We start from the raw sequence: 132,881 nt of genomic DNA, 5'->3' as shown, positions 1-132,881 counted from the left end.
CTTTGGTCTAGGCCAGATGGCCTTGGAGGGGATGGCTCTCTTCTCCATTTCTGAATACCGCTGACTCTTGGAAAGCTTGGGTTTGCTGCTCTCGCTTTGGCTTCAGAGCTGCAGCCCTTACCCAGCTAAATTCAGCTGGGGGAATTCCACCTGTAAGACTTGCAAGTAAGGGCAAAGACATCCTCTGCTTTGTCCCTGTCAAGTTTCTGCTCCCCAAGGCCTTGCTTTCTCTGCTGGTAGCTCCTACATGCAGCAGCAAGTCTGCTCCCCATGTGTTTCATTGCAGCAGAAATGCCCACACATTTTTTCCATTGTGAACCTGGCTACATCCCTGCCAGCTCACGCAACAGGCTATTGTTAAGTAATTGTTTGAGTCATCAGCCGAGCCCACACCCAAGCAGGCTCTTTAGATTTGACACATGGAGGATTCACTACTGTTGGTGTGGTTCTGGGGTACTCTGCCTCCTGCCTTGGCCAGGACAGGGACAGCCAGTGCCCAGAGACATGGGCCTCCTCAGGTCCCAGCTCCCAACCATCAGCAAGCCTTTTCCGTAAGAAGAGAAGCTTAATGCACTGCATGAAAGGCTGCCAGACTGCTCCACATGGGAGTTTCCTCCCTCTCACCAATACCTTGCCTTTGCTTTCTGATGTTGTCATCTATCAAAGGTCTCTCATGCCCTCCCCGTCCTCACTGTCATCACCATGTAGCACAGAGCAAATGTCAGACCTCCTTCCACAGCCAGTGCCAATGCCTCTTGCTGAACCCTGTGTGATGTGTGGGACTGGTAGTCCAATTCGAGTTTGGCACAGTTGCTACTCCCCGACACCAGCAATTAGAGGAGTGGAGAAGTGCATGACGGGGCTCTGATTTCTCATATGGTCATTCAGGCTGACACCACCCTTTTTACCACCTCTTTACATACTCAGACAAAGTGCTCGGCCTGTTTTAAGAAGAGGGAAGATTAAAAACCCAACCAAGAAGAAAAAAACAACAACCAAAAAACACAACAAAACCAGAAAAAAAAATAATAATCACAAAGTGAATTACTAAAGTTTATAAGGCTAATACTTTATAGGGCTAGTATGCACAGGCCTGAGGCCTTCCAGATAATATAATCTAATACGTGGAGATCCCCTGATGAAAGGCACTATATATGCAAAGTGCTTTATAAACATTAATTAGTTAATGTTGAAAATTTTGCCCGGGGCAGAAAAAGAGTAAAAAAAAACACCAAAAATCCCCCTTCTCTCCCTCCCTCTAGTCCCTAACTATTCGAAGTTAATGATTCTCTATGTGCAAACTTAGAGCACATTTTAATTTCTGTTTACTTCTGGGGAGATGGAAGCACTTTTATACACTTTATGTTTCTGCAAGCGCTGCTAACATGGTTGCTTCTCCTGTCTTCTGATTTAAGGTTTGTGGATCAAGACACCTCAACACCTACGGCACGATCTTTACCATAGCGTTTGTAATAAAACTGCCCGAGCTCTGCCATCAGTTTCAGCTCATCCCTTTCATTTTGTAATCGCCACCCAACCAGACTGAGTCCCCAAACCTCGGGGACTCAAGCACAGGGCAGCTGCTATTAGTGTCATCCCACCACTCATGTATGCACATACGGCAAGAGACAAAGCAATAAACTTGTTAGTTACAGCAAAAGAAGGGAAATAAGGGGATCTGAAAGGAAGAATTGCCTGTAGCTTGCAGGGTGAGTTTTTTACAATAAGGATGGTGAGGCACTGGGACATGTTGCCCAAAGTAGATGTCCCCCATCCCTGGAGATGCTCAAGATTAGGCTGGACAGGGCTCTGAGCAAATGGACTGAGCTGTAGGTGCCCTTGTTCACTGCAGGGGAATCGGACCAGATGAACTCTAAGGGTTCCTTCCAACTCAAATGATTCTGTGATTCTACGAGGCTGTGTTTCAAAGTAGCTCATGCAAAAATGCACGTGTTAAAAGTTGTACTTGTAATGACGTTTCCAGTAAGAAGAATGTTTAACGATCCTTGCTGGAGAAGCATTTAGTTTCTACTTAACATCTTTCAAAGTGTTCAAAGTTGGTTGGATGGGGCTTTGAGCAATCTGATCTAGTGAAGTTCACCCTGCCCATGGCAAGGGATTTAGACTATGTGATGTTTAGTGTTCCTTGCAACCTCACTGGGTGTTTTGGGCCCACTTGAGTGAGTCGGCATCAAGGGATGAGACCCTTGGTGAAGTGCCACCGCTTCCCTAAGCCTGAGACATGGTAACCCAGATCAGCAAACTCCTGATGTGAGGCAGCACAAATAACCCCTGGCAATGCATCCATTCCTGAGGAGCGGTGAGAGCTGACTTCAAAACACACGTCCCCAGCACAGAAGCAGGCACTAAGCCAGGGCAGCACCTGCAGCAGAGCTTGGGGCCGGTGCAGCTACCAGCCCAGGCTCAGCCCTGCCAAACTCAGCTGGGAAATGAGAAAGAAATGCTGTAACAGTGGTGCTACCGTGGCCCTCACTGTGCCTGGGCTGACAGCCACCACAGCAGAGATGGCTGAAGTAGACAGGGTGAGGAGGCAGGCCAACTTCAGCCAGCTTGGCCAATGAGTCCATCACCCTGCTCCTCCCTGAGAGCTGACACTCTCCCTTGCTCACACATTGCTTCTGTTCTTACAAAGGGGTGCTGGCTTTGTAGCGCAAATGCGGTGAGGCCCTCATACACAGAGACTTGCGAGCAGGTGAGGTGATGGCTACTTGAGCAGGAGGAGGGGAGCGCTCACGAGTGAGGCAGGAGGATATCCAAAGATGGCCCCAGACCTTGGTGGCTGGCTCCTTTCCACTGGTACAAATATGGTCACACGCACTGCAGGGACCTGTGGAGCTGCTGGAGGGCTCTGACGGAGACAGGGGAAGCTGAGCTCCTGCAGATGCCTGCTACCCAGACTGACTCCTCAAGGGCTGGTGTTCCCAGTGCTTCCCACATCCATGGCCCAGCTCTATTCCTTTAGAGAAGAGATGAGATATCAAACTTTAAGGCTTTGAGAAGCATTTGGATAGCATGTTTAGATCTTGCTCTCAGGTTGCCCTGCATGGAGTCATGGGTTGAACTCTATGTTCCTTATGGGTCCCTTCCCATTTGGGGTGTAGAATCATAGATTCATAGAATGGTTTGGGTTGGAAGGGACTTTTAAGATCATCCAGTTCCAACCCCTCTGCTATAGGCAGGGACATCTCCCTCTAGGCCAGGTTGCTCAAATCCCCATCCAGTCCAGCCTTGAATGCTTGCATCATATTCTATGGATATGTTTGCATCATATTCTATGACACTATGACACTATGATCCTCATGGGTCCCTTCTAACAGGATATTCTGTAAGCCTGGTTTGATCAGCGTTATGCTCAACAGGTACAACGACTGAGCCACAGACCCCTTGGGTATCTTCAGCCTTAAAGTGAAGCCTTCTTTGTATCAGTGACAGCTATTGATTAAGCCTTCGAAGGATCAAAGGCTGCATAGCTTTACCTTTGTCCAGTCCAAACTTTACCACCTCTGGACATGTAGTCACACATCTAAGCCCATCCAAATATCCACTGCAGCAAGTCTTCTTGGGGTGGTTTGTCAATACAGGAACATGAGATCAAGCTCTCAAAGAGCAGTCACTTACACACGTATCTACTTCAGATGTATCTGAATGATCTACGCCGTGCTTTCATCTCCCACAGTAAAGGATGTTTAATTTTAATCCCATGTCAAAGGGGAGAAAAAAAACTGTACTGAAGTTCTGATAAATAAACCATGCCACCAAATGCTCAGATGAACACATACTTGCTGGAAGCAGTGCAGAAAAGCTGCCTTCTAGCACTGCTGGATGTTAAAACACCCCTTCAAATAGATGCTATTGTAAGCCGGTGGTACACCAGTGCTTTTGTATTGACTTCAGATTGTAAAGCTTTTGCCATTCTGAGTGCACGCAACACTGAGGAAGAAGAAAAACTTGAAGCATTTAGCAGTTTTTGATGTTCAGCTTGAGAACTGGTGAAGAGCTGTGGTTTTCAGGAGCCAATTCAGCATCTGCTCTCGCAGTCTGACTGCTCTGACTGGTCCGAGGTGCTTCGCACTGGGCATCCGCCAAGTCAGCCACCAACATCTGGAAAGCCGTGATCAGAGCTGGAGATGGGGCAAGCTGGCTGCACTGCCGCAGCTGAAGCTATCGATCTCTACCTCTTCTGCTTTTAAATGGCTTTGCAGCGTGATCAGCTCTCTGGAAGAAAACGGGAAGTTTCAAAAGCAAGAGGAGTCATTTGTAGTGCAGCAGTGACAACCTGATTTTCCTGATTGCAGGAGTGCTTGGACCCTCGACAGGCTCCCACGACAGCACCACGATGTTGCATCTCAGCCAATGTTACCAAAGCCGCCAGTCTGTGCTGCAGCAGCGTTTGCAATATGTATTAGGACCAAAGCTGTTTACCACCCACTGATGAGCTTTTATGTGTAAAAAGGCCCTTTCCCTCTGTGTGCTGAAGCAGACACAGGTTTGTTGCTTTGATAGTAATATGAAAAACCTTAACTTTGCTTCAGGATATTCGTAACCAAAACATGCGGAATTGTTACGCCATAAAGTCTGCTTCACTGGGTTTTGCTGATATGAAAAGGTAATAATAATAATAATAATAAAAATTAAAAAAGAAGAAGAAGAAAAAGAGGGTTAATACAATAAAGGAAAAAAAGACAGATGGGTACACTGAACACAGGTCAGATCTACAGCACTACATTGCTCCAGCAATGCCACCGATTCAATTTAAATCCTAAGGAAAAAGCGAATGCTATTGAAGCACTGCAAATTAACAGCAGAATGTACATCACCTCTCCAAGACAACGAGCGCATCAAACACCTCTGCTGCTATGTGCACAGACAGAGCAAGGGGAAAAGTAGCATAAAAGTGAAATGGTTTCTCTTCCCCTGCCATGCCGGAGGCAAGTGCCAACTCTTGCTGCTGTAAACTGTAGGGCAAGGCAATGTGAGCAGTTCTGGAAAGAAAACGAATACCACATAGCAGGGAGGCAGAATGAGACAGAGGTATTTTTAATTGTTGCTAGACGAACATAAATACTTGAAGCTGGCGTTAAGCAGCGCAGCCCTTTTTCTCCCCATGCCAGGTACCCATTTATTCAGGCTCATAACCAAAGGCCAACATGACATCAGAAGCCCTATGGTGTTTTGCCTTTGGGCAATAGCTGGTAAAACTGGTTTCATCTGGCAGATGAGAGTGTGAGCTGAGGTAATTGGTGTGTTCTTTTCTGCCTCAGATTCCTTATCTCATCCTGAATATTCCCATAACCTCCCTTTTTCCAGCCCTTTTGTTTCTCAACAACAACAAAAAAATATTTACATTGAAATAAACATTGAGAGCCTCCAGATCGCATCAGGGCAGACACAGGTGCTGGCAGCCCCAGGACCAATGAGCAGCACAGTGGCAGTCGTGGAAGAGAAGAGCTGGAAGCAGGGCTCTTTCTGATGGGATGTCATACAGAGAAGGTTTGGGTAGACACCATTTGACAAAAGAGCGTAGCTCAAAAAAAACACCTGCCACTCCATTTTTCTTTCACTCCACAGATCTCTTTGAATTGTTTTCCTATATTGTTTCACAACTGAAGGATAAAACCCATCTGAATGTGATGGCAGTGTCACGAGGGAGGCTTTCTGTCTACAACCCAAGGCTGGAAACAGCCATGGCTGCCTATTTCTGTTTGCAGTGTAGCCAATGCGAGTTGTGCAGGTGTAGAGTGGGCTTCCTGCAGGCATCTGCACACCAACCCTTGCTGAGGAGAGCACTCACAGAGCAAAGTCTGCTTGCATGAGAATGGCAATGAACACATATTACAGATTTTTGTTAAACAGACTCTGTGAGTGAGGGACATCACTGCCATTGCCTATGATTTGGGAAGGCCACAGCACGTCCACATGATGCACACCACCTCCAGACAGCATGGGAGTGTGCCATGTAGATCAATGGGATGTATACTACTAGCTTGCCAGGAACAAGTGGTCATCTAAGGGCTGCCCCTGGAAATGAGATGAAGGGGGAAAAAAAAAGATCTTTTCCTTCTTTCCCAAGGTACTGCTGATAGATAAAAATGTAGTGCAAGGACTGCACATGATGCCTAGAAAAGAAAGACTTGCCAGAGGTGAAGTCCCTGCTCTGACATGCTGGATCTGTAACCTAAGGAAAAGTGCCTTGCTTTCCAAAACGCCTGTCCTTTCTACCTACGCATCCAGCTGAAGCTGCAGGGTATTGGAAGCATGGAGAAGCCTGGGAAGTCTGGCCATGTACAAATCCAGAAAATTAGTTTTAGCCTCTCCTGCTGGGACATTTTTGATGTTTTTCACCAGCTCCTATGGAAATCACTGGTGAGGTTTCCCACTGAAGCTGAGCTGGATCCCAAGTCTGTCAACTCTGGCCTAGATTAAGAGAGAGGAGAAAAAGCTGAAGATGATAGAAAAGGGAGACTTTAACTTGTAGAGCAAGGCTAAAACACAAATCTAGTGGTTATGTTAAACAGTCCAAATGAAATTTATCCAAATGTACAGGATTATAGGAGAAGAAAGAAAACAGACAACTAGAAGGAGATGATGAAAAATGGGTTAAGGGAAGAGGAGGATATAAAAGGTGGGAAAGTGAATGGGAAAATCCACTGCGGGATCAGGGAGAATCTGAAGAAGATGTGAAAAGAGAAGAGTGGAGAAACATTGATGTGAAAATGTGACAGAAACACAGGAGCTGCTGGGGTTGGGGATGGAGGGGATGGACTTGGACTTTGACTCTGTGGCTTCCTACTGGACTTCACAAAGTAAGGCAGTCAGAGCAGGCCCCTTGCCCCAAAACACCTCCTTCCTCTTTTGATCCCTGCGAGTGGGAGTACCCTTGTTCTGGGGGCTTTGGAACTGTTACAGTGTGCCATTCCTGTGACCCTGCCATAGCTTGTGTTCATCTGGCAGCAAGCAGCTTGAGAGGTTCCTGAGCCAACCCAAGAAGTCCCAAGGACCCAGACCATCATGACTAGCTCAGAATGGGACTCTGTCACCATGTTCTGAACCAGGTCCATGAGTATAAAGTTGGGAATGTGGTGTTGGCCTCTCCTACTCTTGCTGCCCTCTCTCCTCCGCTTGGGGATGTTTGGCCTTCCTGCTTGGCCATGGCCTACATGGCAAGAAGCTCTCTTCCATTCCAGTGCCCTCTCCCCAGGCTGGAATGCCCACCAGCCACAGCAGCCTTGGAGACTGTAGGAGACAAGTGCCTCACATTCTGGAAGCATGTTTTGGCCTTCTAAGAATGATGACATGAGACAGCTGTCCATTGTGGGCAATTTGGCATAATGCAATACTGAATTTGTGTTTAATACACCCAGATGCTCCAGCAGTAAAGTGCATTACAAAATTCTTTAGTAAATAATGGAGATGGGAATAATTTCTTTCGTAGTTTTCTTTCTTTAATGAAAATGGCAAAAACAGTAATTTGCTACTGTACATCTGCATTGGTTATTTAACGTGACATCTTGCTGTAGTAATAATCCATCAGCACCCAGCATTACATATGGATTCATAAAAACGTTTATGCGAGTGTTGGTGCATTTGCTGCCTGCCAAACCAATTACATACGTTTTACCATAAATTATACATATTGAACTGAGAACCTGCTGTGTTAATTGCTCACGTTTTTATAGGGGAAAATGTGGTCATGGAGCGATTTTTCTTCTTAAACATATTGAGAACAAGGCAGAAGAAGATGCTATGTCTTCAGTTTTCAAAGCTGAGAAATCAACATTTAGCCTGACAGTTTACCATCATTAAAACAAACAAAAAGCTCAGCAAAAACAAACACTGTTGGAGAAGCTTCCCTTGGTGTCTCCTCTCCTCTGTTTCCTTTAGGCACCCATGTCTTTGATTGGAGAAGTATGGCAATACATGCACAGTTGTATTGTGACTGTTCCGCTGAAATGAAGACTGAACTTCTAAAGTACCAACACAGGGGACAGTTTCATTGCCTTCCCATGTTGGGTCCCCACAAAAGACCTATGAGGAGCACAGGGTTGATCTTTCTCAGTGCTCTGCTGATCACTTGCCCATTCTTCAGGAACAATGCCATGCAATTATGAGCCATAGCTTGGCTGTTCACAGACCTTCTGTGAGTAATGCTTTAAATATAGTTTATTACATCAAGCTCAGCACTGGAACCCAATGGCTTTCAACCCCTGGTAGGACCAAATCCCCATTCAGTTCCCTTCTGGGAAAAAATTAGAATAAAAACATTGTAGAAGAGCTCCGTTGGTTGGAAAAAGCAACGCAAAGGACAGAATTAAAACTCCAGATAATACAATCAGAGTAGGGCAGAATGTGTCACTTGTAAAAGATACAAGACCTTCTGATGAGCCAGAAACAAACATCGTAACTTAAGAGAGACTGGCGAGGGATTGGATAACCGCACAGAATGTATTCATATATTAAGAAAAATTGTTAGCTATAAATAATGTTTTTTCTGGGAAAAATAATGATAAAAAAAATCATAATACTGTTTCAAAGTTTTTTGTGTGTGTACTTGCTTACAATACGTAGGATGTGTACCAACTCGCACGATACTGTGATACTGTGATACTGTGATGTGTTGAGCAAGAAAGAAGAAAGGGAAGGCCAGGTAAGAAACTGATATTGTAGTTAAAAAATGGAAAGATATGGATTTCATGGGAGGGCTGTTTGACAGACAAAGAATTGGTTACAAGGTTGTACCCAGAGAGCGGTGATCAATGTCTCGATGTACAGATGGAGATCAGTGACAAGTGGTGTCTCTCAGGGGTCGGTACTGAGAGAAGAGCTCTTTAACATCATCATAGTATCATCATAGTATCGTGCGAGTTGGAAGGGACCTTAGAGATCATCGAGTCCAACTCCCGGGATTCGAGCCCTCTAATGTAGCAGAGTGACACTTGTACCACTTGCGCCACAGGGGGGATTCGAACCGGGGTCCTCTGGTGTTGCAAGCGGCGGTTCTAACACCGTGCGCCACTGGGGGCACACAAACATCTTCATCAATTACATTGACTGTGGAATAAAATGCACCCTCAGCAAGTTTGCAGATGACACCAACCTGTGTGGTGCAGTTGACACCCAAGGGACAGGATGCCATCCAGAGGGACCTAGAGCAGTAGGCCCAGGTGAACCTCACAAGGTTCAACAAATTGAAGTCTTGCACCTGGGTCATGGCAACCCCAGCTATCAGTACAATCTGGGGGGTGTAAAGATGGATCACAGCCCTGCCAAAAAAAGACCTGTGGGTACTGGTGAATAGTAATCTGGACATGAGCCAGCAATATGCCTTGGCAGCCCAGAAAGCCAACCGTATCCTGAGCTGCATCAAAAGAAGCGTGGCCAGCAGGTGAAGGGAGGTGCTCCTGCCCCTCTGCTCTGTGCTGGTGGGGCCTCACCTGGAGTACTGCATCCAGATGTGGAGTCCTCAGTACAGGAGACAGACAGACCTGTTGGAGTGCACCCAGAGGAGGACCACAAAAATGATGCAAGGGATGGAACAACTCTCCTATGAGGATAGGCTGAGAGAGCTGGGGCTGTTCAGCCTGGAGAGAAGGCTCCAAAGTGACCTAAGAGCAGCCTTTTGGAATCTAAAGGGGGGGGGGCTCTAAGAAAGAAGGAGTCAGGCTCTTCAGCACCGTCTTCTGTGATAGAACAAGGGGAGATGGTTTCAAATTAGAAGAGGGAGATTTAGGCTGGCTGTGAGGAAGAACATTTCCACAATAAGGGTGGTGAGGCGCTGGAACAGGTTGCCCAGAGAGGTGGTGGATGCCCCATTCCTGGAGACACTGAAGGTCAGGCTGGATGGGGCTCTGAGCAATCTAATCTAACCGTAGGTGTCCCTGTTCATTGCAGGGGAGTTGGACCAGATGGCCTTTAAGGATCCTCTCCAACTCAAATGATTCTATCGTTCTGTGATTAACACAGAGATGTTGGAAGATGGAGATAATGAGAACACTTACAAAACAGGCTTTTTCAGATTGTCTTTTCTTTCTTCACACTACACTGAGTGGCTGGCCAGGTTTTGTATTTGTGTGCTTTCTCAGTAACACATGTAGCTGTTTCATCTTTAAATGAGGCAGTCAGGAGCATTTTCTCCTCTATGCATTGTCACTCAGAGTACTGTTGTTCTCCCTCTGTGGCTTGCTATGTGAAAAGTTCATGCTAATCAACTCATCTGACAAACATTTTACTTGCCGTTATCCTTCGTCATTCCTGTGTTACACCATCTCTAAGCAGACAAAATACAAACCTAACACCAGAGCTGCCAGTGACTCTAAATGCTTCCTTTATGGTGTGCTTGTTAAACATCACTGAAGACCTATAGCCACATAAGGATCCTTCATTGTTTACACAGCGCTCTTCCTCCCATACTGTTTTTAGCCCTGTGCTCACAGAACTCACCCGTTATCTGGGGAAGGCACCCTTAAGTGGCGGCCATCGGTTCCCCATGAATGAGACTCATTCATACACAACAGGCAATGGGAAAGAAGCATTTTTCCTAAACATTTTGAGAAACACTTTTTCCTACCAAAACAAAGTATATCCTACTCCGATTGATTTATTACCTTTGCCTCTGAACTTAATGGACTTATTAACATTAAGCAGGTAGAGACTTTTATCTAAAATAGACCTGGGGGTGTAAATCAGACAGATTTGGGTGACCACCAGCACTGGTCACTGGGAACAGCTGTCCCATTCAGTGTGTAAATCTCACTGCTGGGCTGGTGAACGGGGTTGTGCCATGGGTTTGAGCTCACAGAGAATCTCACAGAGTCATACATAGAATGAAAAGGCTGAAAAGGACTGTAATGATCATCTAGTTTCAATCCCTTTGCTATGAAGGTTGGAAAGCCCAATAAGATCAGCTAGTCCAACCATCAGCCCATGCCTGTGTCTGCTTTAGGCCTCGTCACTCCATGCCACGTCCACCCTTTTGTTGAAAACCTCCAGGGAACAGAATTGTACGATCATTAAGGTTAGAAAGACCAACCTGCTTCCAGGTCATTCCCTTTCACTCTCCAAAGAGCAACCCGAGGATTTTTTCCTTCCCAGAAAGGGGAAGATTGATCAGAAATGAACTTGAATGCATGCAACATGTTAAATCACCGAGTTCCGTGCACTGTGTTTGATTTTCTTCACCACTGCTCCGCTGTGCTCCCTCACTGGATTTCAAAGCACTCAGAGCGCTCTGCTCTGCGATATCTGGTTTCAGGCAAGCAGCGTGGCAGTGTGCCTGAGCTGAGAAAATATGCTTGAAGTCTGCATTCACAGGCGGCTTCAGCATCCTAAGGAAAACGCTTTGTTTTCGTAGCCTGAAAGTATGTCACAAACATGAATAGAATTATACGCTCACTCTCCCTTGCCCCCAATCCTCTTCACCTTAGGAAAAAATTATACACTTCCAATTACAGGGCCAGTTAAAATCGATACAAAGGTGGGAGAAAACAGATCATTTTTCTTATGGAAGTAACTGTTTTCATTAATTTTTCATTAGTCCTGCTTTTGTTGTGCTATCCATCACTGAAGGAGCTGGTATGCAGTAGATTACATTTAGGTTATCTTACATGCTTCCAGGATTTAGTAGATATTGCCTGATAAAGCTGCAAGCTCTATGGCTTTAACTTACATCTATCAATAATGCATCAGAAGAGAATTTTTCTGCACGCAGCTGTCCCTGCGCCGAGCGGCTTTCTCCTCGAATAGCAGCGCTGGTTACAGCTGATACGCTGCTGCAGTTTACAAACCTCTCATCTAAAGGCTACAACTGCGGGATGAGCAAATGTGCCAGGAGAGAGATCATCTGGGAGGGTTTAGCTCTGCTTTCCTGGTGCTGCCATTGAGATTTTGGAGCAACTCAAGCCAAGAGTCTGCCGTGCCCTGCTGCATGGCAGCACCTAGAGCTGATGGCCTTCCTGCCATCGTGGCGTGTCTTGGGGTTTGGCTGTGATCACTCTATTGGCAACACAAAATACTTTCAAAAATACACCAGGCAGGGTATTTTGTTGCTGGTTTCTGTTTTCCCCTTCTAATACCCAAGTTCTGTGGCAAGGAACTTCAGCCTGCTAAGTCCCGAGAAGGACTTAGGGATTCTGGCTGATGAAAAGCTTAACATGAGCCAGCAGAGTGTGCTTGAAGCCCTGAAAACCCATGATATCCTGGGTTCCATCAGAAGGGGGCTGGTCAGTGGAGACAGGGAGGGGATTGTCTCCCTCTGTTCTTCCCTGGTGAGGCCCCATCTGGAGTACTGTGTCTGAGTGTGGAGCCCCCAACACAGGAAAGATGTGAAGCCATTGGAGAGGATCCAGAGGAGGGCCATGAGGATGATCCAAGGGCTGGAGCACCTCTCCTATGAAGGCAGGCTGAAGGAATTAGGCTTGTTCAGCCTGGAGAAGAGAAGGCAGCAGGGAGACCTCGTGGGGAGACCTCTTTGCAGCCTTTCAGTATTTAAAGGGCATTTATAAACATGAGAGAAATCAACTTTTTATGCAGGTAGATAATTGTAGGACAAGTGGGAATGGTTTTTAACTAAAGGTGGGGAGATTTAGATTAGATGTTGGGGGAGTTTTTTTACTGAGAGAGTGGTGAGGTGCTGGCACAGACTGCCCAGGGAGGCTGTGGATGCCCCATTTCTGGAGGTGTTCAAGGCCAGGTGGGATGGGGCCCTGTGCAATCTGATATAGTGCTCAATCTAACAGTTGGCGATCCTGCCAGCAGCAGGGCATTGGAACTTGAAGATCCTTGAGGTCCCTTCCAACCTAAGCCATTCTGTGATTCTATGATTCTGCGAACTGAAACATCACAAATAAATAGAAAATTGCAGTCACTCCTGAAGAGCTGAGCCAGAGGAAGGAGACGGAGACATAAGAAGAGCCCACTTAAAGCATGAAATGTGAGCGGGATTTTCATAGAATCACAGCAGAGTTTGCAAAGACCTCAGGAGGTCACCTTCAAGCTCTGCTCCAGCAGGGCCAGCAGAGCAGGCTGCCCAGGAATGCATCCAGGTGGCTGCTGAAGATTTTGTTTCATTTATTTTTCTTTCACCTGAGAAGGAGTCAGAAAACAATCCCAAAGGTGTATCAAGTCTAACGTGGTCACAGCGTTACAAGTTAAGCTTATTTGGGCATCCGAACAATGCTCAGCCTTAAAACAGTGTTCTGTAGCACCTCACTGACTCCAGCCTCTTTCCATCCTGTAGATGTGATGTGACAGGCAAGTTGGCAGCTGCATGGGAACCCTGGAGCACAGCTTCTATCCAGGTATTCGGAAACCAACCTTTTTGAGTTCCCCAGCCATAAGAGGAGTGTGTTGCTGATTTTTGCCTTTACAGATGGGCTGAAGGCTCAACTGAAAGCTCTCACGATGCTTTGAAGAAACCAAGTATGGCAGCTAGGCCAAAATTATTACTCTTGAGCTGCCTACTGCCAAGAAGGAGAAAATGAAGCTTCCTGAGCTGAGGAAAGAAATGAGGGGAAGAAAGACACGGGTAATTTTAGTTGTTATCTGGCAATACGTGTTTTTAATGTGAGCCTTCCAGATCTTGAGAGGCCAGGCTATTCTCAGTGGTGTGTAGTGAGAGGCCAAGGAGCAGTGGCTTAAAACTTGAACACAGGAAGTTCCATACAAACATGCAGAAGAACTTTCTGGTAAGGGTGATGGAGCACTGGAACAGGCTGCCCAGAGTTGCTGTGGAGTCTCCTTCTATAGAGATAGTCAAGACCTGCTTTAGCGGGGAGCTGGATTTGATGATCTCTTGAGGTCCCTTCCTGCCCCTGCAGTTCTGTGACTGCACGATATGTTCAGAAGCAGTAAGGATTAGTGATATCACTGCTGCTAAGCTGAAGAACCATTTTTGGGTTGGTTTGTCTTCTGCACTTCCACTGATTCTGATTTCTTTGGGGCCAAACAAGGGAAGCACTGAACATCCACCTGTATCCTTGCTGAGACCCCAGTGTGAGCTGAGCCAGAATGCATGCAGCATGGGACCTCAGGGGACTTCAGCAAGTCTCTCTTTTAAGGGCACAGGATTCAACAATGTGTTACACCTCCATCCAATAAATGGAAAGAAAAACATATAGATTCAGGGAAAAAGGTCTTTCCCCATCTGTCAGAAGGACACCGCTGTTAGGGAGCTCGCTCCCATGCACACGGAGGAAGCTTTTGGGGTCTGACATCAGAGTTGTCCCCAGCATAGACATTAGCATTCTGGTTACCAGCTAACAGCACTAACTGTAGCTTAAAGGGGATGCATGTTTGTGCTGTGTGCCTGCGTTCTTTCTTTTTCTTTCTTTTTTTATTTTTTATTTTTTTCTTGGGGCGGGGGGGAGGAGAGATGTGACTTTCATCGATGAGACTTTAACAATTTTAATCTCAAATACGGGATCCCAAGTGCCAAGTCTGTTTCGGGGTCTTCAGTAACCAGGTCAATGAGGTGGCAGCCAACACTGGGACCTGATGCAACGTATTGATTTTTGGTGGTGGTGATGCCTCTGGACCCTCAAGAAATAATAAACCACTCAAACTCAAGTCTGAGAAAAAGCAACCGGTCTACAGGCCCTGAGGCTGTCTTGGTTTCATTTCCACTGTAAATAAACTTCAGGCAGCAAGAATGCCTACATACAAATACCAGCTGTCTGTAGAAATAATTCATAATATAGAACTCTGCAGTCAAGAAATGACAGATGGAAATAAATGTTTTTATTTCTCTGGAAAAAAAAAACAAAAAACACCATCCCAGTGGTCAAGGAAAATGCTTTCCTCACCCCCCTAAAATGAGGTTGTCCTCCCTAAAGTCCCCAAAAAGGTGAACGTTACAGAAAAATGCATGTGCCGATTCATTTAGGTGAAGGCAAAGCCCCCGTAAATTAGCGTGTCAGTCAGTTCTTAAAGGCTGCTGTAAAAAATTATGCTGGTGGACGAAACGCTTCTCCTGGAGTAGAAATCAGGTCCTGTTGAGAGGAAAGTAACATTACTGAACGGGTGGGTCAGTTTTCAGAGGGATGAAAGCCGATGGAAGCAGCGCTCACACTACAGGAAGAGATGATGACGGCACAGCTCCTCCATGAGAAGGGGTGGACGTGGCATCTGCATTCCCTGTGTGCCCACAGTGGTTCTCCAACCACTGCTTGGCCAAGCTGCTCAGCTGCAACGCCGGCAGCAGCTGCTCACTGCACCGCTTCCTCTTGTTGAATGCAGCACTGCTGGCAGCGTAGCACTGTTAATAAAAAATCAGATAACTTTAAACTGCTGTACATGTCAAAACTACTGACCTCCAGGAAAGAGTTGACTGCAGTCCGGTTCTTCTTTTTTCACCTCCCTTTCTGTCTGCTGATCCCTTTTTTCTGAAGAACAATTAAAACATGCAGTGAGAAGCCTGGGCTGTACCCAGAACCGACCTCACTGCCTCTCTGAGACCAGCTCGCTGCTCTGTACTGTTTGCTCAAAGTCCGGCTGTGTTTACTTATGACCTCTGACTTTGTGGCCACACCGTTATCACAGTGAGAATCACGTCCAGGGTCACAGGGTGATTTATGGCTCCATTAGCAATGCACGTGGCCTTGGTGGGAGGCCAACCGGCCATCCAGGGGCCACACGGAGCACTGAAGTGGCCTTGGTGCTGTCAACTTGAACAGGTATGGATAAAGCAAGCACAACTGACTGCCAAGCACAGCCTTCTGCCTTGGGAGCAAGGCAACAAATACCACAGATGGTAAAAAGTGGGGTGAACATCAAGTGAGTGCCTCTTTTGCCTACATCTCCCTCGCAAGGCACCATGAGGCCAATTCTGGGGCTGATGTTGCTCCCAGCCCGTCTGCCCCTCCAGCTTGCACCAGAGTCCAAGCCCATACTTATGCATGGGGGGCTGGCAGGGCTGAATCTGGGAGCACCCCTGGGCTCAACAGATGGAAACCTGTCCTCAGCTGCACACAGGGCTGCAGCTGGGGAGCAAGAAGGATTTCTGCAGCAAACCATCCCTGGAACAGCACATCAGCTCATGCCAGTACTGGGCAGTGCGTTGTCAGCCCGCATGACTAGCTTCAGGTCAATATTGCTGACTTCCAGTAAGTCTGAAGAGATGTTAAAAGTATTTATTTCCCACAGGTTTTGTTTTGTTTTTAACTATTATTACTATTTTTTAACTTTTCTATGCAGACTAACAGCCAAATTTTGGGTAGGAAGAGCAAGCATTTATTTGGTAAGAGGACTACTTGCTGCTGATTGAAAACAAGCACTTGCAGCGAGGCAGCTGTTTCAGTACTGTGAGTAGACAGATCAGCATCACATTGAAGACCCAATAACTTGCTCATGAATCTTCATTTATGGAGTCCCCCCTTCCACCCATTTCCATATCTCAGTAGTTTCAAAGCCCCATTGATAGGTGCTGCCAAAGAGCTATTTAAGTACGCCCTCTGACAAATATGAATGGAAAACAGAAAAAGAATGGTAGCTTTGAGTTATCAGACTATATTAAAAACCTTATTACATGTATTTAACAATTTCTTTTTCCTTTTCTTAAATAAATAGCAAAGCGTCACCAAAATGAATGGAACGCCGGCACCATTTGCTTTGATAGAAACTTCCATACCGGGATGAGTACACAGTCATATTCTGGACTATTGCATAAAAAGGTACTTCAGAGGAAAAAAAAGTGGTTGCTGGTGCATCTCATGTGTCAGAAGCATCTCCCTGGGAGAGGGCCATGTGGTGGCCTCATGGAGTTGGACTGGCCTTGGTGTGGCTCTAGGATGGCCTTGCAGGACTCACCCATTGCCTGCTGCCAGCCACGGTGCTGCATGAGGAGCTGGTGGGCTCACTCGCTAGGAAGAGCACTGGTTCTGAACAAGGGAAATGAGTGGCATGAAAACAGGCAGGTTGGTTAACATGCAGCGGGGCAAGGTCATTGAAAATGGAAGCTGCCAGCTCTTCAGTTGGAGGGAACAATGCAAGCATTGCTGCATCAACACTTGCCAACTCAGGCATCCATTTCAGATGGGTTTCCCCGGGCTGGACTGGCGTTGTTTTTTTGAGCTTGGCTCTTCAAACCAGGACAAATGTTAAGGACAGCACTGAAGGAAAACCCCAAAACACAATGCCCACACAGCGCCTGCTGCCTTCATCTCTCTGCATTGTGCCAGAGCGCAGGGAGCTGAACCCCACCTCTCTGCTCCTGCAGGCTAAAATCAGACCCTTATTACTTTAAACAGAGTTTATTGTATTTAATACATTATAAAATTTGAAAAATTGTAGGAAAGCAGCAGATTCAAACCAGAGCGTCTCTACCAAATATTCATTATTCTGGCCCCCTTTGGAAAAAAAAAACAAAACAACACAAAACAAAACGGAAAAAAAAAAATAATAAGACAACAAAAAATTCATTCAAAAGAAAAGTTAAGCTTTCACATCTGTGAGGGCAGACAAAACGTGTGCGACTTCTGTACAAACTACATTTAAAATCTCATCGGAGTAGCTTTTCAATGCAATGGATGGCCATCTCCTGAACACCTGCCCATCCACCTCTACAAGACAGACATAAACCTCCATATGCAAGTAGAGTTGAATCAGGGTGCGTAGACATTAAAAAGTGGATGAGTGCTTGGCAATGGAAAATGTGTTAAGAGCTGTCTACGAATCCCCCCATGGTAATGGCTTGTACACCGTTAAGTGGGCCCAAGGAAGGCTTAGGACACTTAATGGCCATCACAGCACCAACCTCATCTACCACTTGTTTATCATTGCATTTCCTACCCTTTGATGTATACATACATATATATATATGTATGCACGTACATATATATATGTGTGTGTGTGTGTTTTCTTCTACACCTTGAGGTTTTTATTATTACTACTATTCCAAGTGTTCCCATATGAATTCAGGTGTGGTCTCTATATTTGATATAAATGTGTCTTTTATTCAGTTTTACTTCCAGGACTTGTTTGGAGTCCAAACTGCACATGAAATGTCCCCCTTTTTTTCCTTTCTCTCTTTTTTTTTTTTTTTCCTTTTTTTTAGTTTCTTTTTTTTTTCTTTTTGTTTGTTTTTGTTTGTTTTTGTTTTGCATAAAGAAACACGTCCATTTTAGTCCAGAGGCTCTTGCTTTATTCGAATGACGGAGGGTGCACGAGATGTCCTTCTGAGTTCTCGTCTCAGTACGTATTCACTGAATTGGGAAGAGTCCACCCCACCTCCACACGAGCCAACAATCTCAAATCCTCTTTGCTGTAACCTCTCAAGGACCTGAAAGAAGAGGAAACAAACAGCAAGGTGTAAGTAATGAGTAGACTGTTCTGTACCTTATAAAGACTAAAGAACTAACCACAGCTGCAAACATCTGTGCCTGTATTCAGACACAGTGGTAAAAAGTGGAAACTTTTAACTGTAATTATATAATTAACTAAATATCCCTCTAGTCACCTACTTTCCTTCATCTTCACAACAAGAGTGTTGCTTCCAGTGGGAGCAGAGGGCAGGGAAGGGGAGAAGAAAACAGGGGAAGGGAAGGGAATGGGAAAGTGAAGAGGGAAGGGAAGGAAGGGAAGGAAAGGAAAGGTGAGTTACAGAAAAGGAGGGAAGGGGAGAGAGGAGAGAGAAGGCCCATGAAACTGAAGGGCATGCACCTATGCAGTTCATGCAGCAGGCAGATGGTGCAAAGGGCTCAGGTCCTAGGACCAGACTGCCAAGAGCACGCAAGAGCCAAGTTTCCTTCCACACCAAGATTCCACTTTGTTATTCAGTTTTCCTGCAACTCCTGCGCTCTTAACCTTACTTAGACTCTGCTACTTTTCTTCTCCCATGTCTGTCTCCTCTTCTGCCAGGGCTCCATTGTCTCTCAGAAGTAGGAGACATGGGACCTCTGTCCAGAAGCACAAGACCCACTGAGGTTGAGCTGGGGTGGAGGCATTTGCAGGGTTCCCTTCCGCTACCAACTGCTCTCGCTGCTCTCTTCACACACCTGAAGGCAGGGGAATACAGTGTTTGTCCTAGACACAGTCACCAATTAGCACAATGGCTTGCAACGGGAGGGTTGGGGGAGAGGGAGGAGCAAGTAGGGCTTTAAAATGCTTAGAAACTACAAGACACGCCATGCTTTTACATGCACTGCTTCAGGTCAGCAAATGTCTTTCCAAAATACAGTTAATTAAAGAGCAGACAAATCTCAAGAAGTAAGAGGTGGGAAGAAGCCCTGAAAGAAGAACCAACAGCAAAACTTCAGAGCCATTTTTTGTTTAACATGATCTTTAACTTTTAACAACATCAAGTCTACATTCCCTAAACATGTCTCAGTGCAAGCCACTGGAAAATACAGCAGGAGAAATTAGGTCCTGGGAAAGAATGCGATGGGTCAGGAATCTAGCTCAGCCTTGGGCTAATCACTGAGTCTACGCCTCCCTCTCCAGGTCTACAAATAGTCCCTGTCCTACATCACACTCTTTTGGGGATGGGGAGATGGTTCTGGCCACCAAAAATGGAAGATGTGGTATTATCAGCATGGGATCATCATCTGTCTTGAAGCCTGTGCATGTTTTGCCCCTTTTACTTTTTATCATGAAATAGGTTTGGTAATTCTTATTTGTGTGATAAAAACATAAATATCAGGACAAATGCTGAACTCCTAAAGGATAAAACTGCTTTGACAGCTCTCATCTAACATGTGGGTAGATACCTCTCCTTGAAATTCATATCCTTTTTCAGTTATAATCTTGCATGTAGAGGTGTTCTAAATTTGCATTAGTCACTATGACAAAACAACTTTGATGTTTCAACATGACCACGGGGCCAGTAAGACACACAACCGTCTGAGCATAGCATGCATTAACCACATCTTGATAGTTCGGATAGATCTGTCCATATTCATGTGCTGCACTAGCACATATGCAGCATCCCCACAGGCCTTCAATGTGTGCTGCCATGCTTAGCCCTCCTCTCCATCAGAAAAGGGGAACATCATTTTGCTACCTGGAGGCAGGACTCAGTAGCAGGAAGACATCAAGCTCAGTCGGCAGTGCTCCCTCAGGTAAGAACAGTGCTGGTTGTGCACTATGTACTAACTAGTTGCACATGGGTGTGGACTTTTTTCCACACCTGCATTTGTCTCCCAGATTTTTTTTTTTTTTTTAAATCCATTTTGTAACTTTTAAGAAACAAATGCTACTGACTTCAGTTATTGCTACATCCTCTGCTATGCCGAATGGGATTGAGGAGAACCCTCCCTCAGACCACAGAAGTAGGTAGGTCCATATTTGCAATAAGCAGATATGCCCCATCTTTTCTTTTTTTCACCTCAGCAAGGAGGAAGAATGAAACAGTTGATTTCTCCCAAGGTAGCAAGCATACGGTAACAAGGAATATTCATTTAAGACACATTTAGGGAGGTCATTATCAAATGCAAAAGGCTTGGGTAACTAGTTTTTACCACGCTTGTGTTAATTTCCCCCTTAGTGCTCTATAAGAATTCTTCACATTGCACGTCACCTGACGGTCTCATTGAAAGGCCAAAGTCCCACCTGGATGCCCCATTTCAGGGTGTTAAAGCAAGTTTTTAACTACCGCAGTTTGTTTTGCAAAGAGATTCGGTGATGATGCGTGAGAAGTTGAGAAAGCAGCCATAACCCACAGAAGTAACTAGCTCAGAGCCTCCAGCTGGTTTTGTTCGTGGAAACTTCCCAGAGATGAGAGAGAAACACATCAGCCCACAAGCACCTGGTCAGTAAGCTCTTTCCTACCTGAACTGAGTTGAGGTGGCAGTATCCATTCAGTGGAAATCTGATGACATGCGTTGAGTCATGATTCCAGCCGGCATTGACAGAATTACACATCACATCACCAATTTCTGGAAACACTTCTTCTATCAACGACTTATCGCCACTCAGTGTAATCCTCTCACCGAGATCTGGGGCAACACGCACCACCAGGCATTCACAAGACTTTGAGAAGCGGACACTCTCCCGGTCTTGTTTCCACCTTTCCATCTCTCCTAGCATGGGCTGAAGCTGGAAATACTTTGCTTCTTCGTATAACAAACTGTAGTCCTGAAAGACATACATTGCTATGCACAGTTAGGAAAGAGGCAGTGCTAATGTACTGCTTAATGTATATGGCTATTCAGGCTAACATTGCTCTAGATCTGGAACCCTTCAGACGTAGCTTGTAATTACTGTGTAGGAAGGTGTAATAAAATAACAGTGCAAGCAAAGAATAAGAAAAAAAACATCAGCCACTTGAAACAGACCAGCATTTGTGAGGGAAGGGGGAAGTTAGATTTGCTCATGCTGAGGAGTAACCCGGGCAGTCACATCCCACTTTTCCCTCTATTTTTATCCCCACAGTGATGTCATAAGATAATGACCTCATTAAACAGATGGAACAGAATTCAATCAGGATTCAGAAAATTCATCATTAGGATCCATTGTTTCTTACAGCAATACTAGCAGGCACTGTAACAGGTATGAGAATGTAAATGAGGGAGCCCGCACTGGTTCAGTGCAAAATGGTTAAGATATTTGCATAATAAATTGCACATATAACTGCATTTTAAAATGGCAAGTATTTTTCAATACCTCTCCACTTTGCCAACAGTATTGTTTACTACATCATCTCAAACACCAGAGCAGAGAAAATGCATTTCTAAGCATAGCTATACCTGACGGTCTGAACTTCATCTGTTACTGCATTTTACATAAAAAAACCAAACATTCTTGATCTTTTAGGCTTAAGACCATAAGACAATTTGGAAAACATCTATATAGAGAAAAAGAAATACAAGAGAATGTGGCAAGGCGGAGGAACGGGAAGACCAAATAAGAAGGGTGGTAACAGTCAATACAGCCCTAAATTTCAGCTACAGGCTGAATACTGGATGAGCACAGGAAACCTAATTCATACTCAGAAAACTTCAGAATGTCCAATGAAAAAGTAATCTAACCTGTACATTTCTAAATAAACGAGTGCTGCAGTTCACTTTAGGCACTTATGTTTCAGGCGACTTGCAGCACAAGTGGAGAGGGTCAGAAGTTAACGTTTTTAATTTCATCAGAGCCACAGTGTATTAATGCTGTTAAAGGTCTCTGCATATGCAACACTGCATGGAAAGCGGCTTTTCCTTCTTCTGTATTTCTGATTACCTTCAGGACAAGAGCAGAGAGCGGCACAATGCCATTCTAAGGCTTCAAAAGAGGGGTATGCCGCTTATCAGCTACTTCTAAACTCCCACATTATTCGGGCAGGTCTGCCCTTGTCACGCATAGGAGCAGTGCACCTCTGCAGCAGAAATTCAAAGGCTGCTCTTGAACTCAACTTCACACCCGTTATGCCCCAAACACCTCAAAATGTCTCAGATACAGAAGATAAAAGACTGCACTGCTGTGTGAACTGCTCTAACCCTTCCACAGCACCTCTTCTGTTCAGTTTGACTTGCTGCATATCCTACAGTGACCCGATGGCACAGCCAGCTACACTGACGTGCATTCATAAATAACAATTAAAATCTCTTCTAATTGCAACCGTTGTCTCCAGCGCTCACTGTACTGACACCACAGCTACACCAATATACATGATATACCTGCAAGCACACACAGTCTGATGCTGCAGTCCATCTGCAGGCTGATGCCTGACAGGTGAACTATCACCAGTTTACTTTGTTATTAAAAAAGAGAAAAGCAGACTATTTAATAAAGATTCAACAAGAAACATAGAACTATTCATCCCTGACTCCTCTAAAGCTCTAAAATTAAATTGTTAGTATGCATACAACCAAGAATCTGGGGGAGAAAACAGTCTATGACTTAGTGCTCAAATATTACCATGTGTGCTGTTTGTTTTGTCAATACTGTGATTCCCACACAATGTTCTGAATTTCAGCATGGGTGTGGAAGCAGGAGTTGATGCAATCAGGAGAGAACCATAAGAGAAGACGAGAAGGCAAGTATCCAGCAAGGCTCATGAGTAGCTGGTTACAGATGCTAACATCCTGTCTGTACACTTTGGTATACTATAACTTCTAATTTCCCTAGGTCAAACACGGCAAGGTTGCTCCATTACACTACAGACAGGAGGGGATAATTTAACCCTGATGCCACTCTAGGAAAGACTGACAGATGCCATGGCAGCAACCCCACATTTAGTTTTGCAAAGTACCTGAAATGAAGCACCATATTCCAGCAGTGCCCCCTGTCTAGGACTCTGGTTCGATCACACATCAGACTCTTGTTTTACCAAAGTACCTGCAAAATATCTAAATCCTTTGAAATCTCACCTTGAAATCATCAGGAATGAGGAGTTTTGATGTTCTTAAAAAATTCAAGATATATCTGAACATTTGCCCATCTCTGTCGATGAAATAATGCTGCTTGAGGCTGTCGAGGACGATGGGCTCTGTGCCATCAAAGAGTCTGCCGATTCTGCAGAGGAAACAAGAGGCAAACATCAGGGTCAGGCCATGTGTGGCTTGGCAGTGATTGGGAAAACTTGCTGCCCAAAGCCCTGTCTCATAAGAGGACAACCCTTGAGTATTTTGGGCATCTCTCTCAACAGCAGATCCCATTCAGGACATATCTCCCAATGGCTACACCAGCAGAGCCCACCCCACTCTGCTGCACCAATCTCCTTCATCAGCTTCATTCTGCTTTTTGGGAGAGCACACAGTGAACTTGATATGGTTTGAAAACTGCACTCAGGAAAAGCTTTTTTAAATTTACGTTGTATTATTAATTTACTTTTAAACCCAGGTCACTTTTTGGATGCCATTTACTGCAGCCAACGCTTAGAGCAGCACAACTGTGGGGACAGCACGTTGTAGGAATAAGCAGCTAAAGATGTAAAAGTTATCATGTTCCAATGAAAGGTAATGATTTCACAGTATAACCCAACTGTTTGTGGCAAGTACCAATCAATCACCAGGCTCTAAAATAAGCAGAAGAAACACCTCGGCTTTTAGAGACCACTCGGTCACCTAGAAAGTCTCCGCTTCCTATAAGTGCTTGCAACACCAGCTGCTGGCTGAACACACACTTTCTACACGTGTTCCTCACAGAACACGATTTAGTCGGAGCAATGGGAAGGGCTGAAAACTGGGAACAAAACGTCAGCCTCAGTAACATGAAATGCACGCCGTGTTTTTGTGCTGAGGTGTTTGCAAACGGCTCCTGAGTCACTCGCTGTTTCCCAGTGAAATCAACAGCAGTGACTGGTATGTCTGACTGGGAGTGCATGTTTACGTGCCTATACGTGCATGTGGAGGTAGCTTTTGATTCTTCATGTCACCACCCACCCCTCCAAAGAACTGTAAACAGTATGGTCTCAAAATAGCTAACTTGTGATATGTCACGTGGACACTGCATGAAATACTACTGACACTCTTGGGCATGATTTTAGAGCCTTGTCATAAGCTGTTACATTCTACAGTATTGTGCAGATTCTGTGCTTTCATTGTTTTAATGAAAAGGCTCATTCGTATGTAGCTCTTGTCCTAATACACCCAATCTGATTTGTGAGCCAACACGAGAAATCCTATGCACTTTGCTAAGGAACAGCCAATAACATCAATGGACACCAGCATGGAGCCAGGTGAGGCACAGGCACTCTTTTTCCTCAGTCACACTCAGCTTGTGACACAGGCAATGTACATAGCTGTCTTTCCACAAACAGATCCAGCAAGCACAATGAACAACCACAGCACACTGTTTTCCTTTCAAAAGAATATGTGAGTAAACAACCATTCCTCATCACCACCCTGAGGCTGCTTTGAGCCCTCACAGAAAACCAAACCCAAACTCAGTGTAGCTCAGAGGCAGCCAACATTCTGGTTCATTTTCTCATAGAATGACTTAAGTTGGAAGGGACCTCAAAGCTCACCCAGTCCCACCCCGTGCCTTGTGCAGGGCTGCCCCCCAGCAGCTCAGCTGCCCAGGGCCCCATCCAACCTGGCCTTGAGCGCTTCCAGGGATGGGGCACCACAGCTTCTATGGGCAGCTGTGCCAGCGCCTCACTGCCTGCTCAGTGAAGAGCTTCTTCCTCAAATCTAATCTAAACCTCCCTCTTCTAGTTTAAAGGCATTACTCCTTCTCCCATCACTGTTCTTCCTGATAAAGAGTCCCTCCTCATCTCTCCTGCAGATCCTTTGAGTACTGGAAGGTCACAATCAGGTGTCCTCAGAGCCTTCTCCAGATGGAATAAACCCAGCTCCTTCAGCTTATCTTTGTAGGAGAGGTGCTCCAACTCTCTGATCATCCTCAAGGCCCTCCCCTGGACCCGCTCCAACAGCTCTACATCTCCTTGCTGTGGGCCCCAGACCTGAGCAGAATACTCCAGCTGGGCATTTACAAGGACAGAATAGAAGGAACAATTGCCTCCCCTGGCCCCGCTGGCCACCCCTCTTTTGATGCGGACCATCTGGACTGCAGACTTGCAGTCTGCTAGCATACCCTGCTGGCTCCAGTTTTTCACCCACCAGTACACCAAGTCTTTCTCTAGACGGCTGCTCTCAGACCACTTATTGCCCAGCCTCTACCCATGCACAGAATATAGGTCTCATCTCTTCCTTCTGCTAGCTGGGAGGGGTGAGGACCAGGAAAGAAATAAAAACCCATTAACCTCAGCTGGCCATTTAAATTTCAGAATCAATTCAAGATGCACAAAATCTGTAAGATATAAAAAACTAAACACATTTTGCAGACAGATCCAAGCAGCACAGAACACTTTTTTTTCCCCAAAGCTATCCCTTAGATTAGAACAATTCAAGCTTTCTTCCATTGCTACTTGTTACTGCCTGCCCCAACAGTCGAAATGTAAGCTGTGACAGGCCATATAATGCAGGCTCCTGTTCACTAGGTGGATGAGCAACGTTTATGTCTAGTATGGAAACGTAAGGCATTTAGATTTAATTTTCCCCCATACTCAAGCATGTTGTCTTGGAATCTATCACAGAATTCACACACAAAACATATACATTTGGCCAAGTCAGTCATTACTGAAAAGTGTAATTGGTTTCTGCAGCGTTACTCTAGTTCTAAATTACTGTTATAATTATGTATTTTAAAACCTCTAGGCTTTTTGCCTTCATTTTATTAATCGTTTAGGAGAAAAGTAAGATAGTATCAGAGGATGGAGTCTTCTGACAAAATCACAGGCAGTACCAACACATGAGAACCAGTCCAGCTGGCCTGGGAGGGAAAGCCAACAAAGTGCCACCTTTGGGAGCAGCTGCTTTCCAGGAGCAGAAAAACCCAAGGAACTGCAAAGTGCTGACTTCATCCCCTCCCCAGATTCAGTCTGCAGCACACAATGATGCTCTGGGAGACTTCTGTAAGTAAAACTGAAGGTCTTTTTTGCTGTTGTTTTTCTTTTTTTTCCAGATGGAGAACTTCAAATTCCATCTTCATGACCTCCAGGGCAAGGCCTGTGATAACTGAGTGCCCAAATCTGGTGGCGCAGCCTAAGCTGAATTTGCTGCACTAGCCAGGAGAGGAGATGGGACTGAAAGAGGCCCAGCAGCAAACTGTGTCCCACCACCTCGTTCTGCACACTAGGTAATATCTGAGACCCATTCCTCTCTGTCACTCTTCATTCTGCTTGGTCCCACCTGAAATTACAAATGCTTAAGTGACACCAGGCTGCAGGCATCAGAAGGGACTGTAGAGGCCTGTTTCACTTCCCAGGAAAAACTGGAAGATGTTTTTCTATCTCTCTTTCTAGACAACTTCAGCCGATGATTGACAAATATAAGTTTGTTTTTTTCACTGCCGAACACATGGGAGCTGAATGGATTTCCAAACAGCAAAGTGTTTTGAAGGAGGCTTGCAAAATGAGGTGATAATCACACGGAGAGCTAACCAAATACCAAGGGTAAACGATGAGAAACTGTAGTCCATTTACAAGGCAACATACTTCAAAAATGTTTAATTAGAGTTAACAGGCTGGAATTTTCTGTGTATAAGGAAAATTAATGTCCCATGGGTTGAAAGTGCAACCTCCAGTGGGTAATAATTAACATGGATAGCTTTAAGTATCATAATCCACTGTCAGAAATCGAATGCTTCAAGGGCTGAAAATATAACTGGTGTAAAACTCAGCTCTCATCAGAGAACTGGGTTTTACTTTAAGGACACAAAACAGGTGCAGCCACAAACCTGGTGTTGTGGGGGGAGAAAACAAAGGTTCGCTGAGGAGACCAATGCTTTACTTCTATAAAATACTGCATGGAACAAGGGTTCCAACAGCCCTATGCTTGCAAAGGAGCATTTCCACAATAAAAAGCAGAGGAAGGTGACACCAGTTACAGGACTACTCAAATTCTTCAGCGATGAGTCCTGTTTGTCTAATATAAAAATACACTCAGTCCGCAGCAAGGCTGTTATACACAGCTTAAGTGTTTATAACCTTGCTCTCCGAACATACAAATATTTACATATATTGTTATACACAAAAATGAGTCTTTCCTTTAGTATATTCTGCCTTGGTTGACGACTTGGGAAAGAAGCAGTAACTCCTTGTGCAATGCCCTTTCAGTGACCTGGCAGAGATACATGGACACACCATCAGTGGTGTCATGGCACCCACTCCTGGGAATCACTGAGCTCTGACACCAAGGGGCAAAGTACTCATGGAAACACATCTCTCTTCTTCAAATAAATAACTGCATGTCAGAGAATTTTAAAAAGAAAAAAAAAAAAGGAAAAAAAGAGAGAAAAAGGAAGTATTTTAGTTGATACTTTACCTGGTTGGGGCCACAGAGACAAAACGAACGCAGGTTTTCCTATCTCCTCATTACATTTATGTGGCTAATGTAAATGCTTATTTAAGACTCCAGGGTGTGCAGACAGTGAGTTTGAAGAGGCTTTTACTTTTTTTTTTTCTTCTCAGTCCACATTGTCCTTATTAATTTCTTTTCATTTTCTTTCGCTGAGCGCTCAAAGGCAATTTGCATAAGAGTCCATTATAAATTAGATCTGTTTAATGGTATGCTCATCTCATGGCTATTTAATTTTACTTCCTCGTATGTCTAAATTACATAATATTGCACTCTCCCCTAGAAGCTAGTATGTTCGAGGAGATGGCCACACCAGGGAGAAATGCTGTGCTAGCCAAGCGCAGACTGACTACATTTCTGTTCATGTCTCAGAGGACCACGCTAGCAGTTGCTACCTGCCCATCTTTTTCTGAACACCACATGTCACTTGGATCCCTGGTGACTGAATACTCAGCACCCTTCCTCGCTCTGCATAACAAAAGTTGCCTCATAAGCACGACAGAAGAAAGCAACTTTGCAGTTTTCACTAACACATGCATTATGAATACCACAATTTAACCAAATGTCCTGTTGTAATCTTTTGTTCTCAGTGCTGTTATAATTTGGTCTTATCTTGTACCTCTTGTATTTTATCTCAGGTTTCACGTCCATGAGTCTCAGGAATTCCTTGGCACAGGCAGTTCTTATGTTATTAGAAGTGTCATGAACACAATGATTGCAATGCAAAAGTAACTGGGGAAAATCTTATTAAACCTTCTTTAGAAAAGGCATTAATGCAGGAACCAAAGCAGACCAAGTAAAAAGGATGTACAGGAGATGTTAAAACACCAGGTCTTAGGAGATTTAAGAGAAGATGTTACTTGGCATTTTAAAGAACAGATAAATCCTAGATACTGAGTGGAAGTGAGGCTGGAAACCCTTGTGGAAACATTTGCTAAAGATTCAAGAACAGAATCATTTAAGTGAAGACCACCTCAAATTTCTTATTGTTATCTGAGCAAGGAGGCAAAAGAGAAGGTAAGGACAAGTGCAAGGGGCTCATACAACACCTGGATGAAATTGAGATAGGGAGGTGGCGAATAGCCTTAAATGAAGAGTAAAGCATGTGAGGAACAGAAGGACTGAGGTGATGAGTGAGGTGGTATAGTGAAGGAATGCATCATAGACAAAGCAGTGAATTGTGAGATTTGCTATAATCCACGTGATCAGCAGCAGCACCAGAAGCACGGATGACAGCAAATAGATATATAATAAAAAGTACCAACAGTCACTGGATCTAACCCACATGGACAAACCAGCCTTAACTGCAAGAGAATAAATTGTTCGACACCATGCAGTCATGTTGCAGGAATGTGACTTCCACAAGAGTCACATTTCTACACCACAAATGAGCGTGGAGATGCTGGGATGTGCACCTGAGCAACACCAAGCAAAAGGGACATGTAGGTTGCAGGAGGCATGAGGGTGAACTGAAGAATGGATGGCAAAGGCCCCAGAAAACAAAAGCCTTATATCTATTTGTCTGAAAAGGAAGTTCTCCCAAGAAAAATGAAAGTCTGTATTTTCCCCAGTAACCAAGCAGCTGAGGAAGGTCAGCCAGAAGTAACAATTATGCTCCAAAACTCAGCTCATACAGCAAGTCCCTCTGTATTTTATGTACTAGGTAGTAGGCTCAGAGTGCTCAAATACAGAAGTAGGCTAAATAATTTGGCTCTGACACAGACTCCTCCCAGGATGCTCAGGAGTATCACCCACCCAGACCCAATCATCTCTTGTAGAAATGTTGATGTTTAAGAAAGGAAGGGGATAAATGTTTGGGCTGGGATGTCAGGGGCTGTTGACTCACGGCCAGCAGATGATACATGCGTGCAGATGGAAGCCATACCCCACAGTGCACAGCTGCAGCCAAGGTGAGGCCAGCAGAGCATCATCCTGGAGTGTGGGTGATGGGCCAGGAGTTTCTGTTTACCAGATAATTTTTCTTTCTGCTTTGTACATCTCAGCTCCTCAGTATACCAAGGAGATGCAGACAGATAAGAGGAACAGGCTGCAACCCAAATACTCACCTTTTCACATGAGGTGAGGCAAGAAAGAGCTTTAAAAGTGCTTTCACTACCATGGCAGCCAAACTGACAAGCTTTAGATGTGGCTGAGTTTGGCCCCCCAGCTGAGACCCTTGCCCCACGATCCCCAGCACTCTTGGCAAGGTGTGGTTCCTCCTCACAGACACCAAAGTGGCTGATATTCCCCAAAACATCACATCTATCACCAACCCTTTTGGTTCTGCTTGCTTTCTCTCACCGAGCACTTCCCCAAGCCCTTTTTGCTACAAGACTGGCCTCCCTTCCCAACAAACCTCACCTGTGCAAGTCCCACCTGTCACGGGGTTCTCTCTAGAGCTCCCTCGTGACAAGGGAACAAACCCAGGGGAGCAGGAACAAAAGTACCTCTCTTCCCTAACAGCGCGGTGCGGCACGGCACGGCGCGGCGCGGCACGGCCACGTGCGCTCCGGGAGAGGGGACGGGAAGGGAGACCGCGAATGGGTCTGGGAGGAAAAAAAAAACGAAGAAAGGATGATCTGAGAACGAACGGGAGTTTAATAAACCCAGTAACACTAAACAACAACGAGAGAGTTTCAACAATGAGAAAACCAAATCCTAATCTCACCGACGGGCTGTGGGAGGCGGGAAACTCCGACCACGCTGTCTCCTCGCCGGGCGCCGGGGAGAGAGAGAGAGAGCCCGTCCCCTTCCCGACCTCCCCTCCGGTGCCGCTCCCCACATGCCCATTTAAGGCAGCCCACAGAAAAAAAAACTTGCCCCCTTAACTCCCATTATCCTACATGATGTTTTGATGTGGAATACCAACACCAACCAAATTATAAAACCATAACATTCCACCCCTTATTCCACATCACTACATCATGCTTAATCAACATATAAACAGAACAGTAGTTAACATGCATTACATATGTACATACATAGATATATATACACACATGGAATCACAGGCTGCACTCCCCCAGCATCAGATTTTCCTGTGGCACACACTGAACATCCCCATCCTTCTGCATCACCCACCAAGTGCACCCAGGTCCCTGTGCAAAAACAGTTCCGCGGAGGGGTCTCCCCTTTCCAGAGGCTGGGAGAACCCAAACCGCTTTTCCCAGTATACTCTTTACATGCACCACAGGGACCTTGTCTCCCTCCACGGTATGCAGGGAGTTGGACTGCGTAGGGCCGTCTCGGTTGGCTGATCCTCGGGTGTTCACCAGCCAGGTGGCTTCTGCTAGATGTTTCTCCCAGTTCTTAAATGTTCCACCACCCATCGCTTTCAGCATGGTTTTCAGCAAACCGTTGTGGCGCTCGATCTTACCAGCAGCCGGTGCATGGTAGGGGATGTGATAGATCCACTCTATGCCATGTTCTTTGGCCCAAGTGCTCACCAGTGAATTTTTGAAGTGAGACCCGTTGTCTGATTCGATCCTCTCTGGGGTGCCATGTCGCCACAGGATTTGTGTTTCCAGACCCAGTATGGTGTTTCTGGCAGTGGCATGGGGTACCGCATATGTCTCGAGCCACCCAGTGGTTACCTCCACCATGGTGAGTACATAATGCTTACCATTACGAGTCTTTGGCAGGGTGATGTAATCAATCTGCCATGCCTCCCCATATTTATACTTTTCCCATCGCCCTTCCCCCCAGAGAGGTCTCATCCTCTTGGCCTGTTTGATCATGGCACAGGTGTCACAGTCATGGATAATGTGCGCAATAGCGTCCATAGTTATGTCCACCCCTCGGTCTCTAGCCCACTTATGTGTTGCATCTCTGCCTTGATGGCCTGAGGTTTCATGGGCCCACCGAGCTAGGAATAACTCTCCCTTATTCTGCCAGTCCAGGTCTATCTGGGCCACCTCAATTCTGGCAGCTCGATCTACTTGGTGGTTATTTTGTTGCTCCTCTGTCGCTCGACTCTTGGGCACATGGGCGTCTACATGACGCACCTTTAGGGCCATATTCTTTGTTCGGGCAGAGATGTCCTTCCATAGTTCAGCGGCCCAAACAGGTTTACCCTTCCGCTGCCAGTTGTTTTGTTCCCATTGCTGCAGCCACCCCCATAATGCATTGGCCACCATCCATGAGTCAGTATAGAGGTAAAGCACTGGCCATCTCTCCCGCTCAGCAATGTCTAGGGCCAGCTGGACAGCCTTTACCTCTGCAAATTGGCTCGATTCTCCTCTTCCTTCCGTGGCCTCTGCAACTTGTCGTGTGGGGCTCCACACAGCAGCCTTCCATCTGCGATGTTTCCCAACAAGGCGGCACGATCCATCAGTGAAAAGGGCAAACTTCTTTTCATCTTCCGGAAGTTCGTTGTATGGTGGGGCTTCTTTGGCGCGTGACACCTGTTCTGCCGGTGGTGTTCCAAACTTTTTACCTTCAGGCCAGTCCATGATCACCTCTAGGATTCCTGGACGGCTGAGGTTTCCCATCCGGGCCCGCTGTGTGATTAATGCAACCCACTTACTCCATGTGGCATCTGTGGCATGGTGGGTGGAGGGAACCTGCCCTTTAAACATCCAATTCAGCACCGGCAGTCGAGGTGCCAGGAGAAGCTGTGTTTCGGTGCCAATTACCTCAGAGGCAGCCCGGACCCCTTCATATGCGGCTAAGATCTCCTTCTCAGTTGGAGTGTAGCTCTCTTCCGACCCCCTATATGCTCTACTCCAAAATCCCAGGGGTCGGCCTCGGGTCTCATCTGAGGTTCTCTGCCACAAACTCCAAGTGGGACCTTTCTCCCCAGCAGCAGTGTAAAGGATGTTCTTCACATCCTGTCCCATTCGTACTGGCCCTAGGGCCACAGCACGGGCTATCTCTTGCTTAATTTGCTCAAAGGCCTGCTGCTGTTCAGGACCCCACGCGAAGTTATTCTTCTTTCGGGTCACCTGATAGAGGGGGCTCACAATGAGGCTATAATTTGGGATGTGCATCCTCCAAAAGCCCACCACACCCAGAAAGGACTGTGTCTCTTTTTTGTCAGTGGGTGCAGACATAGCAGTAATTTTGTCAATCACATCTGTTGGGATGTGACGACGCCCATCTTGCCATTTCACCCCTAGAAACTGAATTTCTTGGGCAGGTCCTTTCACTTTGTCTCTCTTAATAGCGAAACCAGCAGACAGGAGGATTTGGATTATCCGCTCTCCTTTTTTAAAAACCTCCATTGCTGTATCACCCCACACAACGATATCATCAATATACTGCAGGTGCTCTGGAGCACCGCCCTGTTCCAACGTGGCTTGGATCAGCCCATGGCAAATGGTCGGGCTGTGTTTCCACCCCTGGGGCAAACGGTTCCAGGTGTACTGAACACCCCTCCAAGTAAAGGCAAACTGTGGCCTGCACTCTGTGGCCAAAGGGACAGAAAAGAACGCATTGGCAATATCAATGGTGGCATACCATTTTGCCTCTTTCGATTCCAGTTCATACTGGAGTTCCAACATGTCTGGCACAGCAGCGCTCAATGGGGGTGTGACCTCATTAAGGCCACGATAGTCCACTGTCAGCCTCCATTCTCCACTGGCTTTACGCACTGGCCATATGGGGCTGTTGAAGGGTGAATGGGTTTTACAAATTACTCCCTGACTTTCTAGTTGTTGAATTAGTCTATGGATGGGGAGCAAGGAATCCCTATTAGTACGGTACTGTCGTCTGTGTACCGTTCTCATGGCAATTGGTACCCTTTGTTCTTCCACCTGTAATAAGCCCACAGCAGACGGGTCCCCTGATAGGCCAGGCAAATCAGACAGCTGCTTAATGTTGTCTGTTTCTATAGCAGCTATTCCAAAAGCCCATCGGTATCCCTTGGGGTCCTTGAAATGTCCCCTTTTTAGGTAATCTATCCCAAGTATGCAGGGAGCCCCCTGGCCAGTCACTATACGATGCTTCTGCCAGTCTTTACCGGTGAGGCTGATCTCGGCCTCCAAAACAGATAGTTCCTGCGAACCCCCAGTCACTCCATGTATATGTATCAGTTCTGTCCCTTTGTAGCCTGAGGGTATCAGAGTGCACTGTGCACCGGTATCCACCAGTGCCTTATATCTCTGTGGTTCGGATGTGCCAGGCCACCGAATCCACACAGTCCAATACACTCTATTATCCCTCTCCCCCCCCTGGCTGAGGGCAGGGCCCCTCTATTGGTTACCTGCAGCAGCAGAGGCAATTTCAGTATTGGCTGACCTCTTTTGTAATTCTTTCACTCGTGCTCGTAGTGCATAAGTGGGTTCGTCGTGCCACTTCCTCATGTCCTCTCCATGCTCACGCAGGTAATTCCACAGGGCACCACGTGACATAGGCTCACTGCGGTCATTCACTCGAGCAGGTGGGCGTTTGCGTCTGATGGCTGAGACTGCCACAGGTTCACTATTATTCCTTGCCGCGGACCAGTTCTTCAGCAAGCCGTCTAGTATTCTCTCTACTTGGTCCAGTCTGTTCCCCACTTGGCAGATGGCTGCAATGGAGGCACGGGTTGGCGCTAGTGTGCTCTCCGTATTTTGGAGTGCAAGGATAAGCTCAAAGATTTGAGGTCTTCTATCCATTTCTTCATACCGGTTAGCAGCTGCTAAGAGTACACTGGCATATCTGTCCGGTGCTGACCGTATGAGCTTCTTCCATATTTCAGGAGTAGTGCTCACCTTCTCCGGGTCATGGCCATCATGTGGGTCCTCAGAAACAAACATGGGATCATACAGCATCTCTGCCACAGCCATTTCTCTCAAGCACTGAATGCCTTCCTCAGCTGTATTCCATTTTTTCAGTACAGGCTCCAAGTCACTTCTGAGAAGAAAAGTTGTCTTTACAGCTGATAGTATTCTGTCCCAGAGAGTGGCGACTCCATCCAGACATCTGCTGATCCCTCTATCAACAGATGGGTTTCGAGAGATGTTTCCTAATTGACGAGCCTCGTTGCAGCTTAGGGACACACTGCCGGCCCCACTGTCCCAACATCGAAGCAGCCAAGTGACGACGCTTTCACCTGGGACTCGGGTGAACTCCTTTCTCATGCCTTGGATTTCAGTAATTTTCATAGGTTTACGAGTAGAGGAAATGGTGACTTCCCCCTCATCATCACTATCCTCTCCATGTCTGTTAGTCTTCTGAGTTGCCTTCTTTGGTGGTTTTGGGGAGGGCCCCTCGCCGGGATCTTCCTCTACTTCCTCCTTCCGTTCCAGACGTGAAGATCCACGTTCCCATCTCTGGCCTTCCACTGGGGCGACTGACACTGATGCTGGTGCTTCCTGTGGTTTGCTGGGATTGACTTGGAGGTTTTCCTTTAGGGTTTGGATCTCATTTTTGAGACTCTCTATCTCCATCATAATCCGTTCGTTCTGAGATCCCCCTGGGCTACACCCTTTCTCAAGGTACCTCTGGTGTTCAGGGGTAAGATTACCTGACACCAGGGGTCCCGATGCTTCTAGCCTTTTTCCTAAGTCTCTCACTACTGTTTGCCAGTCTCTCTGTGTTTTATAGGAAGATACTATATTTGTTATAATCAGAGAGACTAACAACACCATATCCCATTTGACACCCCAGTCATACTTAAGGAACTCAGAGCATTCATAAGCCAGTCCGAGCACAGTGTCTGTGATGTTTGTTAGGCTGAAAGGGAGCCAGTCAGGTATCCCTATCACTGGCTTCCATAGGTAGAATGATTGTACAACTAACCCCCACATCACTATGCTCTGAAGCCGGGACCACAGGAACATAAGGACCTGCAGTCCTACATACAGGGCTGCTGAAATAAGCAACTTAACTACTGCCCAAAACATTACCCAGAACGCTGCCCGCATTCTCCACCAAAAATGTCACGGGGTTCTCTCTAGAGCTCCCTCGTGACAAGGGAACAAACCCAGGGGAGCAGGAACAAAAGTACCTCTCTTCCCTAACAGCGCGGTGCGGCACGGCACGGCGCGGCGCGGCACGGCCACGTGCGCTCCGGGAGAGGGGACGGGAAGGGAGACCGCGAATGGGTCTGGGAGGAAAAAAAAAACGAAGAAAGGATGATCTGAGAACGAACGGGAGTTTAATAAACCCAGTAACACTAAACAACAACGAGAGAGTTTCAACAATGAGAAAACCAAATCCTAATCTCACCGACGGGCTGTGGGAGGCGGGAAACTCCGACCACGCTGTCTCCTCGCCGGGCGCCGGGGAGAGAGAGAGAGAGCCCGTCCCCTTCCCGACCTCCCCTCCGGTGCCGCTCCCCACATGCCCATTTAAGGCAGCCCACAGAAAAAAAAACTTGCCCCCTTAACTCCCATTATCCTACATGATGTTTTGATGTGGAATACCAACACCAACCAAATTATAAAACCATAACACCACCATAGGTTGTCATTTATCCCTAGTCCTTTATCTCCAACATACCACCACAGCCCCCTAGATCTATTGCAGAGCAGGCTGCAAATCTTGAAGCCTCACATCTCCTACAGTGCTCAATATCTTGCAAATAAGTCCCGGAAAACTTTTCATTTTTCCAGTGCGTATCAAAACCACTTTTCCTAAAATCATTTAAGCCAATGAAATGTTAAATCAATTATTCATGCAAATACTTTCTCCATCTCTCTTTTTTGTAACCAAGTTTTCTTGGCAATGATAACATTTCACAGAAAAATTAACAAATATTCTCTTTGCTTGCCAAGATAATTTTACTAAGCTCGAATCGGATTTCATTGAGGTACATTATTTATGTTTTATCTTGAGGGAAGCTGCCTATTAAGTTACTAGCAACCGTGTCCTTTTGCTTATGATACGGTTATTACCAAGTTATCAGGAGTACCTTAAGTTATTAGGGTGCAGTGGCAAATTAAGTACTTTGCGCCATAATTAGCTAATAACTTTTGAATTATATTTTAATCATGTTTAAGATGGCCAGGTTTGCTGCGAGTAGAGATAATGGAGGATAGGAGCAGAACTGGAGTGTTTATCGTTCGATACCAAAAGCCAGAAAGCAGCTAAACTGGTGAAGGCACAACATCCCAAAGGCCATGACAATTTGCGTACTCAGAAGGCTGAACCCCTTCCCAGCCAGCAAAGTACTGAAGCAGAACTTGTATCTTAGGAGCACGATTAGGGAAAAAGCAACAAACTCATTAGCTCCAACCCACTCTCCTCCGAGCCCATCTATTTTTCTTAAAAACATCTTGGCAGCCTTCACAGCTCTATCAATAAACCCCATAAACCCAGATTACACAAAGAGATTGCTCTCAGTATTTCCTCTGTACACCGAAGGATGCTCAGCATTAAGTTTTCACATCCACAGCAATGGAAATTAAGAAACACAGATTCTTCACAAAATAACATTCGCTCTTTGAAAAGTATCAGCAAATTGATACTCTGGAGACCTTAGTTAGGCATGAGTACGCTATGTAGGAAGCACCACAATACTGCCAGCTCTGCTTTTTTTCAATGGGTTATTTTAAGAAGCGGGCATCACACTTTGCAAGCTGGGCATCCCAGCCCCTGCAAAGGACAATCACTGCCATGAAACTAACAAATTAAGCTTTCCAAGGGGTTCACAACTCTGCCTGCTTCGCCACAAACTCTAGCTCTGATGTTTTGCTAACTGCCGCTTCCTCCGATAGGATGGACAACACACTTCCATAAGCAAGACAAGAATGTACATGCCCTGCTATTTGCAGGAGTTGAACAAGCTCCTTCTGCTCTGATGCCCATTGAAGACAAGAGTGTACGTCCAGACTCTGCATGTCACACTGGGAGATGGTGAGGACTGCTTGAGAGAGAGACCACTCCTGCTCTGATGCCTAAGTAATAGCATCTCATTAATGAATAAGAGTCAAAGTGCTTCTGAAACCTTTAGCTGTTAATTACAGGCCTGGGTCAGAATAAAGTATTCCCACAAACACTCATTCCTCTTCTCTCAACGAACATCTGTGAGAGTCACTTTCATAGTTCATATCACCCTTCTTGGGTAGAGTTCACCCAAATGACAACAGCTTGTGCAGCAAAAGCCTGTAGGACAGATCAACAAGATTCAGCCCTTCTGCTGAGTGTGGGCTCCTGCTTTCACAAGGTGGAAAGGACATTTAGCCTGCTTTTTAAAACCCTACAAGAACACACACATGTGAAAGAACACACATGAAGAACATTATGAGAGTAGTCAAAACAAGCATCACAACGTAAGATGTCAGAGACTGGAAATGCTTCTGCAATTTTAATCTGCAAACTGCTCCCCATAAGAAACCTCTTCAGGGTTGTTCTATCATGACATACAGCCTTTCTCCAGCACCCTCCGTAACCTGTGGGCAGCAGATGAGCCAGGACTACACACTGTAGGGGACTGCAGTCCACAGGACCCCTGCTTGAGCTGCTGGAGGAGCAGAAGGAGGTCATATTTTGTGAACTCCTCTGCTGTAAGACACGGGGGCTGGTTTGAAGAAGCTCTGAGAGCTTATAGCATCAGTCATGCTGACCACAGCAAGTGTTGTGAGAGCTTGGGTAGCAATGGCCACAGTGTCACAGCACAAACCTGGTCACAACTTTCATGCCACACCACCTCGGCCCTTTTCACATCAAGTCTCTGCCTTCAAACAAACACAAACTGCCAGGAGAGAAGCAAGAAGGCAACATGCTAAGGAAAGCTGCAAGAAAGCGTGTAGGAATGACTCCTTAGAACAGGACTTGAATAATGTGCAGGAAATATGGCCCAAGGACAGTGCTTAACTGCGAGGATGAACAGGAGATGTTGATGAGCTGTTCATTAACTGAGAGCCGTATTGAGCACATACACCATGAAGATAAGAAACTAAGGTTGCCCTGGTAGCTCTAATGGACTTATTTCCCTAAAAAGCTGACTTTAATTGCACTGAGAAAAGCAGCAAGGCCAATTACATAGTAACATGTTTATGTCTCTTGAGCATTCCCCTTCTGCTTTACCACATAGACCACCTGCTTCTACATTCCTCCACTTGGACTGAGCAGGGATAACAGCTCAGATTACACATTCCTTGAGAAAGGCAATCCAGATAGCATGCACATTAGAGGTGAGGAAGGTGTGGACATACGACCACAGAATTTACTATAAGAACACAGGGCCATGCGCTGCTATTGTTCTGATTAACTCTAGCTTATATGCATTACAATTGCATCGCGCTGATTCCTGGCGTGGACACCCATGTTCCTACACACAAAGACATGTTTATACCTGCCTAATTTATTCTCATACATTTACATGTTTAACTGCTTCCACACTAGAGATTGAAATGATGTAAGCATTTCAGTAACTAAGAAAATCACTCTATTAACCAAATCAGTTGATAGAAAACTTGCATGCTAATCAGTTAAGAGGACAGGAAAGTCCACCTCAAACAGCTTAGACAATGGCTCTGAGCAATAAAAAATGCTTAATGCATAGGTTAGAAATGCCAAAGCCACACCTCAACACTCTACTGGTGGTGGGGGTGTTAAAAAGCACACAGATAACATTACCTCCATTGACAAACTTTACATGTACAAAACAGTGGCTTTATTGTTTATTAAATTAGATGCCGTCATGGTGTAGTAATCCCTGCAGCCATACCAAACCCAACAGTATGTAAGATGTATTTCTGTGGAGGAGGTAAAAAGAGAAGAAGAGAACGGAGATACAGTACAGAAGCAACACAGCCTTATGAATAGGGACATGAGGAATAATTAATCAACACATGAAAACAGCATAATATCAGCCAACAAAACCCTCAGAAATATCACGCATCAAAACTAAATGTCACATCACAGTGCTTTCAAAGCAGGAGAGAAAGGATGAGATTCAGCTGCTGAACTGCAGCTTCCTGGTGCCATTTGGAATGCTTGAAGGCACCTCTGGGACCCCTGGAGGACTGGGGAAAGCACAGGGAAGCTCTGTCAGGAACTGTACATGGGTGCTAGCTGCCCACCTGAAGGCAAGAGCTTCCTGCCCACAGGATGATCAGACCTTACTGGTAGAAACCAGCAGAGCCCAACAGCCAAGATTTCCTTGTGGCAATAGCAGGTTGATAATAAACAAGACATTGTTCACCTGGAAAGCTGAGCACTGCTTTTAAACAAGCAGCTGGATGTTGCCTGTGGAGTAGTCTACTGCATGCAGCTATACATTTTCATTGTTTTGTATGTTAATCTGAGACCTTTCTTCATAAAGGCAAAATGGTATTAACTATACTTGGATTTAGAAAAAGGGTGTGGGAAGAAGGCATCACCTAAGAGACATTTCCATACTGTATCTGCCCTAGTCTCTGGACACTGGTACAGCTGCATCACTCTCCTACCAATAAAACTGCAGCTTGAGCTCATGACTGCAACTGAAAAAACTGACTTACAACATGGGTTAAGTGTCCACAAGGCTGCAAGTCTCTAACAAACAACAAGAAAAAGAACTAACAGTGCAGTAAGAAAAAACCCGAATCTCAAAGTATCGTCTTGCAGAATAACACAAGTTCCAGTACAAGCATTTTCAAGGACAAACTGTTTCCAAATGTTCTCCTCCTCTCTGTGCTCCCTGGAAATAAAACATGTTACAACAACCTTGCATTAGCCCCTCCACTCGTACAGTTACTTAATGCTGATACTTTCTGCTCTATTCTTGAATGCAATAAAATCCTAATTTAGCAGAAATCCAGGTGTTTTGTTAAGACTTCTGATTTTTTGTATTTCTTGCATCACCACGGGGCACAGATATAATTGTTTTCTTCTATCTTTAGAGGAGATCTACTGAACCACGTTATCGAAAAGTGCAAAAGCCCGAAAATAGTTTGGGATAATCAAAAGCTGTGCTCTTTCATCAAAGCTCTCCACCGCCGTCGCTCCAGAAGCTGCTGGGGCTGCAATAAATGCTTTGAGGCTGTGAGAAGGTAAAGATCATTTCCCACACCTTTCCAAAAGCCTACTTTTCTTAGAGTTCAGAGGCAGGTATGAAGCCAATTAGCACAATCTGTTGAAGATAATGTCTTTCACAACAAGCAATGCCAACTATGAACCAAGACCATCAAACTGTACTCTCTTGCTAACCACCAAGTCCAAGAAAGTCTGTATTTGCATTAGTCACACAGACCTCGAGGAGGGAAACCTCCAGTGTCGTTCTTTACCACCCATCTTTGTAGCAGCAGTGCCAACACTCACAAAGGTGGTTTGTGACAGAGCCTGCTGCCTCTGAGTGCCATCAACCCACACCGAACCGCCTGGATGTTCAGAAACCCCTGGCAGGGACACGTCTCTGCTGTGAGGAGGAAACATGTCTACCATATCTGCAGTGGGGATGGCTTGTAGGAATCAGGGAGAAGTGCTGCCTGAGCCTGAAGCAGCTTGTCAGGAGGAAGGAGTATTTCTCCACCGTGCTTCAAGGTCTGGTTGATCCCTGTGGGAAATCCTCTGCTAAACAACTCCGAGTGGTGCAAGAACCGCCACTGTGTCACTGCAGATGGCAGCTCAAGCTTCTCTGCAGCATCAAAGTCGGCCAAGGCATGCCAGCTCTATACAGTCTGAGAGCACAGGCAAAGTTAAATCCTCCATCTAACTTCAGGAGCACACTGCCGACTTATAATTTATTATCACTGGACACACAGAGAAGACAAACAAGGGATTTTGCTTTGACCTGCGGAATAGGAATGTTGTGAGGTGCGGAGCCCATAATGGCCGCAGGGACTGGCTCTGCCCGTGCTGCCCCATAAATGTTTTGTTACTACGGCACAACAACATTAGCACAGCGATGAGGAAAATAAACCCTCCGTGCTGTGATGGATGTGCCCTCATTTTGTACGTACACTTAGTCAGCAATGTACTGCAAGAGACATGACCTTTTCTAGCACTGGGTTTCACTGGCTCTGTTTTTCCAGACTCCACCCCATTTATTTTGTTCTGTGCACAGCCTCCCCAGTGGAAGCAATCTGCAAAGAGGCTCAGGTATGCAACTCAGCAGGGTAGAACACAGGACCATGGGCTCCTGGCGCAAGCCCACAGGCCTTCCTATTGGGAGCAGCCTGAATCACACACATCTGCGGCCCTCCTGCAGCTTGGGATAGGACTGGAAACAACACGGCCAATTTGATTCTACAAATGAAAACATTCCCACCAGCTTTGTGATTTTGGCACGGTACAGATGCCTGCAATGTGTTCTCCATCATTTCCTTTTTTGCTTTCAGGACTCCATTAGTAAAAGGAAGGAAGGACTCACACCTCTTACATAGCTAGCTACTTCACATTTTCATAGGTAATAAGGTGACCTAGATGGAGGCTAACTGCAATGGAAAGTTGCAGCCCTAACAGCTGTTTCTGTTTTCAAATCAATGCTTGACACACATCCTTTTCACCTCTCCTTTTGTTAAGCCCACCAAAGAGACACGTGAAACGTACCTGATTAGGGCTGTTATTTCTGTGTCTGAAGTGAAGAATTAGAGGCTCACCTGGAACCAGACCTCTGCAGCTCAGAGAGCAGCATCCACTCAGTCACGGGGAGCTGCACCATTAATCCAAAGGGGAAAGGGGAAAGCACAATTGTAGCTCTGCTGATGAGTTTATCTGGGTTAGCTACCAAGCAGGGAAAGGCCAGTACGAAAGGCATGGCCCAGGGCCCGGCTTTATGAGACAACAATATTAGAAGCTGGAAAAATGAGAATGCCTGACAAAAAGCAGAGCCTCCAAAAAGGCATTAGCTACTGAAAAGCTGCAGCTTTTCTCCTCATCCTTTTCCATAAGTTCGGTCTTCCACAGAAAAAGCAAGCAGGGAGGCATCTCTCCCGACACCATTGCTCAGCCTACTTCCACCTATAGCAATATGTTTGCAAGAGGGAAGAAAATACTCGTTTTAAAATAAGACACTGGGAGCCAATTGTGATTGACAGCAAAATGATTAGAGAGAAAAACCAACACAAAATAGCTCTATGAGAAGTAACTATCTGCCTTTCAAATGCTTGACGGTGACTTCAGTCACGCAGCTGTATCAGCAGCACTTGGAGAACAAGTGAACAGTCTTATTGCTTCAAATGGAACTTGTGCTGCTCCATGTGACAGGATCCAAGTAGAAAATTAAAAAATAGATTATTATTTATTTTTAAATTCTGCAATTATACTGTTACTAAACCAGAATTTAATAGCAAAAGTGAATAAACAATAGGGTTTCAGGCTGGAGAAATTACCATCACGGCGTTATCTAATCTCTCCCCAGAAGTCAAGAATTATGACTAAGCCCTTCCAACACAGATACAGCCTGAAATTCTATGTCAGAAGTATGTCCAATTGCATTTGGCAACCCTTAGTCGAGAGAGAGGCTGAATATAATTGGATGAATATTTGAAGTTTTCATTATTCATGTAGGAAGGCTAGGTAAAAAGTGTTTTGCAGTCCCAAGACACTCGAGGGTGTGTGTTATTGGGTAATAACCAATTAGGAATGTTGACAGCACTCTGCCTTTAGGATCACCGTGGCCAGCAATGCACCTGGGTGGATGTTGTGCAAAAGCACACACCCGTTGCCTACCGCTCAGTTTATTTAAGCAAACATTTCACCAAAGGAAATGGAAGACACCCTGAAGGATGTAAGATTGACGGGTCAGCCGCATTCTGGAAAACTTTTTCTTTCCATCCCTGTTGGATCGGCCCTCCAGAACTATCTTTTTTTGATTATTGCTACAACTGATTACTGGAAATGAATCCGATGGCATCTGTCTTTTATTTCATATGATTTAACAAAGTGCTTATTATTAGCAGTAAAGAAACACTGACTGCAAAAATTCCGCTGCTAAATATGGAATCTGGTAAAACACACCAGTTTGCAGTAAACACTGCAACTCAGAATGGCTGATAGCAAAGATCTTCCTGTCATGCTTATTGTTCTAAGAAAAACGTACAAATCATTCCTACAGGCACACAAAACATTTTAAAAACTCCAGTATTTAAAAACTAACAAACAGTTGTGACACACTCGCTCACAAGAACCTGAAGTTCAGCACCAATTTAGCTCACGATAGTGAGTCTCACCCATTGACAACCTGCCAAAACAAGGGTAGAACGCATTGACAGAGCACCGAACAGTCATTCTTCTTTCTCTCCTCCTTTATGTTATCCTTGTAAATGCAAAAACAAACTAACCCCAAACCCAGAATCGGAAAGTTTGTATTCTGATCTAAAGCAGAGCAATTATTGTAAGAAATGCCCAACAGGGCTTTCCTACCTACACAAGAAGAATTCCAGACTTTTCCTGAACAATTTGCTTGTGTCTCAAACATGTGTAATATGAAATCCATTTGTTATAAAGAGGAACATATCAGTTTTGTTGCAGCTCTCATTTTCTGGCTCACATCATATTTAGCCTATCCTGTGGCACTGACTGTACCACAGAGGCTCCTCTGAATTCCCCGAACGCTGCCTGACTCCCTCCCCATGTATCACCCAGATGATGATGTTTTGATGAAGCATTGCACACGGGCCCTCAAGATAATGGATTCAATGGGATACACTTAAAAGATCATTTTTCTCCTTTGTTATTGACTGCTTGCACTGCTCTAAGACAGGAAGGGCTTTCATTTTTTATGCAAGCCATGAGCCCCCCAGGGCCCTCTGAACTGTTTAAGAAGAATCAATTTTGAGGTGGGCAAAAGGGGCCAGCGGAGCTCTGTTTTGGGAGGCCTCCCCTCAGATCACTTACAAGCTTGGGCAGTTCAGGAGCATCTCCCAGACCTGCTGTGCTCTGCCACAGTGCTGCTTCCCACTCTTGAAGGTCTGTGGCTAGCGTTCACTCGCAACTGTAATTTATAGCATGCATATGGACAACAAAATAAGCAAAAAAGTTCCACAGAAGCAAAATAATCACCACGGATGGAGATAAACAGCAATATTGCTGCTAAGCAAAGCAGTCGTTGGCACTGCATAGCGGCAGGAAACCATTACCTCGTGACAAGGTTTTAATACCCTGACATTGTTGCAATTACACCCAGGCAACCTAACAAAACAAATTCACCGTATGGCAGAAAATATTTCCAATTCAATGTTGCAACGTTTATTTTTTAATTACAGCACAAAGAATACTTTTGGGGTGTGGAAGAACGTAATCTATCATTTGTTCTGAAGTGACACACTTATGGGAAATGCTCTGCGCTATAACTTTCTATGCCACAAGTAGTAACTACGAGCAGTGTCTTAGGCAAGGAATGCAGAGAGCTTGGGTGCGGTGCTGGGAGATGCTTCTTATCCCTCCATCTCCCTCCCCGCCAGCTGGAGCCGAAGGCAAACCTCATTTTGCTGCACTGGGACATTCGTCACTCCTCTCGTTTTATGCGTGTCCCACAGCTCCCTACCTGCAACGCACCTTACATAAGAAGGGCTTTAACAGTTTGGATACAGGCTGCGCAAGAGCACAAATACAAATTTTAATTAAAAGGAATGGAATTTTAATAGGTCATTCAAAGAACAATTATGCCTACCACTTGACTGACAGACAAGTCACATTTTAACATGAAAACCCCACTGGGGTCGAGGAAGTTGAATTAATCTTTGTCTTTATAAATTGATGTACTACCGAAGTATGCTCCCACTGCATTTAATACTGCTTTGCTCTGCCATCTCATGAAAATAATATATATATCTGTATCTTTCCATTGCCCTTCCCTTCCACTGCTTTTATGTCCTCACAAAGTTGATTCACAAAAACTGAGTTGCCAGTGCTGCACTCTTTTACTGAGTGCCTGTACTGCAAAACGCAGTGGTGTGTAGAAATACAGAAGATCGGTCTGCAGTAATTAGCTTGGGTACCCAAGGCAGCTCAGCTGAGTTAGCTGGAAGCAGGATAAACGAGTCCAGGAAGAATGTTGTACCATCTTGCTTTGAGTTTCCTCTCCGCAGACCAGGCTGCACAGCAGGACTGGGTGCGAAGGTGACCACTGCGTTCCTAAGTTCCCTTCAAAGCAGACCACAAGAATCAGCTCCAAGCTCAGCTTAAATGCCTTCAAACTGTTATAGGAGTCCCTCTCATCTTTGAGGCAAGCAGAAAGTGCCTCAAAAAAACCTGGAAAATTTTCCAAATGAAGCGCAGAGACAACAGTGCTGGATCTAAGCTAACACACACACACAGTTGGTAATACATTATTCTGATGAACAATCCAAAGATTCAATGGAAGAGATCAATATCATTGAGTCTCACAGCATCTTCCGAACTGCTGTTACTACAAGCAAAAGCATTATATGAGGTAGCCATAAAAAATGCTGGTTGTTTAAGTCCTCTCAGGAAGCTCACCATTAACAGAAGCCAGAAATCCAAGGGTGCATGGAGAGTAACGAACAAGAAGCAAGCAATGTGCCTCGATCTGATCAGGTAAAGATCAGTTTTGACCTTTGAGAGCTTCAACTTCTTCTGTAAGAGGCAGAAAAATGTAGGTGAAGAAGAAATGACACCAAAGCAAGGAGGGAATTTGTGTGACAAAGTTAGGCTCCGTGCTCGGAGCTGAAAGGGGACTGAAGAAAGATGCAGCTGAAGAGACTGCAACATCATAAAAGCTTTAGTCTGAGAATGAATGACAAAGGAGAACTAAAGCTCATCAGATGACAAGTGTCTGGTTATGACACACCTGCATTTGAATACACCCTAAACCAACTAAGTTAGAGGGCATGCTCTCATAACAGGAACAGGTGACAACCCCCTGGCCAACACACTATGAGGCATAAGCCTTGTTTGTGCTAGAAAGAGTGCAGATAACCTAAACAGTTTTCCCAAATTTCTATACAAACACATCTCCAAATGGCAAACAGGCTTTTGTACATGAAATCCATCAGGAAAGTTGTTTGTTACCAGAAAGAAATAAGACAGAAATCATAATCTATGACCTAAAGCTCCAAACATACCCAATAGGTGGATGGGTGTTGATGGTGAAACTGGAAGCCAAATGTTTACTTCAGCAATTACCTACATATGAGACACCAATTTACTTAACAACTACACTGCAATTTATGAAAGACCAATGAAGCATGCACAGTTTATGTAGGAGCAGAATCTGAATCTAATGCTAACAGAGAGGTTCCTGAGTGCAAGAAATGAGTACAGCAAAAAGCAAAGCAAAGCAGTGAGCCTCGAGGCTGTTACTAAGATCTAGACCCAACCAGAATGACCAATAAGCCAAATCCTTCACTGCCAAGCAGGAAGCAGCCACCTCATTTTCTAATGGGCTTGTCCTTATCAGAGAAGCACAACCCACAGACTCAGCACTGTTTTATTTTTCCTGAGTATTTTCTTGGCTATTTCAAATGAGAAATACTGCTTGAATGCCTTTAGGCTGGTTTATGAAGCCATGCTACTGAGTACAGAAGTCCAAATGCTCCTCACTAAAACATTTCCAACCATGGAGCTGGTGTCAAGTCTTGGCAAAGAGAATATTTCCCAATGCACAGACCCTACAAAAGTAGTTACTGACATCCCTCCTCTTGTTGAATGCCATCTTGATCCAAACCATACCACCTCACACAGGCCTACTGGTAAACAGACCTCCGAGCCCTGCTGACAATATGGATCTTCTTTTCCCTCAAGACAAAGATTTGCTGACTCAGAGGTATACTAGCCTCAGAAATAAGGGGACAAAACCTTTCACTTCGTTACACTCCTAAATACGCAAGTTTGTTCTCCTGAATATTTCCATCTGCACTATCATATTCATGCAGCCATGGATAAAAGCATGGCCCGAACCCCTGTAATACAAAGTTTGTACATCTACTTTGTATCAGTTTCCATATGTCCACTATCCACTATCTCAATTTCACTATTACATTAAACGTTTGAGTGCACAAGCATAAAACAATTAGAAAACACCATTTTAAATCCTCCAAATAACTAATATACCAGAGCAATTTTAGTGACACTTTCAACACAAAGACATGAACTCGATGGTTCAGTGATGACTCGCTACCAGTTACTGACCACACAACGTGAAAACCTGCTAAACTGATGATACTGTTTCTTTCACCCAGTCACTAGCCATAAGCAAAAGCAATGACTTGCTGACCTTGCAAGGCAAACAGAGTACGGGACTAAGATTCAGAAAACATTCACTTTCTACCAAGGTGACAGTGATGTCTGACCTGTGGTAATCATTAATTGAGACAAAGTGAGGTCAATACGTATCTTGAGTTCAATATATGTACCTAGAGATGCAATTAATCTTTGAGCAGAAAATACCCCTCTGAGCTCTTTATTGACAGATGTGTGTTACAAAAGATTTCTCTTCACAATATCAGTTGCGAAAATTCTATAAATTTCTTGAAATAGGCATGGAGTACACGATCATTCACTGTTCTAGTTTCCCCCTGATGTCTATAGTTGGTTACAGCGACCAGAACAGAACACAGACCAGCAGTCCTACATATGGACTGTACTCCATATGGTCTTCCTGAATCAGCACTTTACTTTTTACTGATACATGCACCTGATGATTCCAACATCATCAGCTGTTTCTAGCACAGCTACAGGTATCTATAAACATTCACACATAGCAATCTTTCACGCTTTCAATCATCATCCCAAAGCATTTTACAAACTTCTTTTTCGTTAACTTTGACAGGAAGCAACAAAACCTCGAGGTTAAATCAATTATCTTGGATCACAGAACAGGTCAGTGATGGACTCAACATATCTCCATATCCCAAACACTTTCACTTATCACAAGACCATGCAGCTATCAAATCATAAAATATAAAAGGTGAATAACTAGGCGAGTAAGCCAGGCTAGTCAACAAAAATTAAACTGAGCCAATACCTACCTTTTCTATCTATTTCTCCTTGTCAGGAATGCTACAAGATATTAAAAAACAAAACAAAACAAAAAAAATACTGTCTGGACAACTCATATCAAGGCAACTGCCTGAGCTAGTGCATAACTATGTTCAAAGATCTTCAGGGAGCTTGCTTTTTACAGCTTGCAGAAGAAAGTGAGTTGTATGAGATCTTTAACAGTGATCTGAGAAGTATTACCTCACCCGCTTTAATGATACTACTCTAGAAAGATCACCAAGTAGTTCCACTGATGCAGATATGCCTTCAAAGAAGATGAATACAAATAAGAAGACTGGAGGAAGAATGTAGTAACTCCCACTCTATTAGCATTTCCATGAAAACAGCAAAAAGCAAACAAACAAAAAAAATCCTAATTAATTAGAAGATTTTGTATTTATAGTTTTTGAACTACTAGCATCATATGACAATAGTTTGAAAGGTAGCATCCAAGGTGAGTAGGAATTGAGTAGCATGACTACTCTTGTGAAGGTATTTCAGAGGCAGTGCTATGCAAAGCACGAAACAGCCCCACCACAACAAACCTCCTACCTAAAAAGAAGGCTCCAGCATGGTGCTGCAAACTGCAGAATTATGTACTAAGGGCAAAGTCAGTGTCTTCTTCTGGAACTGTGAACAGTATTCAGACAGCAGAACCTGCCAAAGCCCTGAAACAAGTGAACAGTGTCATCCTACCTAAATCAAGGGAGTATCTCTGGAGGTCCACATGTAACCTATGAAGGATAGATAAGCCCTGTTCCCAACCGGCCAGCAAAGTCCAAGGACAGTCTGGACACTCTCCTAAGTAATTTTGTGCTATTAGTGCAAAAGAAAGTCTCACAAACCAAAAAAAAACAGTGTCCTAACTAGATCCAGGTGTGTGAAATTTAATTTCCCTGAGGGCTGAGAGGGAAGATTGGGTAAGAAAACTGGGACATGAATGGATTGGTTAATATGAAAACCTGAAATAGCCCTGGGCAGAAATTTGGAAGTATTGTGAAATGCTATTCAAGAAGAACCCACCTTCATATGCAGGGAGTAACACAAGATGGGAGATGTAGCAATGCAAACAGATGCCCCAACAGATTGTGGATGAGAAAAATATATAAGGCTTTTAATGAAATCTTTCAACTCTACAGTGAGAATACAGGATGCGGCAATTTGATGTTTTGGAATTATGCAAAGGTTTATCCTGTGTGACTTGGACAGCACTAATTAGAAGTCCAGATGCTTTGAACTTGTGATAGACCACACTGCTGATATTGCTGATAGCAGGTATCAGAAAGCTGATCCCCATACGATCAAAGTCAAACGTTTTTCCATTTAGTCATGACAGTCATTTGACTTTGTCTTAGCCTGGTGCACAATACCTTGTGGTACACATCATACAGACAGCATTAAAGCTTAGAGGTGTAGAAATGCCATCTCCAAGCAAAGGGTTTGATCTTATGCAAGATGATAATGCGCTGAGAGAAGGTGAGTAAACTGCTGAAGTTCAACTATTAGAACTAACAAGCCTGTGCTTCCCTTGCTCATAATCAGGTCTCTGCTAAAACCTCAAGCCGGTTTTCTCAGACTCCTTGGTGACCATAAGAAGGGGTACCCATCTTCCCTGGAATAAATACCATCAGGCTTAACTCTGGGTTGTTGAAAACAGGCTAATTTCTGAAAAACTTCATTTGCAAAAAGCAAAGCAATTAAAAACATAAATAAAGCAGCGCACCCAAATCCTTAATAGATAACGTTGTGTTACGAAATGTCCTGCACAACCTGGTTCAAAACAAATTCCAAAACCACAGGATTCCTCACAGAGTACAAACAGCATTGTTTGGTTTGCTCACACAGATATATGCATAGCCATCGATTTACAACTGAGAAGCAGGAGGAACAGTCTTCCACATGGGTGAATGCATCACAACTTACAGTCTTCTTGGGGGGAGGTGCAGAAAAGGACACCTGTCCATCTTCAACCATTTAAAGAAAACTACTCTTTTTTTTCCCTCAGCAAACTGACCTTGCGTTAGGTCCTCTTGGCAGATACACTGATTCCAATTGCCTCTTCATGAAGCCTAGCTCTGCCGAATTGTATGGTCTTTCCATAGGAAAGGGCAGGAAGCAGAGCATCAGCAGCAAGATGCTTTTCTAAATTTTCCTAGGTTTTCTTTGGAGGAAAGAATAGATACCTGTCAGTAGGAATTTTACATATCAGGTTATAAATTGGCTCCAGGGATCTAACAAAAGAATTATGGAATACGTACCCTGCAAACCGCAAATCTTTACCTGGTAAGGAACCCTTTCCAATTCCTACTGTATTGTTCAAGAAGAAGAGAATGGAGAAGAATAAGATCAGTTTTTTTATTAAATCCTAAAGATGAAGGAACAATACACTCGCTCCAAAGCAAAGTGCTCTATCAGGATGGGTCTCCTCCACACTGGCAAGTCATAGTGACTCCAAAACTGCTGCTTTGGATATCACCTTTTCAATCTCACAAAGAAAGATGACTCTGGTAGCTGGCCCACAGATGAAAGGTTCATTTTAGGCTTCTGGCCCTTAGACTACATGTAATACGAGTCAGGAGCCTAATGACTTTCATGTCTCAACCTGTTAGATGCTGGAGCCTGCAACCTATGCTTTGACTCATCCCTGGAGCAGTGCTCTTTCAGGCAAGATAATCAAGACCTTATTTTTCACAAGCAATACTTCATGTGACAGTGAGCCTCAGGAGGCTTCAACTCACCCAAAAAGATCTGTGAGACCCTGCCTTAGTTTTGATCTAATTCACAAATGTGATGCTGGTAGAAAAAGAAAACATTAAACAAAGTAGACCAAAACTTTGGATTAGAGTAATCCAGCACTAAAAAAGTGCATCTGTTGAGTACATGCTGACCAGGTCAAGCTCTGAGAAACAATTTGTACTAAGGTCCAAACATTACTGAGTGATTAGTACCTAGAACTCACCGTACTCACACAAGCACAACGCTGGAAATAAATTGTGAAGACCTCACAGACAAAAAACAAACTGCAGTACTGTGATTGCCAGCTTATTGCTTCATGTCACTGTCTTGACATCCAAACGAGTTTAGTAATTGTTCTTTTGAAGCTACTGATGTTAAAAAAGAAATATCTCAAGTTCTGGAAGTGGCTGGGAATTCCAGATTCTAATAGCTGTGCTGGAATTATTCACTCATCAAGGGGTTCAAAAGACACTTTCTGTCAGAACTGAGACATAAAGTGCATGTCAGAACGACTTGAAACAGAATGACTATAACTTAGAGCTTGGGTTTTCTATACATTATGTTTGAAGAGCTTTAAAATGTTTAATTTATTAAACTGGCTTTGATACCAGAGGCATAGCTTCCACTTTAAAGTGTTACAATAACTCAACTGAATGTAGAATGCATTAAGTTTAAATTCCACTGCCACTAAACACTTAGGAAAGATATTTCAGTTTCTTCACTTAAAAAGAAATACGTTGTCCTGGTGAATCTGACATGGAAACAGAAGCTGCATGCATTAATAGCAACAGCCTCTCCTGCTGCACTGTAAGAAGGCATACACAGCAGGAAGGCATTTCCCTACTATTTCACACCGTCACTACCCCAGCTACTGAAGAAATGCTAAATAATAACCAATCCTAGAAGCTGAACACAACCAGGTCCTAAGAAAAATTTCCTGACATGGGTAGGTTCCATTTTTGAAGAACAATTCGAGTTTTTCCAGACATTGCTTTAATCTCTCAAGGCGGGCCTGTGGTCTGGCAATGCCTATATTAGTTCTCTCTGGCTGGCCTTCCTTGAAGAAATATCATAAGAAAGGCCATGTGTCCACCTGTTTCTCTTTCATGTGCCTTTACCATTCTCTTCCTCTAGCACTGTCAGGTCTTAGTGTTAGAAGCACTCCTCCAGTCCTACTTAAAACTATGCTGATAATGCTGCAGGGGCAGCAGTATCAGTAAGAACTATTCTTAGAGCAAAAGCCATACTGTGTGAATAGCACCTTATGCCCTATGGAAAGGCAAGTTAGTGTTGTGGGATCAGGAAACTCATGAAATCATCCCCCACAACCCAGTAAAAAAGAGTCAACGGAAACAAAAGCTTAGCAAGACAAAAGAAATTATCTAAATAAATGCTTCAGCTGTGAATTGCTGTTACTAAAATAGCTCAAAATAATGGGCAAAGGTGACACTGGAGATCAGTCATGTGACAGGACAATAATTAATAGAGGGAATTGCTTGTGAAGCAGAAAAGGAGAATTGGCTTGCTTGAATTGCAGTAAGGATCTTTCTGGGTCCTTGCTAAATGAACCACTTAACTGAGATTCAACTAGAGTGATAGGCTGCCACCAAGACATACTATCGTGGACTAGCATGAGTACTTCCATTTACTGTAAGATTCTCTTTAATTTCTTTAGGTCCCAGAACAAGAATTAAAAGACTCACTGTAATGGAGAATATCATTTAAATCATTTATGCGATCATCAACCAAAAAGAAAATGATTTCAGTGCTACTAAGGTGACAATGCTGCCAAATGCCTATGGCCAAGGATCTGATAGATTGCACTGCTCTTCTTCCACTAATCCCCCATGCATTAATCCATCTGTCCCGTTAGACTGAGCCTTGCTTCTCTACAGAAGGTCACACATCAGGGGGGCAGTGGGACCCCTTTGGGTCTTCTGCTTCTATGAACCCATAGGCTTATGCTGACTATACTATGCAGAGCTTCTTTACTGCCTTAGCAGTGCAGAGCTGAGAGGGAGGAGTACAAGTAGCTGGGGAGAAAGGTGAGCTGTGCCTTAAAATTCTTCCACCCCTACTCAAATGCTGGTGAGGAAAGACCATGAAGCTGAAAGTTCTTTTCCTAGAGTAGGCATAGACTAATGCTGCAGACACAATCAACCTCTGATAACCACTTTTAGAGTTACAATATCTTGCCATGTTTATCTGCCACCACCACTATGAAACATTCTCGCACTGTATGTTCAGTGAGCCCTTGTACTCTTAGAACTGCAATTTCTAATTACTTAATACCAGTAAGTTACCAAAGCCACATATTTTCCATTTAGAAGATATATAAAGTGAGTATGTGAGAATTAAGAGTCTAATTATCTGAAAAGTCCTAAGATGCTATAAAAAGGATGAAGTTAATGCTGTCCTATATTTTGCTACACATAACCTCATGTGACATATCTAAGAGTACACTTTGACAGTACAGGAAAAAAGGTCTCCAAAAGACCAAACAACAACAACCAAAAAAAAAGGGAAAGGTAAAAAAAAAAAAGCCAAACAAAACAAATATCCCAACGCTCCCAGCTTTGGACTTAAATGCAGTATTCGTACAGCTTCTGATTGTAATAAACCACAGAATGGATGCACAGGCATAAAAGTATGGTAGAAAGCCAGTGTTCTTTACTTTGTTTTAGTACGTAAACACAGGGGTCTGCAGAGATGCCATTTGTCTGCAACACAGTGGATCAGAGAAAGAAAAAGTCAGTCACTAACCTCCTATGAACAAAGAAACCTAATTTCATTTCGAAACAAAAGGAACTAAATTTATCACTCTAAGACAGCCCCAGGACTTCCAAGCATGAAATTGAAGAAAAGGAGTTGCCAAAGACATGCAGAACAATCTTTTTAAAGTTACCTGGAATCAGGATATTTTGTAAGCGTGGCCAAGCTGCTGGTATACATGTGCCCACCCACATCAATGTGAACTGGTGCGTTGGATTTTGTGAGTTGTGCTGGAGTGGGGATGCCTTGATTGTTCAATGGAGATGCAGGGGATCTAGTGATCAGAGGTCTTGACATATTGGGCCGACTGTCCTGTGAAGAGATAGACCCGGGTTAATGATCTTCTTGAAAACCTCACAGAAACCCACAGCCTCCAGTCAACAGCACTGCCTCGTAGCCTCAGCTTACCATTTTCATCTTATTAAAGCACAGACAAATCTTTGGCAGTTTTTAAAATCAGTCCATCTGTAGAAGTCTTAACTGGCTGCGTTTCAAATAGGTAACGCGTGGCAAAATGCAACGATCGAGCCCACAAAGTAGAAATCACGTTTGATACAACAAGTTCCTCCTGAACACTGCTCATGACAGACGACCCATACAGAAAAGAGAAAGAAGCTCATTCTCGTACTTCAGAGCTGATAAAGTCTCTGACAAAAGCACCACGAGCCGCAGACAGAAAGACTAAGAACAATTACTATTCTCTTTAATTAAAACCCACAGGTAGAATTTATGCTCCTTCCAAAGCAGTCAGAAGAGAAATACGAACCCTCAACTCCTCCATTCTGCACACTCTTCTCTCGAATTTCCAACTCACATAGCACGGAAACAGAAGCAGAAACACCTGGACTAGTCAACTGTTCACGCACTGCACACCGCTGGACATCGGCAGCCTTTGAGAAAGACATCTTCCATTTAAAAGTTACACGGATGGCGAGAGCTGCCCCTGCGTGCCCCACATAGGCGGCGGGTCTGAGCGGCTTCCCCAGGCAGGCGGACTCCCGAAGTGGAGCAGGAGCTGATGCTGATGAAACCAACTTTTAGTCACAAAGGCAGGGATGTAACGCCAGCGAGCAGCATGCTCCTCGTCTGCGCGCCCGGCGGGGTGGGGCAGGGCAGAGCCATTTGCCCGAGCCAGTAAGGCAAGCTGTATTCAAAGCTGGGGATTAAAATAGAAATGCGTTCGAGAGCGGTTTTGGGACAACCGCGCTTTCTGCTGAAGGAAAGCTCCACACTGGTGGAATCTTATAGAGATGCCCTGAGAAATAAAAGCCCTTGCAAATTACGCAGTTTTACATTTAAAAGGTAAGCAAAGCAGCGAGAAGTCAGATACACTTCATCACAAAACTCTCTTTGTTCTTTCAACACGTCTTTTAGCTGCAAAACCTAATGGCTTCTTTGTAAACATCTCACAGAGCTGGGTACTAAGCCTCGCCGAAGCACAGTTATGGGAAATTTGGACTGGTGAAGCCCTTTGCCATTGAAAACGTGTATGTTTTTCATGGCTGTTAAAGATTCAAACCATCCAGGCAACGTGAGCCAGGTAAACGTCTCACCAAAATGATTTACAGGCCAGCGTTGCACAATAAATCCAAGTAATACGTAACAAAAGGCATCTGTAAACCACAAGGTACTTAACTAATTTTCTTTCATACACAAAAGCAAGCTTCGGTCAAATACTGATAAAAATGAAGAGGATGAAGAAAAACACCTAGTTTAGATGTTGGGGTGCGGGGGGGAGGAGGGGAGTTGCTTCTTGTTTTGTTCCCCCCCCCCTCTTTCTACATAAGCAGAAGTTCATATAAATTTGCAGAAATACCACTCTTAATCACTACAATTGCTTGAGGAGGTGCCTGCAGCGCAATGAAGACAAGTCCAGACAAAATACAGTACACACGCTATGCAAAACTAATGTCTGCTATAAATGCTATGTGGTACAACCACCACCCAAGATGTTACTGATCTGCAGCAAAGCACTTAGCAAAATAATGAAGAAAAAATTAAACACGATGACTGGAAAGGTGGAAATAAGAAGGCAAAGAAATGATACTGACTGGGATAGGGAACGCGTTTCAGTGTTCAAAAGCGGGCAAACAATTTGAAAAGCCAACAAAGAAAGCAGAGACCAAAGAGAAAAGAACAAATTCTGTAACTTGTATGAAATAGACAACATTACCCCCCTTACTAGGATCCACTCTGTCAGAAAAATACAGCCCTGTAACAATTTAGCAGACTGCAGCACTGAGGAGCCTGTAATAGTTTTTCAATTGGACACATTCTCCTGTATACCCTGCCCAGGGCTGCTCAGGAGAAAATGAACAGATTTTCGGGGTTAATATTGTAGTTAGGCTGAGACCTCATTCAGCAGAGCTGTGATAGTGCCGGGCATACGAAACAGGAGGAGAAGGCATAGGATAAACATCACCTCAAGGATGGGAGATAGCTCAAAAGACCGTGGGCATTTCACAAGGCAAAAAAACAAAGGTAAGAAAGCAGAACTGGTTTCCAAAAGAGAGACATAACCAAGCAGTCCTGTACACAGTTTACCTATAAAACTCCCAATAAATAAATATCTATAACTTTACTAAGACCTTTGCTATTTTATTTCACCATCCTCCTTTTCAACATTTCCCCTTCATGTTACCTGCATCATTCTGCCTCAGGAAACAATACTCAAACGTTCAGCATTTAGATATTAAATACAATAACCTATTGCTGCTCCAGCCCTAGCTTACAGAGATGAAACTCATTCATTGCTCCTTTGGCGACCCCTTTGAAATTATGCAATGGTAGCTCTACTATTCTACTACTTCTATCCAGTTTCCCTTGAGATGATGCAGAAATGGCATTCAGAGTACTGAGTGATTAAAAAACAGCTTCTTCTGTGTAGCACATCCTACCAGCATAGCAGAGAAGATCACTGTCCAACATGCATGGTGTTAACACCGCTCTTTTTAACAGACTGGAGTTAAACTGTTGTATTAGTTCAGCTATGGAGACAGTGAGACGGGAAGATAGCCTCCCTGAAAAACCATCCAGTATTATCGCAAATGTGAATTGAGCAAGCTCAGATAGAAAAAATGTGGTTACAATAAGGCACCGCTGGTAAATTAAACTTCCACTAACCTGAAGTGATTACAAATACCATTCCTTAGAAACAATCAGAGGAGAGAAGGGAGTCGTAGAAATCAAACTCAGTGGGATCCAGCTGATTACAAGCTATTTAAAACAGCTGGTGACAAAAACCACTGAAAGGCTCCTCAGCAGCCTGGCTTGGTGTGCTCTATCTCACGTAGGTCCCTGTGCCCAGGAAGGGTTTGTATTTCAACCATGGCTGCTCCCACATGGGAGGGAGATTATGGAGGTGGTTTTCTGCCTTGGGAATTGCACTGACTTTATTCATGAGTAGAACACAAAGCACAGCCAGAGCCTGTGCTGGCTATAGGAGCAGTAGCCTTCCTGCTCTCCTAGCAGCTCACTTTTCCACTTGGTATCTTTCCTTTACAAACATTTCAATGTTTATCCTATGAAAAAAATTAAATAACAACCGGAAATCCCAGGTTTCACAACGCTTCCCATGCACTGAAACACTTGAGGTACTTTGTAAAACATTTATCATTATTTGTCCTCCAATATTTTGAACCCAACAGCTTTTCAAAGTAGCGAGTTCCCATTTCAAACCCAGAACAAATTCATTGCTCAAGCTACATACTCAAAAGAGCTACTAAAAACTATATGCTGGGCAGGTTAAAGACATTTAGGTCTTACGAGACACTGAGGTTTTGATTCAGCGCACAAAACCACTACCCTATTAGAAAAACAATTGGGTCTCCCCCGTTTCCCTGCTGTTACTAGAGGGAGCCTTCAAAGAACAAGCAGGTACGTCCAGGTGTGGTCTACCAAAGAACAACACAGTAACCATGTCAACCTGGTGGCAAGCGGAAGAAATAAGAGATATCTGAAGAATATGAGGTATTACAATGTTCTGCTAAGCACACAAAATCGAAGAGGCAAGAAGCCTCCTCCTCCCCTGAAAATGTTCACTCATGATTGACTGCTATGATTAGAAGTGGTTTCAGAAGTGTTATTTACACTCTGTGGTCTTAATCAAAGTCATTTCAGTTCCCTTTTCAAGCCAAGAGCCTTGACAAAAACCACACCACTACAAGACAACCCAAGCTCACACACTGAAGGATCAACATTCAAGCGCAAAGCATCTACTTAACTCCCATGACCAAGAGGATCATTCCAGGCTCTGGGTCAAGGCATATGTGGCCAGGGTTAATATCACAAACACACTGCCCATAAGCCAGTCCAGCTGAAGAAGGAATGTATAAATGCTACTCAGTTCTAGTCTTTGTACCAAACTGGAAAATTATTGGATCCTCCCTGCCACAATTCAAACAATTATCCCTGTTGAGAAAGTCACAGTTACATACTTCAAACATTCTTGGACTTTTCAGGGGGAGATGAGGACAACTTGTCTCATCTAGGCATGCCAGAAGAAAAGATAATCAAGCAACAGTTTATTGTAACACATCCAATCATTATATTTTCTTACAATAGAAAGCCATAAGAGATGTTTCTCTTCACAGCTTTGTGCCAAGGAACCACCTGAAGCGGCAAAAGTAGTCAGCATAGTCACATCAGCAATTTCCAGAAGAAACATCTTTGAATGTACATATCCCACTGTGTGGAAAATGAATCCAAACAGATAAAAATCTTCCAAAGATAGAGGCACAGGGGCTTTTTCCTTCAGTGCATAGCAGGAACCATTCAAATCTCACAGCCAGCTGTGCTCCTTGACTCTGAAATAACAGTGGGCTGATCCTTAGGGGAGCTCATGGGGATGCACAAAACCCTGCTTCAAGTCCCTCATGCAAACCAAGAACATTAAGGTGACTCTGATTTGGCTCCTGCAGAAGTGTCCTCATTCTGAGGAGATACTTTTTTTTTCTCAAAATAAACATTTCATTAAAGATTAAAAAAAAAATAAATTGCCATCGTGTCTCACCACAATGCTTAAGCAAGTACCCTCCACTTTTTTCCAGCTCAGCAGAAACAGTCACCACAACAAAGAGGCTGGAGAAAACATTTATTCAATATAAACAGTATCAGTACAGTACAAACAACTCCTCTGGAAGGTGTAACAAGCACAAAGAGATACAGAGCTATGTGTCCGGGAAGCTTGTTCTGCTGAAGGGGAAAACCCATCCCTAGTATCCTCCATGGCTAGTGACATTCTCACAATGAGCTCTCTGGTACACCACATCCACAGAGAATCTCGGGTTGTGCTGGCCCCTCAGACAGCCCTGCAAGATGTTCAGAGATGACTGTACACAGAGTATGCCAGATGCTCTTCAGTCTCCTAAGTGCTATGGCAGTCTCTTCTCTTCACCTTCATTCCGAAGAACAGACACAAAGAAGTGACCCTCTGCAAAAAGTCTTTACACTTTTTGCACTTCACACATATCAATGCTCTTTACTTTTCTTCACCTTTACACTGGTGGTAGCTCTCTGAGGACATGTCTGGGCTGTAGTGGTGCCATCAGGTCTGCAAAACAAAGAAGTAACGCATCACCTTCCCTGGCAAAAATCTGCCGATTGTGCCGTAATGTTTTTTGCCTTTCATCAATATAATCTGAATGCTCTTTCGCTTGCAGCTGCAAGCTTTAAACTGCTGACTCTGAACATTAAGAATTACGTTTATAAAGCAAAACTCCAAAACAATTGTTTGAGTGCTGTGTGAGAGACAGGCCCCAAACACCATCAGATGCAATTTAGTGCCACAGTAAGTTGAGATACTAGGCCCCCTGAGACTCAGTGGTAGTAGTAGAATTATTATTTTAGATCTCTGGAGGAAAAACCTCATTTTACATCCTGAATGCCTGTCAACATGTGATGGAAGACCAAATTATTCCATACAAGAGAATCAAGTACAATAGAGAGCTTAAGAAGTCAGGACCGTTCTTCTGAGATGCTGAAGTACCGACTGTAGCACAAGACCAACTACTTCACCAAGCAGCAGCTCACTCTGCCCACAACCACTGCCACATCTGCAGCACTCAGTACAATCTGCAGAAATACAGACAGTGATGCATTTCATAACAAGATGTGTGGCATGTGACTGCCTGAGAAGTCAGAGGTATGATCCAGGCCATCAAAAGATAAAGATATGGCTTAAACCAACTCCTGGAAGTCAGATCATCTGTATCACACAATGGTCCAAACAGCAAGGGTGACTGAGGCACTTACCTGACAGGACAGTTTCAACTGCTATGTCCTCCTTGTCCCAGAGGTGCCGGCCCCAGTGGGCCCTCAAGACGAGTCTCCCTTGCTCCATATCCTACACGCTACTCTCACAGCCTCGTCCTCTGGATGCAGGCGCAGCTGGGCACACCAGCCTGCAAAGTGCTGCAAGAGCTGGAGAGAACATGGTTGAATTTCCTTGACACAATGAGTCTTGCTGGCACTTCATCAGAGCTGATCAAACCTAGAATAAACACCACATGTGCAGAGAACCAAGGGCTAGGCAAGATCTACAGGATGAGGGGTGTTTCTGCTGGATGGAGAGTACTGCCTACCCAGAGGTTCAGGACAGTGAAAAGTGCCCTTGGACAAGAGCTTGAAGACACTTTGAAAACCCCAACACGCAGGTAGACAGTAGTCAAGCCTGCAGCACACAACTAACTTCAGCAGAACAGCTCTAACCACAATTTCATCATAGACTGGCCACTGAGTACCTAAGAAAATCTCTAATTAATTTGAGAAGGAGGCTTTAGGAATAAGGGCAGCAGCTATGCTTATGCCACCACTGCAGGAAAGGCACATCCAAAATCTAGGAAAAGTCAAGTTTAGAGAGACAGGATTTATCTCTGCAAGTGCCCAGAAATTTTTCTGAAGATTCCCCTAGGCCTTGAAACTGCATGCAAAGGTTTTCTACCACCTCTCAAGATATACGATAGTTTGCACTCTCCATGGAAGATTAACTCAGCCCCTTGCTTGTTTCAGTAAGCATAACTGAGGCCAGACCAAATGCTTTCATTTATTAAATTCAAGCACTATAAGTAAAGCTCTATACTTCTGCATGCCCTACCCTCTTCTTGCTGTGTACACCCTCTACAAATTGGTCAAGCCAATGGTAAATGTGGCTGATGCAGGACTTGGCTTAAGCCCATAACTCAAACTGGATCTGCATATATGCAACCCAACACAATTAAAATAAAATCCATGTTAAACTTGGGGTCAAGTCCAGGTGCATCACCTCCTCCGGCACACAGCCACTAGCCACTGCTTTCTGTAATGAAAGCAGACTTCTATGGTCTCCAGATTTGCTGCTGGTTGGGTTCTCACTTGGGAAAAGTGGCAATTTAACTTACAAGCAAAACCGGATTCGAAAGCTGCTCCCAATTACTACACAGCACAACACTGCCCACCCAACACTGTATAATCACAGGGTGCATAACCCAGAATGCGGCCAGCAAAGCCACCCCGTAACCCTTTGGGAGGATGAAGGAGGGCACCAGACCGAAGGCCAACAGACCTGCTGCACCGCTTCTAATGGCATCCTACAATAGGAATGGGACAAATGCCTGCAATTTTAGACCATCTGTTCCACTAGGAGCTGATTTGCTCTGTACCAGCTTCTATTCAAACTGACAATAACACTGATTTAGGAGTGACCAAAAGGAAGAGCAGCTCCCTAGCCTGAGCCTACTCCTCCTACTACACGTGCCCAGCTCCAAATACTTGAAAGGCGTGCATAGCCAGGCACCTCCTCTCATGCTTTTGTTCTCACAGACAGAAAGTGGATCCTGCCAGCTACTGAAGGAACTGCTACAAGCCACCAATTGCCAACAGATCCCTCAGCCTCACTGAAGAGAGACTACAGTTATCTTGGACACATCCATGCAATTATTTGTATTTATTTATATTAATAAAAGGAAACAGAGATGAGGAGTCCCTGGGAAAGAGGCTGCCATGTCTAAGGAGCCTTGCGCAGTCTGGCAGCCCTGCCCCACAGCACGCCAGCTGATACAAAAGCCTTTGCTTCCACTGCCCTGAGGACAACTTCATTTATTTTCCTTTAAAGCTGGAAAATAGGTCACTCATTTCTCTTACCTCTATCAAACCTCAGGTAGCAGAAATAGGGTGAATTTACCCATAACTGTATGAAAGCAAGCACACAAAAAAGTTTTACCTTCTGGCAGAGGGAAGATGACAGATCAGTTCTCTTTCATAGAAGGCCTTAGCTGTTCCAGCAGCACCCTTGATACAAACGCCATGCACCACCTCATTCTGGTTGCATGAAGTGTGGTTTGCCAGTGACTTCACAGACAAGATACCTGCCCTGGGACTCCACTGGTGCTCTCACCGCCTCTCTGGAAAAGACAGCCACCTGAGCAGCTGTCTCCAGGCTGGGAAGAGCCCAGCACAGAGCAGCCAACAGCTCCTGCCGCAGTGATGCCATACCACAGCCACCTTGGCCCTGAGTGGTATGCAGAGTTCAGGTCAGGAAAGGAGGTGGGAAGGAGTAGCTCTGAGCACGTGAATCTGCCATCCACTCCTCCCAAGCAGACACTCCATAGGTTAATCTGACTAAATAATTTCACTCATACTTGTCACTCAGGTCCTTCATCCACTTACTCTGAGCACATACTGTAAGAATCCTTACATACAAAAAGCACAAGAGGGGAAAAAAAAACAAAACAAAAACAACCAAGCAACACAGCGCTCCTTCCTGTGTTTAAAAAGGGAAGAGCTTCTCTTTGCCAGGACCATGCAGGTACATTTGAATGCAAAGCTAAACAACTTCTTAAAGATGGTGTCAGAATTTGAGCAGGGAGAAAAACCAACTGGCTACATTTTTCATGAGTCTGCAATTTGTCCAATAATCTCCTGGTGAGAAGAAACACCAAAATACAAGCATTGCTAAAATCCAGCTGTTTTGTTTGTGAGTTAAGATCCTATCAGCAGTACACGAACAAAGATTAACATCTTGAACTGCAGTCATATCTGAAGACTTTAAAGACTCATAAGAATGCAGACAACAGTGGGATAACTGGAAGATTGTCATTAACTGTCAGAATTTGAAAAATGGGCCTTTTCTGCAAATTTGACTCGCAACCCCAACAGAAATAAGCCCACACTACTTTATTTAAAGTTAATTTACACTACAGTTTGAATAGCACCTGCCCTTGGGTATGTTCCAGAGGAACGTCTCCCTTTTCACAAAGCCAGGCTAACACCCATTGTAAAACTTCCAGAGGCACATTAGATGTCTGTTCTCCCCCCAGCAATTTCACCCTTAGAAGTAGAAGGAACGCTGCCAGTTACAGCCTGTGCTGAGGAAACATGAGTTATAATTTTACCCTGGGAAAATTGCTGAACTGGGAGCTTCTGGTGTGGCATAGGTCTTGCCTTCGCAATCCAATGGTTCTTTTGATTCAGAGAGGCTTTGAAAGGGTGGTGATGAAAAACATAGCCTCACCCTTTGAATCAGCCAGCTGCCTGCTTTCCTTTGCACTTTTAAAATTTGTTTTATTAATTTGCCTGCGAGCAGAAAGAGATAATACTGACCCTTGTGGAGAAGATGCATTTTTGGACATATCAACAGAACGTTATCTACTTCAGACTGAACAAGCAGCAACAGAAAGAACCACCTTCACATAGCCTGATGAATTTTACATCTGGAATCACCTTGAGGAAAAACAAAAACAACAACAACAAAAAAGCTCCTCTGTTAGCTCTTCCTGCCGCATGAAAGGGACAAATCCTAAGAATCCAATAAAACTGTGCCTACGAAACGCTGTAATGCACTTGAGCTCTAAGCGCTCTCGAGATGTTTCTTGCAGCAACAAATACTAAAATATTCTCAGTCTGAATTGTAATTTCGAAGACACTGTGTCCACTCAGTAATTATGAGACTAGACAATATAATAGACAGATAGCTTCATCTATAACCTCACAGCAGGGAAAAAGGACACGAAAGAGCTTTAAGACAATGCCTCTGTAATTATCTAATTTACAATTAAGATGCTAACGAAATTGCAAGTTTGACAGTTAGAGTTCAAGCTGCTATAGAATTAGAAATACTGTGGAAAACTGCAATGCTAAATTAATATACATCCTTCACTCCAGGAGGATGAAATGCAATGCTATAGCCAAAAAGGATCAGCCTTCAGGAGTCCTCTGTTGTTGCAAGCTTTTCCTCCTCTCTCCCATTTCCCTTCCCAATGCTGACCTAAGCAAAGCAGTGGTGCCATCTCAAAAACAAAAAAAAGATGCTCTACAAAAACCTGTCAGAGTGACAGAGACCACCAAGAGGGTGAAGGAAATGATAAAGTCCCAACTTACTGAAAGAACAGGCTTTTCGGAAGTCCTGGTTAATGCAGATTGCAATAAGGAGAGTTTACTCAGCTCTGAAATGATCCCATGCATTTCTAGCGCTGGCTAAAAGTTTCTCTCTCCTCTTGTAACTCTCATTAAAATTATCAGCCTACATATTTCATAATAAGCAGGAGAATGAAAAAGTCCAAGCATTATCATGAGAGAAATCACCTTATTTATCACTAGCTGTTTCAAAACGCATGTAGGTTACTTAATACACTGGGACAGGCAGCATAACAACATACAGGTGCTGGGCGAGGAATCAGGCTTATGTCAAAGGCACATACACAAAGTGACACAAGATGGTTGAGGTATCCCAAGAGCAATCCTAGCAGGTTATGGACACAGCACTGCATACAGGAGCTGAGTAAACAGCCCTCAGCCACCCAGATACTTTCCTACCTCTGCTCTATTGCAAAACTCTGATGCTCTTTGGATGTTAAAGCTGTCATAGGAGGAGGTATGCTTTGAGGCAGCTAGTGGAAAGGAGATGAAGTCCTCAATTAAACTTAAAAGGCTTCATTAATGCAGTACTTTTTAGTTTGATTTTACCTCTTTTATGTTTTTTTGTTTTGTTTTGTTTTTAAATTTTCTTAAACATTGGGAAAATGGGGACTTAAAAGGAATGGTATCCACACAATTATCAGGTCAAGCAGTGACTTTTTCGCATGGTATGAAGGGCAGGATTTGAGGAGAGTAGAACACAGGATCCTGCTCTAGGAGGAGAGAAGCGTGCTTGGCAAGACGGCAAACATATGGCATAGGAACAAAGCATACTTTAGATTTGGTTCATTTGATTCCATTATGTGTAAAAGATACTTTTGGATCCAAGGCTAAGGAATACAATTTTGATTATTATTGTTTTCAGACCTGTAGGGATTCCTGCAAGTACTCATAGTAGCTCATACGATAAAAACACCCATTTGCCAGCTAATTTTAGCGTTTTTTGCCCACAAGGGTGGATTAACCACAAATCTATATAACTATGTGCTGTATGGCACACTGAAGCCATCAGTGCATTTGCCAACTTCATGAAGCAGCAGCTGGCTAACTAGTTTTAGACAGAAGGGTTCTTGCTAACTAGCTCAGCAAACTCGTAGTTTCATATTAAAAGACTTCTGCTTGGTCTGACACAGCAATAGACCACACACACACACCCTCAGAATATCAGGAAAAGTGTCATATAATATTCATTAACTTTGCATGGGCTGTTTCTGAGTCTAGTAATAACCAAAGCATAAAACCAAACACATGAAGTGCCAGTGCCTGGAACAACAAAAAGAACTGTATATGTCTAAAGAAGCATTAAAGACCGTGTCTGTCACTCGGCAAAAAATACCTACCTTAACTTTCTCTAGCTATTGGCTTTTAACTTCTCTAACACACAACATGCATTTCAAATTGACAAGCAAGAAATAAAGACATATTAGCAAATTCATGCGGAAGACAGGTATACTATGTCATATAAGCCAGCAATATTTCTGTATTCTTCCGAATGATCAAATGAGGTGATTCTGGGACAGCTAGAAAGGAAAAGGGCAACAAGCAGCTTTACCAAGAACATAAAAGCCAAGCTTATATCACACGAAGTTGCTTCATTTTTAAAACATAGAGAAGCTACAACAGAAGACCTAAGGGCGTGCACTGCCACTGGCAAGAACTGGATCAACACCATGAGGAAAGAGTTCAGGTATGAAATTTCACTTTTTGGTAGCTTATTCTGTAACTGAGATCTTGGAGAAGCTGGCCATTGCCAAGAGGTAAGTTAGCCTAGTTTAAACACTACTGAGGCAGTAAGGTTAATGTGAAATTGTTCCCGTGCAAAACAACACCTGAAGAAATCTTTTATCTGTCTAGGGGGTACACATCACCTAACAAGAGCCACAGAAATCAACTCCAATGAGCATCTTGAGCAGTAATAACCAGTGGTACAAACTAGTAAGACCATGCTAACAAGGGGACACATCCTCCATAAGCAGCTCAGGCCCAAATTAACCACTCTGAACTACACCCGGCTTCCTCAACACAAAAAAATCAAACCAAAACAACAACAACAAAAAACTTCAGAGAAGGATCAAGTCACAAGGACTGGGGTTGTCTAAAAATATTTAGGAGAAAAGTTTAAGTATATAATAATGATGTGCTTAGAAGACATGGTAACTTAAGATCTGGTACCATTTTTTCCACACAAAGGAATTCAGTGACACACCACTGCTTCATACGTATTTCCATATCAAACACCAATTTGTTAGATTCCCCCTCTGCTGCCATTTGCCACATGGCAACAACACACATCGTGTGGATATTAGGATACTGGGGGGAAGGTTCAGCATCTGCCATAGCACCAACATCCGCCTCAGAAGTCACAGGCCAAAACCGTAAAACAGGAGGCATTACTTTCAAAGCAGCCCTCGTACATCAGGATTTGATTGATTTCCAATCAAATCTAAACGACTTAATACAGCAAAATCAGTTTGACTTCCAAGGAAAAGAAAAATGAGTTAAAAAAAAATATTTTCTACTCAAAGTAGGCAGGAACGGAATCCTACCTCTACCTAAAACAAACCAACCAACCAAAACCCAAACAAACAAAACCACAAAAAGAGAGAAAAAAAAGAAGAAAAAGAAAAAAGCAATCCACACAACAAACAATGATTTTGAGACCCTGCTCCTTATTTATCAAGGAAACACCACTGGAGGCTTTTCCCAGGCGCACAGGGAACAAGACATTGTGTGGAGAATGCTCATCAGATGCACCATGAAGCGGGCTGCCAACACTTAGGATGGTCTTCACAAAAGTACCACCTTAATGTGAATAAAAAGCAAAACAAAACCACTAGCTTCCAATGGACACCTGAGAAGTGGAAGGAAGCATCACACCACTTAACATCTCATGAAGGGCCAGTCACACAGTGACACATCTCAAGGGGTTGAAAAAGCAGATTTAGATTAAATCTGGAGGACAGTCCTGCAAAGGACTTTCTCTGGAATTGGGTAAGCTTGGAGAAAAAGCCTAGGACTCAATGTGCTGCCCACCCTGTGTCCAGGGACGTGGTACAGGACACCTGCAGCTCTGTCCCAGCATACCAGGCCAGTAAAGCAGGGAGGCTGCAGGGTCTCCAAGAGGTAAGAACAGAAGGCAATGGGGAAGCCAAGCACGTGAAGGCAACAGGAAAGCCAAGCGCGTGCTGAGAGTGGGAGAGGGGAGACAAAGCTTCCCTTGTTGGGGCAACAGAGCCCTGCCAGAAGAGAAAAGGGTAGGCTGGAGGAGGAGGCATTTAATTTGCAAGAGTGTGGAGAAGGGTGGTGAAACACAAAAAACATTTCAGCTTTGCTTTGGTCTCTTCCACAGAACAAAAGCTTGCCTTCAGGAACAGCTGAATTGTAATGACAAAAGTAAGAGCACTTGGAGCAAACAGGAAAAGTTTCAAAAGACATGTGATGAGCATGTAGCAGAGGGGGCAGAAATTAACTTCAACAATTCCTAAATGATGGATTTGTCTCATGGCTGTCATCTTAAATCCCATTATAGACATACCCACGCCAAACACTTGATTTCTGCTGAGCGGTGCCCTGGAGCTGCAGAAATGAAGGGGATGAGTTAGGGGAAAGAGTGGAGTGGAAGGATGGGATCTCTTTGTGTTTATCAGACACACTAAATCTCAGGATTTCCATCCATGCTGCCTTGCAGAGGGAACAGGGCTGCAGCCCAGGAGACAACAAGCAGCGAGGGTATGTGTGTGCCTTACTCCACATATTTGAAAGCCGTGTGGAATGAGGTGTGGCAGTGGAATTTATAAATCCAGTCCTAGCTGGAAACAGTGGCAGGTTGCCAGCCACGCCATAAAGGTCCTGTCATCTCAGCTCCAAGTAACGTCCTCAGGATCCCAACGTTTTCTCAGATTGAGGTGTGCCACGGCTACAGAAGAAAAATTATAGTGTAGTCACAAAGTATGACAGATACAGCAGTGTTACCTGACACATTCACTTAAACAAAACCTCATAACCCACCTCACCACGATGGATCTCACAAAGGGCTCAACATCAGGTATCTTCACTAAGAACAGCATACCTGCCAACTGTAACTTCACCTGACCACAAGCCAGTCTGCAAGTTTCCCTGAGGCTGAAGCAGAGGTAACTGGTGATGGGTACCCAGTAGTAAGGATGAAGGTCAACCTCACGTGACCAAGACAATGCAAACTGGGGGCAACATCAGTGGGACTACAAAACCTCAAGGAAATCAGAATGTGCGCCTGAGCTGAAGCAGTAGCTGTTGCATTAGAAGAGATTCTTAAACACAAAAAGGAAATGGAAGACAGCCAGACAGCCAGCCAAACTCTACTGCACAGATCAGAATCCATGATGACTATTATTTTTTTATAAAGAGTCAAATAATACAGTGAAAACTAGTTCCCTTCATCTGAATCCTGGCACCATTTGGCATCTTCAATTCAGAAACAACAAATCAAAACCCAAACAAACTGCATGACTTTTTCTTCCTCCCCTTCTTCTCGCTCTTTTGCCATGCTGATGCTTGTTTGCATTATGTCTATTTTGAGCTAAATTAAGTAGGAGCAGCCGAGCTTTGATTCAGTAGTAGCAATAAATGGGGTTAGCCTGGCATTGATCTGTGTAAAGGGGCCAAAGCTGGGACTGCCAGCAGCAAAACGTGGTCAGTGAACTCTGCAGTGCCAGAGTGACCCTGCAGCTGAATTCTTAGCCCTGATTACAACAGAAATAGACTTGCTTTCCTGAACAAAGAGTATTTCAGACAGCAGATTAGCAAGGGAAAGTGCACTTACAACAGAGGATTGAGGAAACGGAACAAAAATAAGAACCACCACACGCTTCCAACTATTTTAGATAGCTCCTCAACAGTGCAAAACAAATGCACGCCTTGCTTTGCATTTTTGGTAATCCAGCCAGCACCAGGCCCAAGTGCTAAGGAAGAAACAGTTTACTGTGTATCAGCTGAACAGCTTCAGCAAGTAAGTAGGCAGCACAGAAGATGAGGAAAAAACATGTTAAGGACAGCATACTGGAGAAGTCAGAACATCTGCCTAGCAATCCTACAGAAAAGGAAGTCATGCTAGCTACAAGACGCAAGGCACCCTTCATAAATCATGCTTCAAATTCAGACAGCAAATTTATATACAACCAGAATTTCATAATCCTTAGGAACACAGATCAAATCTGCTAGCTCGCAGATGTCTGCGTGTCTGTACTGTTGTGTAATGCAAAAGAGGGAGAGAATATCTGTATGTCCAGCCTCCTAACTACGAGGTTTAACCAGTGCATCCATGATGCACACCGTGCTGCAGTCCTCCCAGTCTTAAGCCAAACAGGGTAGGTCTGGGTCCCTGGACAGGGATCCCACTAGGCAGGCCACAAAGCAGCTGGATTGACTGCTGCCCCATAGGGACCCCAACTCCTGCAGCTGGCACAGGAAAGCAGGGACTCACGGATCATCCCACTTCCTTTTCTAACTAATTTCTTTCCCACGTTTCACCATGGATGCTCATTAACACAAGCATTTCCTTAGAACAAGCGGTACAAAATACTGAGTCTAATCTACTGCCTGCCCACGGCAGGAGGTTGGAATTGGATGATCTTTAAGGTCCCTTCCAACTGAAGCCATTCTGTGATTCTATGAAATCCTTACAAATAAACCCATAAAAGCTTTCACCTCGTTTCTCCCAGAAAATCCCTCTATGGATTTCTGTTGCTTGATTTAAGCACCAAGGTAGGGGACATGGAGGAAAAGGAGGACGGTTCTGAGAGTCTGCTGGCGCACTGACAGTCTGAAAAAAGCAAAGCAGAAATCTGCCAGGCTGTGCCCTGTGTTTTAAATGCCACTCATTTGCCTTGCTGCTCCTTACGGGCTGACTGCAGCCTTTGCTGGGGTTTGTGGCAACTGCAGTGCCCGAGCACGGGACATGCGGTTGTCACAACAACTGGGAACTTGCTGACTGATTTATGGGAACTTACAAAGCCACAAAACCAGAAGATATTTGTATTCACTCATATCCTGAGTGCTCCTTTCACCTCTCATTGAACAGCTCCCATGCAAGTCAGTGAAAGTTCCTGTACAGTTCAAAAGTCACTCTCTGCAGCCTTAAAGCATCACACCGCAGCGCCCAGCCCGAGCAGCTTGAGGCCAGCGTGCCCACACTCGTAACAGCAGCTCCAAATTAAGCCATCGTCTTAACCGGGGAATGGTTATTGAGACATCTTAAATGGATCGGCTCATTATAAAAAAAAAAAAGGCAATTATGGTAAATTAGACTTCTCACCAGAACAACGGCCTACGCTTTAAATTTGCTACGATACGTGCCTGACCACCCTTTTTAAATGAGGACAGCTGGGGGCTCCGACTCACCGTCACTCAGCAAACAGCTGGGCAATTTGGGACGGCTCCTTCTCACCGCTCCTCTCCCTGGGGTCACTGCCCTGAGGCAGCGCCGGCAGAGCTGACCACGTGCCCGTGCCTTGTGCATGCCCCGTCAGCAGCTGGGCAGCGCAGTGCCCATCCCCAGTGATAATGGCAGCCTCATGAAATCCACTGACCAGGGCTTGGTGCAGCTGCTGAAGCCCAGGTGCCTTCTGCTGACTCTGCAAGGGAGCAAAAGCCTTCTGCAAAGGAGGGCAGCCGAGGGCAGCAGCATCAAGCTAAGATTTGCCAGGGCTTGCCTGCCAGAGGACAGAGTCTGGAGTTTTAACCATTTTTGGCACATTCCACATTCAGTATTTTCAGAAGCTTTCGAGGATGTTTATGAAACAACTGCAAGGCAGGCTACTAAATTCACAGCGGTACAAAGAATTCCTTCCCACATTCCTCTCCCATGCTCTGCAGTCGAAATAAATGAAGATGTAGTTTATGTTTCTGTAATTACAGTTTGTTAAAAGCAGAACAGGTTGTTAAGTTATGGTAAGGAGCCCAGGAGCTCATGCCCTGCTTTGAATACCACAGCGGTGTAGATTTCGCTGAATAAAAAAGGCCGGCCAAAACCAGAGGGAATTTGCGCTCTGGTATTGTTCAGCATAAACCAATTTACCTTTAAAGCAATCATGTTAACCAAAGCGATCAATTAGAAAATGATCTTATGAGAGCAATGTCAATGCACAGCACACTGCCAAGTTTCAGTTATTTAATACCAAATACCACAAGGGTAATACTGCTCACTTGTTTTATGACGTTGTCGTACCATCCATCTTCTACCGTTTGCTTATAATCCTGCTTTTCCCCCATTAAATACTTACGGTATTTATACAGCCTTGTAAAACTCCAGTACAAAAGAATAAGCAACGAGAACTTTCCCCCATACATTACTTACCAACTTAATTATGTAATGCAATGTGAAAGGTTTATGTACACCAGCTGGATCTCATTACAGCTCCGTTTCTTTCTTTTTAAAGTGCACTTTATCTGGAATACTGAAGTCACTAAGAATTTCACTTAAATACGTTGAACTGGTGCATACAATGCTGCAGGATGCCAGCTCATTAAATAGGCTCAATAGCAAGTCAGGCTTGTGAACACGTATTTTGGAATTTTAAAATGCACCAGATACAAGTAAATATTTGAAGCTAAGTCAGAATTTAGTGACTCAGCCTAATCCAGCCTCCCCTTCCTCGCTATCACAGCAGACTGAGGAATGCTCTGCAATGTACAACAGGAATCAGGACAGTGAGAAAGGAAAAGCTTCAGAAGACTATTGGTATCACACCCTTGCTAAGCACCAGGGAGGTGCCAGCCCTATAAACTGAACACGATGCCTCAAACAAGCAGAATTTCAGTGCTGCGAAGAATTTGCCATAAGAACATCAGTGAGGTTGTTAAATGCCCAGCTGAACCCAAGTAAGCTTGTTGCACACTTTAGGAACCTTCATAGAATGATTTAGGTTGGAAGGGACCTTAAAGCCCAACCAGTACCACCCTGTGCCATCGGCAGGGCTGCCACCCAGCAGCTCAGCTGCCCTAGGCCCCATCCAACCTGGCCTTGATTGTCTCCAGGGATGGGGCACCACAGCTTCTCTGGACTTCAGTCCTTTGGTACCATTGACTGAGACATTCCTGTTCAGTCGTGAGGCAAGAGTTGCAGTTTAATAAATGGAGAGAACAAAACCGAGCATAAAAAAAAACAAAACAAAACAAAAAACCCCTGTGCAGTGATTTTATTTTTGTTGTATATTTGACTGTAATTACTGCCCTAAGTAGTTTAATTGTCTGGCATCTCTTCAAGTGTCTTGCCTGTGGGGAGGGGAGGCAGGCCAGTTTATGGTTTGTTATTAATGAACAAAGCGCAAACAAGTTTACCTTGTCTGTAATCAACATTCCCATCAAAACAGATTGAGAAGAAAATGCAAAGGGGTCCTGTTCATCCCACAGACTAAACACTATTGTGTTAAGATCTGATCTTTTCATTACGAATGTCATTTATACCTCAGAGGAAAATTGGTGTTTCTATAGCACCCACATGAGAAGCACCTGAGAACATCACAAGCATGCCCTCCTTGCCCATTTCCCAATCTCCACAGACACCTGCTCCCAGTCGCTGGCCTAGGGATGAGAGTACCAGGACAGCCAGCCTGGGGTCCGGCCCTGAATGACCTCCCTCACATGCATTCAAGGTGAGAAAACAGCATGTGCAGAGAGGCAAAATGAGTTCTGATATTTATGAGCAAAACTGTGGGGCCATTTACAACTGCTGCGGAATGACACGCATCCAGCTGGAAATAATTTTTGCCTGGAGTGGAAACAGAGTGGAAGGAAAACAAGAATGAGGGACAAAAAGAAGCCTTTGCAGGACAGAATAAAGTATAGCCCCCTGCTTCATTAAGAAATGATTAGGCACAAGAAGCCATCAGTAAAAGTCAAAGAAGTTATATTGAGGAGCTGGTAAAGCCAGGAGGACAGAGAAGCAAACAGCTATTTTTCATGGCAAGTAAAAACCATGAAGACAACAGATTTGGTCATTAGTCTTGCTTTTCCACTTAAATTGGTGCAGGAGCCCACTGCTTTTAGCTCCTGCACCCAGCCCAGCAGGCCACCACTGATGGTAGTGTGGTGGGGGTAGAGCCACAGCCAGCTCACCACAGGGGAGCTCACCAGTGGTGACAGAGGCAGCCCCTCCTCCCAGCCTCACTGCCAGCAAGGGTGACGATTAGCATCATTTGTGCTGGATTCCTCTGCCAGGAGGGAGGACACTCATCCACTAGGATCCCAACAGAGACTTCTACTTTTCATGTAAGTCACAAGAAAACTGCTTTAAGAGTCATAGAATTGTTTGGGTTGGAAGGGACCCAACCAGTCTCTCCATTCTCCGTGGGCAGGGCTGCCACCCACCAGCCCATACCTTACCACTCTCTGAGTAAAGAATTTGTACTTAACATCCAACCTAAATCTCCCCTCTTCCATTCCCCTTGTCCTATCACTTTCAGACCATATAAGAAACTGGACTCCCTCTTGTTTAAAAGTTCCCTTCATGTACTGGAAAGAGGCAATGAAGACTCTCTGAAGCCTTGTGCAAGCTGAACAAGAGCAGCTCCCTCAGATTTCCTTCATAGAAGAGGTGTTCCATCCCTTTGAGCCCTGGTGCTCCTCTGGACACACTTCAACAGCTTCATGTCCTTCTTGTGCTGGAGGCCCCAGGCCTGGATGCACTGCTCCAGCAGGGGCATCAGGAGGGCAGAGAACAGCTAACAACTTCACATTGCTGTGGCTGAGGACTTCCTTTCCCACCCTGCTTTGGGCTAAAATTGCTGGTGATGCCGATTAACATCTCTTATCAGCTTTCTCAGTCACCTCCAGCACTTCCATCCCTAGCTCCCGAAGCACAACCTCACACCTAGGGGATGGTCCCGCTGGCTCCCATGAGGTTCTGTGTTGTGATGGCCATTTCTTGTGGGCTTCATTTTCCCCGCAGCAAAACACACAGCTTTTATTCAAATTGCACAACAAAAACAGCATATTCAACAGCGCCTCCAAAACAATGCAGCTGATTTGCAGCAGTTCTCAAGGCATGTGCCTGCCATGGCTATCCATAAGCAGAGCAGATAAAAACCTCTCCTTGAATAAAGTTATAATAGAGCACATGATTATGTATCTTGTTACAGTTACACACATAAAGCACAGAAGCAGATGCTGTAAATATTGTTCTGAGGTCTTCTACTCATTGAGATGCACAAGCAGAAGCCTGATAGAAGAGAGATCTGAAAAAGAGACTGTATAAAAGCTTAAAATAGGTTTAAGAAAAAAAATGGACTGCTGTATGATAGCAGCTTAACTACTTCTAAATAATTACTTGCTGAAAGCCAGCACCCAGCCAGCCACCAACAGAACCAACAAGAAATTCCTGCTTTCTTGGAGCTAGGACCCTGCGATTGTTTCTTTAGGGGCAAAACCAACACGTTTTGATTAAGCACACCACTGAAGCATTTAAAGGTGTGATATATAACATGAACTGACTGCACAACGAGAACACGGGCATTAACATACAGAATAGAGCAGCATACATGAGTAATTCTGGATGCAGATAGCCATTCATTGCGAGGACTGAACAATGCTAGCATTTCATTAGAAAACCACAAGACAAATAAACACAGGAGAAGCAAGACCATTACCTATATGTTGCTTCCTGTCCCAGTGAGGACCTACATGCTCCAGCCTCATTGCAGGAACCAGTTTGGACAGGGGAAAGATTTCTTTGAAAGAGAAAATCCATTGGGGCTCTCTTGAGGAATTATACGAGGAAGCTTAAAGATGAACGGGGTACATCACCAGTTTATACAGTGCTTTGATCAAAACCCTGTTTGCCCGACTTCCTCACTGAGCTTTAATAAGATGTGAATGAGGAATTGATCTGGACACTTGAGTCTACAAGGAGTATTTCAAGGAGCTTGAGGAAACTAGTTTATTGGCCATTAGGAATAAAAGCAAGCACAATGCTTGTACGCCGTGTTACCACAGTGCTGACAGCGGATCTCTTTTGGGATACAACCCAAGAACCAGCACTTACTTTGAAATAGAACTCTAAAGGCAACCACTAGTTTAAACATGACATTTTTTTAAGGTTAAGGAAAAAAAAATAAAATCTTTATGCTTTGATTTCCATAAGAGGCAATAATACAGTGTACTTAAATAAGCCACAATCAGCTTCTTGTAACTGACTTGGAAGTTGAAGAGAACAAAGATTTTTGCCCCTCTACTCTACTTCTACATTTTACTCTAGCATTTCTACTTCAAATAAAGCAAACCATTCTTCTTTGCCACTCCCCTGGTTCTATCTTCTCCTTGATCAAATCTTTCTTCAGTGCCCTCTACACATGTTATTTAGTATTAGGAAGGACACATTTTTTAATCCCTATTTCCTCCTCTAGTTCTAGCCCCAGTTCAGAGACATTATTTACCACCTCTAGAACCCATCCAAATGGACCCAGCGGAATGAAATGCAGTCCATACCTACATTTACAATAATGTAGTTGGTAATAGCTTCTCACCTTGCTTTCCTTCTCATCCTTATTCTCCATTTCCAGCTCTTTTCCTTGTCCCCAGATTCTCCCCCGGCTGGATCCATTATTTAACTCCACTTGCTTATTTATGAGTAGGTTGGAGCACTCACCTCTGCTCTCCTCCCCCTCTCAGGTAACAACTATATCGCACCACTGCCATTAAAGTGAATAAAAAGTTTTCAGACCGTATGTTTGCTTTGGAACTTTTTGTATTTTATAAATAGTAGGGGAAAAAATGAGAACATTTTAGGTTTTCTCTACAATACTTGTTTATGTTTCTGGAGGAAAACCCTCAGGGGTTCAGGGAGCCACAGGCTGCCTCCCTGCTTGTGCCCCATGTCCCCAGGGTAGGGCTCCGCGGTCACTGCTCAAATAGCAGCAATTTTTGTTTGCTTTGCTTTCTCCTTTAGAAACAATGTGGACATAGGCCCTATGAAATCTAATCTACTACTATATATACATATATATACATACATATATATATATATATATACAGAGAAAAGCGAGAGAGAGAATATTCTATGTTATTACAGTACATAATTTAAATATATTTGTGTTGTTATGTATACATGTTTTGTATATATAAGAATGTAGATACATGTTTATATATAAATAGAAATATTTATGTATTGAAAAGTATATTTCACATACCCATGGGATGCTCTGAAATTAATGCCTCCTATTTATTTCCATGGAAACTACAACAGATACATAGACAGTAATAAAACTATTTGATAGAAAAAAATTCTCAGCTACAAAACACTCTTTCTCAACATAGTCACCACCATTTGTTATGTATTTTCTCCAGCGACGAACAAGAGTCTACATGCCATGCTGATAAAAATGTGTTCCAGTAGAGGTGACCCATCATGGCTGTTGCCACAGCTGAAACGTACCACCCACCACCTCACTGTACTCACAGCCACTGGTTGCTCTCCATAAGCATTCAACAAGCATCAAAGAGTAGGTGCCATTTCTTGCAGATGAAGGAGTTCACCTCTGCTACATATGCACTTCCATGTCATATGCCATTCTGTCACAGTGCCCCTCTGCTGCCATCTGTCACACAGCAACAACATTAAACTAAATATTGGTGGGAAGGTTCAATCTCTACTGTTATATCACCAACATTCACCTCTAACTTTGTGGTCCAACATCAAAGAATCAAGGAATAGGAGGCATTACTTCTGGAGAAGCTCTCGTACGTATACATCAATATACACGTTCATATACGTCAATTCATAAATATTTAATATTATATACATTAGCCACTTCTGTCTTTACTTGGACATATTATGGATCTGACCTGATGCTTCACCACCTCTCTAGAACTGAACTAACAGGCAGCCTCCATTCATGTTAAATGACTGCAGCAGTCACTGCTGTACCACTATCCCACACCGTGATCGAGCCTGCTATTATTATTATTATTCATCCTCCTCAATATATCTATTAGCAGTCTGTGAGTCAATATGCAAGGAAACTGACTGGTTAAAATTCCACTTCTGAGGAATCCTTCTCTATCAAATACCACAGCAAACTTAAAAAAATAAACAAATAAATAAAAGGAAAAATAAACATTCAGTTCTTCTCCTCTGTGCCATGCAGATACTTTTAGCTATTCACATGGCAGCAGAGAGCTACTTGAGTTTACCAATGTAATGCACTAGAATGTAATTCACACTACATTTGATACCATCTGAGTCACCACATTTTAGCTTGATTCATATTTTAACAACTCTGTACCGGTTAAAATGAACATGGCTGTTCCTTGATGCTTTGGGGCATGCCTCACTTCTGGCACTTCCCAACATCCTAGAAGGAATGGGGCAGCTTAGGTCCTCAAGTACTGTCAGAAGAAATATCAGTATGCAGGTCCTGCTTAAGCTGCAGCAAGAAGACTTGCAATGTTTTCTCTGAAAGCAGCTGACAGGTGCAGGTGCATTTCAAAAACAATGCTTTTAAATGGTAACCTGCAAGGACTTCTAGAGATAAAAACAGAAATCAGGTTGTTTCAGAAGTGCATCAAATGGCTAAAAGGCAGGCAGAACACCGCTCTGAATTCAAGTTGTGTCCATGTTGTAAAAGGCAAACTGTCACACAGGGCTTTGCAGAGGAAACAGTTTCCCAAGCCGATTTTCCAGACTTTTTTTTCCCTCTTTTTTTCTAAGACACCTAAACCACGGCTGAAGAACACACACGTCAAGTCTTCACGTTTTTCAAACCTTAATCCCACCACCATCAGTCTGTTCTACAGAGAACACGCAGCTTTGCACCATTCCATCTGCCTTCAAGGACAGGTGCTTTTCCAGCCCTCACAGTCCTGGAATTTTCTAATTACTGTGCACTTTTGTGTCACCCGTTGATGTTTATTTTTACAGAGACAAGGTGATTCTTCTGAGAAGCTTCAGAGATATAGTCAGCAAAATGCATGTTTCAGCACTGCCAAGTTAAAATGTAATAGAAAGTATACAGATACTAACAGGCTTCTTGACTGAGCAGTTGCTTCCCCAAACCCATGCGCTTACAGCATCTCTTCTTCCCACCGAAACACACTTTGAACAACTGAGTAGAAATGCAAACCAGGTCCAAACTGGAAGTAGGGACAGTTCCACTAACTGGTAATACAATTACAGAAAAAAGGCAACACATGTCCACATCAACTTGATAAAAACCTACAGAAAGTCTCATCTCCCAGACACAGCAAACACGGTCTGCATTAATTTCCTAGATATCAACTGTGATAGCCAAGACAAAGACTAAGTGAACAGTGCACAAGTTTGTTTTGTGGGTGTAAAACAAGAGCTTACACCAATGAGGTGGGCACAGGCTTCACAGCTAGTAACTCAAAATCAGAGCAAGAGGTCAGGACTGTGGTATCAGACTTGAACAGAATCACAGAATTGTTAAGATTGGAAAAGACCACTAAGATCACTTAGTCCAATCATCAGCCCATCCCATCATGTCCATTAACCATGTCCCTCAGTGCCACATCCACACAGTTCTCAAACACCTCCAAGGGCACTAAACCCTCCACCTCCCTGGGCAGCCTGTGTCACTGCCTCACTGCTCTCTCTGAGGAGAAATTTTCCTAATATCCAACCTGAACCTCCCCTGAGGTTGATACTATTACTGCTCTCCTATTGCTGTTACCTGGGAGAAGAAGCTGAATCCCACACCACCGTAACCTTCTTTCAGGGAGTTGCAGAGAATAATGTCTCCCCTGAGCCTCCTCTTCTCCAGGCTGAACAATCCCAGCCCTCTCAGCTGCTCCCCATAAGACCTGTGCTCCAGACCCTTCATAGCATCACTGCCCTTCTCTGAACAGTCTCCAGGGCCTCAATGTCTTTCTTGCAGGGAGGGGCCCAAAACTGAACACAGTACTCAAGGTGCGGCCTCACCAGTGCTGAGTACAGAGGGACGATCACCTCCCTGCTCCCACTGACAACTCCCTGCCACTTTTGAAGCATACTAGAAACACACAGAAAGAAATCAACAGCAACAAAAACAGCATATGCATACACATCCATTATATAGAGAGAGATATATGTATTTATGTGTATATGTGCACTTCGAAACAACTCAGGGTTCAGCTGAAGGGTACTGAGAAATCACCCTCTAAACTACTCCAGAAATCCTTAATTTTAAACACACAAATGGACACACACACACACAAAACAGGAGCTTAAAATACAGCTGTGTTTTAGAGAAGTCATTCATTTATGCACTACGCTTCTGGCAGAGAGATGCAAAAGTAGCAAAAGCATACACAGGTGCCAATTTACAGGGCAGCCCGGGAGCTGCAGCCCCTTCATTAGAGCTTCCAAGAGCAACAGTTGCAACTTCACAGCCTCCCACTCCCCCTATAAAAAACAGCAGAACTCAAACAAATGACAGCATCACCAGACACTGGTGTGTATGCTTAAGGAGGAGGGATGGAGATGGAGTACTTAGATAGAATTGAAATGATCTGCCCCAGCTACAGAAGAGTACAGACGCATGCAATCGGTAAGCATATCAATTAATGAAGAACTTACTGGAAATGTACATGCTGCATCTGCGTGCTGCAAGTTTATTTCCTAAACTAAAAATGGCACTAAGAACAGATCAAAGCACTTGTCCTCATTAGGGATTAAGTCCCTAGCAAGTTTGAAGGTTTTCAGATCAACTCACTAAAATTGGCTGAGTGCAAAAGCAGGCGAATTTCTAAAAGCCTGGAAGAGCCTTTTTTTTTCTATGTGGATAATCCCAAAATAACAACAAGAACAGACTTCAATCTCATGTCTTTCAACGTTACTTTCAGATCAAGGTATTGTGAGAAGTTGCAATCCCTTCCCTCCTCCTCCCCTTAAATGCCTGAGAGGGGCTTACAAAGCACTCCCTGAAAACGTGATTATATATTTTACTATTGCAGCATTAATAAATCTCTTCTAGATCTGATAGAACGCAGTCGCTAACACTTGTCCCTTGAATCCAAAATACGATAAAAAATTATCTTGCACGTACATATTTGGCTAGATGCCCTCAATGATTTCCTTCGAAAAACAGGGGGCTTTTATTGCTTCGGAAACAGAAAAGCAAAATAATAAGGGGAAAAAAAAATAAAGAAAGATGCTGGGAAAGGGATGAACAGAAGGGCTTCGAAAGTGACTGAAAATCTACAACACAGCTAATTAGGTTCCAGCTTCTAACACAATAGTGGGTGTACCATGGTCTGTTATCAAGTTTATAGCCAAGGGCACAAGACAATACAACCCCACATTCAATTTAATTACAGCCTATGGCTTGTGCAGTAGTGGTGTGTTTCAAAGGGTTTAAGCACTCATTTATTTCCACACCACACATGAAATAAGGCAGCTCGCTGTCACACAGACTCACCAATTAGACCAAACAGTTTCTGATCTCTTGCTCTCTAGCAGGAGAGCGGTGGGCAATGGGAAATCTTTTACAGGATAATCACAGAAGACTTTCTTGTTAGAAAAAAAACAACTGCTGCCTTTAAGTTTGCGCAGTTCCCCTTTGATGCTCATAGAGGAAGAGTACCGACTTTCTCATTTGGGGTTCTATAGAGTTGCGGAAGTGTCAAAATACAGCTGTGCTTCAATGACACTCTCTTCCCTCTAATTGTATGTAAAAGCTCGTCTTCGTTTGACTTACATGAAATGGATCATCTCCTGCACTCTCCTCACCCAAAGCTGGACTAGGCAAGTTTCTGATTCCTTCGCATGATGTAAATAACTAAAAGGAGTCTAACTTCTATAGAGTAAAAACGTTATAAAAATTTACATGCTGCTGGAAGAAAACACTATCTGAAATAGCTACATACATCACACCGATGCAACTAAGTTGACACAGCAACTGTATTTGACTTTAAACTCCAAAACCCGAATTCTACATGTGTGCAACAAAACACCATTCTCACATCTGAGAAATTCACCCCAGGTCACCTTGGAGCGCACCCTGCCCTCCCCACCAGCTGCCTCAAGATGGAAGAGAAGAAGCAGCAGCTCCCACCCTGCACTCCGATGCACACACAGCCCCAGAGCCTGCAGTGGACACTGAGCTTCATCTCTTTTCGGCTTCTCCAGCAGTCACCGCCTACCCAACCTCACGCTGGTTACAAGGAACATAGTTTGGGATATCCTATCATTGTCAAAACAAAACAACAAAACAGCTCTGTTCAATGACTGGCCTTCAGAAGAATTCACAGTAAGGAACAGCACTGATTGAACACCGAAGAAAGCAATAGCCAAGGTTTTGCTATGGAGACTGTTAAAGACGTTGGTTTTAGAGACAATATGTGTTTCATCCGCCTCCCCATCCCCTGCCTCCCCAGGAATTAAGAACAGCTTTGATGACCAGCAGTTATAACACATCCCTTCTACAATTAGTGTCTTCCCGCAAACATAAGTCTACCATAAGAAACTTTTTCCTTTCGAGAAAAACATAGAAATCAACTAAGAAACAAACAGCCTCAAAGGCAGGTGCAATTTTAAGTTCTCTGTGTCCTCACTTAAAGATTTTAAATCAGTGTTTCTATTAGAACAGACATGAAGTACATCTTGCAAGCTCTGCTAATCCGCCAACTGAAGGGGATGGCACCGACTAGACAGTGGTGTAACCAAAAGTAACCTCAGAAGCTAAATAAACAGATACACTCTTAGAAGAATTAACAAGCTATTTAGCAGTCATCAGTTTTAATAGCTGCTGTCCTTTAAGCCGCTGACATAGAGATACTGGTCCACCTATTATCCACAGAGAAATAAAGCCTTGCTTCATAGCATTGCTCTCCCCAAATATTGCTGATGCTTTCTGATGAGTTCTCCTGTTCTGCACACATGGGAAGCTCCCAATGCCGATTTTTGTCAGAGCACTGTGACAGCCTATGCACAACAGGTGCCTTTTTTGTGGCAGTTTTTGGAAATGTGGGACATCCTCATACCAAAGATAAAGATTCTTACCCACCTCTAAGAGGAAAAAAGGAATAAAGAGAGCTAGACTAACTTATTAGTTACTTTGATTTGCTACCATTTGTGGTTTCTCTCTAACCATTTCATCACGTAATACTGTTCTGCTTTCTTTTGAGAAACCTTCAGTCAGAACAAGATTTCTGGGTCTGGTCAAAGAAAGCCCTTCAAAGAAAGTGTAAGGCAGTAAAAAAATCAAAAGAAAACAAACAAAAAAGCCAGCCCTGGGTTTAAACCAGCAAGAAAAAACACTGAAGGATTCCCCAGAGCACCCAAGACAAAAGCACATGGGCCGTGCTTGTGACATCCTCTGAACATCTGGTCATTTAAGAGCTGATAAACTCTCCACAAGCAGTCAGAGACTGAGTTACAGACCAACATGACAGCATAATTCTGAAGCGACCCACGACTCCCTTCACCCTCAGCGGAAGCCGATCTATTTCCTTAGACCTATTTTTGGGAATAACTACTGTAGGAAGTTCAGCATCTACCAGGCCTATAAATCTCAACAGCTACCACCACATTGCAGCATCAAAAGCTTAAACTTCAGCTATTGTTCATCTTTCACTACTACGAGAGATGAACAACAGCCAAATTACATCCCTCTGTCATCAACTTGAGCTGAAACACTGCTGTCAGTGGCAAGAAAATTGCTACGCTTCAGAGCAAACGGGGACTGAAAAGCAAGTTGTGCCATGATGACACAGTGTGCTTAAAGCACGCTGCATAACGCAGCTCTCACGGCTGCAACCTAAGGATCAAGATGATCATTCAAAGCACCTTTTCCAACTCTGAGGGAGGCTCCTGCAAACCAAGTGTTAACAACTCATCTTGGGGCTAAAACTAACGAACACGGCAGCCACAATAGAAAAGAGAAAAAGCAGCATCCCTGCTCAGATTCTTCGAAGCTCATACTCAGAGCAAATTCAATACCTCCGGCTTAGTGCCTTCTCTTAACCTTTTCCATACCTTGCTCAAAGTACTAATGCTGTAAGAATGCATACGCTTGCACACTAAACCCACTCCGACGCCTGTCCATCACATTGCCACTCATTGAGCAGGGTGTTACACCAGGCCACAGGACAGCAGCGTGCACCCCCTGGAAGGATAACTGCCAACACAATCAACTTCAGGGAATTGGTGATATTTTTCAACAGCATAATTTAGCACCACATGACTTGATAAGATGCATTCAGTTAAAGGGCCCAGAAAGTCTTTGTTTATAATGAAGCGACCAAGGCATTTCCTGGGGATTAATGACCAGCTGGGAGAGCCGATGACTGGGGGCCGTGCTGTGGGCCATTAACCCCAGCCAGCCACTAATTTCCCCAGGAAATGCCTCAGGCCCCGACCAGCGTAACTAGTATAAAAAGTAGCTGGGGAGAAGAAGTCTAGCATTAACATTTACCCAAGGAAACTATTCCGCAGACGAGATTTTGTCACATCCCAGAAGAAGCACGTAAGTTAAAACAAGCTAAAAACGACACGAGAAGAATTGGTGATTAAAACAAAAAAAAAACAAGCTTCCCTCTCCTCAAGACTTAAATTAATGAGTTCTGTAGCAAAGGCGAGATTCAGCTACAGAAGTGGCTGGGTAGCTTGTTTAGCTCATTAAATTGTGAATGGAGATGAACATTTCCATATAATTACTTCTGAAGCCCACACTGTCTCATAGCCTTGCTGATTGCTCATTTTCTTCCCCGCTGCAGTTAAGAAAACAGCACATAGCTGTGCACGCCGCCACCTGTTTGAGATACTTCTCTCCTCCTCCCAGTCATAACAATAGAACAACTTGAGTCACCAGCCACTAGTGAGAATCACACAGCCCAAAAACAGCTACACAACAAGTGGATCCCTCCTCACATGAGCTGGTTACGGAGTTCAGAGAGGTGCGGGCCAGGCTGTAGGCCCAGTGCCTTTGGTTCCCACTGCCTTGCTGCACAGGTTGAGGATGCATGATGCTCTCCCCATCAGGTCCCTGTCCCTGAGTGCAAAACCTTCCTGAGCACCGTACCATGCTGAGAGTTTCAAAATTACTCCCAAGGTTGTTAAAAGCAAGTGAACGAGGAGCGCAGGGTTAAAACTCAGCCACAAGCTTTAGCTGATACCTGAAATAATGAGCCAGAACAAAAGCTCTGTCTGCACACAGCCAAGCCTCCCAGCCATTCACAGACACCAGGAGATCAAACCCCACTGACTAGGTCAAAGAACACACCAGAAAGGGGGGGGGGGGCATCGGTATTCTAAAGAACATGGATGCTTATGCAGGCATTCCTGGGCCTCTCCCCTAGCCAGCCCCAAGGTGGCCAAGGAGCTGCAGGCTCTCGATGGGGTCACTCGGTCCAGAACTGGTATTTCCACTTGGGAGCAGCTCAGGCATGTCGGAGAGCCGTGCTCACCCACAGCGGGCTGAGACCCGACCGCTGTTATTGGGCGTCGCGGGGGTGGGAGTCACACAGGGCAGCGAGCAATGAGGTTATGGCCTGAAACATGAGATTGTATGGGGCATGACGTTGGTGCCGAGGTCTTATAGACAGAGCTGGAATGACTTCCAAACTTAAAGCAAAGGGTAAAAGTGTAGCAAGGCTCCAACTGAAGCCCAGTAGCTCCTGAGACCAAAAACCCAAAGACAGGGCAGTGCATGGGCCAGGCAGCAGGTGGTGGGCACGCAGGCAGAACTGGGCCTGGTTCTGTAGCTCAGCTCCGCCTCATTGTGCACTGCTGTATATTTGGCCACTATGGCAACTAATGCAACTCAAGTCAATTTGCCTCATAAAAAAAAAAAGGGGGGGGGGGGAGAAGAAAAAAAAGAGGATCACTGCCAGGAAACAGAGCTATTTTAAATAAACAAATACAAGATGAATGCAATTGCCATATTAACCCTCTTGTTAACTTCTGAAGTTTAAAATTACACCCTCATTACTAGTGTGTAATTGAGTATTCTCCTGGCTGTTTCCTGCATTTGAGGTTATTCAAATAGTTCATTAGCACATCAAGAACACCACACACACTAATGATATCAGACGCCCTTATCTACTACTTTGGCCCGACTTTCAGAACTTAGAACTCGCATCTTCCACAAAAAGGAGGGGGGGGGAAGAAAAAATAAGGAGGGAAAGAAAGTAAAACAGAGGGGAAGGGGGGCAAGCAGCAGCTGCGTGGGACGGGGTCACCAGCTTGCCTTATTCTCTTTTTTTTTTCCTCCTTTTTCCGGTTACCTGTGTGGGGGAAACAAGAGCAGGTGATACTACAGTGGGTGAGGTGGTGCTTCTGTGCCCGTTGGCTTCGGGCAGGAGGTGAGGCAGGGGGTCGTGTTTCACTGAGACCACCACCACGGCAGGCACAGCGGCGGCGTCTGGGGGCTCGGCGGGGCGGCGGCACAGTCTTTTGGGGGAGGCAGAGGGTCCGCAGGCCTCACTGCCGGCCACGGCCCCCGCTGGGAACATGGCCTCGTAGAGGGCCCGCTTGGCCGGAGCCACCGCGGCCACTTCCGCCTTCACCGGCGCGGCGTCACCGTCTTTGGGCAGCACGTATGGGTTGGCGGTGGGTGGCTGGGGCCTTGGCCCACCATTGAGGGCGGCGGAGGCGTAGCAGGCCCCGCCAGCGGGGTGGTGGAGGAGGTGGTGGTGGTGATGGTGGTGGTGGGGAGCGGGGTGGTGATGGGGTGGCGGCGGCGGTCCCCCCAGCTTGGTGCCGATGCCGGCGATGCTGTTGAGGGTGGCGATGGAGACAGCGCCAATGCAGTGGTTGGTGTAGGTCTTGGAGAGCTTGGCCGCCTTGGAGAGCATCTGCATGCGGGTGCCCAGCAGGTTCTTGCCGATGGCCTTGTTCTCGTACCAGGTGACGTCGCCCTCACTGCAGTGGTCCCGCGGGCGCTGGAAGAAGGCCTTGCACAGGGGGTTGCGTTTGGAGAGGTACTTGACAAAGCTGGCGTAGGGGCAGAACTCAGTGCCGGTCTCGTACATGCGAGGCAGGTTCTCCTCGTCACTGCTCTCTGCTCGCTTCTTGCTCCACGAGGACGAGCGTGACTTGTGGTAGGGCCCCAGTGCCTTGATGTAGACAAACTTGCGTCCATCCTCGTCCACCGCCAGCCCAAAGGAGTCCTCCTCCAGCTCCCGCTGGTTCTCCCTGCCCCGCGTGCAGAAGTACATGCAGGTCTCGAACCAGACCTTATTGAGGAGCCCGAAGGGGCTCTGAGTGCTGAAGACGCTGCAGGTGTAGAGCTTGCGGAGGTCGGCGCGGGTGATGGCCTGCTTCTGCACCACCGGCCCCACTCCCTTCTCCTCCAGCTTGCGGATGACGGTGGCCAGCGTCAGGTTGGCGGCTCGCAGCTCGGGGTCCTTGGTGAGGTCGAGGGTGCGGCAGTAGGGCGGCTCGTTGAGGTAGCGGTTGAGGGAGCTGCGGATGCTGATGAGGGACGACTTGGAGTAGAGCTGTCCGCTCTTGGAGCGCGCCTCGGCGTAGAAGGAGCGCAGCACCCGGCACAGCGCCCCCTTGTCCATGGTCTCGAAGTCGGGGCTCTGCGCCTTCTCGCTCAGGTACTCGCGGAAGATGCGCACGGCGTAGCGGGTGGCCAGCAGCGTGTTCTCGCTCAGCCGCGCCCGCTCGGGCCGCTGCAGCAGCAGAGCCGCCTCCAGCTCCGCGCCCTCCGCCGCCCCCCCGGGGCCGCCGCCGCCGCCCCCCGGGGCCGTCGCCGCGGCTCCCCCCGGGGCCGTCACCGCTGCTCCCCCCGGGGCTGTCGCCGCGGCTCCCTCCGGGGCTGCCCCGACGACGCCGCCGCCGCTCGGCGTACGGCCCGGGGCGGGCGGCACGGGCTCGGGCTCCTCCTCGCCGTCCCAGTCCAGACCCATCTCCTCTTCCTCCTCCTCCTCGTCCAGCAGCAGCCCCCCATCGGCTCCGTCCTCCTCGTCCCCCGTTATCTGCACCTCCTGGATCTCATCCTCCTCCTCGCCCTCCTCTTCCTCCCCAGCGCTGCAGTAGCGATGCGGCCGGGGGGCTCCTCGCCCGCGGCCCGGCGGCCGCTCCCCCGCGCCGTACCCGCCGCCGCCTCCCCCGCCGCCGCCGCCGCTCCATTCGCCGCCGCCGCCGCTGCCAGGCATTCTCGCCATATTGCCGTCTCCCTGCCAGTCCTCGGGCAGGGCGCATGCGCTATATTGGACCGCAGCGCTGGAGCGCTTTTGTGTTTAATGACCTTCAGCTACCGGGAGGCAAAGCCGGGCTCTTAAAGGGGCCGCGCTCCCAGTGGCGGCGGCGGGGAACGGACGGGGCGGGTCGGGAGAGGCTGGGAGAGAGCGGGGATGCGGGGAGCGCGCACCGCGCCGCTCACCTCGAAGCCGCCCCGTCCGCAGAAGGGGATGGGCGCGGAAAGAGCCGTCGGGCCGGGGCGAGCGCCTGTCCCCCGGCGGCTTGTCTTTCTCTCTGTCAACCTAACACTAACCTAACACTGACTCGAAGTCTCCAAGAGCTCCCAAAGACGGGGACCGATGCCGAAAACACAGAGCAGAAAGACCGCTAAAGGGCAGGAGCTGAAACGGGATGCTCGTCAACGTCCAGCCTAAGCCAACCTATGAATCTACAATTATATGATGCTATCATGCTGTTTCCCAAACGAGCTCTTCTGAAGAGCCGTAGTGACCCACCCAAGGAGAAAGAGCTTGCACGGCTTGCAGCGCGTGCATTTTCAATTCAGATCTTCTTTTTCTTTTATTGCTTCAGTAAACGCTAAAAATGACACAGCTGCTATTAGCCTCCCAACCCGATTCTGTATTAAGGTCATACAAGTGATAAAGACACTTTGTTATTTTATTTTTTTAAACTGTTCTTTTTCCCCTCTCCTCTCCTCTCCTCTCCTCTCCTCTCCTCTCCTCTCCTCTCCTCTCCTCTCCTCTCCTCTCCTCTCCTCTCCTCTCCTCTCCTCTCCTCTCCTCTCCTCTCCTCTCCTCTCCTCTCCTCTCCTCTCCTCTCCTCTCCTCTCCTCTCCTCTCCTCTCCTCTCCTCTCTCCTCTCTTCTCCCTTTCTTTTCCTCTCCACTCCATTTCTCCCATTCTTCCCTTCCCCTTTTTTCCTCTTCCTCTTCCCCTTCTCCTTCTCCTTTCCCTTTTTCCCCTTTCCCCCTTCCTTTTCCCTTTCCTTTTCTTCCCTTCAGTCTTTCCCCTTTTTCCCCTTTCCTCCCTATTCTTCCCTTTTTTCCCCTTCTCCGTTTCCCCTCCTCTTTTTTTCTATTTCCCCTTTCCACCTTAATCTTTTTTTTCCAAGAGGTTTTCAGAGCCACATGAGTGCAAAAGGTAATTGAACGTTTTTTTTCCCCCTAACTTTAAAAAAAAGATGAACACCAGGTTGACAGCTTCTGTACTTGGATGTTCATTTAATCACCATTTCCTGATTACAGGAGGTGAACTGTGTTGACAGACTCAGAGATGAATATGGAGCCAAGTATAGGAATAGTAAGTATAAAAGACATGAAGAACTTGAAGTGAGGTTGGAGGGGAAAAATATACATGGAACATCCATATTATACACATCAGTTGGAAGCACCTCAACAGCCAGAGGGAATTCAGGGAATCGCAAATGAAGTGTTTAAGGTGCTGCAGGCGACCATAATTGGGAAGACACCCATATAACATATATACCTGTATAACCTATATGTATACATGTGTATGTGTATGTTAATCACATAGGCATGTAAGCTGCCTGTCTCTCTACGTTCATAAAGATAAAATATAGCTTCCTCAGTTGTATTCCTGAAGCTTCAGCTCTCAAGCTATGCCAGGTAATGGAGCTGTGCCTCACAGCTGCCTGTGCCATACAAGGCTGTCTGACTGAGGCACACTGACATCACACTTAGACCCATCACACCCTCCATCAGAGGACTATCAGAGTTTTGTCCTGCAGTGAGCCCTACACAGGCAAAGCCTTCCCCTGTGACTCAGGGCTCGAGGCTGGTGCCAACGTAAGCTCTGTCCACACAATAAGTTTTATTACTGCTGTCAGCGGAGAAGATGTAATTACCCACAGAGCACTAATAATGCACCTGCCTCCCCTAGGATTGAAACCCCAGGACCCGATTTTCCTTCCTTTCATATTCTCGGAGATTGATTTATATGTAACAGAATTAGCATTCCAGGTTAAGAACTGAAACCAAAGGATCCTTCTCGCGGTGTCAGCTAATTCACAACACAGGTAATGCTGTAACCAAATCATTTCAGGCTTTTCCTCACTTCTTTTTTTTTCCAGCTCCTCTTCCCCACCTCCCCCGGTCTCACTCCTGGCATGCACAGAGCCCCGGACAATCAGACCATTGTCTAAAGCTCTCTGCAGCCTCATTCTCCTACAGATCTAATGCAGGCACTCCTGCTGTAGCCCCAGACATGGCTATTTGACTTGCATCCACCTGAAGCTCTATGTTCCCAGCAGGTGTTTCACAAAGCTTCACTAAGAACTAAAATGGTATACACCCCAAGAGCAAAGCAGCAAAGCAAAGCCACCAGATCTCTTTGTTTCTTGGGATCCAGGCGAGATATCTAAAGAAGATTTTAAAAAACAGTGCTCAGAACAAGCACGTTGATTAGCTTTAAGGCTGTTCACGTGGCATGGATTTAAGAAAACTGCTTTTTCTCCATGTTTTGTACTGTTGCTTTGAATACGATAAACACATTCTTAAAGCATGCTAATATATTTTCTAAACACAGGCTATTTTCACTGTAAAGGCAGGCAATGCAGCCATCGGTACGAAAAATCCACAGAGACACCACAGGACCAGGAGGCAAACAATGCTCGGGATGCCTGGTAAATTCACTCCGGGAAAAAGCATGTCCCAGAAGTCCTTCTCCAGACACACTCCAATTTGAGAGGAGCTTTTCTAACATTTCAGAACAGTCACTTCAAACTGCTTATTCCATTCGCCTTGTATTCTTTCACTTGTGGATACAGTAATTTTGGTTGTTTCATTGCCTCTCGATACCAGGGACAGCTGATGTTGACACACTATGTGCTATATCTCCCTTATTTTAGTTAATTCAGATTAGCGGTTCCTATCCGAGCTGCAGCAAAAGAGATTTACCCAACCCAACAAAGGAGACACTGATTTAGGAAAGCAGTGCTGTATCCATCACAGCCAAGTTGCTGCTGTCCTTAATGAATTTTAACACACAAAGGCTATTGCACCTATGGGACGGTCCTGTTGTGAAGTGCAGACGGCAGTGGTGTACATCAAAGCCCTGGCTACAGCCAACACACAGTGGGATGAAGGCAGCATCCAGCCTGCCTGCACCGAGCCTCATGCCATGGGTTGGGAGCACGCTGCTGAAGTGTGCCCACAGTTCTACCACAGCTATTTGCTGCTTTTAACTCACATTTCTTTCTTTCACTCTTTCGCAGAAGCAATATTTTGCGCTGCTGAGGAAAGTTGATTTCCTCGTTGCTCTGTTTTGCAAGCAAAATGAAGAAAACCTGAGTCATCATCTTTGCAAGGAAGCACACTTGGCAAATTAAATGCCAAGACTTTGCGAATTGCTGTTATTTGCAGTGTCAAGCAGCTGGAGCATTTTTTGCTTAGAAACATACAGACAGCTGCGTTGTCAGACAGATTGAAGAGAGTCAGGTAGCAAATTGCATCGCACGGTGCAGAGGTTTTAAAGGTCTCTTAATTTGTGCAGGGTGCAGGTTGCCAGCAGGCGTATTAATGTTCTGTTTATCTGTGTTTGCATTTGTGTTTGCCTTTGTTTCCGTGCTGATGATGGCTTTGGAAACAAATCAGCTGCTCTGCAATGCACAGCGGTGGCTCCAGCAGTCGTGTGTAGGAGCTGCTGACATTGAGCAGCCCAATACGTCGGGGACACGGTATTTATCCTTTGCAGAGAGAAAGGGCTCTTTGTGCCCAGGTAATAATGCAGGTCAGCCTATAGTCCTCCTCAGTAAACTCTACCCTGAGGAGAAGATTTGGAACGACCAAGGCAGTGACTCAGGAAAGAAACCTTAAAAGAGAGATCCCTGTGAAACCACTAAGCCCTGTTTATAGGTATTCTTGGTCTGTGGAAGCCCAAGTTTTGCTTTTAATAGCATTTTTAGTGCTACATAATAGAGTATAAATTAATACTCCATTGGATATGGACTTCTCACAATCCCATATTCCGTTCATAATCTTCCAATAAAAGTTTATTTTGAACTAAAAGTTGGGGCTGGAAGTCAAACTGGGCTGGGTAAAATCTACAAATGCAGCAAGGAAGGAACAGCCGTACTGCTGCACTGCTGCTTAAGATGTCTTAAACATTCCCTTATGGAAAAAAAAAATTAGGAAGAAAAACCTGAAACCTCACAGTGTAACAAACACTATTCCAGTGGTTGATGACCCTGCTCGAACACTGATCTAGTGGTTGGCAACCCTGCCCATGGCAGGGGGGTTGAAACTACGTGATCTCTGAGGTTCTTTTCAACCCAGGCCATTCTATGATTCTATGAAAAAGAAAATACTGATGTTGAAACTGTGACGAATTGCACTCCCCACCTTGTTTCTGTACTGTGTGGGCTCAGCTTTGTCTTGCTTATTCTCTCCATCTCCAGGGAGTAAGACACGGTGCTGGTGCTCTCCAAGGTGGGGCTTAGTGCCCCAGTCCTGTGTGGGGCCAGAGCTGGGGACTCACCCAAACCCACTCACTCACAGCAGGATTAGCTCAAGGTTGGATCCTTGAGGGATAGGCAGCAGCTGGCCTTTGGCACCGCCTGCAAAAGGGAATCTTCCTCCCACTGACGGCGAATGGCTTCAGAGCCTCTTTACACTGTGGATTCACTGTCAGTATACTTTTGTTTTGACTAAGTGACTGAAATAAACTGATTATTCCCCTTTTCCACCAGTATTATGTCTGTGTCATAGTGGATTTGGAAATTCCTTTTCAGGTATTTATATAGCAAAAAATCCAGCACCAATGGCCTGTCTGCTTGGATTTTCTTCCCTCGATTGAGTTGTCTCAGCTGGGTTGACATAAACCCCTTTTAAGCAACTTTAGAAGTGGCTGAGTTCAGCTGAACCATGCAGAGCATGACACGAGCCTGCCCACAAGTGTCAGAGTGCCATGCAGGCTGTCACCCTGCACACCTTGCTCATGCTGGACCCGGAACCTACCATCAAAAATCACTGCTTCATTCTTGAGCCCCTCTCTTCATTCTCCCCCATTTGGTACCAATGTTTGGTAGAATGTTGGCAAAGCTGTCCTGGCCAATTTTTGCACCTATTTGCTTTTAAATCATTATTTGGACACAATGGTTTCTGGCCCTACTAATGGAATTCCTCATTCCCTTCTCTACATGTGAGATGCTAAAGGACCTCTAGTTATCCTGTGAGAACAGGAACCATCTATGTAACATCTGCATCACAGATCACGTTAACTTGTAAAGCAGCATTTGAGAAGACAGCAATATATTCATGTATCATGTGGAAGAAGGATACAGGGACAGAGAATATAGAATGTTTATTGCCAACTTGTACCATGTCCTCTTTCAGTCTGTGATTTCAGCCTTTATCAAGAAAACAGCTGAAGAACAGAATGGGTCGGAATATTACTGGATGAGCAGAACTGGATGCACATTGATTTCACTTTGACTGATCTCTATGCAAAAGCACTTTCACAAATGAGTGTGTAACTTCAGATAGAAACTTGTGGTAAAGTCTTCACTGTATTGCCAGGACTTTCACTTGAGGTTTGAAACCAGTGGCCATGGCGTAGAAGAGAACAGAAAGTGCAGACTGCAATAGAAAGCTGTATTTTAAGTGACAGACATTAAATCCTAGAAATATATATATATATAAAATATAATATAGTATATATATAAAATTGAAATGATTCTTTTCATGTCGTGAGGAGGCAAAGAAAATATACAAAGCATAGTGAAAAAGACCCGATGCATTGGGTATACTTCTCTAGTTTTTCCACTATCAGGCAATAATAAAGCAGGTGAAAAATACCTTCTTACAGCTGGTGAGCATCAGTATTTTCATTAGCATTTTGCATTACAAAAAAAAAATGACCTTTACAACTGTTGAGTATGCTTAAATGCATTATCGCCTTTGTCCATCCCTGTTCTAAATAGCCAGGCCCTTTTAAATCTGTAAATGATTAAGCACAATCCATATTTTCCTTCCTTAGTGATCAGGGCTAAAATTCAGTTTCTTTCCACAGAACTGAAGATGCCATCAAATAAATAAAGATCATTTAGGGAACCCTCAGAGAGGACCTTTGCATATTCATGGACTGAATCATTTAAATACGGGAAGGTAGTTATTTGATAGTAAAGATTCTACTTATTAGGATCAATGAATGTTGTGATAATAAGCAAGGAAAAATCATAAGTTTTTGTTTTGCCTTGGACAAAATGAGATCACATTTGCAATTTACAGTGTACAACCTCTCAGTTAGCAACTTTGGCAAAGGTTGTATCAAGTTATTTGGAATAATTTCCTCCCAGCTATGACACTATCACTGAGCCTGCTATGGAACTGTCCCCACAGTTTCCTCGGCTGTTTACCTGCACGACAAATCCTGCTGATTTGTGTCACAAGAAAAAAAAGTAGGTTTCAAAATTAAAGCTTCAGTGTGGAATGATATGAAGTGTGAAATCCAGACCCATTGCTTTCATTCTGGCTTTAGCGATCACAGAAACGTGCTGTAGGGCAGGAGTAATCTGCCAGAAAATTATTATTGAGCCCTGGTAACTCAGATATATGTGCAGACATGAAAATGTTGCTCTTTGTGCCAACTCTAGGTCCTATAAGAACCATGCATGCCATCTTCCACCTGGCTTGCAAATATGCTGCATTCCAACATAAAGGAGAGTAAGTTTGTTAATTCCCAGGCAGCTGTGAACAATTTAATCTCTTTCCAGACAGCCCGGCATCCCATTCCAATTGTGGAGTTTCTTGGGGGATGGAGAGTTTGAGGAGCTGTTGAGAGATAATAGGGCCTTTATTCCAAGGTCATTCCTATGAGTTTGGCCTTGACAGTAACATCTTGATAATAGCATTGCCAATTCAAGCAGTCTCATGATAGGATTTTTGAAGCTTCCTCCTCCATATGCTGGAATGGAGAGCTTGAAAATTAGTGTTCAAAAGAATAGTTTGAAGCCTCAAATGACTGCTCTGTTAAACCTAGGAAATTAGCTGGAGAAGCACAGTTTAAAAAGCAGAAAATCCTGCGATTTTTCAGATAGATTTCTTACTCTGAACACTGCTTGTTGGCACTCTTGGGATTTCCCAATCTGCCTGTGAGGGCTGAGCTGGTAATTTGCCTTGGGTTTCTTGACAAGACTCTTAAGTTATTGAGCTCTTCTCCTCTCAAGGCTTCTGTATGTATAAAAATACAGAAAACTCCAAACAAATGCACCAGCCCTCTTGTTCTCTCCTTGGGAATATATTTTGAAAAATCAAAGAATCACAAGGAACTACTGTAAAACACTGATGTCCACTTCTCAGAACCAATAACTTTATTCTTGTTTCTAGAAAGTCTCCAAATCTAAAAAATCAAATCAAGTGTTGCATAGGCATTTAAACCAGCTATACTTTTAAACAGGGTTGGGTTGTGTTTGATATGGTCTCCAAGGGAGTTGCTTGGTGCTTAGACATTTGGAAGCATGGCTTCTTATGTAGATAATTAAATTAGAATTAGTGAACACAGCATTCTTTTGAAAACCTGACCTTTGGTCTTTCTGGCACACTGGTTGAAGGCTGAAGGAAAACACAGCCTTTCTGGGCTTTACATATTCTGTACCTCCATATTTGCTAGAGGCCACATTTATAAAAGGCTTGCTAGAGGACACACAACAAAAACTTCCATTGTTTCACTGTGTTCCCAGCAATGCCAATTAGACTGTTAGACTATTCTGTCCAGCTCATGAAAGGTCTACCTCTTGTTTCAACCTCAGAAAGAGAACTATTCTGTCCAACGTCTTCTGCTTTGCCAAAATGACTTGAAATGTCAACAATAAAAAGTTGAACATTTGACAACTTTGAACATGCTTTAAAATTGAATAATAATTATAAATGAAGCTGAAAATAGACTAATGCAAATAAGAAACTTGAAATGAATATAAGTAATAAAACTTCTTATTTGGGTGACACAAGATTTACACACTTCTAGAAGACGATCTTTCCCCTCAAGTGCATCTAAAATGTCACTGAATCAACAATCCAGTCCACAGAATTGGGCAGTAACTGTAGTGTGTTGGAATAATGAATTTGAAGACAATCAGATGGATATTGAAGAAAACACATTTCTCATGTGGAAATTACTATTTACTGCAAAGCAGTACATCAACAATTACTCTAAGAGCACAAACAGAGAAAATCTCAAATCAGATCACTGATTGCCCTTCTTCTTTTGAGTCCTACCATGAGGACTGTCCTTGTGTTCTGGATTAACACAGGAATCTGGCAACAAAATACAGCCTGGCAAATAGACTGGGCAAAGGAGAACTGAATCTCAGCTGTTTGCAGTCATCTGAGACCTCATGGTTATCTATGCCATCCTGTTTGTGCTCACTGCAAAATGTATACAACTTGGAGGACAACGTTAGTTATCTGTGTGCAAGAGTTGAAGACTTTCTGTTAGAATAATCTGCATCACAAATTTGGCTTAGTTTCCTCTTGGGAGAAATTGGAACCTTCCTTGCTCTGCATAGTCAGCTGTCACTTAGCTTATTAATTTTTAAAGGACATTCTTGGGAAACAGTAAGGATTCCAAGACTGCTGATGTGCCATAACAATATATATGTGAGATCTTCACGTTCCCTTGCTAATACAGATACAGACTTGTGAAGATCTTCTAGAAGAGAGAAGGAACTCTAGAAAATCTCCCACCAGGGTTGCAAACCAGCCCTATCAGAAGAAACTCAGCTTGATTCATGGCAACCAGTTTGACAATAAGATTACTTGCAAGGGCATAACAGATGGAAACACAATTTCACCACAGACATTCCTCTTGAGCAAAGAAAATCCTACCCCAAACCAATCAAAACAAACAAGCAAAAAAACCCAACAACCACCAGAAACCGAGATCAAACAGATGGCTTTTTGCTTCAATAGCACCCTCTCTTGATCCTTTTGAACCACTGTCCCAGTCCTATCAGAGAAGATCTAACACCATGATGTGAAGGCTGTTTTAGATCAGTCAAGGAAGAGGTGAAACATGGATGAATGATAGGAGTAAGTGGGGGCTAGTGCTGGACCACAACAGAACATGAAATGATTCTGAAGCTGCTCTTCTTCTGGTTGTGTTTTACTCCAACAGTCCCTGCATGTTGCACAAGCCTGTTGGCAATTATCTGAAAGCCTGTTATCAGACTGTGTGCCATTCATCCAATACTTTCCTGAGAAGCACTTAATAGAATGCTGGCGCCTGCTCAGCCCGGAAGCGCACCAACCCCTTCCAGATACGAAACAGACCCACTGGGAGAGCTGAGATCGGCGTCATCTGCTTGGGGTTGCGCTGCTCTGCTACCAGCTGCCCCGGCTGGGCTCGGGGAGGGGCCTCACTCTGACCGAAGGTTGTTGCACTCGAACTGGAGGGCGTTGTGCTTGGACTGGAGAGTGTCGTGTCCAGACTGGAGGGTGTTGCACTCAGTCTGGAGAGTGTCACGCTTGGACCGGAGGGCATCTCACTCAGACCAAAGGGTGTCTTGTTCAGACTAGGGTGCATCTTGCCTGGACCAGAGGCATCAAGTTCGGAACGGAGGGTGTCACGCTGATACAGGAGGTCATATCTCTCAGCTCTGAGACTCTCCATCTCAGCTCTGAGACTCTCTCTCTCAGCTTCAAGAACTTTTTCCCTCTCTGGAATGGTATTGAATAAGGCCTGATAAGCATTAGCCAGGCCCCAAATCATTTGTGCCTCCTGAGATCTGCCTGTGCCGCAACATTCCTGCATCAAATATGCGATCAAACTCTCGGGATTCTTCAAGTGTTCAGGAGTAAAGCTCCATAACACTGAAGATGTCTGCCTTTTTAAAGTCTCCTCAAAGCCTCTCCACACTCCCTGCCACTCAGTATTCTCTGGTTCTGGGGAAGACTTCCTCAGAATGTTATAAATCCAGATACTGAGTGAGATTAATAAAATAACCAAAAGTATGTTCAGGGAAATTAACAGTGTGGTCGAATGGGCGTTCAAAAACTGCATAAAGGATTCAAGGAAAGGACGAGGAGCATGCAGTCCCCTGAAAAGCAGTTTTACAAGCAGTTTTACCAGAGCACACATTTTTTTTCTTTCTTTTCTTTTTTTTTTTTTTTTTTTCTCTCTTCAATAGCGAAAATAGCAGAGCTCAAGTTTACAAAACATTCTGGGGTATTGGCAGTCCGCCTGGACTTTCAAGGTCAAGCTTGCAGGTGCAGGAACGTAAACTTTAGATAGCTCCTTAATGGAAAAAAACACTGTAAAAGGAATTCTCTCTGAAGGCTTAAAAGAACAGCAGAATAACAGCAGCTTTAAGCCCACATTCTCCACCAAAATCTGTCACAGGTTAACTGAAAATCTACCTGCACCTGTGACAGGGGGACAGCCAGCCCACAGGGCCGCTGGCCCCTTAGGAAAGGGAAAAAGGGAAAAAAGGAAAAGAAAATGACGGAAACAATCTAAGGAGGCACACTTATTTACTAAATACTATATCATCATAGTATCATAGTATCATAGTATCATAGTATCGTGCGAGTTGGAAGGGACCTTAGAGATCATCGAGTCCAACTCCCGGGATTCGAGCCCTCTAGTGTAGCATAGCGGCACTTCTACCGCTTGCGCCACAAGGGGGATTCGAACCCGGGCCTCCAGTGTTGCAAGCGGCAGTTCTAACACCGTGCACCACCGGGGGCACACATAATACAGGACAACACAATATAATACAATATAATTGAAATTAAGGCTAACAAATCAAGTAAAATAGGAGAGAGAGTGAGTCCCAAAACTGAGAGGCCTCGCTCCCCCCCACTGGCTGGCAGGATTCAAGAGCAAAAGTCCAGCCCCGAAGTGAGATTATATACTGTCCTTGTCTTGTGATTTACTGTTGACCGTGATGTTCTCTGGGACATGCAGTCTTCTTTCTGTGAGCTGCACATTTGGTAAAATTATCCGTGCTTTACATGATGTTATGATGTGAAATACTGATAGCAAAATTACAAAATTACAAAACTATGACATAGAAGATGAGGTCTGTCTGCCTAGATTTTTTTTCCCATCAGCTGTCCTAGTGGACAAAATGAGTCAATGTAGAAGAATTCCTATAGCACCGATGATGCGTAAGTACATGCAGATGTATTTGTGAGCTCCATACAGGTAAATGCTTCTCAGTAGCACCACTGAATTTGAACTTCACTGCTCCATTGATGAGGCAGTGGTGAACAGGTTTCAGTGCCAGAGGACATTTGACACGGAAGAGGGAGAGGAGCAGGGATAGATGTGACAGAGCCAGAAGGAAGGTGCCACAGAGCCAGGCTTCTTCCATCCCACAGCTGGCAAGAGGCAGGATCTGTCTCTTCCTTTTCCAGCAGTGACAGTCCCTTGGTAAGCAGCAAGAGCAAATCTCATTTCTTAGGGCTCTGAATGAGGTGGTTTTATCCCCATGACAATCTGCTGCCCTGGGTTCTTCCTGCATTGCCTTCGGTCAGCTCTGCTTAAAATCTTCAGAAGACTCCACTCAAGTCAAACCACTGGTGTACCAAGCAAAGCCACAGTAAATTTTCTGTGCCTACAAAGGCAATACTGAATTTCTCCTTGGAACACTGATGAGGGCTCTAGAGCAGTGCAGAATGGCTGACATCTTACAGAGACCATGCAAAAGTCACTGTTGGCAGACAGGACAGCACTGCCACAAGAGTGAGCATACCAACAGTCCTTGATTTTTCTCTTTTTCAGCTCCCAAAGAGATATGAAACCTACCAGTTTCCAATTGTTCACTCCAATTAAACATGACTGTGGACAAATTCATCTTAGCCCCCTTGAGCTTCTTCTCCTGACAAATAGCTGAGAAATGCTGTGTTCCTGGCACTCTCCGCTGGTGCTCTTCTATGAGAAACACTTCACAGGGAGAATCCCCAGCTCCGCTGTTGTTCTTATGGAGTCATTCAAACAAATGATCATAATGCCAGTATTTGTGGGAAGGACAGGATGCTCATCATCCTCCTATTCCAAACTCTTCCATTTTCTGTGTAACTCTGACAGCCTCTTTGGGAATTTCTACCTCATCACCTTGGCATATGACATGGAAGAAACGTGATGGCACCATGACAATCTGCCAGCACTGATCTCTCCAGATACATGTAGGGAACATCCATGCTTTCAACCATGTGTCATTGCAAGTGTTTGAGTACAACAGAGCACAGACCTTGCCAGCCTCAAGTACACATAACCACAAGATGTTCCCAAACAAAGCATGAGGAAAGAAAACAAAAACCTTTTTATTATTTTTTTTTAAAGCAGAATATTTGGGGAATTCACTTATCTTCTGGTTTTGAACCTTCAAATTGCATTTTGTCTGCTTTTATGTCCAATTCTGCCTTTCTATTCTCCCACTGCCCAATCCATTCCCCCTCCATCCCAAACATAAGGGCTAAGATTGTTTCCCCTTTTGAAATCACAGAATGATACAGGTTGGAAGGGACCTCAAGGATCACCTCCCTGTCTGGCAGGGCCACCAAACTTCCACGTTGTCACGGGGTTTTCTCTAGAGCTCCCTCGTGACAAGGGAACAAACCCAGGGGAGCAGGAACAAAAGTTACCTCCCTTCCCTAACAGCGCAGCACGGCCCGACCACGTGCGCTCCGGGAGAGGGGACAGGAAGGGAGACCGCGAATGGGTCTAGGAGGGAAAAAAAAATGAAGAAAGGATGATCTGAGAATGAACGGCAGTTTAATAAACCCAGTAACACTAAACAACAACAAGAGAGTTTCAACAATGAGAAAACCAAATCCCAATCTCACCGACGGGCTGCGGGAGGCGGGAAGTTCTGACTACGCTGTCTCCTCGCAGGGCGCCAGGCCAGAAACCCCATCTCCTTCCCAACCTCCCCTCCGGTGCCGCTCCCCACATGCCCATTTAAGGCAGTCCACAGAAAAAAAAACTTGTCCCCTTAACTCCCATTATCCTACATGATGTTTTGATGTGGAATACCAACACCAACCAAATGATAAAACCATAACACACGTTTACTAGATCAGGTTGCCCAGGCCCCCTTCCAACCTGGCCTTGAACACTTCCAGGGATAGGGCATCCACAACCTCCCTGGCCAGCCTGTTTCAGGACCTCACCACTCTCCTAGTAAAGAACTTCTCCACAACATCCAACCTAAATCTTCCCCCTTTCAACTTAAAGATTTCCCCTTGTCCTACAATTATCAGCCCTTTCAAAGAGTTGACTCCCCTCCTGATTATATAGGTTCCCTTCAGGTTCTGAAAGGCTGCAATGAGGTCATCCCGCAGCCTTCTTTTCTCCAGGCTGAAGAAGCCCAGCTCCCTCAGCCTGTCTTCATAGGGGAGGTGCTCCAGTCCCCAAATCTTTGACTCCTCTTCATTCCTGGATATAAGACTGAATATACCGGGGGGTCAGTTGGGGGAAGAGGCTGGCAACCCCCCCAAAAAAATGCAATAAGCCAGCCATTTCCTTCCAAAGCATTAAACTCCACTCCCTAGGGTTAGCAGTCTTTATGACAACCTAGTCAAACAGGAGAAGGTTCTCAGAAAAGCATAGGAGAAATGTCCCATGTTTCAGAACTGATGCATGGACAAGATGCCAAATGATTGCACTTCCTCCATTTGCCACAAACTGGGTTAGCTTTGAGCTTGAAGGAGCAGGTTTTTAAGTACTGCTTCTGGGCCTGGCATCAGTACTTCTGTTGCCATAATGAGTCAGACTTCAGAGGCAATACACACTAGAGGATGCAGGCCAATACCTAGGGAAATATGAGTGGGAAAGGAGGGCTAGAAAATACATGCACCTGACAGGCAAGAAGGACTCCAACCCAACAAACATTTCAAAATCATAACCTCAACTTCCTGGGATTCAGCAAACAAAAACATATAAAAACAAAACTGATGGAAAAAAAGCCTTTAGAATCTGTGCAAGGTTTATTTGCCAGAGGCAGATTTTGTTCTGTTAATTGCCATTTGCCATGTACCAAAGCCACAGACCCCAAATGCTCTTGCACATTTCCCATCAGGCAAGCAGACACAATTAAGAACATTTGAGCAGTCATCCTTACAACTGTAAAAAAGATAAATCCTTAAATGAAGGGGAAATTAATCTGCTGAGCCACAGAATCCACTGCCTCCACTGTCCCTTCCTCTTGCCACCTCCGAGGGCTGCTGAAGGGCTGTTAGATGAGTGCGAGTAGATAGCTGGCTCTGGGGACAGCTACAGAAAGGACAATGCATTGATGGAAAACATTTGAAAATCCAGTTCCAACCCCCTGCTATAGGCAGGGGACCAGGTTTCTCAAAGCCCCATCCAGCCTGGCCTTGAATGCTTCCAGTGAGAGGGCATCCATAACCTCTCTGGGCAACCTGTTCCAGTGTCTCACCACCCTCACAGTAAATAACTGCTTTCTAATATCTGGACTAAAACTACCCTGTTGCTACCTGGCCTTATAAAAAGTCCATCCCAAGCTTTCCTGTAGGTCTCCTTCAGGTACTGGAAGGCCACTACAAGGTCCCCAGGAGCCTTCTCTCCTGCAGGCCTAACCTATATCATCTGTCAAGTAATTCTCAAATTTGTTCTCATCTTCCTCATTTTCCCCGTTATTACTTCCTCATCAGCTTATTTTCCTTTGTTTCTCCAAGACTTCATCAGGTGTAACTGTCACAAATAATTTACTACAATAAATTGCAAAAATCTGCTAAACAACTAATACAAAGTGAACAACTATAGACTTCCAACCAACCTCTCATGCTCTTTCCTTTCTCCATTCACTGGCTTCTCAAATGGAGATCACTCCTTTTTTTCTGAGATTAATCACTGACTCAAAAATTGGAGTGACATGTCGCAAACTTTGAGTTACAAATCCGTGTGATGTAAAAAAAACCACACCAAAAACACTTACTAAGGTATACACAAATCAATAACCATGCTTAAAAACCAGCACCTCAATTTCCACGGTGTTAGACAACACTAAGATTATACAAGCCTAAAAGGTGAGGTCACCACTTCAACAGGAACAAAATAATGAGGTCCAATATCCACAAAGAATTTGTACTCACATGCCATTGTTCTGTAGTCAGTTAACTATTAACACGGATTAACTCATGTACTTTATGGATGTAATGCCAGGGTTTCTCTAAAATGCAGAGATACACAGACTGTAAGGATTTTGAAAGACCCTATTTTCAAGTCTGCATGGGGATGAAAAACAAAGGCCTTAGAGAACATAAAAATGTGTACAGTTTCTGATCAACCATTACGTTATATGCAGTGCCTTGGTATTTGAGTTCATGCCTACCTTGTGTGATCATACATGCACACTGTAAATAGAGAGGAGATAAGGCAGCACGAATATGATTCAGCTTTGATCGTAGAATGGATCCTGACTATTGTGTTGATGATTTATGGGCAACAACTGGAACATGGTAAATCTGCTCGACAAACTAAGGGTTTGACATTAATGCAAATCTTTCAACACTGGGGTCTTCCATACAGCCACACCTACTGTAGAACAGTTTCTTTACTAGTTAGACTAAAGCCAGTGTGGCCTACTGCCACATTTTCTTCTGAACCTAATGATCTAATCACATTCTCCCTTTTCTACAGGGCCTTTGCCTTATTCAGTGCTCAGGATGAATGGAACTCATTGAATAGACATCTGTAGTCTGACAGTTTGTCTGTAGATTTGCCTGGAGCTCAGGATACATCTTTTGATTCTAGCCTTGTTTGTGCCACAAAGTTCCTATGCTATGATACTGGGATAGTCACTTAAACCAAACAGAAGCGGATGTCTGATTAAAGTGATTCGGTATCTCATTTGTGAAAGAGCTAAACGCTCATTCCATACAACTGCAGCAGAATGCTACAAAAAATGCTAAATATTCCAGAAAAGACAAATACTCAGCATGTCAAACTTATGGCCCTCACTTTGGATGAAATCAAATTAAGCTTTTAAAGACACCTCTTTCACCTGAACTTTGTTGTGCCAATTCTGGACGCTCCAGACCTCCTGAGGAGCTAACCTCAGGCTCAGGTGGTCATCTCACACTACAGACTTGGCAAGCGATTAAGAAAGCACAGTAGCCCTAGGCCATCTATCACACCTGCAAAGCCTTCAGGCTTTGTAAGTGTCCAAGCCTTACACCTTCACATACATATGTACAGGAAACTACCTGGTGTCAAAACAGAGTGTGACCATAAGCTAGCAGATGAGTCCAGACTGAGAAAGAAAGTGATTTAATCAATGTGCTTATCTTACTCTGGACTTGAGCAAACATGGGAGAAATTTGGTTATCTGACCAAAGTTTTGGACAGATTTGGGTGTGTTGTTTCACACCACAACAAGGCTCGATGAACACAGTAAGAGAGTCAGCTATGCCTAACATGCAGCCCACATCCTGCATGAAGCCCAGCCCAGCTGGTAGAGCATCCCTGCTCTGTGCCATCATGGCAGTGACTCATGGCAGTTGCATTGCATTAAAAGTACACACTCCATTGACTTGGAGTCATTTGACGTGGATTGGTGGTTCTGTCTCATTCTCACTGCCTGTTAGCAGGGTTGCTCTCTTTTAGTAAGAAATTGCACCTCTGTTACTTTGTGAATGATAAACTGTTAATATAGTTTAATTAACTACCAAATAGCCTCATAAAATTTAGAACTAATGTACCTAGTGCATTTATTAATGACAATTCCAAATTTGTTATATCTGTTGCCTCAAAAGCCATCTACCATTAACTGTGCAAAACTATCTCAGAGAAAGTCCTTGAGTGGCCTCTAACAGGCAAATGTTGATTCCGACAAGTGGCTATGCACATAATCCCTCTGACATAAACTTTAGACCATGTTTCAGAGTAAGACTGGGCCTGGACACTCCTAAATTCCCCTCTGAAAAGGAGTTTAGAAACCTTGCGGCTCAACGGAAGGACTTCTCCAACTAGCCATGTGTCAGACTCATACAACTAACATGACATTTTGTCCCTCCCTATTTACTACACTCTGTACAGGCAGGTATAGTCAAAACTCTTCTGAGGAGAAGACTCCATCATCCTATCCCACCTTGACTATAGCCAGTTATTTCTGTATCCTTTTTCAGCAGTGCTTACTATTAAGAAGAGATGGAAAGATTTCAGCAGGTAGTGGCAGCAACTGCAGGTTATTCTGTCTGAGTCCTGTGCGCATCACTTCTACTAAGAAGAACCTGAGCAATCTGGTATTGTTGGCAATGCTGCTTTGGGAGCAGTTCTCCCCAGCAGTGTGATACGGTTTCTTGTGTGGTGTCAAATTTGGTATCATTTTGAGGACTGAACTGTGGCACTCATCCAACAAGTGTAAGCGAATCCGTGTTGGGCAAAGTTGGCAGGAGAGGCTTGTTCAAGTGTTTGTTTTCACCCTGTAGAGTAACTGCTCAGTAATTAATTAAACCCTTGTCTTAAAAAAAAATAAAAAATAAAAAAATGTGTGTGCTAATATTCTAAACAAAGAATGAACAAAGGTACAGTTCTTCTCACTGCTGAAACACAGAGACCTTGTTCCTGTTTCTCCTTCGTTCTATATGCTTTGTGAGAGCATTCCCCTTTGGGCTGGCACTCTGGTTTCTCCTCCTGACTCAGCCAGATGCCCCATGGCTGAATTTGGATAAGCCACTTTATCTTCTGGGCAGCAGTTTCCTTCTCTGTAAAATGCATCCAAAGCTCAACACCTCATTTGTTAGAGACTTTGAAATCTGCTGAGAAAAAGTGCCATTGAATAGACATTATTATTATCATAGCTATCTTTCTTTGTGGTTATTCCATCCAAATGATCATGGTTTTAAATTAACCTTTGGTGTCGTCTAACCATTGTATAAGATACATATTCTCCCGAGCACAACGGGAACAGAACAGTTTCCAAGGCTGCTTCTTCAGGTAAACCTGAGTCCTCTGGGAGCCTGCTTCACTGATTTTACTCAGTATAGAGCACAGAAACACTTATCTCTGCCTTACTGCCTACTCATACTTATTCATAAATGCATGGTGTACCAAGCAACCCTTTGCTCCTCCATACGTACCTAGGGAATGCTCACCTGCTCTATTTTAGCTTCTGGACAGACACCGGTATTTGGCTCTTTGTTCTGGAGCACTGACTTCCACCTTCCCAGGACACAGCTGCACTTCCTATTTGGCAATCAGTTTTAACCCAATCCAGTCTACAGATCAAAGAAGTGATAGATAGCACCTACTAACATTTATTTACAAATGTAACAGCCAAATAAGTCAGATTTTGTCCAGTATGTCCAATCCTGTCAGACTATAACCACCTCTGTTGGAACCCTGAGATGCTGAAGGATGCTCTGAACAGTCAGATTGCCATTTTGTGACTGGTAGACACCAATATCCATTTCATTAATACTCTGAATATATTTAAAGACGTGCACCCACTTGCGGGTATTATATGATCTGCCTTTGTGAACAGAAGAGACAGTCACAATCTAGCTGTTCTCTTTTTCTTCCTCACCTTCTTACATACACATAGCAATAGGTATTACCCTAGAAGCCTCCGTGAAAGGGTTGGTCAGAAGTTCACCATATATTGCATGCTTCTCATTTTCTAGCAGCCCCTGTAAGGCCATCTTGGCACACTCCCAAGTTTGTCATTCTGCTTCTAACATTATTAATCCAGTTAGACAAAACCACAAATCAAATACTAGGCTTTCAAATGCAGTTTCCTAGAAAATACTCTGGATGAGCCAGAACAGAAGCGTCCACTGAGGACACTAACTAAAAAGGACAAAATATGACTCTAATTTCTGCTTACTTAACCCACAGAAAAATGTCATATTTTTGCAATATCGCTCTGAATTCACCAATATTTTACCTATACTGTCACTCGAGTACCAGGGAGAAGTGCAGGAATTTAATCCTTTTTATTTGTAGATCAAGTCTGACAGAAGGGCTGTGTATTATTATTTCTTATCTTGCAGACTTAAGCATGTACAGTATGCGTGAGTGAAATTTATTTTCCTTTTCTCCACTGTCATTTGTGTCACAATAAACTTTTGTTTCTCCTCTAAATAATTTCCTTCTCTATAATTTCCCTGGGTGACTCTTGGGCCCTGAAGTGCTCCTAGCAGCAAAACTACCAATAAGAGTATTTTGAACTCTACTTATTTACAAGAAACTTGTAATCCTCACATCCCAGAAATGCTGTGTGTTCTGTAAGATGAAAGGAGCTTACTCTGCTTTCATCATGTCCTGTTCATTTCCTCAAATTAGAATTTCTCCTCATCCAAGTAACTCTCCATTTCTTTCTTGTCCACTCCAGAAATGAAAAAAAAAATCACATAGCCACATACCAAACCGAACAGTAATTTTGCAGCACAATTTGATCACTATAGGAACAAGGGAATGAAAATACACAACAGCCGAAAACACCTTTGGATCCCAAAATTTAATAGTTTTTGTAGATAAATTGTATGAAAGGCTCCAGCACTTGACTCCTTAAAAAATGAATCACAGCTTTGTTGTAGAGCATTAAATAGCAATGTGAGACATATCAGCAATGTGTGGGATCACAGAATCATAGAATGGCCTGGATTGAAAAGGACCACAAAGATCATCTGGTTTCAACCCCCCTGCCATATGCAGGGCTGCCAACCAGCAGACCAGGCTGCCCAGAGCCACATCCAGTCTGGCCTTGAATGCCTCCAGGGATGGGGCATCCACAGCCTCCATGGGCAACCTGTTCCAGTGCTTCATCACCCTCTGTGTGAAAAACTTTCTCCTAATCTCTAACCTAATCTCTAACCTAAACCTCTGCTGTCTCAGTTTAAAACCATTCCCCTTGTCCTATCACTATCCACCCTCATAAACAGACACTTCCCCTCCTGCTTAAAGGCTCACTTCAAGCACTGAAAGACCACAGTGAGGTCGCCCCACAGCCTTCTCTTCTCTAAGCCAAACAAGCCCAGTTCCCACAAACTTTCCTCACAGGAGAGTTACTCCAGCCCTCTGATCATCATAGTGGCCCTCCTCTGGACCTGCTCCAAGAGCTCCATGTCCTTCCTGTATTGGGGGCCCCAGGCCTGGACTCAGTACTGCAGATGGAGCCTCACAAGTGCAAGTAGAGAGGGACAATCACCTCTCTCTCCCTGCTGGCCACCCCCTTTTTAATGCAGCCCAAAACACAGTTGGCCTTCCATGCTGCAGGCACACACGGCCGGCTCATGTCCAGCTTCTTGTCCACCAGGACCCCAGGTCCCTCTCCACAGGGCTGCTCTCAAGGAGATCTTCCCTCATTTTGTATAAATACCTGGGGTTGCCCTGACCCAAGTGCAGCACCCTGCAGTTGGCCTTATTGAACTTCATTATGTTAACACGGGCCCACTTCTACAGCCTGTCCAGGTCCCTCTGGATGGCTTCCTTTCCTTCCAATGTATTGACAGCACCACTCAGCTCTGTGTCATCCGCAAACTTGCTGAAGGTGCACTTGATGCCACTGTCTACGTCATTGCTGAAGATGCTGAAGAGCACTGGTCCCAGGACTGACCCGAGGGATACCACTTGTGACCAGCCCCCACCCTGACACAGAACCCTTAATCACAACCCTCTGGCTAGGTCCAGCCAGCCAGTTCCTAATCCACTGAACAGTCCATCCTTCAAATCCACACCACTCCAATTTAGAGAGAAGGATGTGGTGAGGGATCATGTCAAAGGCTTTGATGATCAGCACTTCATGGATGGATTTCAGTTTTGCACCGGAAACTGAAAAGAAATAGATAGATAGATAGATAGATAGATAGATAGATAGATAGATAGATAGATAGATAAAGAAACAAAGGAGGGGACATGGAAATGGACTGTGCTTTCATATATACTAAACTTGGACATTCTATCCTATACTGAAGATGTCAGCACAAGATTTTCGTTTGTTATAAATACCGAATAGCCTAGAATGCCTTTCACAAATTTTGCTAGAAATTTATTAAATGTCTGCTGTAGTTGCAGTGCTCTCTAGCATCATTTCCAAAAATACACGTTTCAGAAGAAATACCCAGGTGAACAAAGCCTCAGTTGCAATACTGGTGCTTCTAGACATAGCTTTCCCCAGCTTTGTTTTGGGAGATCCCCACCTCCAGAGCAGGAGGTGAGAGGCTACTCCATGAGCCTTGCATTCTGTCTGTTGCACCCTGCCGCTGCAGCACTGCCTTTAGCAGCCACACACCGCATGTGACACATGAAATAAAGCTTTAAGACGTTTCCCGTAACCTGATGGCATATGTGGAGAACTCAGAATATTCCTTCTCACATTTGTCACTTTCTGTGTCGTCAAAGAAGCAAAACGAATTTCATCTTCCTCCTCACAGAGCTGCATTTGGGTCCCCACATTCTCAGTCTTGTCTTGCCCTGAGTGTCCAAAGGAACAGACATTTTTTATTTTATTACATCCAAACACCCCGCTTTATTGTTCAGATAACAGATCAAAGACTACCCTAAGGGTCTATCTGGGGGTACTCTGCTGCCGTCCTTCCTAACCTCACTGCCCTTTCACTTTTCATTTCGGCGATATTTGCTTTCTATTTCAAATCAGACACAAGGCAGAAGTTTGCACCTTACCTTCTGGCTGCCAAATTTTTCGTAACTATAACATTTTACTCATCTTGTGAGAAAAGCTATCAGAGAGTTTCCCAGACTCCCACTCAGATTTATATTAATTGGTTCCGTTTAATCAATGGCTTCACTGAGAGACTTCAAGGATTTTTTAGGAAATGAGGAGAGATGCTTTTCCTTTTCTCATTCTACCACATCCAGCATTAAGCTCATCTGTAGGTTTTGCACCTCACTGCTTTGTATTTCACCCTTTCTTCCTTTTCATTAGGCTGACATGATCTCAGATGTACAGGAAAATGCTTGAAATGTTCCATTCATTTGGTATAGCAGAGTAGTCCATTTCTAAGGGAACGCTGCATGATTTTCCTAACAGCTCTCAGCCTTGATTAATGCCATCTGCTCTGGGAGGTTTGTTCCTTTGGCATATCAGTCCTGCAGCTTCTCTTGTGATACCCCAATGTTTGATAGGCCTTTATCTTTAGTAATTAAATACAATACGTAAAGAGTGAACATATTTCCAATGAGTAAAGGTTAACAGGAGGACATAATGTAGGCTCTGTGATACACTTACCCTTTTTACTAGCCTCTTCTAGCAAGTCCACCAACTCTCTTTTACATATTATTATTTCATTTATTTCTAGAAATTTGTCTGTTTCCCTTCTAAATTTCCTCCCAGTCCTCCTGTTTCCCTTCTTTCACTCTTCCTTGCCAGTTTACGTTCCTTTCTGTTGGGTTCGCCGGGGCTAGATTTCCTTTTCCTGAAGGTTACCTGTTTGGTTCATCATACTGTGTTTGTTTTTTCTTGCCTTCCTGCTTCCTTTTTGGTTTCAGGGTATGCATACCTTCTGTGATGCAATTATGGTATGCTTAAGTAGTTCCATGCAGAGGCTAAGGATTGTAATGCCTTTACTTCTGACTACATGCTCTTCCTTACTTTCCAACTCTCTCCCCCCTCCAAATCCAAGAAATGTAAAGGATTATATTTTAATTGCAATGCAATTTAAGTGTAAGCTGCCTAGTAGGTTTTGTTCTCCACCTCAGAAGGCTTTGTATGATGTTTTGGGTTACTCATTCTGTGCTGGGTTGGGAGCTATCTACATTAGTTTCTTTGTTTAAGGCTGGCACACGCTTTTATATTTCCAGATACCTCATGAAACACAGTTGTGACACAAGCAAGTGGCAAATGTAACTTCAAATAAAAGTCCCGCCAAGGCACTTTGAGGGGGGAAAAGACAAATTAAGATTGGTCAGACTGTTTGATGCCGGAGCAAGCTTCAATAAGTTCAAGAGCACTGGCAGGGTTTTGGAAAAAAGCTGGGTGTGTTATCAGGATGGCATTTTCTGCCATTGTTGCTCTGTTTTCTTTTTGCTCCATGATCCTGTTTCACTATGTTTGTTAAACAAGGAACTGGGCTAACTGCAAGAAAAAAATCCTTGTTTCAAACCAGCAGACACACATGCTTTGTTTTAACATCTCCTTGCCGTGGTAGGACAAACTGCTTTAATCAGTTTCAATCAGCTTTGGAACCAAAAGGGGGGTAAATAAAAAAAGAGGCATTTAAAGAAAAATGCCAAGAGCAATGAGAAGGGGCAAAATGAGAAGGCTGGGGAGGAAAGAACTAATGAGTAGCCTTTCTCACACTGAAAGCAGGAGTATTATCATGCAGGAAGAGAAAGAGAGGAAAAATGAGGAAAGGGTCAGGCAAGGCTCTGAATATGACCAAAGAGTTTGCATATGGAGGTTGGCCACAAATGATACCAAATCACAGGGCTGCAAAGCTGCAACCAGGTCCACACAGGTCCAGTGGGGGAGATTGGAGTGTTTCCCATCTGGATGCCTACTACGGCCACATCCCAGCTTGGCTCTGGGCAATAACCCACTGCCCTCTGCTGCACAGCAGCCAGGCAGGAGCTGAGGCACCCTTCAAGCCATATACCCAGTCTGGAGGTGATGGGTGCCACTGTGTAGTGATGGCCAGTTTGTATAGAGTATCTTTTACTTCCTTACCATGGTGCGGGTTTTACTTGGCTGCAGGTAGCTGAAGTCCTGCAGCAAGGCAACCCTGCATTCACTAGACCTTGGCTTTAAAAGGAGATTTGTAAAAGAAAAGAATAGCACCAATGTATTTTTAGGGCAGAGAAAATTTAAAAAAAGATATGTATTTTGAAACTGACCCTTGGCAGCCTGTTTAAAAGAGCTTGAAACTATCTGAACTACACAAGGAAAAGAAAAAAAAAGGAAGAAAAACATGCCCAGGAGGGCTGAAAAATCACTTCAGTAATAGATGACTTTTAACTTTACATCAGAAAATGTTTGGCAGGCATAATTTTAAAGTGTTAGGGAAATGTGTGTGATAACTGCTCGGGTGAAAGAGCAAATGTAGTCCACAGTGAGATTTATCAAATGTTCATATAAGCAGTCAGAATCTGGCAGGGCCAGCTGCCGGAGAAGGGTAAAGAGGATCATAGCTCTGAACTTTGAAAATCTAATGAAGCCCAGTGATTTCTCACAGGAAATTTTTCTTTGAGCATGTTCATGTGTCGTGGGAATGCTAGTGAGCAGAAGGCTCTGACAAAATGCCAGCTATAAGGCATAAGGGAAACAAAACCCTCCAAGCCCTACCAAAGGCCAAACCACCCTTTTCCTCTTTTAAAGTTGAAAGATTCTTGATGCAGCAAAATCCCTGAGCCCAGTTGCATTATCCTTAATTACACAAACGGGCATATTAACACAGTCAGGGTTATCAAGAGGGTCTTGTAGGATTGATTCTTTCCCAGAAAGACCTGAGAAGCACTGAACAACCCAGGGCCTGCATGGGAATATGAGCAGAGGCTTCAGCTGGCCAGCACCAGAAGGCAGTGCAACCTGGATTATATGTGAGAGCAGAACCTTACTACATGTTCAGAAGAGGAGATGTGGACATCAAGGTAAAGAGGGAGGTATGGGGTTAGGAGGGTAATGACCAGAGGAAAAAAACACAGCTTAAAGCAGAATTGAACTTCCTCCGGTTCTGCACTATAAATCTACCTGAGCAGCCTGCTTTTACTATTCTGTCAGAGTAGCATCCTATCAAGGAAGAGTATCCTCTAAAGCATCTTTTGTGACAAAAGGCATTTCTAAGAGTGGATTTAATAGCTCAGACACCTCCAAGATCATTCCCAGTACTTAAGCCATGATCATTTTGCAGCAAGCTGGCATTTGGAAACGTTTGCTTGTAAGGTTCCTTGGAGCGTGGGTTGTAATAGCAGGATACACCTTGGATCCCACATGCCAGAAATGATGGGACACCAATGACACAGAAAGCCACAGAGATCCCCAGACCTGACACAGGCTTTTGGAGAGCACTAGGTGCGTGCTAGAAAGATCTAACAGCCAAGTCTAGTTGCAAATGTACCTTAGTCTTGAAACTAAACACATGAAGTACAAGAGGGAGTGCAGGTTACCCAGCACCTCCAAGAATTACACTGTGTCTTGAATGTAAGAGGCTGGAATTTGACTCTGTTTTTCACTTTCAGCAGAGCTGTGTTGGCTTTCCGAGTCCCCAAGGACACATGAAAGCCATGTGTCTGTTTGGCCCAAGCCGTTTGTAACTCATACTTTCCATATGAAGTTCACCATAAAATAACAAAGAGAAATGACTTAATTGAATTTGTTTGGAACCCAATATCAGAGCAGTGTAACAAACAGAAAACAGTCAGGCACTGTGCAATCAAACAATTAGGGAGAAGTTAGAAATTTCAACACACATGCAACTGCACTGAGGAAAAACAATCAAAACTACTAAATGTAGTATGGCTGGGCTTCTATCATAATCTCCATCCAGGCATAGAGAAACACTTAGCATATTTTACTTGAAAATTCCCAGTGCCATTTCCTGGTACTAGAAGGGAAACTACAGATCTCTTGCAGCTGAGTGATTAGCACAGGGTCGTAGGGCAGGAGAGGTGGAAGCAGGACTTTGGATTGCCGGTGATGTACCTTAACCACGAAACCATCCTTCAGTCTCCTTTGTGCTGATGACTTTGGAACTCACTTTATCCAGTGAGTTGCAATGATGGGAGTGCTAGATAGCTATGCTAGATAGCCAGAGGCAACAAAAATGATTAGAAATGTGCGGGGGTATTTCTAAACAAAAAGATTAAGACCAGAACCATTTCATTTAGAAAGGAAAACAGTAAATGATGATAGAATTGAGGTATAGAAAGTAATGAAAGATGTGAAGGAGAAATCAGATGCCCTTCATAAAACAAGGGGGCACTTAAATGAACTTAAAATGGCATTAGCTTATAAATGGATAAGGATATCACTTTCCAGCTTATCTCTAAGGAACGCATGGAACTCTCAGTTGCAGGATATTGATGTAAATTGTTCAATAAGATTAAGAAAAAAAGAACAATTATAGCTACAGAAGATCTGTGAACTAAAGAAACTACTTCTTCAAAGCTCCATTCTTCCTCTGGAGGAATCACCTCTTCTTCTGAGAAAGAGCTACCTCTTCATATTCTCCAACTGAGTGTTACCTGCCAGTGTGCAGAAAGTCTAGCAATGGCTGCAGCTGATTTCTCATATGTCCACCAAACAGGAGGTCATATCCTGTTTATCAGAGCAGCCTTTGACACTCAGTCCTGCTAACAGTCAAAGCCATATTCTCATCTGGCCTCCAGGAATCCTAAACTGTCCTTGTACACATCAGCCAATACAAGAAAAAGGGTCAAGAAGGCTGTGCTGTCTGATTCTTTTCCCCTCAGTTCATGTGTGCAGCCACTTCCTAACTCTACTGCTCCCTTCTCTCTTATCTCTTTCTCTAGAGCTGAGCTGTCCATGGCAGATCCCATCTGGGTCTCAGCAGTGATCATTTCCTGGACATCCAGCGCGTTCATCAGCCCTTTTTGCTTGTCTACATACAATGGAGCCACTAGATCTAACTATTCAGGTGTCTCTTCTGACTCTCTTTACAGCCCCCCATTGGTGCTGCATCTGCCAATTTTCTTCAGGGCTCTCCCTAACTTCCCCACATCTGTAAGCTCTTTTTTTTTTTCCCCTTAATGATTACAGTGCTAATCCTTCTGTGTCGATCTAGTCTGCCTTTAGTAGTGTAGTGGTCTTCATCACTTTACCCACAGCCTCTGGTTCAGTTGCCCTGACATCACTCATAAGGTTCCCTCCAATACAGATCATAAAGCACATCTGGCCATTTTCTTGCCATTCCACTTAAAATGAATCAGGCTGCCGTATATAAGTGATCTCAAGATAGGAAGGTCTGTGTACACCTTATGTGAGTGATCCCTACCATTTAGATCCCTAGTATTTAGAAAAGTGTTTGGTATAATGAGTACATAATGGGTTACAGAAATGACAACAACCTGAATTACACAGCATGGGTCCCAGTGCTGAATGGATGGACGGACCATTGATCTCACTTAGAAGATGTCTTAACTAAAAATCCAAGTTAACTCCTTGCATTACTTGGAAAGAAGCACACCTCAAAGAGAGAGGCATCATTATGTTAGTCAGAGACCCTGCTTCACCCCTTTCCCTCTGTCTGGTGACCATGGCACTCCTACCTTCCCCTCTTGATCATGTTGGTGGGCCTGCATTTCTTTTGCAAGACACGAGACGCACAGCTCCTCTTCCATCTAATGATACCTCCAAGTTCAGATCACACAGGGAAACAGTTCTGTTCTTATTTCGTAGAAGTACTTTGCCTTAACTTTGATCAGTTGTAACAGCTCCTGAACACTTTGGTTTCCAACAGCTATTTATATGCTCTCAGCGTTTGCCTCTCCTCTCTTCCCTCTGCTCCTCTGATAGGAGGAGCTATTATTATTAATTACTTGCTGAATACCTGCAGTGCTCTGCTATAGCAGGAGAGGTGGTCCTTTCCGGGCAGGATCTGTAAGCTGGGTATACAGATAAACTAGCATGCAGAAAGTTTGCAGGTTGATCAGATAACGAGGAGGATGTTTTTAAGTCCTTGTAAGAAGGTGAGGAAAAGAGAAAAAGGCTCTCCGTGTATGTTTCTTTTTTAAGTCCTCCTTTCCCTGTCATAGAGTACGATGAAAAGAAATTATAGAAACATAGAACATCCAGAGTTGGAAAGGACACACAATACTGAGTCCAGCTCCTGGGGGAGTGAATGAGGTGAGAAAGTGAATTCATAACAAAGTGAATGTCAACAAATAAATCAGAGAAGAACAATGAGCATTAACGGTTTGACTTGGAAAAAACAACAAGAAAAGAAAGAATTACAGAAAGAGAAATAATTTTTCAGCTGGAACAGAGAAGAAATGATGGATCTACTTACAGGATCTACAGGGCAATGACGGATCTACTTACAGGACAATGATGGATCTACTCACAGGGCAAATCAAAAACTCCTCTCATGGACAAACATGCAAAGTTTTTATTGATCAGAATAACAGACAATGATTGAGGACTTTTTTTTCCTGTGGAAAAAAATCAGATACTTTTTCATTTTTCTGTCACATGGTCTTCTTCAAGTTTCTATTTAACTGAAGCTCAAAATAATACAAATTGTGGTTGCCAGTTGTGAGAAGTATCTGGTTTCGGTTTTGTAAAAGAATCCCACCACGTCTGCTTTTAAACAGATTTGATTGTTTGGAAGAGAAATGGATTTTTACTTGAGAAAACTGAACTTTTTTTTCCACTGACAGAACTGTTGATGAAAAAAGGCTGAGTCAGCCATAGAATACAGGGACAGTGCAGGTGAGCTCACTAAGGTAAAGAGTTGGCATCCATTCTTCAGACAGTCCAGGCTTTAAACACACGCTCAAAGCAGAGCATCACTCAATTCAAGGGTATCTCAATTCCAACAACATATTCCAGGTTTTGTATCAGGAAGCGTTCTTGGAAACAATTGCTTTGTTTACATCCACATTTATCATCACTTCACTTCAGCAGATTTTTTTCTCTCTGGGATTTACAACTTGTGTATATTTATGAAGATAAATCATATCTCTTTCCAATCTATGCTCTGCTAAGACAGATGTTTGAGTTCCCTTAAATCTCCTTTCAGTCCACTCCCTGGTCATCCTTTTAGCCCTGGTTCCAGCCTAAGCTCATTGTTCTGCAAGACAGATGCTCTGAGTTGTGCATTCTGCTCTAGATTAAATTTCACCTGTGCCTTACATTGAAGTATTAATATTTCTGCTGGAATTGACTCACCCGAGACAACTACCCATAATTTCTGGTCCAGCCAAGTACCGATGGGGTTTCACACTTTTAAACTAAAGGCTATGACAGATGAAGTCTAGCACACTGTATTACAGTAGCAAGAGATGCTTCGGTCTCCGCACCAGGTATGTGTCTGTCAGAGGCTACCATATTGACACAGAGATGGGACCGAAATGCATCTGCCTGAGCTTATGTACTACCAGTCACAGTGCCACGTGCTTAGTCATTCTGAATTATTAGCAGGAAAATAAAAGAAATCCCATAGATGCTTACACCGATTGCAAGGTCTGGAGCAGAACTGAGCCACCACTGCTGGCTGAGAGCGAATAACCACAGCTGTACAGATTTCACCTTAGAATCACAAGTAGAAAGCCTGGGTGAGAGAGAAATCCTTTCCTTCTGTGGACAACCTTCTTGTGCAGTGCTACGTTTTTTTTCTCACTTCTTCAAAGGTCTGTTTCTTATGTATTGTATTTCTTATGTATTATGTATTCTTATGTATTGTATTATGTATGAGTGTATTGAGCAAGGGAAGCCAGGTGAGTAAAAGCCACTACATTGTTTGCCAGGATGAGTTGTCCTTTGCCCAAACAAGCACTCTTAAGGTTTGTATCCCTCACTCGTACACCTCAGCTACTCATAAACCACCTGCGAAGCCACATTTGTGCTAATCTGCCAACCACAGCAAGCTGGGAGCTTCCATTGCCAGTGGGGCAGCCAGTCATATGAGCAGCCATCAGGAGAAGGTTGTGGGGTGAGCACTTCATTTCATAAACATGGGCTTAACACAACTGAGTGTGTATCAGCATCCACTTTGGTTCAGTTGGGCATGGGATGTTGTTTATTTGATTTCTGGATCAAAAGCACGATTAAAATTCACAGCAGACAACTTGAGATTATTAAAACTACAACACACATCATCAATTTGGAATGTGCTCGTGGCTTTCATGTACATTTAAAAAAATGCTGAAAGTATTATCAGCTAGGAAGATAGTAGTTATTGCCTCCCCCCGCCCATAAACATTCTCTATGTGTATAAATACATGCAATACACGCCCCTGGGCAGCCTGCTCTAGTGGTTGGCAACCCTGCCCATCGCAGGGGGGTTGAAACTAGATGATCATTATGGTCCTTTTCAACCCAGGCCGTTCTATGATTCTATGAACATACTTTACCAGAGAAAAAAGGAGAGATACCTCTGTCTGTACAAGTAGGAAAGTGGACAAAATAAAAACGAAGGCCTGCGTTTCATACTATTCGATTTCAATCAGAAGGAATGGAAAAAGAAGAAAGAAAGAAAGGATTTGCATTCTGTGGAAAGTAGGACACAGAAATCTGTATTTTAACACAGTAAGGCAAATTAATTCTTTGTGAAACAACACAGAAGTCGATGGAACTATACCAGAGATGAATTTTACCCAGGCTGTAAAGAGAAAACATAAGTGCAATGTGGACCAACAGAAGAGATTCTGTTTAGAGCAGGAGTTATGTTTCTGTCATGAAAAAAACAACAACTCACTAAATTTATTTCCTGCAAGGAGATCCAACTTGGCTCCACTGCAGTAGTGTAGAAGGGTCCAAAATAAGTAACAGCAGGCATCTACACTAAAATTTCCTTCTAAGCATCATGATTTTTCCTCCGGTACCAGCGAAGATTTGAACACATATTGCAAGTGAGGCACAAGAGCTTACTGCACAGGATGTAAAGAGGGGGCGAAAGCTCTGGAATTTAAAACTCAGCTTAGGAATCGGAGTGTGATCTTAAACATCTCACACGCGCTCCATGAAGCTAGTTCCCACCTAGAGGTTTTCAGCTCCCTAAATATATAGGTTCAAATTCAAGTGTGTGTGGGGGGAAATAGTTTCAGCTGAGCTCAGTGCCTGCAGCCTCACACAGAAAGGTGGGGGTCTAATCCTTGCTGCAGGAGTGCTTGCAACAGTGGGTGCCTATGGGCTCCCTGGAGCATCAGCATCTTCCCAAACCCAGCTGATGACTAGTTAAACAAAAGCAAGAACCCTGCATTGTTTTAGTAGCAGCAGTTCGTACGCACCAGCACATGTTAACAAATGAGCAGCAAAGCGCCATCGTCACAATCTGTGCATCTCTGTCTGTTTTATGGTATCCTCAAAACGTTTCTAAAGAAGGCAGGATACGGAAAGCAGAAATATCTTTCCTTCCCAGATGGGCTCATGTGAAATTCTGCCTGACTGTGAATGGCAGATAGTGGCAGATAGGATATTTTGTTCACTGCGAGAGACCCCGCTTTGAATAATGTCCTCACATTTGTTATAATCAGTGAATATTTCCTCTCACATCACATTTTCTCCATACATAAACTTGGCTTAATCCAATAAAGAGCCTATGTATGCAGGTCTTCTACCCATCACGCAGGGGAAAAGGGTGGCTTTCTGATCCCTGACAGTCACCCAGCTTCTCATTTCTGCACGAGGAAGACCCACGAATGGAAGTCTTCCTCATGTGAAACCGTTTGTTCCCAGGTTGTTCTCAGCCTCAAACCGAAGGCTTCAGTCGGAGACATCTGGTAAGTGGTGCTTCTCGGAGGGCAGCAACAAAAGCCGCACCAGGCACGAGGAAATTGTTCATTAAGGAAACAATACCAAACATCGACCAGGGAACTACGCTGATGTGACAGAATGAAACTGTAGCCCAAAGAACAACAACAAAAGAATGGAGAGGAAACACACTTCTGAAGTTTCGCAATAAATTTAGTCTTCTGAATAGCAGATGTACACCAAACAACCCCCCGAAATTCCGGCACCTACTTCAGACACGTTTAAAGTGGAATTTTAATGGTGGCTGTTTCTAAGGGACAGAGCAACACCTACGGTCTGAATCTGACCGAAATCTGGATGAATTCCACTGAAATCAATGGTTAAAACAGCGCAAATCCGCAAGAGATCTAAATCTGTCCTAGCTGATTCCAGATCTATCTTTTATTTGCTATATGGCTCCAGGCAAGTCAGTGACCTTCTTTTTATTTCTCAGTTTCTCCATCCGTAAAATGGTGATAAAGCTGCTTGTAACACACGAAGGCTGGGGGGACCGGTTAGTTCTATGGCACGCTCTGGAGGTGGAAACTGCGTGGGCTCGGCCGCTTTTAGTCACCTCCACCACCTTTACGGACTATTCTTAACACTCACATTTTCACTCGCTCGCATGTTTCGCTTTCGAAACTCCCAAACTCCAGGCTGAAGTCCTTACTCAGGCGTTAATTCCATCACACGATTCATATGAGAAAACCACGGATAAAAATTCGGACCTCGGCCCCAACACCAACAAACCGCAAAGGTACCTCGGAGACAACCCGTGCGACACACAGTGACATTGGCTCCGCTCACATTCGTTTCTCGGAGCCTGGGGGGGGCGGGGGGGGTGGACCACAAGGCCACCGGCACCCGCACACCTACAGCCGCCCGTTTCCTCGCTGCCGTTTGAGGAGCGCTCCCGTTCGCAGCCACAACCCGTGCTGTTCCTAGCAGAGAAACCGGGAGGAAGCCCCAACCTGGGAGCACCCCGGCGTCTGACAGCGGTGAGAGGGACCTCTAGCGTGTGCTACAGCTGCATGCCGCGCTCGGGGCTCGCTCGCACATCCCAACCACCGCAGTCATTTTGAATACGAGACGGGAAGTTTCGCCGAGTGCCTCCCAACTAGTTCGCGAGCATCTTCGCACGGGCGCGGCTTAACCCGAATCGGCATCAGTTAAAGTTCCACTTTTTGACGGTTCGGTCAGCGAGGCACCGACTTCCTCGGCTTACCCCGAATCCTCCCACGGCCTCAGCGCGGAGCTCCGCGCACCTCCGGCCCCCGAGGAGACGGAAAGTCGCGTTTCGGTCGAAGCGGGGGATGCGCTAAGAACCAACATAAGGCATCCAGTCGGCAGCTCGCCGCCGTCCCCCGCACACCGGGCGATGCTCGCGGTGCTGCGGGAGGCTGCGTCCCTTCCCCGCCGCCCTGCGGGGACTCAGCCGGGCTGTCCCCGCCGCTGGGAAGGTAGAGGCGTTTCGCCCATTTTTGTTTCATTTGCCCGAACAATCCCAGCACGCTCGGTGCCCGCGGGGCATTCTCGAATAAACTTGTATCTCGTTGATTGAAAACAGGCGGAGAACGGCTTTATTGTTTATTATTATTATTTTAAATTTTGGATTTTTTAAGAGCAAGCCGCAGCTCTCTGTGTCTACCGGGACACCGGCGGAGCGGGACCGGACGCTCCGAGACCTCAGTCCCCTCCACCCACGCGGCCCCGACGCCTCCCCCCGGGGCCGTGATGGGGGAAGGGCCCCGGGGCCGAGCCTCGCTCACCGCCCCGGCAACAAAGGGCCCCGCGGGGGGCTCCGGAGGGGATGCACCGCGGAGGGACGGCGGCGCGGGGGTGGGATGAGGTGCGGCGCGCGTGTATCGGGGGGAAGGTGCCTCCGGCTCCCGCACGCACTCACACACACACACACACACACACACACACACACACAATGGCGGCCCCCTCCTGCAGCCCGCCGGAGAACAATACCCGCCGCGCACCCCCGCGCGAAAATATCAAAATTTAAATGAAATCATTACCCCCCTTTCGCCCCCCCCCCACCCCTCCTCGGAGAGGCGGTGGGGAAAGGAGGAGCACCCCCCCCCCCCCCCTTCGCTCGCCGCCGTGAGGCCCCCTCCCTCCTTCCTTTTCTCCCTCCTTCCCTCCCTCCCCGCCTCCCCGCGGCGTTGCGCTGCGCGGGGGCGCGAGTTGCGCGGGGGAGCGCGGCGGGCGAGGCGGCAGCGCCGCGTCCCCGCGCGGGGTGCGAGCGCCCGGCACATGCGTGGAAGCGAGAGGCGCCCGAGTCCCTCCGCACCCTCCGCTGCAAACAACAACAATCCCGAGCAGCCCTTACCTGGAACATCGGAGCCGCCAAAGTGTCCCTCTTTTTTTTTTCCTCTTTTTTTTTTTTCCTCCTTTTTTTTTTCCTCTCCCCTTCCCCCCCCCCCCAACTCACACTTCCGATATTTCTCTCTCCCGGCAGCGGTCTGCTCTCCTCGCTACACCAGAGAGAAATGCAATAGCTTGGCTAAGGTAGACAGAGCAAAATACAGAGAATAGTTGCTCCAGGGCTTTGAAACCCCTCAAGGCAAGGATCAGGATACAATTAGCTCATGTCTCTACCTCCAGTCTGAATCAATCTCCGAAATAAAAGTTAAATTAAATTAACTGATCACACGGGCATTAAATTGATCTCCTTCAAAACGTGCATATAGATATAGATATATATATATATCGTGTGTAAAAAATTTTTTTCCGATTTTTTTTTTTTTTTTGGGGGGTGGAAAAAACAGTCTCATTCCAGCCTCCAACTTGCTTTTTTACTTTCCTCTTGCACAGAAAAGCTGATTTTAATCGTTGTGATTAGTTTTGATGTAACGTTTCCGCAGGCGATTTCTGCAAATGGATGGAGTGTTTCTTTGCCAGAAGAGGGAAAAGCAGCAGATGATGATAATTATAAGGATTGTTGGTTGTTTCTTTCTTTCTCTCTGTCTCTCTCTCTATTTGTGTTTAGATCTGTCTCCTCGCTCCCCGAGCTGACCTGACATTGCCATCGTGTCGAGGTCACGCCACTTGTTGATTAGGATCACCTCCCGTTCTGATCGAGGGATATGTGATAATTTGGCAGCGGAGCAACACATTTTCTGTTCCCTTGGCTATATAACTTCCCAAATGACGTGTGTATAAAAATAAGCACATGGAGCCTGCTTTGCCCCAATCGAGTCTGAATCAATGCCTGGGGGTGATACACAAACTCATTTCAAATGTTCAACCATGCAGAATTCCAAAAAGATTGATGGAGTTGCATCGCATTTTTTATTATTATTATTATTATTTAATTTATTTTTTTATTTTTATATTTTTTTTTTTTGGGGGGGGGGGGGGTGGGGGGAAGCTGCAGAATGAAAAGAAAACAAACCCATGGAAGCAAACCCAGGAATTTAGCAATTAGTTTCATGTGACATTGCTCACAAATGCTACTAACTTTCTTTCTCCAATTATCCAATTAAAATGGAGCCTGGCGCTTTTCCTCTTCTTCAGCTGAGAGCGTGCAGCTCCCTTCTCCTGAGGAAAACAAAACCAGGGATAACTCGATCATTGGGAAATCTTGCTCTTGAGTGGGGCTCCCTGACATTCCTCACTTCCCACTCCATTATGTATTGCTGCATTCAAGGCTACTGCGTTCAGAAATACATCAATTTTAAAATAATAATAATAATAATAATAATAATTATAATAATAATAATAATAATATATTTTGTTACAATGGGCTTCTTTATCATAAAGCCATTGGTCACCTCCCATTAGCGTCACATCCTTGCAGTATACTTCTTTGGAAACTCTATGTTTCTAAACACTTTGCAGACCATTAATTCAGGGACTTTGCTGACATTTCTTATGACAAAGACCAGGCTGTGGGGTCAAAACAGTGAAGTCCTTAAATAGAACCAGATGCGTCCAGCAAATATCTGCATTTGGCTCTTTATTATATTTTTGTGAAGTATCTTAAAGAAAATAATTCAAAATATAACAATTGCCTTTTCCTCCTGAGGCAGTTGATGTAACCCAAGGAATGACCAATGCTCTTGCTTAAAAATACATCCAACCAAAAATAAATCCATTTCTTTCCCCCTCCCCTCCTTTTCTCTTTCAATGGCAGCGGTCACTTCTCACATAAGAATCACATAATTTGCGACTGCTTCATCTTGGTGATATAACAGGCACAGATATCATAGAATCATAGAACGGCCTGGGTTGAAAAGGACCACAACGATCATCTGGTTTCAACCAGATAGCAGGGTTGATATATTTGTTAAGTAATCAAGAATGGATGACAGAAATTAAAAGCAAAGAACTTTAAGCAACCACACACTCACATGCCCCGAGAAATACTGAAATGTGGCTTCATCTGGAATTGTTATTTTTAATATTCTTCCCCAAACCAAGCAGCACACAGGAAGAACAGCTCCCCTCAGCCTTCCCTGCTTGGGTTTGGGTGGAACGTCATCACTGCTGCTCTTACTCATGTTATGCAGCTTCAGCAACTGAGTCACCTTTAAGAACTTCAAGCTGCCTTAAGAACTTAAAACCTTGAAATGCAATAAAGAAACGGCGCCAAGTTTTCCATGCGGATGAATCAAGCAACAGAGTTGGGGAAACCTGTGCCTTGACCCAACTTTATTTCTGTCTCACTTTGTGTCACCGCAAACGTTTTAATGGCTCTTTGGATGAGACTGTTTTAAATGCTTCACTGCTCTTCTCTTTCTAATAAATAAGTAAAGCGATGCCAGCAGCCTAGTACTCATTAGCGACCTGCATAATACACAGAGAAAAAATCGAGAAGGGAACATATTTTGATTTTAATATTATTTTATCTGCAGTGAAGAGTTTACCAGGTGATGTCAGAAGTTAAGAAAAGATGTATTTTGCTAAGAAGCAAGAAAATGCTTTTATTACTTCAAGAAGACTCATTCACATAAACCATGTCAGCAATGGGCATAAGTCTCCCATCGCATTTATAGGGTAGGGCAAATGCTTGCTGCAAAACATGATGGGGAGATGCTGGTGTCTCCATTTGTCCACTGCAATGTGGCGGTGGGACTGCAGCCTCCTCCTTCCCTTTGCAGGATGGAGAAAAATGTAAGTGCACATAAATAAAATGCAGATACTCTCAAAGATGTCAAGGTTAATCACTGCATTGAAAAGCCATCTGCATCTCTTTTTACATGCAAATTAAACATTTCCACAGCGCTTTCCAAGAGATGCAAAGCCCCTGCCTGTGCTTCTCCTGCCTTCTTCCAGCATCCAATGCTCTCAGCCTGAATTTACTACTTGCTTGGCCATGCTCTGGCCTGGGGATGTATTTTTGACATCAGTAGAGCTCACTAGTCTAACCCATATGGGCTGCTGCGTATCTCTAAATAAGTTAGTGGTGTTTACCTTTATCAATTGCTTGGAGGTAATTTGCATGTAAAGGAGAACTTATTAAACCAAATTCTTTTTTATTTGGAGGTTTTTTTTCTTTTTTTCTGTTTTTTTTTTTTTTTTTTTTTTTTTTCCCTTTAAAAGCGAGTTTACATAAAACTTCATTGTGTTTGTGCATTATAAATATTTTACCGATGCTGAATAACAATGTTAATGAGCTCAAACTGAGCTCAGTGTTTGATTTCTGAATTTTTGCTCAAATCATCACCTGTTCATAATTAGCCTCTGGAAATCTATAGTAGTTTTGCTGCATCATTGTCAGTGATAACAGTTGGGAAAATTGTGGCTTCTGAAGAGACAGGTTTTCCGGCTGCTGCAGATCATACGTATCCACTTGCTAAAGGCCATTATTTCTGACTTAGCTGTAATCCTGTCTGCAAGCAAGGACCGGGGCTCTTCTCAGGAAGGCCCTCATGTCAGCTTGACCTTCTTTTGCAGAGTTTCCTCCTGCAGTTCCTTAAGTTCCACGTGTGCATCAATCTCGTTTCAAAAGTAGAAAGAAGTGCAGGTCAACGTGGAAATAAAAGCTGAGTGACGGTTACCTGCCTTAGATAGTTTGGATGGTTTGTAAGTCATTCCTTCTTTGTAGAAAACAAATGTAGAAGATTTTGAATTGCATTCAAAGAGGGAGATTTAGAAACACAGTCTCTCCAGATTCGTTTTCTCCAAAGACTGTAAAAAATGCTGTCAGTTTATTTTTTCCACTGTTATCAGTAATATTTTGATGCAGCATTTGAAGAAATGTATTTTATTATTTAGTTGTAGTTTGGATTGAATAGTGCAAAGCATACTGAGCAGTATGTAGGCTCAGCAATGTAGGCTCCCTTCTGCACTTGTGTGAAAAACAGTAGGAAATCATGCCATGGGTCTGTTGTAGGACGGTGGCTGAACTACTGCAGCAACAAGCTGCCCGATCCCTAAGGAGTCCTTATGCACCATTACCATTTATGCCACTTCTGTCCTGTTGTGTATAGAAAAACAACATGATCTCAATTTTTCTGTATTCCACTTGCAGTTCCCAGCTGTTTCCCATGCAGATAACCTTGTTCTGTGCTATGTTGCCCAGATAGGACAGCTCTGCTTGCCATGAACTATGGGAGGAGGCAATGTTTCTCCCTACATTTCAGCACCTTGGGCTCTAAGCTCTCTGTTATCTGCTTCAGGGAATAAGACCAGGGTCTGTGGGCATGTGGTTAAAGAAGAAATAGCATCACTGGAGTGGGAGAGGAAGGTAATGTAACATTGTATGCCATTTTTCTATCTGGAGTGAAAACACAGATTGAACTACATTCTTCCCCAGAAACATCAGTTTTTTATATATCACAATCTTCTGAGAGTTTCTGGGCCCTGTGTGAACCTGTGGATGCACTTACAAGTAATTCAGGTACCATAGAATAGTTCCATAGAAAATCTCTTTTCCTTTTTTTTTGGAGGACTCTTCTATGAGTGTTTTCCAGAGGTTTTCAGTGCCTGTAGATCTCTCTACAAGCAATGGAAGCTGAAGATGCTCAGAACTCCAGGTGTCTAGGCAAAAAAGGATGGGTTTTGGAGATTGTCTTTGAGCATGCAGGACTGAAACTATGAATCTTGATGTAATTGCCCCTTATGTATGTAGGCATTTATAACAAACTTGGAGAAATCCTTTGATATTCTCTACTTCTCTCTTCCATCCCCTGGTACTTCTTTCTATAAGTAGCATACTGCTCTGCTTGCCCAGTGATGGCATAGAGAGGCTTTTTGAGGAGCACAACAGGACAGTACTGCAGTGCTTGTTTCTCGCCTTCAGACAGCTGCTGCACAGCAAAGTGTTGTCCGCTGCAGAACAGGTGAGAAAGAACCAATTTTGCACAACCTGTGAAGGCAGAGAGCAAACTGGAGTGCACCTGCACTCCTGTTACCTGTTACTTTGCTTTTCAAGCTTTTTCCCTCCACCACCTCAGCAAAAGACAGATTGTTTTGCAGATAAGGAAATCCACTTTACCGAAGTTCTAAGGCACCCTTGCCAGCTTTTCTGGGCTGGACTGTGTGAAACAGCAGCGGGATTGAACATGTAAGAAATTTCAGTTGGTCTAACTGTTAGATAAAGCATGCAGAATTCAGGGCATAACTGATAATGTATCTCATGAGATTGTACAAATTGCTCTAAGACCATTCCAACTGAACTGCTCGACTGATTCTAATTAAAGACTACACCAAGGAAAAGAGGGTAAAGGGTGTGTGTGTGTGTGCACGTATGTGTGTGCATGCTGCGGGGTGTGGGGGAAGATGGTAAGGAGTAAAATAAGCATTTGATTAATTTGTTTTTGCCGTTTTATCTTTTAGTACTCTATAGTAAAACACACAGTTTATAGAGACAGTATAATCTGACTCATTCTTCAGTTCACCTGGTCCAGAGCCACTTAGCTTTTCTTCACGGTCCTATGAGGAGCCCTATAACACAATGGCGGTACCTTCGAGGCACCATATAACGTTTATGTATATCTCTTTGTTCATCCTTTGAGTGTCAATCTCTCGTCTTCCCTACCCATAAAAGTATTCCCTGAGCATACCTGTGTAAACAGAGCCAATGCACAGAGGTATTTGATGTTGTTAAATAACAAAATGCGCCATCAACCTTCCTTCCCAGATCTGGCACATTGAAAGCACTGTTCTCAGAGTGTTATTCAACCGTATCGAGTGTTTCCAGAGAGGAAACTGGCACTGATGATACAGTACTCTCTTTCAATGTAGTTTTATTTTTATACATGTTCTTCTAGAAGATGTGGCATGCCAACAAAGTATGGTAATACATTGAGATAATTTATTGAAGTATGAATTTCTATGCATGCAGTCATCCTATTCCACTAAGGAAATATTTCAGAGGGATAATAAATACAGCTTCAAGAGAAACTCAGGCTGTAAGATCTGGATCCATATCTGTGTTCTGAATAGCCCAAGTCTGGGGTTTATAGTGGTCTGGGGTGGTTAAATGTCTGATCTGGTCAAAGAAAGAGTTAGGCTGCAGAATCTGAACATGGCTTACCCTTCAGAAACGGTCCATTTGAAGGTTTTATACCTTCAAATAATTAGTGTGATAATTACAGTGAGGGATCTGCAGATTTTGGAACAAGGTTCGTTTTATATGTTCATTGTAGACAAAGTGTTTCTTTTAAAAATATATATTTGAAAGAGATACACGCTACACTTCTACTAAGGAAGCAGCAGTTGCTTGTTAGACTTTCCAAAACAAAGGTGTATTATGGGTTGTACTGTATTTATTTAAATTACCCTAAGCATTCAGTGTTATGCGTGAGCTTTGAAAACCTGATGTTGCTGTTGTACCTTTGATCTCTCTCTGCAGGAATGGGAATCCCCGAAAAGCAGATGTACTTTTCTGTTTGGAATCATTTGGAGTAATCCACTTCTCAATCAGTGATGTTTTTTCTCCTAACCACTTAATGAAAAAGCAGCAGTTTTTCACCTCATACTGATTTTACATCACTGTCATATCCCAGGTCTGCAAAGAATCACTGGAGCTGAGCTGGTCTGTCCCTACTTGATGGATGCATTTATGCATGGAGGAGGAGTGAGAAAATGTTAAGCTACTGGTCTACTTCATTCTTGGTTCTTTATGTAGTGTATGTATTACACCTGCAGTTATATCAGTGATATTTAGATTTTAATATCAGCCCAGGACCTTGTTTTACATGAGGAACTTGTAAGCACTGAGTAGTGCTTGACAGCAGCAGGTTTTTTGTGTAGAGAAAGAAGTCAGAAGGATGAACCTTGTAACACCATCACTATTCTTATTTGTTCCTTTTCGGAGCAAAAGTAGTGGCTTGCTAGAAGCATGTCAATATTTTAATACATGCCCTGCTTGCCCTGTCACAGCTGCTAGGGTGACATGAAGGGACCTACAAGTTTAAAAGGGATTTTAGTTGTCTGCCTGTGAAAATAGAGTCAGTCATCTAAGGCGAAGGCTGCAAATGTCTGCCGGGGAAAAATGCCTATCTGGGAAAGCTCCCCCTCTCATGCCACAGTCAATGAAAACTGCTGTGCTAGTTCACACAAGGGCAGTGTTCCCATAGATACCTCCAGGCAGCCCTTCTCTGTCGCAACCAGCATGAAACAGATGTTGAGAGAAGTCCTACCTTGCTAGCCAACCTCCTGCTAGCCTGCTTGGGCTTTTGTTGGTTTTCTTCCAGCCTTCATTCTTCTTGAAAGTAACTGAACCATGGAGCGTGCTTCCTAAAGGAGAGTCTTTGGAAGGGAAAGAACATGATGATTGCCAAACAGAAATACAAAGACATTTCAGGGAAGGTGGCTTGAAAAGAGCACCTCACAAGAGCCTGTTGGCAAGCAAGGATTCATGCCAAGGCCACGTCTATGTTAGGAACACTCTCCTGATAGGTATAATAGCAAAGAGTGCCATCAAAGGGTCCATGACTTGGTGTATCTGGCATAGATGCTTGTGCAAAGGAGGGATAGGACTCTGTGTCAAGGCAGCTGACTGCCTTCTCTCTCTGCAAGTACACTGCCCACAGACACGAATTACTCCGAAGTCCACTTACAAAGACAAAATTGCCCTATCTCTGTCTCCTGCACTTGTCTGCCTCAGCAGAAAACAGAGCTTTGCTATTGCAGCAGCAGCCTCTCTATCCCCATGGTACCGGCCAACAGTGAAAACCAATATCCAGAACAATCAGGAACGACCACAGATGTGGACAAAACATCCCTTCCTCCTTGCCTGGCTGTTTGTTGCCACTTACCACTAGCTTGGCCAGGATATTGTCTCTTGATTTCTCTTATAGTTTTAGCCACTAATGTGTTCAATTTGCCTTTTTTAACTCAGTGGTCAGCTAGCGAGTCCACTCTGACGCTAGCACGGGAGAGATCCTCTCTGTTATTTCTCTGTGCTTACAAGCAGATAAATGTGGAAACATATATGTTGTGACTTTGTAGCAAATTGAAGCCAAGCTTAATTCAAAGTGAAATCAGTGAGATCACAGAGAGAATGATGGAAGTGTTTATTACTTTATGCTTGTCCAAGATAAATTTCATCTGTTTGTCAGTCATCCCCAAACTGAGGGTACACCAGTGCCTTTTAATTCATCTCAGTCTTCTCACAATCCTCTTCAGCTATGTGGAACAATGAGTACCATTAGCAAGTGTCACTCACTCACTGTTTATTCTCCTCTGCCAACTCACTAAGGCAAACATTTGCTGGGAGTGGTTTCTGTGTGCCCCTCAGGAACAGCCCTTTCTCCTTTCTTTCTCACCAACAGCATCAGCCGGAACCTGAAAGATGTCAGCCACCCTAAGAGGGTCCTGGGCTCCCTTGACAGCTGTGGGAGGAGTCAGTGTGTTCAACCTTTTGCAAGAACAAGCTGAATTAAAACACGTACAATTGGTGTCAAGGTTGGCTTCATTTCTGTTTTTTCTTTTAATTTCCTGTAGACAGCCTTAGAATTTATTGGTCACAACTTCCCAAGAAGCAGAGTATCCCTGCTTCCCTGGGAGAATCAAGTCAATACTCTTTCAGCTGCTTTACAGACACTGACCAGCTAATCCATGCAATAGCCCCCAAGACAGGAAAAAAGAGGCAGAGATTATATGACTTGCCCAAAGCCACCGAACGAGTAAGTGTCAGGTTTATTATGAATAGGGCATATAGATCAAAGAAAATACAATGAGAACTTGGGAGTTCCTGTCTCCTAGTCCAGTTTTTACAACAGAGAACAACATTTCTTTCCTACAATACAGCTTTTACGGTTGTTGGTTGTTTGTTTTTTTTCTTTAAGTAAGGGATCTTGTCGAAAGTTTGAAGAAAATACAAATAAATCATTTTAACTACCCTGTGTTGGTGCAGATGACTTATGTTTGTGAAAGGAACTTGCAGGCTTGCCAGTTTTTGGGGAGAAATGATGTCGTAAGATCACAAAGGCACAATCTCTGTCTTGAATAAAGTTGATGCAACAACTTCTCTCTATGGCCTTAGCTATACAGCTGCAGGATATTTTTTCCTTAATATGTGTTTTAAATCTTCTATTCTGTTCTATTTTGTTTTTCTTAATGTGTGTTTTAAATCTTCCATTCTTCTCTAATTTAGTTACAAAACTTTACTAACTGGAAGACTTAAGGGATCAACCTTCTTTGTAATGAATCCTTGGCTTTTTTAATCATAGCACTTCAGTGAATAAGTAACTTGCAAATAGATGTGTACTGCCCATCACGTTCCTGGACCCTTTGGAGAGTTACTTAGTGCAGCATTGATTTGTATGTCCCAAGGAAACTTCATTTTTCGTGATGTCAATAACAAAATTCCTAGGGCTTTCAATACCGCAGGGTTGTTCTTCTCATTTCCAAGTTGTTCTGTAAATTCATTTTACTGTGGAGATCATAGCTGGAACTGTGAGCTTGTGGAAGCAAACATACTGTTAATGCTTTGCTCAGGTTTTAAATATTACCCAGTTTTACAGGCACTCCTTTATGGGTGTGGTGGTACTGAGTACTCTTCTACACGTATATATAGGCATATAAACATGCCTATCTCTGCCTATGAGTATCTATCTGTCTATCCACCAATTTATCTATCAGTAACAGGGAAGACAGAGTTGAGGCTATGCACAAAACTCTTGTATTTTCTAGCTTTTAAATTATGAACTATGAAATCAGTACTGTATTCAGAAATAAAATAATACATTTTTTAGAGAAAAATGTAATCATAGAATCATAGAATGGCCTGGGTTGAAAAGGACCACAATGATCCTCTGGCTTCAAGCCCCCTGCTATGTGCAGTGTTGCCAACCACCAGACCAGGCTGCCCAGAGCCACATCCAGCCTGGCCTTGAATGCCTCCAGGGATGGAGCATCCACAACCTCCTTGGGAACTTGTTCCAGTGCATCACCACCCTCTGTATGAAAAGCTTCCTTCTAATATCTAACCTAAACCTCCCCTGTCTCAGTTTAGAACTATCCCCACTTGTCCTATCACTATCCACCCTTGTAAGCAGTCATTCTCCCTCCTGTTTATATGCTCCCTTCAAGTATTGGAAGGCCACAATGAGGTCTCCCCCGAGCCTTCTCTTCTCCAAGCAATTGGAAAGGCTGCTGGACAGACTGTAGAGAAAATCAAGTCACTGAACTGGCTAAACACTAAGGCAGAGAGAGACTTAAGTCTCATTAAGTGCAATGATACTTAAGCATGTTTAAATGCTTTAATGAACGGAAGCCTAGAGCTTCCACATTGTTATTACACTAGATTAAACCAGCAATTAAATCTCACTGTTTGGAAATAATAATAAAAATAATGAGTTATTTCTGACATTATTGTTTGGACAAGTAGCCATTTATGTGTACTTGTGTGTACCTTCTACCTTGACAGAAAGACATGTTACATTCGTCCACTACAAGGGGAAAATAAATATATGCAAATGCTTATGTTGATGCTGGTGTTTCCAGAATGTCTGTACCATGAGGTTTCAGTACAATACCTCTCTAAACCTGTCACATATCAACTGGCAAAATAAGCTGAATGTAGATAAAATAATTGTTATCAGAGGAGGTCTCACCTGATCATGCCCACTTGCAGCATATGTGACTTTAGCAATGTTTCCCTTACCGAGTTGACAATACTTTTAATTTGGGACAACATTTCATTTCTGAATGAGATTAATACACTCAGTGTGAAAATGGAAACGTTGTTTAATTCCTTGGTGTCTCACAAATAACAAAAATCAACAAAGTAATCATGAAATAGCTGCAAAGATTCACATGGCAGAGGTCTAATAAAGTGAAATGACAACAGAGTTCACTGAACTTAAGGCAGATGTATGTCCACAGACACTTTGCTTCTACAGTAAAATGCAAATAACAGAAAAATGATTTTATATTTTAGGATGCCAAAAATAAAAGTAAGCACTAACTGCCTGATAAGTGCATCACTGTGATGACGAGAACAGGATACAGCCCTGGAGGGTGGAGCGTCTTCACGTCTGGCTCATGTCAATGGCAGCATACCATTATCAACACCATCCTCTGTCACTCAGCACAAGCAAGACCAAGCCAAAAGAAGAGATTCTTATAGTGTAAGGAAACAGTTCAGAGTGCGTACTGAAAACTTGCCTCTGTCAGATGCCTACCACTTCTTGCAGCCCATTTGTCTCATCACTGCAGATATTAGGGTTCAAATATGAGTTCTCACTTGAAACCGACCTTATGGAACAACAAGGAGAAACTCCCATGGTCACGGTTATCTCACTGAGCAGGGTCTAAAGCATCCTGGATGTAAGCTTGTGGCTTGCTTCAGAGCAGAGCAGAAAGAAAAGCAAGACAGGAAGAAGAGCTCTGTAAGCACAGAAAAAAAATGTAATTTATGCAAGTGATGGTTTGACTTGAGCTGGAATCTTTATTCCAATGACTTAACATCTTGTAATCTAGACCTGCTTCATCTTAGTTCTGAACCACCTTCTGTGTTATTG

The 132,881-nt window shown here is 44.3% G+C and overlaps 1 protein-coding gene across 3 annotated transcripts; it reads right to left on the bottom strand.

Moving 5' to 3' along the window:
• Nucleotides 1-17,942: 17,942 nt before the first annotated feature.
• Nucleotides 17,943-121,452, bottom strand: KCTD1 (potassium channel tetramerization domain containing 1). 3 transcript variants are annotated; one of them, XM_072330254.1, is made up of 5 exons: nucleotides 121,292-121,452; nucleotides 54,229-54,407; nucleotides 23,304-23,448; nucleotides 20,776-21,081; nucleotides 17,943-18,289 (listed from the first exon to the last, which is right to left on the bottom strand). In XM_072330254.1, the coding sequence occupies exons 1-5, from the start codon at nucleotides 121,298-121,300 to the stop codon at nucleotides 18,131-18,133; spliced, it is 798 nt and encodes a 265-aa protein (XP_072186355.1). In that variant the 5' UTR covers nucleotides 121,301-121,452; the 3' UTR covers nucleotides 17,943-18,130. The 3 variants fall into 3 exon arrangements, with proteins under 3 accessions (XP_072186355.1, XP_072186354.1, XP_072186356.1); XM_072330253.1 differs by lacking the exon at nucleotides 121,292-121,452 and adding an exon at nucleotides 85,680-87,841; XM_072330255.1 differs by lacking the exon at nucleotides 121,292-121,452 and adding an exon at nucleotides 57,219-57,268.
• Between the last annotated feature and the right edge of the window lie 11,429 nt (nucleotides 121,453-132,881).

The sequence above is a fragment of the Excalfactoria chinensis genome, chromosome 2 (genome assembly GCF_039878825.1).
Source record: "Excalfactoria chinensis isolate bCotChi1 chromosome 2, bCotChi1.hap2, whole genome shotgun sequence".
Lineage (NCBI taxonomy): Eukaryota > Metazoa > Chordata > Aves > Galliformes > Phasianidae > Excalfactoria > Excalfactoria chinensis.
The sequence above is the reverse complement of the archived record's forward strand: the minus strand, read 5'-3'. Positions and strand labels throughout refer to the sequence as shown.

Bases quoted from the DNA above. Each gene is read 5' to 3' on its own strand.
- KCTD1 (XM_072330253.1), bottom strand. From the start codon at position 87,569: ATGGCGAGAATGCCTGGCAGCGGCGGCGGCGGCGAATGGAGCGGCGGC. The intron at 23,449-54,228 runs GTAACTTTAAAA...TTTCCTCTGCAG, and splicing joins ACAAAATATCCTGATTCCAG to AATCGGCAGACTCTTTGATG. The intron at 21,082-23,303 runs GTGAGATTTCAA...TATGTCTTTCAG, and splicing joins TCATTCCTGATGATTTCAAG to GACTACAGTTTGTTATACGA.